Below are 144179 nucleotides of genomic sequence, written 5' to 3' on the forward strand. Positions count from 1 at the left end.
ATGTAAGAATATCATGTATATATATATATATATATAAATCCTCTGGGGCAATTCTATACAAACACACACACATACATATATATATAATAAATAAAAATACGACGCAAAAGAAGTAGTTCTAAAGCTAATATCTAAATATGCGCTGTAAGCTGCAATAACTGATGGCAGTATTGTAAATATAAAAAAAATTATATTTAATACATAATAAAAAATTAAATTGTTAAGTTATAACTAGCGTGAATAAATATAACAGTCCATTAATGAGATAAATATTGCAATAAATGGTTGAAAATGCAAAAAAATTAAAAGTACAAGATTAGTGAAAAAAAAAAAGGGTAGTACAAATAATAAAGATGAAGTGTATAAAGAATAAACACCTTTACAGAATTAACACCTCTTGGTACTGCGTCGTCAGGGGTGTTGCATGTCGAGAGAAGCAAATGGAACAATCTGTTTCTGAACTGACAAATGAAACAAATTTTCTAACTTTAAAACTTCCTTTAACTAGAAAAAAAAAAAAAAAAATTACAAAACTATTTCTGTTTCTATCACTCCAATTCTTGCAGACTGCAATAAGCAAACTTACTGTGAAGCATGCTCAACATGTTTTGAGTTTTAAGTCAATGAAAGGATTTCGGAGCTGTTCGGTTAGCTATTGTTTGAATCCTAACGGACTTTGGATTCATGGAAAATTGCGCAAATGCTCTTCTTACTGCAGCTTGTAGGGTTTTAACTGATAGACACAAACAGTTTTACAACTTTGTAGTTTAAAGAATTCTTACACTTGGAAATTTAGTGTCATTACTAGTTCAGAAACAGGCTGTTCCATTTGCTTCTCTCGACACATCAGCCTCCAGACGACGATGTGGCGAGAGACTTAAATTGTTTGTAAATTCTTTATATATTTTATTTTTATTATGCGCACTATTTTTTTATTGGTTCCTCTTATTACACCTTTTTTTTTTCACTTTATAAGCTTTTATTGTACTTTTGATTTTATTTCTGGATTAGTATTATTTATTCACAGTGGTTTATGGCTAAGTAAACAGTTTGAATTTTGATTCTTATTTTAGTATGCACCAGTTTGATTTAATACTGGATTTAAATGTTTTTTTCAATTTACTATATATATTGATATATATATATACGCGCACACACACGCTGTGCCCACAAAAGTCCTTATTGACCTTTATTTTCTTAACCGTTGGTCTTCGACATATATTTCCTCCTGCAAAAATGTTTTAAATGACAAAAAGTTCTTGTTTTGGCATTTTTAAATTTCATTTTTTATTTCAAATTTTTAAGTCATTTTTGTAATAATTACGAAATTTAACTTTTTATATGTTCCCCGTTCTCTACACTTATGTTTAAGAAAATTTTATACTCATTCTAAAAACTAAAATACAAAATCTAAGAAGTCGCCCAGACGGTATAGTGGTTAGCTGAGCCTGCCTGCGATAGCGAAGGCCCCGGGTTCGAATCCCGGAGAAGGCATTGGATGTAAAATTATCTCTCCTTTCATAGCAGGTAACGGTGGCCGCCTATTAGATATTACCCGTAGTGGCCAATGCCGTTATAGGTAAGTGCCCTCCATCGGAAAATAAAACAACAACAACAACAACAAAAAAAAAAAAAAAAAATCTATGAATCTCATACGATAAAATCTGACCGAGATATTTGATATCAAAATCAAAAAATTATATTCAGTGGCCGTACACAAATTGAAGACCGAAATAACTTAAAATAAAATATTAATTTAGAAAACGTTTCTGATGTTAGGAGATACGTAGTTGCATTTGTATGCAGAATATTACTCACAAAATGGAGGTCTTATTCACAAAATCCAGCAGAATTCATGTTCTAGAAAATGCTGGTGGGCTTCATCATTGGCATATATCTGTACTGTAGTATTATCTGCTGTAATTAAGAATGCAAAATACTTCTAATTTGATAAATTTATTTGTGTGGTTAGTAGAAAAGAGTCTTTTCTCAAAAGCAATAACATTATCTCTTTCCTATTGTCTATAAATATACCAATATCACCTATCATTTTTATTATTCTCTACTGAATATATTTAATTTCATTGAAGTATTATTTTTCCTATTTCCTGATATCAAAACAATTCATCTTTCAGATTGTGATATGTATGCCATTTCCTATTTATAGTCAATAATATAATGTTTTAGTTCTGTATTTCATATATAGTTAAGTTATACTTTTATATTGTCGTATTAATTTATATTCTAAACTAATTAAGTCTAAATTCTCCAAAAAATATGTAATGCCTATATTTATTGCGTATTTCTGACATTCTTCAAAATTTTATGTTAAAATTTGTAAATACACATACATACTCAACAAATGTAATATTTCTCTCTATACTATGTAACGTACATTATTGTAAAAATTGTCATCATTGTACTTACTATAAGATCTGTATGATATGTATGTTTGTTTGTGTTGTGTATATTTGCCTACCTTTTGTAACTTTATGAAATTTGATATCTAATAAATACCGCTGATAGCGTATGGTGGACAGTGTCCATCAATAGAGCACTAAAACTGAAAGTCGAAATGATGGTGTAGCTGCTCTATTGATGGTCTCGTGTATGGTTAGTAGATTGTGATTCTAAAGTAATTAAACTTCATGCGGATGTTAATAACGAAGTTTCATATTTTGAAAACTTCTAAATTAATTGTTCGAAAATTCTTTCGCCATACCAAATGTAATTAAATTATAAATTGAAGGCACCAGTAAATTGCAAAATAGTATCATTGAATGGCGTTTAAGAAAAAACTCCAAATAATGTTATTCTAACTTATTTATTAATCGACCCCTCAATGCAAATTTAATATGACATTAAAAATCGTGCCGATTTTAAAATTAAATATCTGGATGAAATTTTGTCGTATGGAAATGAAACCGTTTTGCCGCATGGGAATGTTTTGCGTTTTATTCTTTAAACCGAATGCAGTTTTTCCCTAAATATAACTATAGAGATCGGAGTAAGGTATAAAAAGTTAATGTATCAAAGGAACGAACATTTTCGTCATTTAAAACGTTTTTGTAATTGGAAGTATGTCTACGGCCAACAGTTGCGGAAGTAAAGGCCGAGTAAGGACATTTGTGAAGACGGTGCATATAAAATATACATGAGAGAGTCAAATCATAGGTTGAAAACCGTCGGTTCGACTTTAAAATCTGAATCCTTCCATTGTTTAGTACCAGAAATGCTGTTTTCTCTGGATATTCACCTTTTTGTCTGTATTACTTTTGTGTCCGTAACACTTTCAAATAAGAGGACATTCCCAGCAAATGTTATTGAGATGTATTATTTCTAAAGAAATAATATAATGAAGAAAAAAAAATAATCTGAAAACTTTCAGATTCAGATTTTATATTACGCCCATAGAGGCATTTGTTTCATTTATATGCACATAAACGTTTCGAAAGCATTTGGGCTAATATTTCTTTCAGCTAAAAATATTTAAAAATAGCCTAATCTTTAGAAGTTCCGATAAGCAATCTCGCGGCGAAGGACATCAATTTTTTCCCCTATAGTTTGAGTTTATTAATCAGAAGTTTGTTAAAGTGTAGGGTTTATATTTATTTTAACTAACATTTATTTTAAGTTTAAACTATCTTTCCTGTCAAGCCTTACTTTTCCCTGGAACTGCCAATGCCAGAGTATGTAAATTTTAGTAGAACGCGCAAGGATTCAAATTATCAGCGGAAGTATTCTGAGTTAAATAGAAAGGAAACGAGTTCGAGGTGTGCTGTTTTTACTTCACGAGCGCGGAGGTCGTTAGCCAGAAATTGAAGAACCCCGCGTTTCGGCCTGTGTGCTTGCCTGGAAGAATTGTTAATCGTTCAAGTGATCTTCAAGTTTGCTGAATTATCAGCGGTATTGTAAAACGCGGTGAGGTTAGTTATTTTTAGAGAGCCTCGTAGTTAGAGTCTTGTCTTTAGTTTATTTTCAGGTTATTATTTTTATTTTACCGCCGAGTTGGCGTAGTTTGTGAGCGTCAAGAGCACGCACTTGTAATTTATTACGTTGAATAAAAAGGGACTTAAACCCTTAACAAGACTCTGTCATTTATCCAGTTTCAACAGTCACCTCTTGGTTGCGTGCAAGTTGGAGGCGCGCAACGCTACATTGGCGCCCGTGCACTTATCGAACTGAAATGGCCGAAAATCGGATGGAAACCGCTGGACAACACCAAGAAATGACAAGCCAATTGGAAGGATTTGGATACCTGGTCCAGACTTTGAGAGCGTCAATCAAGCCAAACGTCAATTTCGACGGAAAAAATTCGGTGGCGATATTTCTAGAAGGCCTAGAAAATCACTTTCAGCTCTACCCTGTGCCTGAAAGACAAAAATTTGCCATCGCCACATCCGCACTAAGAGGACAGGCCGCGCTATGGTGGAAAAATATAGGCAAATTTTTTTAGGGGAATTTGGGAGCCAGACATATACATTTGAAAATTTCAAAAAATCGTTAGTAAAGGCCTTCCCCATAGTGAAAGATCGAGCAAGGCTGGAAGCCGAACTATATAGTTTCTATCAACGGGATATAGAAGAATTGACTGACTTTATTCTACGAAAAATTAAGCTGACGGATATGCTGTATGGGAAGAAACCCGATGCGGAGATTATTGAAATAATCTTACCAAGATTACCCGCTGTTCAAGACTACTTCGAAATTAGAAACCCAAGCACATTGCAGGAGCTCCTCGAATTAGCGGTGAAGTTTCAAAATCGCAGAATAGCGGAAAAAGCTAGAGGGGCAACGTATTCTCAAAGTACCCGAAGGAAATCTTCAAATGAGGAAACCCGAAATGGAAATCGCTCTTTGGGGGAAAGAGCTATCAAGCTAACTCATCGAAACTCGAAGGTCAAGGCCCAAAAAGGAAATTTGAAAACAAACGTCCGCGTACCCAGAAGGCAGATGTTGAAAGGAAAGCTTTAAACGAATAGAGGGGCCTGTGAAAGCGAGGGTCCAGACCCCGGAAGTTTTGAAAAATCCCTCAAGAAGATACTTAAATACGGTCATCGTAAAAAATTCGCAATTACCAATTATACAAGTCTTGGTTGGCGATGTACCAGTAAAAGCCCTCATCGATAAAGAAGCAGAAGGTAATTTTATGAGTGATATTTTTTTTTAAGAAGAACTTTAATAGGTTACGATTATTTAAAAATAAAAACACAGAAATCACAGCAGCGCAAGGACAAACTTGTCAATGTATCGGAAAACTATCTTTAAAGATACAGGTTCAAAACGAAAGCCATAAAGTATTCATTTTTGTAGTAAAAAATTTGCAAAGTTCACTTATTTTAGGTATGGAGTTTTAAAAGGCAAACTGAATTTTCAGGAAAGTTCTATCGTGCTGGAGATGGATCGGAGGGTGCTGGAACCAGTGGAACAACCGCAAGTGACAAGTGACGGAGGACGTGACCACCACCCCTTTACTATTAAGTTAATTACATAGTGTCACGCCCGCACTTATCTTGAGTATGACCCGTGATGCCTCATGGGTGGCTCGCACCGCGCGCCCAAACCCAACGCCTGGACCGTCCGGTTGGCAGTTCTACGAATCTAATGCCACCGGGTTGACGCTCATTTTTACTGCCCAGGTCCAGTATTCATTGAATAACCAAATAGTTAAGTAGTACATGGCCGAACTGGGCTGAAATATATTTGCTTGTAACATACAATTTCCGAATTGGTGCATGCCTGTGTACAGATATTACAAATTACATACCTGTCTGTGTACACAGTCGACCTTAGCCATTTGAATGACCATGAAAGCCAAGCCATCCAACAAGTGGTGAGTACTTTTTCAAACTTGTTTTCAGAACGGCCTGGTAGTTGTCAAATAGTTACGCATGAGATACAGTTAACTGCCGGCAAACCCTGTAGGACTAACAGCTTTTCTTTAGAATTCCCAATAGAAAGTCAGGCGCGCTGGAGATAAAATTTTTTTTCTCGTACAGTGTTGCCATGCCTTGCTTTGAAATCATTGAGTTTGTTAATCAAAAATTCGTAAATGTTTTACAAAATATGAAATATACAACAAAACAAATTCAAAATTCGGGCTTCCAGGTGTCCATATTCGAGTGGAGGACTACGCCATTCAAAATTTGATGGCTCCAGGTACTGTTCTTTCTTCACAATGCGAAAAGCATTCATACACTCATGCAAATTCTTCATTATTTAATTTATTAAATATAATACTGGGCGATAATATTTGGTGGCAACAATTTGAAAAATGATTCAATCTTTTATAGTGATTTAACACAAAGTCTCGTTTTGAGACTTACAGCCCTTCTCGGCTAACGCCCCTTTGGGCAAAAATGTATGGCAACACAAATAAAAGCTTATTGCTGCCAAACGTTACGCCATGTAAGGGAGAAATATAAGCGAATATAACAATGTGTTCCAACACTTAACACCCTATTGGGAATTTTAGACATGCTGTTTTTTTAATATTTTTGACTTTTTTGTTGAATTCTATGCGGCGTACGGACGAAAAAAGTGATATTTAATAAATAAAGTTATAAGGAAAGTAAAGTTAATAATAAAAAGACCAAAAATTCATCTTAACAAGCATAGTGGACATTGATATGATGTTATGAGAAAAGACTAAAAAAATTATGTCAACATTTAACACTGTATCGGTAATTCTAAATAGATACTGCTTTTAAATATTTTGGGATTTTGCTGTTGAATTTTAGGTAGCGTAAGAGTGAGGAAAGCGATGTTTAATAATAAAGTTAAAAAGACAAAAAAAAAGTGTAAGGGGTGGATAGCAAGGGTGGATCCTATAGCAGACTCAGCTCAGCAAGAGCATAAAAATTCAACCCTCTAGTGCGATGTTAAAATCTGAATCCTTTAAAAATATTTTTTTCTTCCCCCCTTTTTTTTCTATTTGTTTTCTTTTTTTACATATTTTTCTTCAAAAAAACTTGGAAATGCTGAGAGCATTTTTTATTAAACAAATTGGTGATAATTGCTTCTTCATATTACGCAGTTTTATTTTGCAAAATGTTTCGTAATAAAGTTCTAGTTCAGCAATCCTCAACCGGTATTAAGCAAGAGAGAAATAGATGGTATACAAAGAAATAAAATATTTTTAACTATTAAATTCAAAAATCTCGTGAAGGAAAAGAAAAATTGATAGAAATTTCCAGTGATCGAACTGTTTTTTGTTTTTGCTAGAACGCCCCAACCCGCCTTATCACAAAGTGATCTTATGGTTCAAAAAGGGGCGTCCCATTCACACCAGAAGCGAAGGCAGCTAGCGACCCGGAGAGTCCCCCAGACTCCCGGGGAGTGATCGAACTGCATCTGAAGATTTCAAAATAAACACATTTGTTAACTTTCGGCTGAATCCTTCCGCCGAAAACGAATTTAAAGGCGTTTCAAATAAAGCTATTAAATTTTAATCCCCTTTTGCAGAACCTATTTGTATGAACGAGAATTTTTTTTCACGTTTTATTTGAAAAAGAAATACAAAACAAAATTAAAAGTGGATCCTAATTTACGGTTAAATCTATGTGAAATAAGACCAGACATAGAGAAATTGATCTCTCTTAAACAGGCCCAAATTTCACACTAAATTTTAGAATTAAAGTATTATAACTTAAAGTTTGATAATAAAAAAGGTAACCAATTTTTAATTTGATATTTTTTATGCGATTTGATATGCTCATTTGATATAGTGCAGATAACAAAATGTTTTTTACTTCCTTGTACGAAGTAAAAAGGAAGTATTGTAATCGCGAAAAGTTTCAGGCAGCATATTTCAACGAAAATATCCATTTTGACCGCTATCGAATGCAATTTAACGATGTTTTTGCGTGATATCTGTACGTAAGGACAGAATAAAATACTCTTTTCCTTCAAAAAAATTAAAAAACTGCTTTAAAATTAATTCTGAAGAGAATTTTTCGTGGCGTCTGTACGAACGTATCTTGCATAACTCAAAAACGAGTAGCCTCAGAACGTTGAAATTTTGTATATAGGACTGCTATAACATGTAGATGTGCACCTCGTATTTTGGTTGCAATATTACGCACCAAACGTATATAAATATATTTATATATATATCCACTCTGTTACCCGGCTCAGTGATCTCAGTTTCTTTACTCTTATATGTTTGTAAATTATACATTTTTTGCTTTAAAAATGATTGAATTATGTTGTTTTTATCTTCCGGTTAAGGATTTTATGCCTTTAGTAAATCCGTGTGCAATATTTTTAGAATTATCAGCAATTTTAAAGTTGTTTAATTGCCGCTAAGCCTGTTTTTAATGGCGGCCATTGATGTTTACATTTGAAACAGGAGACTAGTGCATTTGTTACCAATCTAGAGAAACTTAGCTTCGCAACAACAAAGATAACGCATTCATTTATTATTGCCAATTAAATCACGCTTAATTCTTTCTGGAATTTTTTCGAGGAAATAAGCGTTTGAGATTTACTTCGTAATTTTTAATATAGATATTTCGAGTTTTTATGTATTTTTGCCTTCTCGCGAAGTAAAAACTGAATTAATTAAATTGAGAAATACTCAATCGTCTGTGAAAAACTGTTTCTTTTTTGTTTTATTTGCTTAATTTCTTTTATACATAGTTATATATCTTTATTATAGTATTTGAATAGAACATGTGGCAACGATTAGATAATTCTTTAAATGATATACATTTTGTGCATTATGAGTTATAATATGAACGAAATATATACGTTAATTGTTATATTATTGTAATTATTAGATTATATAACAATTATTGGATTATATAACAATTAACTTAATTATAATTATTGGATTATATAACAATTAACTTAATTATAATTATTGGATTATATAACAATTAACTTAGTTTCCGTTATATAATTATTATATAAGTTAACTGTTATATAATTATTAATACTGTTAAGTGAATCTAGCGCCAGAGTGTCGCTATGGTATACGAATACTAGAGTGAATTTTAAAGAATGCATTTATTCTATTGTGATTTATGCGCTGTCGGCGAAGTAGATTTAATTCAATCCAATAAGTTTAAATGAAATGCAAGAAAAAATGAGTATAATTTAATATTTCAATACAAGGAAGTCATGCGGTGTACACATCAGATTTTTTTAATATATATTTCTCTTTATAAATTAAAAAGTAATCATTGTAAAATGTAGTGGTGGTACTAAAGTTTTTCAATTTTTGTTTAGATGGTACGCGTTAGTCAAAAGGCTGAGAACCGCTCTTCTAGTTGCACTAAGGCGGAGGAGCTTGTGCTGAGATCACTTGTCCTCTTCTTTAAATATGCATCATTTAGCAATAAAGAACAAAATAATAATAGTAAAAAAAATTAAAATGCCTAGAGTGACGGTTTTAGATTTTCAGAAATTTGTTAAAATTCGTTTAAGCCAGTTTCGATAAGCAAAGATCAGTTAAATGAAATTTATTGCATTTTTAGTAACATAGGAAAAGGGAAAACTTTCAATACTTTGAATATTTTACAAAGAAAAGGGGTGGAAAGGAGAAATGCTCCATGAGAGCGCGATCGTGATCGGTGTGAGTTCTAGGTACTCTCGTTTACTATAGATGTTTCGTCATTGCCGGTCATCCTGAAGCAATCGCTTCCGGAGAATGGGGGAAGGGGGGCAGGAATCAGAATCCGTCAGGAATCGGGCGCGCCCTCCACTGCTTCCAAGCCAATCCGATGTAGACGGCATGAAAACTCCGCTTGTGGAAGACGGTTTCGTCGTCCTCTCCCTCAACCAGGTGAGTTTTGTTCCGTTTTTTATTCTCAGTGAACGCAGGAAGTAGATTTATCAGTTCCTATTCCCATGCTCTTTTTTTTTTTTGGCGTGCAACGCAGATTTTTTTTTCCCCCTTGAATTTAAAACATTGTAGCATTGTTATATATACAAGGTGACTTTAAAGTTGCGACTTTAATATGTCTGATTGTTGCCATTTTTACTTAACTCATTTATCTTATTTATATTATTTCATTATCATATTCAACTTCTTTATCTTATTATTTTATATTCTTTATCATATTTAACTTTATCTTATTTTATATTTATTTCAATCTTATTTCATTATTTTTATTAATTTCGTTTATTGTCATTTTCCTTCACACATTTATCTTATTTACCTTACTTTATCACGTTTAATTCATTTATCTTACTTTATTTTATAATATCTTATGTATCTTATTTCATTATATCTTTTAGCTTATTATCTTCAGCTGCAATTAATCAGTTAAATTTTTTATGTTGCATCAAGAAGAAATTTTACATACTTAGTACTTTATTTTATAATATCTTATGTATTATTTTATAATATCTTATGTATCTTATTTCATTATATCTTTTAGCTTATTATCTTCAACTGCAATTAATCAATTAAATTTTTGATGTTGCATCAAGAAGAAATTTTACATACTTAGTGTTATCTGAATGAATGAAAAGGTTTTGTATTTATTTATTTATTTAGTTGGAATGAAATCCAGGAATTAAGAAATGTATGGATTTAAAGCCGAATTGATATTAAAATAAGATTAGAAATGAATAATAAAAATATTAGTTATTTATTATTATGAATATTATAATTACAATGGCGACATGAATTTTAAATTAACCTCTTAGAAGGGAATTTTAAAACTTTTTGGAAGTGAACATCTTTATTCTGAATACCTACGAAAATTTTCATATAACTTACTAAAAAAAAGAAGTTATGATAAAAAATATTAAAATATTTAATCTTATATTAATAATATTTATTTTAAAGAATCATTGCTGTATGTTACCGTAAAATTCAAACATTTAAGAAAGAAATGTTGCCACACATTATTGCAAAATAAATAAATAAATGTTTAAAAGAGAAACAATTTTAAAGTTAACTATTATAAAAAATCTGATGTGTAAACCACATGACTTCCTTGTACGGAATACTAAATTATACGCATCTTTTGCTGCATTTCATTTAAACTTATTTCCTCGGATTTCATTAGAGATATATTTCTCATTCAATTAATTCATTCTCATTTCGCGGAAGGCAAAAATACATAAAACCTCAAAATATGTTTATTAAAAATTGAAATATATCGAAAAATATAAAACAGCAAATACAGTTAAAAATTTTTACAATTAAAATTAGAGTTTCTAAGCAAAATAAGCCATTCGGCCAGTGGCAGATTTTTCGGTGCACAAATCTGAAAGTTTACGTTTGGTTCCACTCGCCAAAAGGCACTGAAGGTGGTGAAACTGACTTGACTCACTGTTCTGCTAAGTTTCAAATGTAAACAAATACGACTGCTATGATTAAAAAATAAGGCTTACCGCACTAAAATAACTTTTAAATTGTCGATAATTCTACAACTATTGCATGCAGATTAACTAAAGACATAAAGAACAACATAATTAAATTATTTTTAAAGTAAGAAATGCACAGTTTACCAACGTATAGAGCTCACGAAGCTGAATAACATGGTGTGTGTGTGTGTACAATTTTTTAAAGAAAAACATTATGTAATCATGCCTAGTATTTTCGCGCATCAAACTGCTGAAAAATTATTAGTAAAGATTATTATATTTTACTATTATAATCAGTTACAAAACAATATTGATACCCACTCCGCCAGAAATGTTTTCGCATTGTTTACAAATAACCGTCACAGTTCAGCAAATTGATGGAGCAGGTTCACGGGTGTTGTTCCTTTCGCATTTCACAGTAAAAATTCTATCGCCTGAGTGTTGGTATCATAGCAGTATTAGTAAAAGTTGTCTGATGATTTATCGCCAGGTGGGTGTAACACTTGATTCAAACCTTGTAAGACTGATTCCTACAGGGTGCTCAGCTACTGCTTATGCTATAGATAAGGACCGGTACCAGTTGCTAGAATGTTTCTTTATGCTTCCTTTATTTGTCAAAATTGAAGTAAACAAAGTTCTTGTCGCTACTACCGATCGAATGATTTAGCGAGGTCTTCGTACTCGCTTTCGAAAGAGTTTTCAGAGAATATTTTACCTTATGAGACAAGACAAAACTTCAGAAGTAATAGTAATAATTTAGTCTCTTTCTTTTATTTATTAAATAATTCTTCGACGCATGGAAAAAAATAAATATGTTTGGCTCCATATAATTATAAACTTCTTTATTTCTTACTATCACTTGACATTTAATGGCGTTTCGCTTCTGATAAAGTTAGCACTCTTGGTCTCGAATTGTAGACGCTCGTCCGTCAATAGGAAACTCTTCTTATTAATTTCCTGCTGTGAAAAAAAAAGCTGTTAATTGAGCTTATTTATTTTTTTAGAAGTACGAATAAAAGTTAATAAAATCTCTATCTAAACATCTCTGAATAAAGTTTATGACATACTGTAAATTAATTCGCTCCTTTTATAGATTTTCTGGTGCATTATTCGCGTTCGTTTCTAATAGAAATGAAAATAATAAAACTCAGACTTTAAATAGCCAAAATCTTGAAATCTGTGTAACACCATATGTGCAACAAATGTATAATTGAAATGTCTTCGGGCCGGATAAAATTGCTTCATGGTCCGCATGCAATTCTCAGACCGTTTCAAACCGTTGTATTATAACATTAAATAACTTAAATACATTTTATTTCGATTTTCACATATTTCAGATGAATTTTCACATGATTCACTGCTTTTGTATGGAAAACAAAACGCAGATTCTTGATTTTAGCCAAAAAAAAAAAAAAAAAGTCAGTAACCAAAACTTCAAAATTTAATAGGATACATGTTTTGAAAACATTTACTGAATTCATCCCTACATGTGCTAAATGACTTCAAGAAATAAACCGAAAATACTATATAAAAACATTATGTTTTTATACTTTTTGTATTCAAATTACAGCATTAATCTGATACTGGAAGAAGTATAAAAACAGGAAAGTTAGATACCAGTAATCTTTTCTCTGTTTTTAATTGACTTCATTAATTATTGGCTTTTTTATCCAAAGCGAATAAAAATATTTCTTGCAATTTATATTTGATCACCTTTCATATTCTTTAATATCATCCTGCATTTTATTAGATAATTAATTCTATTTGTCCTGTTACGCACTGATTAGAAATGATGAGGCTCCCATTTAGTTACATTATGGATTAGAGGAATGCATCGTGTATTTAAGCAAGTAAGACTTCAATATTTGCTAATAACTTAGTCTTTTACTCTTTACTTGCTCATTTCGTAGAGATACAGTTGTGACTAATAAGTAGGATTGACTGTGACCCAATTATTAGCGAGAGATCTCTTTGTGTGGCTGCCGAGGCTAATTAGCTACTACTTTGTGACTTCTTACATCCTAGGAGAAAATTTGGTTTAAATTCAAGTAGTATGATTTGAATTGTGTGGCAGCTAACTAGGCGCTGTTCTAGGTTTAAGTAAGTTACGAATGTTAATGCATGTAATAACATGAAATTATGTGCTCTGTGAGGTTATAATATGTTTAAATTATTCTTTTTAAAATTTTTGCATTAATTTAGACTGCATTTGCTAATTAGCAAACTACATCTGTGATGATTATTTCGAAAGTGGCAGTGAAAGTGTCGGTAGATAAATACTAAATGTTATCCAAGTTTTTTTTAACTTCCGCGTCAAGACACCAAGCCAAAAACCACTAATCTGAAAAATAATTATTTCGGAGAGGGATATGTGAATTAAATCTTTTGCAGACACCTGAAATGGCGAAATATCCGAAAACAATTCAAAAGTGCTTTTATGTGGGAAATCTTGGTTGGAAAAAAATGTCAGTAACCTAAACGTAAGTAATCATTAGGATACATATTTTGAAAACATTTAACGAAGAATTTATCACTAAATGTGGTTGATGGTGGTGGTTCAAAATCTGATAAAGAAATTAAAATAATTGTAAAAGCGTATTCTTTTATTTCTATAAATTGGTGTTAAAAAGAAAACGTCATTCAACTTTACCCTAATATAGCAAGATAAAGCTTAGAGAAAATTTTAAATTTTTTTATCTTTAATTTTTCTTTGTCGAATAAATTTAGTAAATAAAAATAGCTTGAAAAGTTCTAAATTTTGCGTATCATCGAAAGGGTTTTTAGTTTCCGTTGGTGGTGGGATGGATGTATAATAGTCAGATAATTCAAGAATACCGTCCAACAGTATATAATTATTTTTATAGATGCAAACTGCAACATTTATTTATTTAACAACATTTATTATGCAAACTGCAACATTTATTTATTTAACAACATTTATTATGCAAATTGCAACATTTAATTTATAAACCAATCATTTTTAAGATTATTATTATTATTTTAATTAACCAGTTATTATGACTTATACCTTTACTATAACTTCTTTTCCACTTCCTAACCAGAAATGTAAATGAGTTAGAGAATATTTAAACCAGAGGTTTTGGATTGTATGACAATGTTTCTGCCGTCCAAGGCCATGTTACTAGGATTCGCCAGCTCTGATAAGAACGTAATTCTTTAGTTCTGCGTTATTGCTGCCGACATTTAATTTTTACGCCGGTGGGAAATTCTCAGCCAACTTCGATTTAAATCTAATTGTGTAAGCTTTGACTACTACGCTTAGTTTAGTTTAACTTTTGAAATTAACTGTTACTTTAAGTTTTATCATCGCAAGTGTTGTCTGATTTTGTAAGCGTGAGACGTGCATTTATATTCAAGTTCTGTTTTAATACAAAGGTTTTTTTAAACCTTTTTTAAGTCTCTGTTATTACTTCAGACCAGCGATAATTCGCTCTATGTCTGCTAATTTGATACTAGTTTACGTTACCAAAGCAAGTCAAACGTTATACATTTATAACTGAATTTTGTCCTGCTCTACTATTTCTTTTTCAAAACTCTCATTACAAAAGATTCTGCAAATTAGTAAGAAACAGTTTTCCTAAATGAATTCTGCTCTCCTTTTGTAACTTCTTTTCTCTGACTTCAGAAGAGGGACTGCAGATTAGTGATAACTAATCATTTATAACTTATTTTGTTCTCCTCTTCTCTCTCTTGCACAAACTTTTACTTCAGAAAAGTCTGCAGATTAGAAAGAACTGTTATTTGGTAACTGAATTTCGTTCTCCTGATTTCATCTGCAGAAACTCTTACTTCGGAAAAGCTTGCAAGTTAGTGAGAACCAATATTTGTAACTGAATTTTGTTCTCCTCTTCTAATTTTTTTTACACAAATTCTGACATCAGAAGCGTTTCCAAATAAGTGAGAAACAATATTTTAAAACGTAATTCTTTTCTCCTCTTCTAATTTCTTTTACTTGAACTCTTCACTTCAGAGAATCTGCAAATACGTGCGAAGAAAAAATCGACAGGTTGATATGTTAGATAAAATAAAATACGACGGCTGCTTTAAGAAACGATTGGCGACTTAAAAATTAGAAACTTGGTGTTCTCCCTCTAAATCCATCTGTTATCCCAGATTATAGATCTTTCCATGTTACATAACGAATTAAAATTAATCAATCACAGATGAACTGTACTTATGCATCATACTTAGTTTAAATACTCTTCGCAAGCAATTACATCATTTCTTTTCCTAGTTTCCGCCATGGCAGCAACTCTATGCTACTATACCCTCCTTTATTCTTATTCTAAGATGACGTAACGTGTATATAAAATTAGTGTAATTGCTTGTGATCTAGAAGTATCTTATCTACTAAGAAAAGCTTTGATATGTGCAAAAATAAAAATTGGTGATTCGTAAAAATCCAGTTTTGCTATCGTCAGATGCATTTCCACTCAGTCCTGTCTACTGCCACATGTTAAAAGTACCGGATTCCTCCTACGCAATTAAAATACTACATGTGTATATTAGAGGTACAAATTTCGAATAATTATAAGTGAGACTGATTTAAAACACTCTAACTGGGTCATGTCAGTTTGACTTGGTTTCCGTACTCTAGTTGATCATTAATGAAGTTCTATGATGCCTCATTCGAACTGGTGATTATTAGGGGAATCTCACTCAGTGTTTGATGGAATATCAGTTCTCTTCTCATTGCCGATTCGACAAGGAATCTTCTTGAAACTGTGGATGAGATAACTGTCTAACTTTTCATCTGTACTCTTCAAGAAGCACTGATCTTACGACACGCATAGTGGAGTTTCATCCAAGAATCTGTAAGACAGCGGTTTATTAAATAATGAAATCAAAAATGTCCTGAGTAAAGCCTTCGGAGAATCAATGTCACGAAAACTGGATAACATGAACAAATGAACTTTCATCGCATTGAGCAATGCAGAGGCCATAGATAGACCCATGGAAGCATTATGAAATCCTAGAAGGTGCCCCCTAATTTTAGGATAACCGTATTGATGCAAGTATGATAGGTATATTAAGATGCTTACTGGTAAATGAACTTTGTCCTCAGCCTATGTAACTAACTATGAAGGTGATAATTCAATAAGATAATGGCGCAAAGAGTTTTGTAGCAAGCCTTTAGTAGAAAATTAAAAACACCGAAAAACTAAAGTTGTTTAGAATTTGAAATTTTTGTTTTTAGCCCAAAATAAAGCGTTAGTTATTAAACATGTGCAATAATTAAGTACTTTTACTGATTGGTAAAAAGTAAAGACGTAAAACAAAGATTACAATACATGAACAAACTGTATTTTGCTACTTTACTTAAAGGGATGTGCATGTACAGGAGTTCATTTTCATTAATAATTATTTTTTCTGTAAGTATTATTAATTCCAAGATTTAAACTTTTATTTTCCTGTTGACAACAGGTTTACAAATAGATTCTGAAAAATATAATTAATGCGTAGAAACACATGGGTATTAATTAAAAACTTCGTTGCGACTTTCAAAAACACAAAAAAAAAAAAAAAAAAAAAAAAAAAAAAAATGTTGATAGAAAATAAGAAAATAATTACGTGACTGTGGTTGTGTGACTGATCTCTAAATTCTACGACTTCGGAATTTACTTTGGTTTAGACATTCGTCATAGTATTAGCACGTCAGACATGTCAAAATAAACCATACTGGCATCGTATCCACACTACAGTAAAGTTTTAATTCTTAAAATAGAAAAAAAAAAAAAAAAAAAAAAAGCATACTGTCACAAATACTTATTACCTGAAACTGTACTTAAGCTATAAAACCAGTGTTTCATTGTCTTTAGTAGAAATGAGCTTGCGGTAGAGCTCAAAATCCAAATAAAAATGACAAGACTAAACACGATGCAGTTTAAAGTCTGACACTTTAAACCGCATTCTGAGCAATTACAAAATTCAAATAGGATTAAGAAATATCAAATTGCTTAGTTCCTAATAAATAACCTCTTATATTTCTTTCTAAGGCTTCCTTTCCGGTAGCCCATTACATTATTCTTCCCCTCCTCTTAAGGAAAAGTATCTTGGCCATTGTCGACGGAGATATTCATTTTCAGGTTAGGTTGCCCAGCTATCGTAACATATTTCTGGTACCTGCTACATTGCAGAGGAACGCTTTCCCACACGAGAAAAACTATCCTACTAATCGGCTTGCTTCTCGGCCCCTCCACTTCGAAGCAGTCAACTGGAAAAGCCCATTAGGGGGCGAGAAACACATTCCCAGTTAAACGTATGGAACTTTCAGTACGAAAGTAGCACAAATGTAAATAGAAAGTATCTTGTGAAAGTTTCGGATGCTTGATAGAACGCTATTATTGGAGATAATGTGGCCGATGCTATTTTGGATACTTGAAACTTGATGTAAAAGAAGACAGTCGTTGCCATGTTGTATAAAATTGTTCGCGAATTTTATAGGGTTTTCACTATCATTTAACAGTCTCCTTTCACAACATCGTGAATTTAACTATGCAGAGTGCTCAAAACGTTAATTACAAACTTTATTTCCGCAAGTATTGGGCCTAGAGATGATGTAGTTTTGGTTGCAAACGTGTTTGAGTTTTCGAAGCAAGAAATATGAATATATCGCCCGTATTTCTAACGCGAATTTTCCAGTTGACTGCTGGACGTGCTAGCCATTTACTGTGCAAGGGACACATTTGCACTGCTAGCCATGTACACTGCATAAGGGAAAGCGGTAACTCCTTACATTCTGTCCTTATATAAGGACCACTGGATAAAGTTAGGAGATCCGTCCACCTAATCCGAGTAATCATGAGCCTTCCAGACGGTATAATGGCTACTGAAGCCTACTGCGGTAACGATGGGCCGACGTTCGAATCCCGAGGTGGCATGGATGTTTGTAAATGTATAGTGTCCGTGCGGCACGGAGCACTCTAAATATGCGCGAGCCGAAAGTCTTTTGGAGAGGTTGATTAAGAGAGGAAAGAGGGTGGGAGACCCTCGGACCCGTCCCCCCGCGGGTGTGCTCTATGAAAATTGGAGGGCGGAACTGAGCGAAGTCATGTTATCACCAGTATATGGTGCTCAAGGCTCTTGCCAAGGACAGGGGCAGTCTTACATTTCTTGAAACGGTGAATTTCGTGGGCTTATTCTGATATTACTGTCAGACATGTGAGATTAGTCACAACACACAGCAAGTAATCATGAGCTATCTTTTACCACACTTTAGATACGGAGTAACCAGAGCGCATGTTAAGAGTTTTCGCTTCCAGGAAATGTTAGTAGATAATCAACTGTGCCATCACAGGAGTCTAACCATAGATCTTCTAGTCGCCAGCTGGGTGTGTTAATCACTTACTCTGCAAGAGCACGCGAGAAGGAAATCGGTGATTTACAAGGTTTCTCAAAATACGGTGGAGATTTTTTTTGGAAACAGTTTTGGGATTTTATGTGAGAGAGTTCTCTAAATATTAAAGCCCAATAAAGCACGAATAGAAGTTCATAAAATCTGTATCTTCAAATCTCTGAATAAGATTTACATCACATTGTAAATTAATTAGGTCCAGTTATAAATTTTCTGTTACGTTATTCCTGTTCGTTTTTAATGGAAATGAAAATAATGTAATTCAAAGAATCAAATTCTTGAAATCTTTGCAGCACAATATTTGCAACAAATACATAAACGAAATGTCTTCACGGGCCACATAAAATTGCTCATGCATGCACCCTGAGAGTCGGCGGTTTTAAACCCTACTGTTGTATACGGCCCGCATGCAGTTTTGAGTTGGAGATCACGAATCTAGTAGACATCATGCGCTATCATTACTGCTATCCTATGTATTTTTGTTTTATTTTGTATTTCCCCTTTGTTTTATACTGAAGATTTATGGTAGTAATTTTTCCATCTGTTCACTGTAATGTTCATATCTTAGTATCAAATTCATGCTAAATTTTCTATATACTCCGTAATAAAGAAGTTTCGCCGTTCATCCAAAACCCAATTAATCCTGGCCTGGTTAATCAAACTCTTCTCCACCATCCCATTTTTTAAGTGCGCATACTTAGATTTACAATTCTAACAGCGATTTCTTTCTATTTAACAATGAAATAATTCATCTAGTTGGAGAAAAGTTTACGTAATGCGAAACATGTTCGCAATCTTCCAAACAAAAGGTGAATAAAAAAAAAAAAAAATATTGCGACCCTGAAATACAGAAAGGATACGAACTTGTTTTTACTGGATATAATTATAATACCTACAGAACTGGAGCCAGAAGAAATGATGCAGTCGCAGGACGAGGTAGCAGAGCGTGAAAATCCTCCGTAAAATTACAAGTCTAAATGAGTTGAGTTGAGATGTTATCATCAGCAGCCAGTGCAAAACTTGACCAAGACGGCACGCGACGATAGCCCTCCGGCATTTCCGGTGAGAGTTAGTGCATAGAACTTCAGTTCCAGTATCAGCTGAGATGACGAGACTTAAAAGATATTGACATATAGACAACTCGTTTCTCAAAAAGCTAATTTTTTCTTTTGATAAAGTAATACATCATTAAACTGACGGCATTATAAAATAAACTATTTATTTTTTATCCTCGATGATTCAGGTACTCTTCATTTAGTATGACCGTACGGTCCCGTACCGAATCGGAAAGTGCTTTTTTATTTTAGTGTCAAATTTGTTCAGCTATTTGTTTAAAAGCACTTCTCAAAAACACGTACGAATGAGAGAGATGTACAATTAAAATAAACATCACATGTTTATTTTAGACATTTTTTTGTCAGTTTTAGCGGTTTTCAGGTATATTTGGGTATACGCAGTTAATCTGAATTTTACTTTTTGCTTTTTTGGGAGGGAGTTGTAAATCTAAGAGGGATACAAGGACAGGCTTCGAAGATCTTTTGTGGTATCACAGTTTGAGAAACAATGTTCAGAAAAAACAATGTTTTTGTTTATATTATTCTTGTACTTCGATAGAAGTCAGCGGGAAACAGAAGTTTAATACACAATTTATTTATTTTTGCGATTTAACATTATATTGTTAGCGGATGACTTATCAAATATTTATATATTCCAAATTATGTTAGTTAAGTTACGTACCTTTGGGGTTAAAACAATTCCTAAATACTGTGACATAATTTAAACTAGGGCTGGTTAATGTGCTTCTGTTAATCGAATGTTGAATGCATATATTACAGTAGGCTTCCAGGGGATACTGTTTTTTAGGCTGGTCTTAGAGCGAAATTCATCGCGCTCTAATCAGCACCTCGGATGCTCCTTAACCAAAGAACATCTGTGACATATTTTTTGCCTTAACGGGGATTCCTCGCATATGAGACCTAATAATTAGTGTTATAACCGTATAATCGGAAAGTAGTGGATAATCGGTATGCACTTTTTTGCAGGTCCTATAATATGTATTTACTCCAATTCAAATGACTCAGCTCTTATTTTATTCATTTATGCATTTTTATGGATTTCATTTCAACTAATATTTAAAAAAAGAATAAAATATTTTGTTTGCATTAACTGAGCAATGAAATTCCAGTTTTCTCCCTTCGCTAGACACTAGGTTATTTTTTGTTTCATTTAAAATTATTTTTTTAACTGCCGAGACCGAACTCATAATTTTTTCTGATTATTTTAATATTAAGCGTAATGCGAGAAATAAAAATTAAAAAATTGAGGGAAATTGCTTAAAATTATTTTTAGCTTCAAATATTACATAATAAACGACACCTAATGAATTTGTAACATTATTTAGTACACGCAGAAATATTTAAAGCTGCTTATTTATTTACCTCCTTTTCAAATAACAGCGGCGGAGCGGGGTTAAAGCTTTTTGAATACTTATAGTTCGTCTCGGATTCGAACCAAGGTGAGCGGGTTCACTACACGGTTGGGTTTCCTCATCCCTAACGTGAATAGGAGCCAGTTTCCCTAAGAAAGTCTGCCACGAAGGCATCTCTTCCCTTAAGCAGAAAGTCGTTCTGTCTTTTGGCACCTTCATACAATCTAACCTCGTCGAATAACGCAACTGAAATTCATACACCGATTTTAGGTCTTTTTTTTTTTTTTTTTTTTTTTTTTTTAAACACTGAAATCGTTTGCATCTGCAATATTTCGATAAATTTTCATGAAAATATGGTAATATTAACGTATATCTTTCATTTATTTCTAGTTTGGTAATATTTTGTTAATCATTTGAATTCACTAAATTGACTGAGCATTCGATATTTACCTTTACTATCTGGCCGCTCAAAGCGGTATAGTAGTTAGGGGAGCCTATTGCGGTACAACGAGCCTCAGTTCGAATCCCGGAGAAGACAGGGTTGTAGCAGTCCTTCCCCCTTATAGGAGGCAACAGTGGCCCCCTTCAATAACTCCGCAATAAAATGGCTACCAGTTCTGGTCTAAGAAGTGGCCAATGCTGAACAAACAGGTGTCGGCTATTAGATTAAACCTTTACTGTCAGATTCCAGTTCTCATATGGACTAGTTCCATTGTTTTTATAGAGATAGTTCTTTTGTATTAGATGGAATTTGCTGAAGAGCGTATCCCTCTTCGTCAGAATTAGAATTAATTTGGTACTTTTAAAGAATTCATTCAACATTCGTAATTAAATGATTATAAATATGGTGCAACTAAACACATACCGGAAAAAGCTATTAACAGTTCAATTATTAGTCAAAAATCCTCCCAATTTTCAGTATACAATAGAAATTAGAAGGAGTAACAAAGCAAGCAATGTGCAGCTTGTGATTGATCGAGTAGTTCAAGCTGAACGACTCACTGTTATACATTAGCTTAATATATAGGGGAAAAATGATGTAATAATATTAAAATCTGTGCGCATTTGTCTGTTTGTTTGTTTGTTTGTAACTTACCGGAAACTCTTTTAGACATTAGAAATATGAATCTAAACACACCAATTTATAACTTAGAAATTTCGCTCATTATGGCATAATTTAAATCATTACATTTTTCTTTTCACGTTGTAAGGATCTTAAGTTTTACTAACGTTTATTTTATTTTAAATCTTTACTATCACTTCTTATTTTCTACTTCCGGCCAGAATTAAAAGCTTTAACTTATTTATGCAAATTTGTCTTGCGAACGCCAAGTATTTAAGTTGTGGCTTTTTGCCAAGCGAGAGAGAGGAAGCAGTTAGTCGAAGCAGGCCGCTTACCTTAGAAGTTTTACTCAGTTGCTGGTTGCCTTCCAGGCCAGAGGTTTAATCCTCTTGATAATTTTTAAACGTATTGTAGTGTTCACAGTTCTCTGTACTACATACGGCTTCCTGTTAATATAAGGCCAATCTTCCACGTTTATTATTTTAAAGTTAAATTAGAGTTTAGTTTTATTTTTATACTTTTACGTTTTGACCCCAAGTAGCGGGTCTGTATATTTCCGAAGTACGGAAGTTATTGTAAATAGAGAAAAATAAAGGGTTTTGTATACCCTTCTTGTGTATTCTGTCTACTTCCCACAATTATTGAACATAGCTTTAGTAAGCTCTCTGTTCCGAGTCAGATCCTTGCATGTTCCCGAAGAAGGTAAGACGGAACATTGAACCTGATAACGTATAACTTATAAATTTTACTTCCGCCCAAGCCCGCTCGTAACAGTAAATCCTATCGTGCCGACAACCTTTAGAGGTGATCAGTATTCCTAAAAACATAAATAAACATAAATAAACCTTTAGAGGTGATCAGTATTCCTAAAAACTTAAATAAACAGAAGAAATTTAGAATCACTAAGATGACCATCACCATTCTCTAAAGCAGCATTTCCCAACCGGAGTCCATTGAAGCTTTGTGAAAGTTCGCAAGAAAAACATTTTATTTTGGATATGATAAATATTATTAATAAAATTATTTAATAATAATAAAGAATAAAAATAATGTTATAGAAAAGTACAGAGATTCGAAGTTAAAATTTTAATTTCTGCAACCTTTTTTAGTGAAAATTTCTGTCCATAGAAAGTTAAGAATTCATTATTGAAACACCAACTAATCTAGGAAAGGTGAGTTAATCAGTCAGACGTAGTTGTATCATTCCACAGTGAGTAATTGGCATCGATGTGGTGAAATGTATTTTTATTTATTTATTTATTTATTTATTTATTTATTGTATTAATGGACGTTATAGTAAAATACGTTTCCACAAGTACCAACAAGCAGTGTCGGTTTCTGAGGCTGAGCTGTGATAAAGCTGAATTTCCTCCGACAAATAAAATAATCTTAAATTTTCAGTCCATCTTTTTATTTTTATACCATCTTTAACTTTTATTTTACATTTTCCTTTCCAATATTCCGCTTTGGATGCTTAAAGCTGAAGACAATCGCACAAAAATAAAGATTAAGATTATTTGTAGATTTTTTGGACATGCGTGTTCTGAAGTGTGAAGAAAGCTAGAGAAATGTATAGGCAGCTGGAAAACAATGTACATTCTGTGGCAGAGGATGCAGTGCTCAGCACAGCCATGTTACACCAACAGCAGCACTGCAGTTATAATAGCTCATAAATGGAGTAAATATATAAACGTAAACAAACTTAGTGTGATAATTAAAAAATATATTTAAATTCTCTTGGAATAACTCAATTATTATCTTTTTGCAATTACTTAATTATTATCTTTTAGTATACGACAAATGTAATGTGCACGTGCACATTAACTATTTTCGATCATTAACGGTAGCATATTCATCAAAAGGACTATCAAAATACTTAGATCCACCAGTTAAAGATTGCTCACTCAAAGTACTTACGTATTAACGCAACCACCTTGGTTATTTTTTACAGATGCAAAGTGACTTTTCCTAATAAAATTCCTAAACTATCTATATTTATCGTAAATCGGCAAACATTATCAACATATGAAAAGGAAACCTAATTTAGCAAATTAAAAATGTAAATTTTATTTATTAAATAATTATTACTCGATTCATTAAAAAATAAAACACATTTGTATCCAAATCTTAGTGTAACGTTTTTTGCTCTAATCTTCTCTCCAAGTACACGCCGAGCTGTTTTGTTTTCGCTTATTATCAGAGAACTGCAGAGACTCGGCATCTCGCAGACCTCGGCAGTACCGGCTATTTAGAAAACGCATCTCCTCGTTGTTCCCTTAAGAGATTTTGCGGCAAAATTCTTTATTCCTGCAAACATTTTACAGAAATTTTTTCGATTGGTGGGAGTTCAACAAGCCCATATTTTAGAATAAAGTTTTAAGACAAAACAATATCAATAATGTGGACTGACCGAAGGGCTATTACGACTATGGTTGCTAAAGTCTGGCATATTCTGAAAATTTGGCGATTTATGCTGCCTGCGATTAACACTTAAATACCTTGAATGCTGATAGTTAATCCTGTGTTTAAATCCAGGCAGATTTTTTAGTTTGTCCAGAGCAGTTCGAGTCTACGCTAGTAGTTCGTCCAAGGAAGATCTCAGACTGGCTGCAATGGTTTTGGTTTTTTCTCATGTGTAATAATATGGCACCAGTTTCGATTAGAAGGTCGTCCACGAAGGCTTCCGATAATTCAATGTTGTGCGTATAATATTTTTTATTGTAAATATCATAAATCTTAAAACACGTAAGTTCAGAAACGTTACTCAAAATAAGGCTGGCTGTCTATGGCAAAAAAGTTTAAAATAAACAGAAAATTACAAGATGATGCGATTAATTCCTTATTAGGCAAGCTCCGTTATTTCGTAAAGAAAGCACTTAATTAAAACGAAAATTAAGTTGGCAGATTTCACTCGATAAAAAGTAAATTGAGTGATTTTTTTTAAATAGTGAACAATATTTATAATGCAAGGATCCCTTCCCTCCCTTCCTCTTGTTAGCTTTTACGTAAGATGTGCATTCTGTACCACTTCTTCAGAAAAAAATTCGAGGTAAAATTTTTTAGAAGTTTTATCCCTTTACTGCATTACTCGCAACCATTGTGATTTGTAATTTCATCGATATAACATTATTATTAATACTCCCCATTTCTAATAACAATTTTTTTCTCAACTTTCCAGGAACCTAGAATATGAAAAATGCATTATGCATAGTTCTAGAAATATGTATTAAATTAATGTGAACTTCTCTATAATATATTCAATTATCCGGAAAAATCTCTTTATGCGAATCGATGAGGTCTCACTACTTCCATTTAAGAGGGATTCTAGATTCTACTGTATTTTGACTTTGCTATCGCGTCTGTTTTCGTCATCTCCCACCAGGATGCAAATTACTTAATGTATTTAAATGCCAAGTTTTTGAATTTGAGAGAAAGCCTTTTAGAAGCTATCGACCAACCACACTCAGTTAGGTCTCTCTGCTGCTGATTTCGTTAACCGGCTTTCGCTTCGCTACCCGCAATTCCTCTTTGAAAATATGAAGGCAAGATCCATAGCGTTTTTAATTGTATTCAATATTTAGACTAAAACATTTATTCTGAATTTCGCGCACGCTATAGAAGCTGCATTCTGTTATACTAAACTTTGTTTAATCGTCAAGCTGACATATTAAATAAAAAGGAGGAGAGGTTGTTTTAAACCTTTATCCGAGTTTGCATTAATTGCACTGTAAAACTGGGCAATTTTTAGAACATTAGCATAAAATTTTACGGTTCTACGACTTGGCATTTAGTGTAGTGTAGAACAATGCAAACTGTCACTGTGTTTTAAACAGTATTTTGCATTTAAATTGCTGTTCAGTATCGGTTTTCATAGAAGTCCTCATTTTTTAGCTAGATTGAGATACGCTGAATATTTTTTCTAAAAGTACGCTTGACATTAACATCTGAATGTGGCAAGTTAAAGATTTTAAATCTACACTTAATTAGTTAACTGAAAGAATACTGAAAGAAATTTCAGGAATTTAATCACTCTACTCGCATTGTAATTTTAAGGCATCATTATTTCATTTTAGGCATCTACTCAATAGTGAATTACAAATATATTAAATTAGCTTTTAAACATCCAAATGAAACAAGTTCCGAGTTCAATAATGGAATATATTACTAGGTTACGGTATTCGCTGTTTCCAAGATCTGACAATTGTTCTTTCAAAGCTTGTAAGAAAACGTCTTCTAAGTAGCTCTAGTGGTTTTGAAAAAGAAATACATGTATTTTGAACAATAACTTCCGACTAATTTCTTTTGTAATTCATTTTCCACTTGTTAACCCGATTAGAGACTTTAATTTAGGAATAATTAAAAAAATATGAAAGGAAAAAATGTCTGAAAGGGTTCAGATTTTAACAGTGTCCCAAAAGGACTCTTTTAAAGTTTAATATGGTTTTATCAATACAGATTATCGAAGCTTAGGTGGAATAGCGAAACATTTTATTGGTTACTTGACATATATACATTTAAACTAATAAGAGAGCGTTATATATCCTCTGTATACTTCAAAAGTGAAAAACGATATAATGAAATGATAAATACTATGAAATATGATAAATACTATGAAAATATTTAATGTTTTTAATTAGATATGTCATGAGTTAAATGTATATGTAAATAAATCAATCTGACTAAAAAGTAAAGAAAAAAATTAATGAATTAATTAATGAAAATAATTGAATATTCTTAAGAATTGCATTTGTTGCATTTTAATAGCTTAGTCATCGGTAATCAGTGACAGGCAGATTATATTTTATATCTTATATTTTAAATTGACCATCTGTCATTTTAAAGATAAGTATCTTACATTTTTCCGAATGGGTACAGACTCGAATGAAAAATGAATCAACGCGAAGTCGTGTTTCGAGGCTAATAGCTCCCTTGGGCTAATAAACATTTTAAAATACAAATAAGATAGTAATTTTTTTTTTAAATTTTCGCAGAACGTCTTTAGAAATATCCAGCCAACTAATAATTTAAAATATTTGATTCATAACGATTTTTTTCGAAGCCAGAGAGATGAAATATATATATATATATATGTAATGTTTTCAGTTATTCCAACACATCGTGGGCGAATGGTGAGGCTATTCCATTACACGTTCTGGCAGATGGTTAACGAAGCTGGGGTGATTGAAACACGGAGAAAAATGACGACTCAGCACTTTTCACTTTTAACAGCAAGCATATCTTTATTTTAATTTATAGCAGATGACTTTTTCCAGATGAAGTTAATCAAATAACTTATTCAGTGATTGAACTATTAGATACGACTGACTTTAAACTTTAATACATCATAACGTTCTAACAAATAAAGAGGAGCACAGCGGAAGCGTTAGCAGAACGAAGGCGAGAAGGCATCTGTCTAGGAGAACTTATGACTCAGCATTTATATGAAAGGTTATGTAACAGAGTAGCTTCTAGAAAAATGTAGAAAACTTATGACGCAGCATTTATATGAGGAGGTTATGTAATAGGCGTGAATGTTCTAGCAGGTACTGGGTTAGGAGACGATCCTGAATTGCAGAAAATTAATTAAAGGTTGCTGATTCGCAAAGAGCAAAGCCATCGTATTTTTTTTATATTTTACATCTTCCCCCCCGTCAAAAAGAGAGGCCGGGGTGAGAAAAGCGTTAGTACAGGAGTGAAGCAAAAGTATGAGAAAAGACATGAAAACATCCAGAACATAGCGTACAAGCTTTAACTATGGCCTATCATAGTTCATGACTTTCTCATATAAAATTTTGACTTTATATTTATAGCATATGAAATTTTGAACATTAAAACAATGAGTTATAAATAAATATACAATATATGACTAATTTTAAGACTATAACATAATAAATATGGAATACTGATAAATAAATAAGTGATAATTACAAAAGTCCTCAATTTTGTTAAAAATGTCCGTTTTGTTTCCTTTTTCTTTTATTATGACAATTAAGCCGGTAAGGATAGTTTCCTGCAGCCTGAAACCTCAATGGAAAATTTAGTTCTGCTCTTCAAATCATCGTTTTGTGATAAATCCAAGATAATATGAAAGAAGTGAATCATCAAATTTGTTTTTTCAGTGTTTGAAAAATAACAGATCATTCTTCTGCTGTGGTGTTTTGCAAGTGCTTCAAAAAAATAATCACGCGTAGTGTTTACAGATTAAAAGTAATATCTCGATAAATTGAGAAGTTCGAATGCCTAGCAAAAAGGAATATTGAATTTGCTTCGCCGATGTCTACAATATTTAGAAAAAAAAAAAGTGCTTTAAATCATCAGTGTATTACCGTTTAGGAATTCAGCATTACAGCGAGTTCAAGGTCGATCTGAGTTAGTGTTTGCGAGTATGTGCGACAGAAAATTATTTGCACTTCCGCTTTTTCAACAGTTCAAAAATTATTACATTCGTGTGAATCTAGCTCAGGAACTAAATTATTTAATGATCAGCGGATTTTATTGTTTTCATTTCAACTTTGGTTAAAATTTCTGCAATTTGTTTTGAAAAAATCAGAAATTCTTGTTCATTAATTTTTCTAATTTTTCATAATTATGTGTGAGCAAATTAAGTAACGAATTTTAAGCTATTTAAATTATTCATAGGGAAGGATATTAAGATAAGTTTTTATGTTTTTGAAATTTTGTTGAGAATTTTGAATACGAATTTTATAATTATTCTAAAAATGAAGTAGGTGTAAAAATAAGTGAAATTAGTACAGATAATTAATATGAAATTATGGTAAATGCATGTTAAAATTTATGGGTTATTGTGTGTTAAGTATAGTATGATGAGGGTATACTGGTTCCTTCAACAGAGGCCTGTAATTACCTCTGTACAGTTGTTTCCTTCACCCTCTTCAAGTAAGATAATGTTGGAGGCTCTCATTTTATGAGTGTGTGTAATTTTTTTTCTATTATTATTATTATTATTATTATTATATTTTTATTATGGAATGTATTAATGCAGTTCTCAAAGGCCAGTTACCTTAATGCAAGGAACGGAGGCCTTTTCAAGTAACTATCTAGGCACCCTGGGCCACCAGTGCCTAGAACACACTGGTTAGCTCAAGAGGACAGCCCTATTGATGGATATGTTTGTTTAGAAGTATTGCGTGGCTTCCAGTTTGGTAAAATACAGGAATTGTAAATGAAAGATGATAACGGTGAAACCATAATTTCTGAAGCTTACTCCTATTATTATATGGTATTAAAATATAATTTATCAATATGAAAATTAATATCATAAATAATATTTATGTGCATTACATTTAATTATAAGTAATGATTATTTAAAAGTTTATTTTGTGATATTCTGCGATAACAAGAACTTTCCCTGAAAAATTATGATTATGTGAACTCTCAAACAAAAAGACTTTCGGACTGAAATACTGAAAAATTCAATAGGACTCTAAAAATTAAAATTTTATTTAAAAAAATTGATATTTATAAGTTATACTTTTATAGAATCAAAATTTTATGATTTATGTTTTTCTTTTTTATTTGCTAGTGCTTTAACTCTCTCTTTAAAAAGGCTTCTCTGTCGCTACGCCTTTTTCTTTTTTGAAGGGGGGAATATGTAAGATAAAAATATATGAATCAAAATTATAGATTAAACTATAAACATTAATTCTTCCTCTCTATTCTAAAATCGTAATAACTTCTTTGCATGGCGTCATTTCTAGATCACTCTATGATCGGCGCAGCTCTGATGACGTAATCATTGGGAACTGAAACTGGCCTTGTAAACCAAAACTTTTCTCTTCGCGTGCCTCCATCTTGCATAACTACGCACTTCAGCTTTTGCTCGCTACTGTGCTAAGATGTGATTTCGCTGGCTTGCTTTCTATCTCAACAATATCAAAAATGTAAATCTTCTGTGGAAGGCACGACTAGAGTGCCAAGTGATTATGGCCACAAATATCAGCTGGAAATAAAAATGGAATTAAAACTGCCTCGACTGCCAAGTTCTTTAAATACTACGCAATCAAAATTCTTCTTCAATATGGGTCTAATCACGCATCTACAGTATTCCGTCATTTCCTTTGCTTTTATTATTATTACATATATATATATATAAAGAATGAAACTATTTAAAATGAGGCAATAAAATCGGAAAGATTAAAAAAAAAATCTGATTCGAATTTTGAAAAAATCTCTTCGAGGTGCACTGGCTATTGTCTAGATGCATCTATATACCAAATTTCGTATCCGTGGGTCTATTAACGTACGCGCACCACGAACGAAAGACACACGTATTAAGAGATATTGCTTATTTCATTGTAATTTTGTTATATGTAACAGATTTTTTTTTCAGTCCAAAGGGGCTTTGTCCCTTTGTTCACTATAAATGTCCGTTTCACATTTCAAACTGTTGCCACTAAATGTTAGTGTCTTGCATTATATTTGATAAAATTGAATAATGAAAAATCTGCATAAATATATGTATATTTCTCGCATTGTGATAAAACAACGGTACATAGAGCCATCGAATTTTGAATGACGTAATACTACTGCGAATATGGGCATGTGGAAGCCCAAATTTGGAATTTGTTTTATTATCAATTTCATATTTTGTAAAACTTTAACGAATTTTTGATTAACAAACTCAAGGATTTCAAAGCGAGCAGTGGCAACGTTGTACAGAAAAATAAATTATCTCCAACGCGCGAGAGTTTGTATCGGAAATTCTAAAGATATGCTCTATTGATATGCTGATTTTAAAACTATTTTGCGACATTGCTCTTGAACCTTTTCAGACTTTTTTAATGAAGTTGTTTTGCAGAGTAAAATTTTGTGCAGTTCTTAAATTTAACGTTTGGTGTTCCCTTCATGCATTTTTACGGTGCATTTATTCATTATTGTATTCAAGTCAGACGAAGGCTGGCCGCGTAGCTGCTAAAATAATGTTATATTACAGTATAATTATGTTATACTAATGATACTATAATACATACTACAGTATATAACAGATGGGATTAATACTCAGCCTGAAATTTTCTTAAAACTGCCCAAATACTCCCGATTTTTATCTCCTTGTACGAAGTGAAGTAGGTACTGTAATAGCGAAAAATTTAGGTTTCAAAATTTAACGGAAATAACCATTTTGGAATTTTGTGTTTGGAACTGTTATAATATCTAGTTGTACACCTCTCTTGCTAGTTGCAGTCGGCAGTGCCGAAACCGCAAATTACTCGAAGGGTTTTCTTAAACCCAGTAAAAAGTCTGTTACAAATGTAAATTAAAAGTTTAATAACTTTCCAATGTTTAGTTTTTCTTTTTCGTTGATGGTTACATCATAATAGTTAAAAAAACATAGTATTACATAGATAAAAGACATATTTATTCAAACAGTAATAAAGGGACTTTTACTCTCTTCCCAATCTTTCAAGTAAGATTGTTGAATTAATAAGTGTATAAATATTTGATTTTAATAAAAGCTAATATTTTAGCAATTAAGTGTCAACGTTGTTAAAGAATTAGAGGATTGTATCTCACTTTCAAATGGAATAATTTAAATGAAGTGCAGAGGTAAATGGATACAATTTGATAGACTTACAAAGAAGTCATGTGGTGTCTACATCAGATTTTTATATCCAGTTAGTTATCAGAATTTCGGTCGCATTATTTATTAGATATTGGGTATTTATGGGTACGGATATTTGGAGATATTATTTATGTAAATGCCGTTCACTGAGGAATTAGAAACCCTAGGATTCTGAGATAAGTATGGAGATTTCATCTAGCGAGTGAAACGTGATCTAGTCAGACGCAGCAAACTGAAAACATCTGGTGGGGGGTGAGAATGATTTTATTGAAGCGATATTGATTGTAGTTTACTTGAAGTTTTTGATACAGCTCCAAAACAGTGGAGAATAATTCATATGAATAGATAATATTTCATAGGAAAAGAAATAGGCCTGTGTAAAAACATAAAAATTATGCCTGGGGGGGGGAAGGTAAACTTAAAGTGCATAAGATTATCGGCTAATTCTAGTGATTTCGAGGAATCCTCACATACAAAGGGAAAGCTAGTTAAATTATTTCGAATTAACTTATGTAAGACAAAGGTACTAGATCTGGATGAAAAATTCATAATGTATATTTGTTTTAGTTTTACTTTCTTTAGTTTTTCTGCCTACTCACCGCTGCTTTTGTGATGTGATTCGATTAGCAATCGAGACCCGGAGTTTGAATCTTGGCAAGCCATAGTTGATTTTATGACCTTTTACATTACAAAGACATTCTAAATAATTCTATAAATAGCGCTCGAACCAGTGGCTCGAAGGTTCAGACTATTAGATTAATCTCAGAATTTCTCGAACTACAGTTTACATTGGGTAATGCTTATTGTCCAGCCATCATGCACATTATTATTATTATTATTTAATTGAACTTGTAAAGGAAATTATAACGAAAATGCTCCTTTGTCACTTCCATTAAGGCTTTGAAAAAATAACTGTTAAAATCGAACTTCACGCTTCAAAACATGCATTAAGAATGAGAACAGGGTAAAATTACTACTTGCTTTTATAGCAAGTTGATGCAGATAGATAATCTCGTCCTTTTCCGAATTTCATACAACTGGAGAAACCCGCACTATTAACGAGATGACTCTATAGTATTCTTCCTATTTTCTAGCTTTTCATTAAAACTGTGCTAATAAACATTTGCGAATTTTTCTTAATTATTTTCTGAAGGTCATCGTCCATTATAACAGAAAGCAAGTTTTATTACTAATGAAACGTTAATATTAATCCGCGCTAAGTCCAGCTTTAAGCCTTAAATATGTCGAAATGTTGTTCATGTTTTCTTTATTAACGCTCCAACGATGTAGTTAAGAGGGATTATATAACAAAACTAATATTCTGTTAAGTCTCGCAAGCTAACTTTTATTTTATACGTTTTGTTTCCTAATAGTTTAAATATCGTGTTTCAGAGAGATTATCCAGCCATTTCAGTTGAATCAAATGGCCGAACTGATAAGAGAGTCTTGTCTGCAAGAGTTTTGAGATGATTTCAATTACCACACCATACGGAATGATACGGATATTCTGCCTAAACTGTATTCGTTAGGATTAACATACTCAGGTGGAGATCGAACGCTCCATCGTTCAGCTTCATCAGATCCACTTCCTGTCACGGAGCGAGTGCTGGGTTGTTGTCACAATGGAAGATGGCAAGGAACGATAGGGGAAGTCCAGCGGAGTTTGGGACGAAATGAAAGAAAAGCAATAATAACAATCATAAAAAAAAAAAAAAAAAAAAAAAAAAAAAAAAAAAAAGAATCTAACGAGATCGAGACTATTACCCGTAACCTGCGTTTGCAAGGTCGCGTGTCATGATTTTCCACCCCCCTCCCTGCATCTTTTATCTCCAAAGTGTCCCCGCCCTCCAGACACGCAGCAGCAGTTTCGGAACGTGGCGGCATCCGGACAGATGAGACTGTCTTCTACTGTCATGAAACCAACATTTTCTTCTATCTCGGAATGGGTAAGATTATCCTCTCGTTTATTTATTTAGCTCTTTTGTCGTAGCAGTGATCAGAATTTCGTATGTTTATGTAATTTTTTTTGATTAAATGCGATAACTCGAATTTTTTTAATTCTAAGCACCTTATGTGTTTCCAGGATTTTTTAATGTATTTTAACAAATTTAAAGTAAAAAAGCTATGCAAAATTAATTTTTATGTTTCCCAATGTTTGATTATATTCCTTTAAAGAAAGATTTTGGTTCCATGACTTTCAAATACTTCTGGTCTTAAAATTAGACAAAATAAGCAATCTTCGATAGTATAAGTTTTGACATTCTTTTCAAAAAGGAGGAGGATAATTTTTTTTTTCTTCCAAAATTATTGCTCCTTTTGGAAAAGTTTTTTAAACGGAAGAAAAAAATCATCCAGGTAAAGACCATCTTATGTCTGATAACACTCGAAATTGAGAAACTGTTTTAAGAAATTTATGACAGTCTAATTCTTTTTAATATAATTTTAATTTTTACGTTAACTGTTTTCTCTTTTAATTATCTATTCCAGTCTTTTTTAATATAGTACATTTTAAAGCCATGAGCAAGCACATGTTAAAATAATTCATAACATGCCTAAATTACTATTATTATTAATTTCTTTCGGGGAGCTGATAACGTAAAATAATCTAATGCTTTAAGTGACGCCGAGTGTTCTGTTCATCGAGGACGGATTAATTCAGTTTCACAAATAAAGAGCACAAGTCTCAAAACACGATTTTGCATTGATTGAAAGTAAATATACATTATTTCACTTTTCATTCGAGTCTGTTGGCATTCGGCAAAATGCAAGGTATTTATCCTTCAAACTCAATCTGTGTGTTATTGAATTATAAACTAAGCTTTTGAAAGGAATGGACGCAGTTCTTAAGGATATCATTTTATTTAAAACTTGATTGATTTACAGTGCACAGTCTATAAACCTCGATTTTGCATTGATTCACAGTAAATATACACTTTTTCACTTCTCATTCGAGTCTGTTGGCATTCGGCAAAATGCAAGCTATTTATCTTGCAAACTATATCTGTGTGTTACTGAAATACAAACTGAGCTTTTGAAAAGAACAGACGCATTTGTTTAGGATATCATTAAAAAAATCAGAGTGATTTAAACGAAAATTTAATTTAATTCATGATATAGCTTATTAAATACATTCAGTATTTTTAGAGAATGATGTTATCCATTTTTTTCTCTTTTCAAATGTGTAGAAGATAGCAGAACATTTCTATATGTATGTAAAAATGTATATTAATTTAATATCCTGTAAAATGTTCCACTGTTCTACCTGGGCCATATGTACTGATATTTATCTTTCAAACTGCGCTATTAAACTCTAAAACAGCTCTCTTGTTCGACCATTAAAATCTAAGCTGTTTTAGATACTTTTATGTCCTTTTCTTTCTTTTTTCTTAAAATAATTGAAGATATTGTTGGTGGTCTGCCATAACGTAGATGGTTATTGGAATATTTCAAAGAACACAAGCCTATGGGCAGGGATGCCTTCATGGAGAGCTTTTTAAAGAAAACTAGCTCGTTTTCACCTGTCTAAAGATAAATAAGTACTATAAATGGTTGATAAAACATAGTAGTTAAAAAATCTTTATTAGGTGTATGTTTACTCTATGAAGTTCGAACTATTCCAGAAAAGATGAATATCAAGTAGGCATATTTCATTGGATAATTGCTTTAACAAGTAATCAATACTTTTGAAATTATTACACAAAATTTATAACTAAAACGTTTCGTGATATAAAATTTATAACTAAAACGTTTCGTGATATTTATTGCTATATTTTAATAAGCCGAAAGTCCTGTAAACAAGCTGAAATAATTAGGTTGTAAGTTAAGAAATACTAAAACGATATATCTATTTTGTGAGACTGGAACTGTTCGGAGGAAGTTTTAACTCCCACCAAAAATAAATAAATAAATAAAAATAAATAAATAAAGTAAGCAGTCGTAATTCAATCAGTTTAATAAATAATAAGTGTTTCAAAATTACCAGGCAAAATTCATAATGTAGTTTTTTTTTATCACGTAAATTCTGTTTTCCGCAGTTTAAATTACAGTATTATTTTTTTTCTGTTCCTCTTTACAATACTATTACTCTTTTGTTAATTTATTTAATTATTTATTATGAAGATATAAGCTGCGCGAAATTTTACGTGTTTGCTTGCTCTCTTAGAATAAAATTTAGCCCAAATATACATTCTGGGAAGCCTTATGTCTTAAAGTGCACATTTAAAAAATAAATAAAATGGCGCTTGAAATCCTGAGTCATGTCGTATATTCATAAGGCAGTTGGAATGAATGAAGTAAAGCACACAAAAGCAACTTCCTTTATACATCTACCCTCGATTTTGGCATCTTTATGCAAGATGAGGATTTTAGCGTAAAGGTTTCGGAGTATGATTTTGCAAAATCGCACCTTGTTTTTAATTCTTCTAACTCTCCAAAATTAATAATAAGAAAGTACTTTCATTTTTTTAAACTATAAAACTATAAAATTTCATTATTTTAAACTATAAAATTTCCTAGCTAAAAAAATCTCATAAACGCAGGACCTCATAAAAATACCTGTCTTGGATATATATGCTGAAGCACCGCTGTGAAACTTTCTCTTCTTGTTCATTACCGCCGTCTCAATTTCGGAACAGCATTTAAAATAATATACCTTCCCCTTCCTTTTATAGTTTAACCCCTTCCCTTGAGCGAATAAGTCAGATTTTTCATTTAATTGTTTCATTATTTTTCTCATCATTCAGCGAAATTTCACAAATTTATATAATAATTTTCATTTTAATAATTATCAGTCCCCAAATGGTCATAAGTCTCGAAACACGATTTTGCATAGATTCTCTTTAAATGTCATCCACTGTCAATGCCTTGTTTCACTTTTCATTCGAGACTGTTGCAATTCGGAAAAATATAATTATATATATATATATATATATGATGTATCAGCTTTAGTCGTAGCTTAAATAATCAGACGATAGTTTTAAAAAGCAAGATCCATTTATTATTATTCAGGAGAAATAGCAGTTACAAAAATCAGATATCCGGAGTAAATAAAAAGAATTACTAATAACTTTTTGTATGAAGTTTACTGCATCGTGACATTTAAGAAAAAGCCCCGATATTCCTTTTGCGAGTCTTTTTATAGCCTCTGGAAAGGCGGAGCTTCCAAGAAATGACGTCAGCCTCGTCAGCCAATCCAGTTCGCTTTAAATACTTCCAGAACATTCTATAACTGTACGTGTAGAAAAGGCGGAAAAAAAAAACAACTTGACTACGGGGCTGTGCATTTAATTCCACGTACTTTCAAATAAGTATTGGTGTATTTAATCATGGCAAAGCACACTAGGGCTATCTGCCTAAGAGGAGGGATGCCTTCGTGGAGGACTTTCTAAGGGATACTGGCTCGTATACACGTTACACATGGGGAAAACCTCGAAAACGCCCATGCAGCCAGCCCGTTCGCGGGATTCGAACCTCGGACCGAACTACCAGTGTTCAGCGACTTTACCTCTCGACCGCTTCTTTCAAATAAGAGACCGTCGCCATTAAAAAATGAAAAGAACATACAGTTACTAGTTTGACTATGGAATTTTATTATTGCTTATATCTTTAAAATTGTCTGTTATTGATTAACAATCTAATGCAGTATACTTTTGATTATGCGGGCTAATTTTTTAAACGGGTTCCTTTGTAATTGCTTTCAATAACATATTTTCTGTAAAAACATCTGTTTTTAGTAAATGAGTTAAAATGTGGTATCGCTCCTTTCCTTATATGAATAAAACAGTAATTATTTTATTTTTTTTAATAGCGAAGCATGAATATTTCGTGCTCTTTCTTATTATAACATTAAGTGAAAAAGTCTGAGAAGAAATTTCTGTACTAACAAATGATCTAATACAAGAAAATCTAAATGAGAAAAATATTTTAAAGTTAGACACTTCTTTTTTTATCTGTAAAGGTTAAGAAGTAGGAAGTAATGCAACTGTAATTAAATTACAACGCTGAAAAGGTCTTCTTTACAAGTTTCTTCCAAAATAATTTTTATTTGCATAAAACACCTTTTATGCAAAATTTAGTGCTGAAAAGATGTTATTATTTATTAAAGTGGATAATATTAAGATATAATTATTTATTCTGATAGGATTTTAAGTAGATTATATCATGAAATTTATGTATTCGGGATGTATGAAGGTTAAAATATTTGGAAATGTTATGCGAGTTGGCGTGACATGTCTCTAATTGTTTGTTTCTTTCTTTCGTTCGATCGATAAAATAGATCGCCTAAAGGTGAGATACATCTTTGATCAGCTTTCGTCTGAAGGAAATGTATTAGAAAGAAACGGGGAGTTCGTAAACAGAAGAAAGCTTGTTATGAAAGAAAGATATAAAAAAAGAAATACTTCGAAGATCCTTTTTGTAAATATTCATCGCGTTTTCAAATGTATTTCGTCAAAACTAAGCTGTAAAATAACATCCTTCGTGCAATAAATATATTCGACTACGATTAAACCAAATATTATAGGTACACGTAGAAGTCAGATCAGCACTTCAGTACCACATGTGATTGCTGTATTGCTGAAATTAGCTGACTGTTAAAGTGCTACCCCAATTTTGAGCGAGAACACCTCGGGAGTGGCTCCTTGGACCACACCGAGATAGCCACTTCTTTTCTCAGAGGTGGTCCACTCTTTTTCTCCTACCACCAACCTCTCGAGAGAACCTTCGGCTGGCCTTGTATTTTGAGTGCCCCCATGTCGCATACATATTATACGCTTAACAAGCATGCTTTCTCCGTGATTTGTCCCCGAACTCATCGTAACGGCAGTCGCGTCACTATCCACTAGTTGTACGGCATCAATATTCGCTAGCATCTCTGGGGTCTTTATCCGCTAAACATTAGTGAATAGCTTACTAGTGATTAGTATCCACAAGCCACTAGTCAGCGTAACTATCCACTAGCTATACGGCAACCAGTGCCACACGAGGCCGGGTGGCAAGCAGTAATGAAATAAAATCTCTCGCCCTGGCACACAGTTGACCAGCAATATCAAAATAACTTTTAAGGTGTAAATACAAATCCGAAATTTACGCCTGTGAGGTCGCAATAGGCGAGCATCCCGAACATAATTCTTATCCAACCAAGGGAATTGTCCGGAATATACTGATGAGCTACGAATCTCTTTTTACGTGTCGATGTGTGAACATACATCAGTGTATGAACCGATCGGTCCATAATTTTCAGAAGCAATTTGAATTGAAAGACGATATACTAACTTTATCTCTTGCTTATATGATTATAGGATATTACTTTATAACGTTGTTTATATAAATTATGGACTGTAATATATTGCTAGATCACGAGTTCAAGTGTCGAATATTCTCTTGCTTTAAACCTGTCCGGCGCCCCTGACTGATTGAATTCAGTTACAACTTCGGAGAAAGTTAGCAACAACCAATTAAATGTGCTGGCTTGGATGGTAGGCAATTCTGTTACCATCACTCTTTCTCAAGATGACGACGAAATATTCAGACATGTACTGAGAAAGGAGAAAAGTGATAAGGGAAAATATGACGATGAAGAAAACACGCAGAACGTGTTTTCTTCATCGTCATATTTTTTGAAATTGAAAATTGCGTGGAAGAAAGCTGAAGAAGCATCACAGACTTTCATAAGATTTGCCAAAAATCTTAATCTATGATGTCATGAAGCTTCATTCTTTATACAGCGAATTTTTAAAATTACGGCGATAATCTTGTATGCAGGCAGACATTCAAGGTTACAGGCCATCACGCTTAAAATATTGGTATCGCTCATATGATAATTTAAAAGGTGATTTTAAAACTTTATTTTTTTCTTTCTGAAATATAAAATCATGTGTATTTCTTTTAAACAAGCCGCCGTACAAAATTTTTAATATCATTTATTTAATTGTGGCCGAAAGATCAAAAAACACAACTGACAAACTGCGCATTTTCTATAAGTTATCCGGAAACAAATTCTTATCCAGAATCAACGAAATCCCGTTTCTGCCGGTTAAGACAGATTCTGCTGTACTTTGGAAGATGTTAGTTACCCAATATCTGTTAAAAAGCAAAAAGAACAGTTTTGTTAATGTTACTCTTTTCTTTCGGTAGTACATCGGCGTAGAGCAGAACATTAAAGAGTATAGGCTTAATTTATTTTTATAATTCAGTAATTTATTGTTATCGAATGATAGACACTGTTTATATATTTCGAATTATGTATAATTTAATTACGGACTATCACTGTGGCTAAAAATAAACTCTCAGATATTTTTAAATCATTGATGCCATCGAACGTATTTTTTTCTTTTCGTACTTTTGATAATAATTTTCTGTATTTCGACATAAACATACATTTTCTTTAGAAAAAAGCCAGTTTATCCGCAATCTGGTATATATAATCCTACATCAACAGCAAATTTGTAATAAAAATCGTGCCAGTGTATATCAACTCCAGAAGAAATAGCATTTGTATTTTCTGATGTTTTCGGAAATTTCTGAAGGATACTGAATAAAACAATTGCTCATTGCTTTCAGTCTTGAATCAGTTACGCCTTCAGATTTTCTTGAGGAAACGTACAAAGGATGCGATATTCATGAATATATGTAAATCGTAATCTAAAATTAGTAATCATTTGACTGAAATGAAAAGTAATTGATAGGTATTTAATTCACTCATTGGTTCTTATTTGAGTATTTGTACTTATGGCAGTTGTCTCAAATTCAGATTGCACGTGGGATGAATGCGCGATTTGAAAACAGCACATGGGCCAGACTTTTTCTTTCTTCTTTGGGCAAAATTAAAAATTTTAGTAACAAAATAAAAAATATTTTAAATTTCGCTAACTGATATTATCAAAATATACATAAATAATAATAATAATAATAATAACATCAGCAAGGAAAAATTCATTCTAAAATACCAAATTGAAGGCGTACTAAATTCACTAAAAATTTTTTTGTAAAGGTAATCAATCTAGGTTCAGCGGTAATCTGGAAAAAATAAATGGTACGCTCGGAAAGAACAAAAAATGGAAAAATGACTATCATAAACCATCAGAATAAATCAAAATTTCTATAGGAAATGCATAAGGATGTATAAAATGCATTGAATAACATCAATGAAAGCAGATGCCACAGCGTTTAGGAATGTAATTTAATTGTATACAATCTGGAACGTAAACATCCTTAAATCAATCGATAAAAATAAATTTCTCAGTCGAAAAAATAAATTAAACGTGCAACCCTTAATCTTTTGCTTTTCATTGTACTTGTTCTTCCTGTTTTGAAGTATGTTCATCTTGCTTTAATGCTGATTTAATTTACGTAACCAAATGAACTTATTCTCCAAACAAAATTGCTTCAAAATACAAGTATTGTACTTGTAAATATTGTAATTATATTATGTTTAGTACTCATACCTGTGGTTTTTTTTTAACTGCTCTCAGATGAACCGAGATTTTGAGTTAACCATGGACGTCGTGCCAGGCAGTATCCCGATTAATCGGAACTCTGCTGTATATGAAAAAGTTTAAGAAATAAATAGGATATTAAAAATGTAAATGACTTGAAGCTGAAAAAAATTTCTAGTAAAATTAAATCAAATAGTAGAAGACGTAAACTTTTGTCTATGAATACTTACACTCGGAAAAAATAAGTAATTAGCTATTGTAGAAAAACAAGAATACGCATAAATTTGCTAAAGAAAATGTCATAGCATGTGACCATGTTTTTATTTTCCGCTATAAGTTAAAACCACCAGATTTCTGAAGTCTTCGAGTACAATTTAACTGCTGATACGAAATTTCTAAAACGACCTATCGGTTACATTTTTATTGATTTTTCGACGAAGATCTGTTATGGTTCAAAGTCGACAGCTTTCTTAAGACTGGCGTGCTAACCGCTTTAAAGTCCATTAAAGTTGTCGTTATTTTGTCTTTGGCGTTGATCATCACTCTGTAAATTCTCGCCTTTGGAAATAATTTCAGTAAGTGGGTCATTTTTCGGAGGGCTTGTTGTTGTTTGTTCCCGGTTGTTGAAAGTTGTTTGGACTCTTTAATGAAAAGTAATGGCTTTATTAACTAACAGCGTTCGACGAATTATTGCGTCAGCGTTTCGAATTGTAAGGAATAAATTGAAGGGTCAATAATCTACAATATCGCGACGAAAACTACATATGAAAAAACTGAATGCGTGCATATCACGAGTTCCTGTTTTTTAGCGTGTGAATAGGCCATCAGTTAAATAGTCTAGCGTATTACTTGGGATGGGTGAAGATTTCCACTAGAAGCCGGGAAGAAAAAAGTGTGTGTATGATTATGGCAAAGCCTCGAGGGCTATCTGCCTAAGGGGAGGGATGCCTTCGTGGAGGATTTTCTAAGGGAAACTGGCTCGTATACACGTTACACATGGGGAAAACCACGAAAACGCCCATGCAGCCAGCCCGTTCGCGGGATTCGAACCTCGGACCGAACTACCAGAAAGAAAGAAAAAAAAAAAAAAAAAAAAAAAAAATAAGAACATGGAATAAAAAAAAAAAGAACATGGAATAAAATAGTAATATCATTCAGCACCACGCCTTCAGTCCTGGCAATGTGGCTGAAGTTCCTTTGATTTGCGCTTCTTTATTGGATGCACCATGAGGCTTCAGCCATATCGAGATGAAGTCATTGCGAGACTACACAGTACAGCAGTTGGTCCAACATTTATTCTTATGGGTGTTAATGGACATTCGTATAAAGTTAACCGTACAGGTGAAAATCTAACTGCATTACCCTCGAACTGTATTTGGCCGGCTTCAAATCAAAAAATCTCCGGAGTGCTGTTGGACGTCCATTTCTTCCGGTTAACCCGTTCAAATATTCTCAGAGAGCGGGAAACTACCCTATTAGAGGAATGGTAGTTGTTACCTTATGGTAGATTAACCACTTAATTAAGGCTATAGAACATCGTTCTACATCTTGAAGATTTTGTATGTAAACGTTAGAGGCTTGCGTTGCTTTCTGTTGTAATTTTAGTGACGTTATTTTAATATCAATCTGCAGTCACTTTACTTTTAGAATGAAAAAGTAATATGGCGCTCCTTTCTGTGCAGTCATAGTGCTTATACAAGCAGTAATTTGTTTTCTACATAAATCCTGTATTTTCATACATTGTTTTTAATGCAAAATAAATTTTGTTAGGAATACGAATTCTTATCGTGAAATAAAATTTGAAAGTGACATCTTGCTGTTTTGTATCGAGTTATGTGGTCCGATCCCTGTATAACTGTTAATGGGTATATACCAATTGAATAACTATAATTTAATCTGTATGTAATTATAACCGTATATGACCCTAATATGTCTTCCGCACTATGTAAAAACTATGTAAGATCGAAGAGAACATTAGTTGTTTAGTTCAACGTGTTTTCGAAGCCTTGAGATACCTCCGTATTAGCTTTGCTAGCCTTGAGATACCTCCGTATTAACTTTGCTCTTTAGGATGCTAGCCGAACGAAGGATTCGAACTAAGGATATTTTAATGCTATCCGACCGTGCTTCCAATTACACCATGAAGGCACGCGATAAGGAAGAAAAGTTTTTTACAAATCTAACAGATGAATATCGATTGGCTTCCGTTTGAGGCAAGCAGCACAGTTTCATGCAAATGTTAGCTTTTTAATGTAAAATGTTTCCTTCTTCTGGTGTTTAGCTTTGCCTGCAGCAAAAACATAAGCGGCGTTCGAGAAGTTTCAAACCTATAAGATTTGTGTAAGACGTATCTGAAATTACTTTTTTAACTTTCTACGTAATTCCTCTTGAGTTCAATGAATTTAGCATAACGATGAGTTAGGTATCTGATTCCCGGGGGGGGGAGGGTAAGAAAGTGAGGGTAAGAAGAAAGTTATTGTTTTGCTACATTTTTACGTCATATTCATGAATGCATGGACATACATATTTGAAATCTTCAAATATGTATAAATATTCAAATATCAAATTTGAAATCTTCCCTTTAAACATGGACCTTATAAGAAATAGACTAACCGAAACGGGTTTTCTACCTCTCCTGAGGCGTTGCCGGCTGTCACCTTGATTACATCCGGAGGAGTAGGGACGACTCGCAGAAATTTAACATTGGTTGCCTATTGCAGCGTGCATAATTGTCAAGAAAAAAGCTGGTTGTAACGCCTCATTTCACTAATTAGAATTTCTACATAGTTTTATTTTTGAAATTGAGATTGATTTTTAAAAATTTAGCATATTTATCAAGCATAATTAGCGTTCCAAATAATTATAAAGCTATTGCATGCTTTCAGGACTGGATATTTTTTAGCTTTTCCTATGCTGTAAGGAAATTTGTAACTACTTCTTTTAGAAAATATTTTAAATCTGAACTAATAGAAAATTTCAAACAAGCAATTTTCTCTTGCAATTTTTATGCTTTTTATTGGTGTAAATAAGTAAAAAATACTAAAATATTTAAAAATGAATTTTTGAAAGTTTTGTTTAAAATTCTAAATTGTGTTGCTTTTTTTAAATTATAGATGAGTATTATAGCACAATTTCTATAAAGGAATTTTATTTCAATTATATTTCATAATATACCACAGTGATAAACACTTTTGAATCCTTAAAATTTTTTTTATACATTTAATTCTAATATTAAAATTGTATTTAAACCCTAATAATTAATTTTGCTTGTATTTATAGTGATTATTTTTTAATTTATTTTTAGTTCTGCATAAGATTTTTTTTATTTACTGTTAATTTAATTCATTAGTCCAAAGGGGTGGTAGCCTAGAAAGGCTGTTAGTTTCGAAGCGGCATTTTGCGCTGTTTTACTATAAATGTCCGTGTGTCCTTGCAAATTGTTGTTACCAAATATTATCGCCCTGTATTATATGTAAAGAAATTAAATAATGAAGAATCTGCATGAATACATGTATGTTTCTCGCACTGTGACAAAATCGACAGTATCTAGAGCCATCAAATTTTGAATAATGTAATCCTCCACCCGAACATGGGCATCTGGACGGCCGAATTTAGAATTTCTTTTAAGCTATTTCATATTTTGTAAAACTTTAACGAATTTTTGATTAACAAACTCAACTCAGGGTGAGCACTGTACCGAAAATAACAGTTTTATCTCCAGTGCGGAAATTCTAAAGATATGCTGTTTTCAAATGTATGTGGTTTACGGGAGAAGAACAAGATATTCGATAAATATAGGTAACACACAAAACTTTAAAAAAGGTTCCTTTTGGGCGTAATATAAAATCTGAGTGCTTCTAGATTTTATTTTATCTTTATTTTTCCCCTTCATTACGCTCAGAAAATTTTATGCTCCGAATTTTATGAATTATTAAAATAACTAATCCGCTTTAATGTTACTAATTTAATGATCATATAATCAAATAAATATGATCGTTTTGTAATGTTATTGTAGTTTGAAATATCACTGCCTGAAAATGTTCATTAAATTAAAAAAAAAAAAAATTATCAGATCTTGTTTAATTTTACCGTATTTATTTCAAAGCATCGCGTACTATCAATCTTATTTAATTTTACTTTATTTTTATGGAAAATTAAGTTCATAAATTTTGTGCTTAGAGTTTTTACCGTTTTACCAAACTAAAGATGTTTGTACAAGAATTACGCGTGAAAAAATGCGCGAAATGCAGTAAAAAGTGCTTTAATGAGAGATATTAAATCCTATTTGGAAAAAACTGCGGCTTTCATAATCTCATCACTATACAACGTATCACATTTAATAATTAAAAAGAGTTATGTGATGCAAACGCTATAGGTAAAAAGTGTTAAAGTAAACCAGATCGTCCCTACTCTTTCTTGCCGACATGTCGGTGACGGGCGCCTCGCCCACTGGGTTAGTCTATCTCTTATAAGGTCCATGCATGAATGCCGTTTTCCAAACCATCAATGTCGTTGTAATGTGAATCATGCGAAAAATAATGCTTCATGTGTGAGGAGAAAAGGAAGTCACTTTGTATATTCGTTCTATGTTTTTGTTTCTGGGTTATGTTTTTGCCTGGTTTCTTTCTTTTGAAAAAGCACTTTTCTTTTTCTGCCACTATGTGTGAAGAAAAATTTTAATTCGGCGTTTGTAAGTAATTTTTGAGATTATTCGGTTCAACGTTTCTTCATGTGTTGTGCAGTAAATATTTTGCATATTCGTTTGGCACAAACCTTCGGCATCTCCATTTCATACGGAAGAGTTTTCCACAAATCGAACAATAACCGTTTTTGTTGCAGTCTGAGAAACTGTCATTTTTTATTTTCTGTAACATACTCTTTGATTTTAGCACACATTTTATCGATGATGACATATCTAATGCAATCTCATTTCAAATTCCTGGGATCCCCTCGTCTGAGTGAAAGCTTACGTTCTGACGAGAAGCCTAGAAAGGTATTGCATCGCCGTGAACTGCAACGATGCGTTTATGAATGCTTTTGATAGTATTCCTTCTTTTGTCAAGAACTCAGTCACCGAATGAGGCTTTATAATTTCAATATTAACCGTTTGCGCTCGAGGCTATTTTCTCTCGGTCGAATCGACAGCTCGAGACAATTTTCTGCATACCTGGTGAATTTCTTACAACTTTTTTTTTTCCAATGGCAGATTGTGAACAATTACAAATGTAACCCATTCCATTAACCTATACAAGGCCGGATGTGGTGGTCTCTTTATTATATTATGGAGGCACCTAGGGGGGCACCATCGCCTTTCCTATGAAGGGACGGATAGTTACAATCATGCCTTCTTCGGGATTCGAACCCAGGCCCTTCGGCATCGCAGTCAGCTTCCCTGACCACTATACCGACTGAGCTACATTTCTTACAACTAACTAACCAAAAATTATTTCACACAGAATTTAAAGAAAACTAGTGGTTCTTTTATGTCTGAACATACGGCCTTAAGGCTCTTTCGCCGGATAGAACGGTATTCTTTGTGGTATTTCTTCTGATTCTCTGCACGTTATTCATTCTGAATTTTTTATCTCTTCTGCGGAATCCCTGTTGCTTTCTATTACCTTGAACTTTTGCCTTCTTACACCTCTTACTTTACCGCTATCTTCATAATTGCTTTCTTGCTCTCTCTTGTCAAGTAGAGGTGCATAGGTGTAATTTCTTTTTTTCATAAACGAAAAATCGAACTCATCTTCACTTGAACTGATTCCGCTGTCGTATTCCGTGCTTACGGGGCTCCGTAACATTGAAAATAATAATCCTATTACCACGACTGTCGAGTTCGAACTAACGACAAAGGTGCGTATAGACAGAAGAGCCTAAACATTGCAACCTACTCAATAACGCGCTGCGTGACCTTTGGCGTACAAAACAGCTGCAACTTCGTCTTGGCATGGATGCCACAAGTTCTTTGTAGATGACTTGGAAACAGGTTGTATCAAATGTCTAAGCAGCGGTCAGACAAAGCCGAGATATTAAGACATAGTGGGGTTTTGAGCTCTGAACTGCCTCTCTGTGACATCTTAAATGTGCTAGGGTTAAGACCCGCCGAGTTAACTGAAACTGGAAATCGTCCTTATGCTCCTGGAATCACTCCAACACAATTCGAGCCCTGTGATATGGAGTTTTGTCCTGCTGGAAGATTCCATTTCCAGTTGGGAAGACCTGTATGTAAGGGTGCAACTGATACTTTACATGGCATAAGGGATCAGTTGCAATTATGTTCAGATAGTCCGCTGTTTTCATGGTCTATTCTCTACCACGACTGAGGGTCCCAGAGCTGCTCATGAGAACGTACCCCCAAAGCATGATACTGCCACCACCAGCCTGTATATTTCCTGCTGTACTGGGGTGAGCAACTGTTCGCTTGGAAGACGGCGTACCCTGACACGACCATCGATTTGCTGAATGAGAAATTGTGATTCATCCGACCTGACAACTATCTTTCACTTACCCGTGGTCCAGTCTGACACCGACTTTGCTGTACAAAACAGGACAGTCTCCGATGTGCCTTTTTCTTTGATGACGCGTGGACACCCAGCACCTGAGCGTCTACCGCTGGTTTCGCCGTCATTTATCCACTTTGCATAAACACTAACAGATCGTGAACAACCCACCAGTGATGCAGTTTCGAAGATACTCATTCGGAGTCTTCAGGCCATTATATTCTGCTCTCTCCCAAATTCGCTCAGATCATCAGCCGTTCCCATCACTCTCAAAAGTCAGTGCAAGAATGATTCCTCGTCTTTTCCAGCAGCAGTGAAATACCATCTTGCTTAATCACGTGCCTGCCACGCATCCAGATGAGTTCATTGAAAAAATGTGGGAATGATCATAATGTTTTCATAATGTGTAATAAATCTAAAAAGGTGTTTAAAATTAAGGACTGGCAGTTATGTTATAAGCATGTATTGTAGAATACATTCGTGATGCGATATTGCCCAAACTAAACATAAATAAACATTGTTAGTCCTCTAATTATCACGGCAAAGCGAGTGGTGTACTTATAGTCATATCTCGAGAGTATTAGGATTAACAAACATCTCTGACTACCTTATTTTAACAGCCTCAAGAATCAAATAACACCACCTTCGATTTCACTTTCTTTTTACAGACCCAAACGAACACTTGAAAAGTACGTCAACGGCCACTGACAAAGGGAAGGAACCTTTCCTGTAGAAATTTATAAGCGGAACTGCTTTGTACTCACGTTATATACGAGGTAAACCACGGGAACTTTCACGCAGCCAGGCCGTTCATCAGAATTTCACACTTCAGAGGTCTTACCGGCCGCTGGTGTACTAAAGTTATAGTTTGCGATACAAATTTTCGCTTGGCCTTTTTAAATTTATTTTTTGAAATTTCTATCATAACTGTTCTATTTTTTTAGTCTTAAAACATGTCGGATTACCTCTCTTATTTAAATATCTTTAATAGTATGTTTTGTTAGAAATGACATAATAAGATATTATTAATTTCTAAATTTGAATTAATATCACTTTCACTAGGCTTTCGGAATACAGCAATAAGTCATTTCTCCAAGTTCATAAAGTTGTTTTGCAATAAGGAACAAAGTTTATAAATAATTTTTCTGTTTTAGTACTGAAACTATATACATGTTCACATTACTGCAGTTAACATGTATATATTAAAGAAATACAATTTTATCCTGAATTTTAATCCTCGCAGTTTCCCTAAAATAATGTATTATAATACAGAACCATCTATGTGTTTTTATTTGTACGTCTTTTCATTACTGCCTCCATTCATTCCAACTTATATTTAAAAATAAAATATTTCATTTATACATCGTCTATCTTCGCTAATGCGTAGCTTTGTTCCTGACTTAATTAATAACGCTTCTTTTTGCAGCTGAAATAATTTGTTTGTTAGTAATTGTTTTTCATTCAGTAACATTTGGAAATGGTGCATTGGCAAACAGAGGAGTGAAGGGAAGGAATGCCTTCATAACGGTGAGCTGGTATAGCGGCACCGCACCACTATGTAAAGTCCACCGCTGTTCGAAAAGACATGACAGTGCCATAGCGTTAAATAAGCGTGCCTTTAGCTGATGATCAGTTTCTCGCTTAAAACAGATCGTCGACACTTTTTACACTGATCTAGTGTGTTTTATAAAGGTGTGCGCACTTTTATCCAAATCCGATTTTCGTTTCAATTATTGATTGATTAATTAAATAGGAGCTGAAAATATTTGGCATCCTTATGAAAAACGGGGACTTTTCATAAATGTGCTCGGACCCTTATGAAAAATGCTGAATTGTGATAAAGCTGTTCGCACCTTTATGAAAAAGAGTGGGTTCCCGTAAGGCTGATTGAAGCTTTCATCAATAAAAACAGCTTTGCAAGTCGTGCTGCTCAGGAAAGGATTTCGGTATTTCATCAACACATTAAATTTTATTTTCATCAAAATGACAAACTGCTATAATCGTAAGGTGTGAAAAGGATGTAAATTTTTTTTTAACCTAATTCTTCCTTTTTACTTCCTTATACAAAGTAAAGGAAGTATTGCGAAAGTTTCGGGTATCATATTTCAATGAAAATATCCATTTTGACCGCTATCGAATGCAATTTAAAGATGTTTTTGCGTAATATCTATACGTAAGGACATAATAAAAGACTCTTTTTCCCAAAACGGGTTGCAAAAAGAATTTAAACTGGATTCACGAGTGGAACGAAAAGAAAACTTTCAGTTTTGTGCACAGAAAAATCTGCCATCTTGCCCGCTGGCCGAATTGCTTGTTTTTGCGTAGGAACTCTTAATTTTAATTGTATAACTTTGTTTAAAAATTGTTTTAGCTGTATATGGTGTATTACATTTGTCCATATTTTTCAATTTTTAATAAAGATATTTTGTGGTTTTACGCATTTTTGCCTTTCCACGAAGTGAGAACTGTATTAATTGAATGAGAACTATATCTTATGAAATTCGAGGAAAGAAATTGAAATGAAATGCGAAAAAAAAACTTCTCTCCATATAATTTAATATTCTGTACAAGGAACTCATGTGTCCACATCAGATTTTCTTTTCTTTTCTTTTTTTTTTTTGATTTGGAAATGAATGTAGACTGTAAATTTAATAAAAATATCTTGCTCTAAACCTTAAGTATTATAGTAGATTCAGTTTTTCATATGCGCTATCGAATACTTATCACATAATAGATTTTCTTACGTCCATCAATATGCATGTCGTTTTTAAGAATAAACAAACATTTTTACTGATAGTTATGGAATGTTTTAAAACCCCCATTCATATTTAATATTTTCCCCCTAATATAAAAGAAAGTTACTTGCTAGAAATTCCTTAAAAATAGTTTTTCTCTATTGAAAAAAAGAAGGAATTCAGAAGGAAGTAATATTATAACGAATTAATAAAAAATAAATATGAGTAACTATCAACAATCAATCAAGTCAATTATAAGAATTGTTTATTAATTCATAATTTAAGTAAATATACGTAACAGTAAAACAAAGCAAAACAAAATATCTTTCGCGTCTCAACAGAAATTATTTCATGACGCATCCCGCGTTTAGGGAATCACTATTCTGGTTTCCTCAGTATTCAAAACTATTCCATAAAGTTTTATTACAAAAGAAACTTGTATTACCTATAAAGATTCGCGTATGAATTTTTAAAGAACCAATTAGCGGCCGAGCAGTTAAACCACTGAACACTGGTAGTTTGATTCTTGTTCAATTCCGGATGATTCCAGAAACAAGGCCACCTATTTCTATAAAAGTATGCGCATGCGTCCTTTTATAAGAAACGCCAGATTGGCATAAGGTTGTCGATTATCAGCTGCAAGCGACAATCTGTAGTTTACGATTCCGTATGCCGCAGCACCGTTATGAAGTCTTTTTGAACAGCGGACAGCTTGTATAAGGGGCGCATCTTTATGTTGGCACACCGTTATGTAGCGGTCTCAGATAGAATCTCAAATGATACTGAACAGAGAGATTCAAATTTGGCTGATCAATGCAAAGAGGTCGCTTGGAGAACTGTAACAGTCTGCTAATCAGACAGGTTTGCTGATGGGATGTGCTTCATTCGTGTGTCATTTGATAAGAATATATTAAATGAATTGTCGTTTAGTTTTCGCGCTTTACTTAAGATCCAAAATTCCATTGCAAAGCTGATTTTTTTTCTTGAAGAAAAAGTTAAAATCTGCATCACTGTCAAAATCTTCCCGGAAAAATATTTTTTTCAGCAGCTGAAATAACGGTATATCAATCCTTCTCATTTAAGTAGCATTAAATGTATTTAACATCAAAACTAAAACGTTTGAATTCTTATAATTTTAAAAATGAAATGGTTTTACTTTTTTCAACCTAAAAGTTACAACATTCAGGATTTAAGTTTCAAGTTAATTTTAATTAGCTTCACGTTAATATCTGTTCTGTGTTCTATGTCTCGTCACTATACTTGTTTAGACTAGAGGTTTATGCATAAACATGAGCTGGTTTTTAACCTGTTTCGTAATATTGCAATCTTGATGTGAAAGTTGCTCGCAGAGTAATAATTAGAGCGACTGAAAATTTGATGGAGTTCCTCAAGTTAGTTTAATGGAGTTATTAGTTTTCCGTTCCGACCCAAGGTGTGTTATATAGATGTTTTGCTTGGGATTTTTTCTTGTAATCATATTTCGGTCTAGAGTACCTGGAAGCAGTTATTATATAAGTTATCGAGAAGTCTCATAGTTTAGTTTGTTTCTATTTTCGTTGTACTGCCCATAATTCGTGCCTAATAAACTTTGAATTAGATCTTAACTTTGAGTCTGTATTAATTTTCTCTTGACTAATTTTATCTTTTGAATATTATCTTATGTACTAAGTTTACCTTTTGACTCTTGTCTTGTGTTTTCATTTTACTTTTTGAGTCTTATCTTGTGTGTTAAATTTATCCTTTGAATATTGTGTATTAATTTTACCTTTGAGAATAATTATACGTTTGAGTCTTTAAGTATTAACTTAATCTGCGTCTTTATATGGTTTGCTAATTTTACTTCTGATATTTATCTCTTGCCAGGCAGCTCCAGAAGCGATAACTCGGACACTCTTCGTTACTTTTTTAATTTTAAGGATTATTTGCATGCCTTTCCTTTAACTATATCATAGCAAGTATTAAATGGGAATTTGATTTTCAGGCTTTCACAATAATTCTACCATGCTGCTAATTTAGTACTGAATATGTTTTCTCGGAATGCCTCTGCGGTTTTATTGTATATAATTCTTTTATCCTTTCTTCCCTTGTCCTTCGGATTTTGATAATTATTTTAAACTCATTACAACTGTCTTCTTCCTTGTGAAAGGGAGTAGCTCCACTATGTAGTTATATGTCGTTATATTTTTGGAAGCTCTTTGATTTTGTTTATAAAATGCTTTTAGATTTTCCGAGATACCTCTTATTAAGTTACTTGCATTCTTATTTGAATTGAGATTCTGATTTATCAATAATATTAAGCTTGTTATCTCCTGCCTTGACGTGAGCCACTCTATGTTTTCTATCTTCATTTGGATTCTCTGATAGGGAGTTATTAATTTTAATTTGACATGGAACATTTTTGTTGAGTGGTCACTCAGTGTGTCCCTTGATTTAACTTCCCAATTTATAGAATCTAATATATTTGAGCCTTTTATTAACGTTAGGTCTATCCGTGAGTTGATCCGTGATCCTACAAACGCTGAGGGGATGTTGGAATCGCTGGCGATCGTAAGGTTAGTAGGAGCTTATAAAGCTCCCCATCCTAATCGGTCACTTGCATCAGCTGCATGTATTGTATGTCTCGACAAAATTGTGTGATCAGCATTTTGATTTGTTAACTCCTCTAAATAATGTGGAGTCTAGATCATCGTGCGGCGGCAATACGCATAAATTCGGATGAAAGGGGAATATCCCATACATTTTAAATGTTGTTATTGTCTCTGACATGTATATCTCAAGTACTAGTATAGCACTGTCCTTTATAATCATTGCAAGTTTTGCATCCTTCCTGTGATAGTAGATTCTATAATATAATGGGAACCCAACTAGAATATTTTAAATTAAGTATAGTTCCTGCACGTAACCGATTTTCAGTTTATCTAAATTTCGAAGTCTATCTTTTATTGTAGGCTTGTTCTCTTTTAAGTTAATGATTATATTTGTATTTTTACAAATAACACATTTTTCTTGTTTGGATCTACAGTATTTGCTTGCATGTTCTGTTTTTCCACGTTTAATGAACACTGGTCTGCCTTGCACGTTCTGTTTTGTGTGCCCTGAGCACTACTTGCGTTACGTCAGTTTTATATATTTTTGAATGTTTTTTCTTTCCCATTTTATACTAAATTTCTTTGGAAACGAGTGAAAAAAGTCAAAACAAGAATAATTAGTATGATTTCTGAAAAATATATCATGCGAAACTATCAGAGTCTAAAATTGTTTATTTTTATTTTAGGTATGGATCAAGCTTATTTTTGCATACTACTGGGCCTTTTTCTATGGATATGCAACCAGACAATGGTATCAGCTCGCTGTCCGAAGTCTTGTACCTGCGCTCTCAAATCCGGAAAGAAAAGCGTATTCTGCTCGGCTGGCGGACTCACTCTCATCCCCGTCTCCGAAATGGATGTCAACACGCACGAACTTATCGTCACGGCACCGCCTGACAACCCTAACAACATAACCATCGGACGTATCTTCCTCAAATTCACAAATCTTGAGACTGTGCGCATTACGTACTCGGGCCTGCCGGCTATTGGTGACAGTTCTTTCTGGCCAGGCAGGCGTATGCATATCATCGACCTCAGCAACAATGCCATCAGCTTTCTTCGTGAGTCGGATTTCAATGGCCTGAAGAATCTTCAGGAATTAGATTTGAGTGACAATCAGATATTCGCCACGCCATCTGCGCCATTTCGTCATCTCATCAATCTTAAGAAATTATCTCTGGCAAGGAACAGATTGCAGACTTTAGTTCCGAGGTAATTATCGTAGGTGTTTTTATTTTTGCTTCATCTGTATACTTATTTGATCCAAATCAGTCAAGTCCAATATTTTTTTCTGTTGTGCCCTTTTTTTTTAAAATTAGTTATCTGTTACTAATAAGTTTTTATTAAGAGTTATAGGCAATTTTTAGTTGATAGTTTTATTTTTAAATATGTAAAGATTATTCTACATTTTGATATTGAATTCTTTTATTTATGTTCTAAGGATTTCTGTTACTGAGTTCCTTTATTTCTGTTCTGTGGTTAACACATGTAATTAGCAAATGAGAAATCCGTGGTTCAGATTCCAACGAAGGCACATTTGGGTTTTCCCATTTCCCGCTCCAAACACTTCTCAGATTCTATTGTAAACTGGCTATTCTCTCACTGGATTCGAGACATGGATCTCCAGTTTGATAGCTGGATGGCACAACGAGAGCGTGCACGGAGAATTTGAATGTTCCTTGCACTTTTATTTTAAGTAATTCCATCAAAACTGCTTTAAACATTTTAATGAATGCTCGTATTTAACTTGAATTCTAAATTTTAGCGGTGGCTCGTTGGATAACGCTAATGAGGAATACTGTATAGAAAGACTGTTAAGATCGAAAAACGCCTTTCAGGAGTACGAACTGTGGACTTGTACACAAATGTGCTAATCATACCACAATTAATTTACTAACGAATTAAAATGTGGTTGATAATAACCCATCTCCCATCGCCACCAGAGATCGAGTGGGTCTCTTTCTTCTCACCAATCGCCCTTTAGATGGAGCAGAATGTAAAACATTGCTCCATCTTTCTGCGAGTGCTTTCATGGTTTAAGAGGTTAAAGAAACAACAAGAAGCTCTAATCTTTGTGAAGGCAGAACCGGATTAAAACTTTTAGAGGCAATAACTTAAAGGATTTCGGTGTCCCCACTTATAGTTAAAGCATAACGCCTCTTTTCCCCCATTCCTTCCCTCTAGGTTTTAGTTTAGTTGCATCATGTATTCCATGGCAATGTGAAATTGTTGTGGTTCCATCTTTCCTTGAATTCGTTAGCACCTTTTTCTGGTGCATTCTTTTCTTAATGCCCTAATCACGTATTTATTTTGCGTAATAGTTAATCCAGCCCTGGGTGAAGGCGTAGTTGATATTTCTCCGTTCCTATAGCGAAAAACCTCTAAATGTTCTACTGTCTGTGCAGTGTGAATCATATGACCTATTTCAGAAATATTGGGATGAAGTGGAATAAAAAGATTAAAACGCGGAGAAGTTAAAACACAACAGACTGTCCCTTGCTTCCTGCATCATGTAAAGGCTTACTGGTAATCCATACAGTGATCTTCCACTTGGTAGCTGAGTTCTGTAACCAGTTACACCAAGAAAGACCGCACGGGAATATGCGATAATTTCTTATGTTCTTTGCCACTTAAAGGGCGACTGGGAAGGGATACGAGACCCAGTTTTCCAGTTTAAGATTCATTGCTGAAGTATTTTCCCCCTATATATTTAGTGCAGTTTATTTTATATTATTTTGATATTGTTACTTCCAGCATTAGCTATTATGCGTATAATTTATTATTCTGGAGTACCTAAAAATGATAATGGTGACAGTACTACGCAATGTGGTGCCAAGTTGTAGTTTTTGAAGTTCATATGATATTAGAATCGAGTTTGTACGAACAAATGGAGGTGGAGCGATTTCTGGTAATACTGTTTCATTTCATGAAACGTTTGAAATATTGTAAAAATGCAGTACAAAGTCCGAAATCCGGACGTTCATTATCCGGAATGATCTAAAATCCGGACCTCAAAATCACCAATAACATTTTTCTCATAGACTTTATTCATGCGCATTTGATTCCCCCCTCCGAGCATAATCTGGAGAGTTCCAATTCTTAATTTCACTTCGACACTAAATACCTTGTTAATGAAGAAACAATCATTTTAGTATAAATTTGTACGATCAGTGATTTGGTTCTGTTACTGCGTATCTGCTTGGCACACATCTCAAACCGAAACATTCCACATAGAGACATCGTTGATCTGAAGCAAACCTGACGAATTATTATTTATTATACTTTCCTTTCATCACCGCGTGTTTATCAAAACATGACAACTTGTGTAATCACTCGTGTAGCGATGCCTAGTAAAATTTTTATGGTAGTAATTGAATAATAAAGGAGTGTGGTAACCTTTTATGTTAACCTTATGCTTGGTGATGATTACAGATTTAAGTTAAATGGGCTAAAAAATGTTGACGAGGAAAAATTTACCAAAAATTCCTTTCCATTTGCTAAAAATATATTTTGTTCATGATCCTCATAGACCCCAAAGATTACATTTAAGGCTATTTGAATTAAGCATAATCGATTTGTTATTCACATAAATCCAAAACCAGCGCCAGGGCTCGTATGGGCGCACCGAGTCCACAGAATTTAAGACCCACAGAGACTGTATCAGGCGGTAAGATATTTAGCGACGGACTTCAATAAGGCTTATGTATATGGGGGTATTTATTCAGAACTCTGATAAGTCTTAATCATGGGCAAGAAACAGACATTAGTATAATAAATAACTAATACAATTAAGGCTTAATTGTCTCAGTGCGCGGATAGAAGCAAGAAAAAATTTAACGGAACAACTTGTCGTTAGTCTCCAATCTCATGATGCATAGCCAAATATGCATAGTGAAGGATAGCTAAATTTGATGATGATAGCCGCTAATTTTAAATGTTTCCGGATATCGCAAAACAAAGGTGAAATTTTCCAATTAACGGATTTCGTAAAGAAATGTGGAGAAGCGATAACAAATGAAGATGATATAAAAGAAGTTTCTCATTGTGATGACAATGCTTCTCGATCATCAATCAATGAACGGCGAAATCTGTAGTATGGTTCTAGCCCAAAAAAATACCGCTACCGATTGTGAAGAAAACGAGAAAATTTGGATTGGGATGTTAGTCGGAATTCTCGATTACAGGACTTCAACTATGTAACTGAACAAAAGATTGTCCCTCTACAAAATTAAAGAGAAATTATTAACACAGAAAACGAAGCAACTTAAACAACTTACAATTTAAAGAAATGTTTCATAAGGTAAACAATTTAATATTAAGCGCTTTTTTTTTGTAAATTTTTATACCTTTTAGATCATAAATACTTCATTATTTCATAAATTACGATTCCACATTTTTAATGTTATAATTTCTGCATACAATCTTACTAGATTTAAACCGATGATCTAGTATCTGGAAAAATCGCAAATCCGGAATCGCCGAAGTCCCGACGAGACCGGATTTCGGACTTTGTACTGTAGTATATTGTAAAACCTGTTTAAAGCAACAGCAGGGCCGACGCCGGAGCCGGTGAAAGCCGTACGGGCCGCATGGGGCAGCAAAATGTTTAGAATTTAGAGAAGCATCGAACAACGATGGTAAAATTTTTATAATTTAAGGACAGCAGATTACTTATTAGTATTTAAGGGAGGCGTTGGGCAGCTGAATTTAGCTGCTGCAAAAGGTTTTGGAATTTAGTGAGATACCAAGCAGCAGAATTTAAGACCCACAGAGATATAGATCCGGCTGGAAAAATACCTAGCACCAGCCCAGATGAATGGTCTGGAGCGGGAGACAACCGTCAGATTTGTTTCCATAAAAAATGGAATGACGTATTTTTGCAACTATCGTTTTCAAAAACATATTCGTTTTTTTTCCCTTGTTCAAAATAAAGGAAGTATTGTAATCGTGAAATACTTCGTGTGTCATATTTCAACGAACATATCCAATTTGACCGCTCTCGAGTCTATTTAAAGGATTTTTTTGCTTGATATCTGTACGTACGGACAGAACAAAGGATTATTTTCCAGAGCGAATTGTAAAAGGAATTTAAAATAAATTCAAGAGAGTTTTTTTTCCGTGATGTCTGCACATACCTATGCACGTATCTCGCATAACTGAAAAACGCTTAGCCGTAGAACGTTGAAATTTTCGATATAGGAATGAAGGTCATTTACTAGCTTTATTGTTGCAATCGGCACCAAACGTATGTATATATGTATATACGCACATGTATCGTCTTACCCGGCTTAGTGAGCTGTGTTTTATTTTAGTCTTATGTTGGTAAATTATGCATTTTTTCTTTAAAAGTGATTTAATTATGTTAGTCTTTTGTTTCGGTTAAGGTTTTTATGCCTTTAGTTAATGTGCATGCAATAGTTGTAGAATTATCAACAAGTATAAGGTGCGTTATAGGCCTAACGAGCGGCTGTTTGTTTGCATTTGAAACTCTTAGTAGTACAATAAATTAAGTCAGTTGGTGCACCAACCTCAGTGTCATTTTAACCCAGTAAGACAAGAAGTCAACTTTACATTTTTGTGCACGTGAAATTTTATCATTTTCCCCGTTGGTCGAATTGCTTGTTTTGGCCGAGCTACTCTAATTTTAATTGGAAAAAAATGTAACTGTATTTAAATCTATTAGGTATTTAAGGTTTTCTGTATTTGACAAATGTTAATGAAAATGTTTTGAGATTTTAGGTATTTATGCATAGCCGCGAAGTGAGAACTGATTTGACTGAATGAAAAATATATCTCTAATTAAATTCAAATAAATCAGTTTAAGTGCAGCAAAAATTGTGTATAATTTAATAGGCCGTACAAGGAAGCAACGTGGAGTTCATGTCAGATTTTTTTAATGCAGGATCTTTGACTCCGAATGAGGATTCTGTGGAATATATACTATGTGAGAAGCATTGAAAATAATTTTTCCTTTGCGATTTTGTCAAAAATGAGGTTTATGATGAAGGAATTGACTACGTCCCAAGAAAATAAATCCATAATTAACTACAAGCGTTGCACCAGACGATCTTGCCTTAGTATGAACCATAACTGAATATCACTGTGATGCTAGTCTCGCTGTTAATAATGCGTATGATGAAATCTAGAAATTTATTAATTCTGTCTGTGATCATCTTGAGGGTCGGTATGAAAAAAGGAAGTTCATTTCGCATAATACATACAGGGGTTGGACAAAACTATGGAAACACCTTTAAAAAAACATGTTTCTTTGCTTAATATGGTGTAGGAAACCCGCTGGCATCTAAAACAGCTTGCAGTCTTCTCGGAATGGATAAATACAGTTCCTATATGTTTGCCAAGGGAAATATTATACCATTCTTCCTGCAAAACGGTGGCAAGTTCAAATAACGATGTTGGCGGTGGATAACGAGAACGCACTTTCCGTTCCAATGTAGACCACAAAGGTTCGATAATATTCAGGTCTGGTGACTGTGGTGGCCAGGGGAGATGGGACAACTCATCCTCGTGCTCAGAAAACCAGTCCTGGACAATGTGAGGTGTGTGAACAGGGGCTTTGTCGTCTTGGAAGACACCATCACCATCAGGGAACAAAGTTTGTACCATGGGATGAACTTCATCGGCCAAAATGTTCACGTAAGTCTTGGCAGTCATGTGCCCTGACACAGTTATCATGGGGCTAGCAGAGAACCATGATATGGCTGCCCAAACCATAACAGAACCCCCGCCATGTTTCACTCTTGGCAACAAGCAGTCTATATTATAGGCTTGAGATGGCGTTCTCCAGGCGTAAACTCGGCCAGAAGTGGGAAACAATGTGAAAGAAGACTCGTCAGACCATATTACTCGCTTCCACTGCTCTATAGTCCAGGCTTCATGACATAAACACCACCTTTTCCTGTTACGGGCATTAGCATCACTGAAGAGTGGCTTCTCAATTGCAGCACGGCCAGCAATTCCCTGTTTATGAAGCTCCCTTCTAATTGCTTTGGTACTCACAGGGTTCGGTAACACAACATTCATTTCAGCAGTAACTTTTGCAGCTGTGGTCTTCTTATTTTTCGTCACAATTGCCCTTAATGATCGTCTGTCACGATCACTCAGGACACACTTTCGTCCGCGCTGTGATTTAGTAGATGATGTTTTTCCGCTTTTAAAATATGCGGAATAAATCTTCGATACAGTACCTTTTGAAACACTAAACACCTCGGCTACCTTGCTTACGGAAGCACCTACCATACGTGCTCCAACAATTTGCCCACGTTCGAAGTCTGTTAACTCTGACATAATGCAATGACAACCTCACATAACAGTACTCCGACAACAACTGAAGTGTTTACCACATTTACGAAGTTGTATAGGTGGCGTCAGTAGTCAAAAACGCCAGCGCCACCTACATATTTCATTAAAATTAATCTTTCTTTTCAAACATACATTTCACAAGGTGTTTCCATATTTTTGTCCATCCACTGTACATCTCAGTGACTTCTTGAATTCCAGCCAATCATTTTTAATGATTCTGTACATTTAGGATAAATCAAACTTCTATTTTGAACTTCTATTTTTTTTTTTTTATTTAAATCACACAAAAAAGGGTATGCATCCGTAATTGTAGCGAAAAAATTGTTAAATTTTAATGGCATGATTTAGATAAACGGCACTTGGAGTATTTTCTTTCACTATCTTAAAAGCGGATTCTATAAATAGCGGTATTCTGTAGGAAACCTTAAAAATTCACTTAGGCATAATGCAAGATCTTTTACAATTTATTAAGAATATTAATGTTTCCGTATTGACACTGCATCACTTTCAACGAAATCTTTAAATGCAGCACGTATTATTAATCCATACAATCCATCGATTAACGTACTAGATCATCTCCAAAAAGACATAGATTTTATAGTAAACTTGATAATTTTACTCGTAAATGTGCTACTAGATCATCTCCAAAAAGACATAGATTTTATAGTAAACTTGATAATTTTACTCGTAAATGTGCTAGAAGGACTGGCTTACATTGTAAAACACAGCACTTACGTGTTATATAAGAAAATAGAGAGGAGGGGTAATTAAGGAAAAGAAATTACATTCTTTCCTTCTTATCGATTTACCAAATATAGTTATCGATTTACGATCTGTAGTCCCAAATGCTCTTCCCGAATCGTTTTTGTAGCACAGTTTTTTCCGAGCGTTAAAATGTTAGTCCTGTGTAATGACCCTTTCCCAGGTGTTGGCATGTCGCTTTCATTCTGAAGTCATGAATGTTCTTGGAAGTGACCCCATATTTTCATTCCACAGCTTGCGGTTCAACTTTAGGGAGTCATAAAGATGAACCCACATTGGGTCCTGAGTAACGCCCCTTCTCGAATATCAACATGTTGTTTTCGACATGTTTAGTCGCGAATGTTCATCCTGAATCTTTTTATATAAAATGCCTTCCACTCCACAGTTTGGTGTTCAGCTTTCTTGAGTCGTAATGATGAACCTACATTTAGTGTTGAGTAATGGCCCTTTCTGAAATACTGGCATGTCGCTTTCTCTCTTGTAGTGATGAATATTCTTCCTGAATCTTTTTGTATAAGTGATCCCCATATTTCCATTACACAATTTGCGGTTCAACTTTGGGACTTCATAATCCACGCTAGTCCTGAGTAATGACCCTTTTCCGAATACTGACATCAGCTATTATTTCTATAAAACAATGAATTGCATTAAGCAGTTTTAAAAACGCAAAACTACAGAAAATATTAAAAACTTTTGGCGATATTAGACAGAGGAACCAACTGATTTACTTTTATTAGCTAATTCATTACGAGTCGGATAGTCTTACTTTTCGAGACAGTTCTGAGTCGGCTCTTAGTTGCCCGCCGAAACTGTCGCTCCGTGCTTTGTGACCGGTGCACCGCGCAGCGGAGGCATTCCACGGGAAGGCCTCTACGGACCACTTTTACGGTCGGTCTCGCCCTGTCCCGGTGCAGTGCCACATCCGCTTCGGACTCCAGCCCGACGGGTCCAGTCCTAAGAGCCAATCCTTGTCCCGAAGTTGCGGATCGATCGAACTTGCCGACATCCCGTACTACATTGTTCTATCGACTAGAGGCTGTTCACCTTGAAGACCTGTTGCGGATATGGGTACGGTCTGGCGCGAAAATCAAGCTCCCTCTCAGTTTCAAAAATTCTGTTCTTATATGCATTACTAAATTTGCAACCTTCTAGCAGCCTATGAAGTTAGAAATGATAGTAGAGATCAAAATAATAAGCTAATGTGTTAATCAACATAAAACCTTACAACTTAATATTTTAAATTGAAACGAAAGAAATGGCAGTAGCATTTATTACCAATGGGTCGTTCTCATTCATCAGAAGTACATTCGAATTTATTAGTTTCACACAATTCTGTTAGCCACCCCGTGAATTTTATTTAAATTAACGTTATGAGGGCTAGACTTTTCTTATCCGCCATCTTCTCATTTTTTCCTCCAAAAATAAGTAAATTGAGGTTTTTAAGAAATTACGAATCCCCCCTTTCTGTGCTTTCCCGTGCTTAATTAACGGCTGTCCCGTTGTTGTCAACTCGTGCGGTTTTTGCAAATTTGCTAGTCTTGACAAACACGTGCTACTAAAATTTATGTTCATGTGATTTGGCGAATTTCCTGTATTGTATCATTTCCTTGTGCTATTTTTTGCTACCTTAAATTTTATGATATATCATAAGATGCGCACATGTTAATATAATGCATCTATTAAAGTAAATTTGTAACAAAAAGTAACAGTTTCCTTTAGCGTAAATTAAAGTTGCCAACTTGCAGTCGTTCGGTTAAAGCTCTTGAGGGCATGTACACCGAGTTTTCAATACTAGTCATTTGTGTGGGTTTTTACATGTTCAATTGATTTATTTGTTTAATGTCTTAATAAACTAAATATATAAACTAAGCATAAAATAAAGCATTCCAAAGTTTAGGTTATAGCTACAGTGCTAGTTAAAGTATTATCAGGTTCAGTGTTCCTCCTTACTTGCTTTGGAAACATTTACTATCCTGACTCGGAACAGGGAGCTTACTAAAGCTATGTTCAATAAATTTGGGAAGTAGACAATACACACAGGAAGGGTATACGAAACCCTTTATTTTTCTCTCTTTACAATGATTTCCGGACTTCGGAATACAGAGACCAACCACTTGTGGTCTGAACGTAAGAATATAAAAATATTAACTAAACTCTAACTAAACTAACTTTGGATTAATCAAACAAGTGCCTAACTCCAAGATTGGTCGTATATTAACAAAAAGCCGTATGTAGTACAGAGAACTGCTAACACTACGATACGTTTAAAATTATCAAGAGGATTAAACCTCTGGCCTTGAAGGCAACCAGCAACTGAGTAAAACTACTATGGCAAGCGGCCTGCTTCTAATAGCTCCTTCCTCTCTTTTGCTTGGCAAAAAGCCACAACTTAAGTACTTGGCGTTCGCAAGACAAATTTGCATAAATAAGTTAAAGCTTTTAATTCTGGCCGGAAGTAGAAAATAAGAAGTGATAGTAAAGATTTAAAATAAAATAAACGTTAGTAAAACTTAGGATCCTTACAGTATAAATTATGAATAATATAAAAAATTCAGCACCGTTTCTTGAAATACGTGACTTAAAATGCCATTGTTTGAAACCTGGTCAGAAAGAATGGAAATAGATGAAACAAAATCTAATTGTGAGTTATGTCAATGTGAACTGAGGGCACGTAAAAAACACAAACTACCAGTTCAAAAGAATTCAGTCTAAAGTGAGGAAGCATGTTACAACGGATAAGAATCAAATAACTGACAATAATAACCTAAGTTACCTGAGAATAAATTAAAAGAAGAAAAGGAGATTTAAACAATGAATAATTAGTAATGTGCATTTAAACCAACTTACGTAACCAAAACGACCAAGAATCGAATCACACTCCGTAACTCCGGAACACGTAGACCGGATTTGTTATTATGCCATAAAATTCACGTGGCATAATCACAAGTCCGGTCTTCTCTTTTCTTTTGATGTTAATTTGGTTGAAAAAATTTCTGGCAACTCTGCCGTAGTCCTTATGTGCTTCTCAGTTTTTAAGATGCATCCTAATTCTAGCCTAAGGCCTAAGTAAGAAGGGTTCTGATGCTAAATAAGGCTTCTTGTATGAAATTAAAGCACAATTTCAGAAGAAAATTCTTTTGAGGTCATAAAATTCTATTTAGAAGTAAGGGAATCATAAATATCGATTCTAATTTTTGAATGCTTACTTGTCTTTCCTTGGGAAACAAACCTTTGGATGGAGGTTGTAACTCTTAAGTTCAGAAAATCTTTCCTATCCACATGTCAAAAATCTTATGCTCTGATAAATGCAGTAAATTTATGAGAGTTTGTTTTAATTTCTGAATGTACTAGACATGACTCCCCTACTTATGCTAGCATATCATATCAGCTGATTGGGTATCGGCAGTGCCGGATTTACGTATAAGCTGAACAAGCTATAACTTAAGGCCCCTACTTTCTTGAACCCCCCCCGAAAAAATTTTAGCTTACCCCATATCTAAAAAATTTATTCATATCCCTTATAAAGTGCCCCATATCTCAAATGGTTTAGGACCTCGTCAAATCTAAATACGGTCCTGGCTATCGACGGTTACAATTACTCCCAATTTATCAAAAAAAAAAAAAAAAAAAAAAAGGGGGGGGCGTAATTACTGGAGAGAAGGTCAACTATTGTTAATATTCCAAGTTACAAGCCTATTAACATTGTGAAATTGATATGTCATGCATTTGGCATTTAAGTACACTATCCTCATTTTAGCATAGTTTTATTAAAGAATCACGAGTTAACAATAATTATGAAATCTTTATTTAACAAGTTAGGAGTAAGTAGCAGTCCTGGCAAGTTTAGTAGTTTGCATAGCTGAGATAGAACACAAATGAAAATTAACAGTCTTCACAAACATATAACTTACAAGAAATTCATTTATAAGTTTTAAGTATCTTCAGGCTTACCTATCAGGCAGTATTATTAAGACTATATTCCAAAAACGAACGTAACATGCTGAAAAAGAATGAAGTACAGTGCAGGTACAAATTCCTTTTTTAAGACTTCTGCATGAAAACATAGGTAGAATCCACGCTCCCCAGTATATATTGCTTGGCGCTCGTTTGTTTTTGACGATGCCGAGTTTCATTATGCAAAAGTGACGCCGCTAAGATAAACATCTCAGACATGTCTAACGCTAGTGGCTTTCATTGAAAAAGAGTAGTTACAAACTTCTCGGAACTATGTTAGCAAGTATGGGAGGTAGTCATTTGTAGATAACTTAACTAACTTAAACTGAGAAAAATCTCAGTTTTCATATTATTCCTCGGATTTAGGGAGTTTTTTTTTCCTATCACATTCTGCTTGACAGTGAAAATAATGTGGGCTAAAATTACTATATCCAGTTACATCGAATCATGATCAGAAAGTGTCTTGGGTCTTTCTTTCGAACTTTCTTTTCGAACCTACACCTCTGTATTAAAATTTTCTCCCATACTGTTATACTCTCTTCAGCATTCCCTGTATTATAGTTAGTTGCACTTAAATCGTTTTAACTTTTTCACTAAGTATGCTGGGAAAACGATGAGCTGGCAGTCCAGAGCCGCTATATCTCAGTTTTGTGAATGAAAGTACATTTTATCCGGAGTTCGGAACAAGATGTCCGGTATTTAGCTTTACTGTCCTAACTATTCACTAACTTTAAATTGTTTTGCTATTTTAAATTATTTTATTATTTGAATTATTAGTTATTTTACTTAATTATATATTTTCATATTTCCTGTCGGCTTTCCATAGAGCTCCAGAACCTTACATTTTAGAAATTAAGTTCTGGTGCTTTCCTAAGGATTAAATACTTAGTACATCCAGCTAGCGTCTGGAAGATTTGTGTCTCGAATTCTGATTGATAGCGTAGTTGATTTTTCGTGTTTTCTGGTCGAAAACATAGCTTTTCAAAGTTAATGATAATATCGGTTGCTTGTCATCACCACACATCATTTATTTTTTCCACATCATTTGGTGCTGTAACTCAAATCACACTCATTCGCACTCTTTTCACGAAGCGAAACACAGTTAAGGAAAAGAAGAGGGGAGAGAATGTGTGTCTAAACCATTTTTCCTGGTCTGTTGTTCCCATGCTGTTGTTCAAAAGTCAAACAGGGAGGCAGAAAATAATCTTGAAGTTCCAGTTTTAAGGTAACAAACTACACGAAAATTCAAGGGATCTCAAATGGACACTGAAGTGGCGAATGATGCTCAGGATGTAATAATTCAATATCATGCTGTCAATGAGTTTTGACATCATTAAATTTGAAGAATCCTTTCTTCTTGCTCTGCAGAAAGAGGGGAGCATAATTTCTGCAAAATTTTTTCCATTATCGGACAATGTCTAATCTCGCACTACTGTTCTTGTAAACAGTTTGCAGAAATTAAGGAATCTTTTGGAAGAATCATTTGTTTTAAAAAGAGAGCTTCTGCTCAGTGTACTTTTGGCAGTACCATAAGTAGTTTGGTTGGTGGTTTCTGTCATTTTCCCGGATAACATAGATATTGAGAAAGACTGGAGGAGGTTTATTGTATTCTGTGTATAACTATTTTGTCACATATAAATACTTTTGACGTACTGTAAAAGCCATACTTTTACGTTTTTGTCATATTATCATGAGGTCCTTATGTTTCAGTTGCATAAAATATTGCATTTCGTTTTTTTAAATATATTTTATTCAAATGAGTGACATTAGTTACATATCTGTGAGTCTTTTAAAAGTACATTTCTTTTTTGCGAAAAACTTTACTTATTTTTATTCATTTCAGATTCTTTTATCTCTTGACCTATTTGGAAGAACTAGACCTGAGTGGTAATGCATTGGAACAAATTGAACCAGAGATCTTACAGGACGTGAAAGAATTGAAAGTGTTAAAATTGGCAAGCTGCAGACTAACGCACCTGCATCCTATCATATACCAGCAACTTCCCCATCTGGAACACTTAGATCTGAGAGATAACCTTATTGCTTCACTTGCACCAGCAGAATTCCGACACCTATCACGTTTAACCATTCTTAATCTTGATGGTAACCTGCTTTCGGGAATACCGGAGGGTACCTTCCATGGGCACAAGATGCGTCTGTTGAGTATCTCAAGAAATAATTTATCTTCTCTTTCTGATTATTCATTTACCAATACTTCCGTGAGGGAATTAGATATATCCCACAATAGATTAGAATATGTTCTAAAGGAAACTTTTGAACCACTATCCGAATCTCTAGAATTTCTAAATATCAATTTTAATGATGTTGGCAATCAAGCCTTTTCTTCAATAGTGACGCCACTCAAAAACCTGTTGTCACTTCAAGCATCAAATATCTTAATAACCAATTTAACCCCAGGCATTTTCTCTCACAACGTGAATATGAAATCCCTCAATTTGTCTAGAAACAGTCTTTCAGAACTATCTTCAGAATTCCTGATACCACTGGAAAACCTCGAAGAATTGGATCTGACCTACAATTTGTTAGCAACTGTATCCAGAGACTTTCTTGAAGGCCTCACAAACATAACTTCCATCAAAACACTTTTATTGTATGGCAATCCCTTTGATTGCTCTAGTTGCTTGATTGAACATCTTCTTCAGTGGATGAATGAATCTGAATTGATGATGCATAATTGTTCCGAAGATACTTGCTTACGCTGTCTATATCCTCAAGACAGAATGGGACAATTTATACACACTATCTCTCCTAAAGAACTATTTTGCCACAGTGGTGTCTATGATCGTCATTATCTGGTTTACACGTCTCAGGTGGGGCTAATTGTAGCCGTGTCTATTATAGTGGTCATAGCATGTATCATACTGGTCATCATCATCATCTACCGCCGCCACATCGCTCATTATTACACTCATGAAGAAGAAAGAAGAGCATGGAAAGGCATATATGAAAATCCAGCTCTAGCTCCTTCCGGAGGCGTTCACTACAGCGACGACAAACCCACATTTATTTCGACACCAGACAAAGTGGATGAGAACATCGATGATTTTCGTCGACCTTCGAGTATAATGCGCTGATCAATCAGTTAAAGAAAATGGTAAGAAAGGTAAATCATTATCGCAGAAATTATTCTACGAAACTTCTAAGAGAAGGCTACTTTGATAAAATGCCGTGGCTGCAGCAATCATGGCCGAAAAATCTATTCGCGCAAGGCGAACGTGAAGAAGTAATTTTTCTCGCTAATAAGGCGGAATTTCATCTTTTTGAATCCTTTTTTAATTGTCTTCACTGCCAGTGTTATTTATCCTGTTTTATAAATTTTCAGCTTTACTGAGTTCATTAAAAGCAATTTGTGGTATATAAGTATTTTTCAGTTATAATCTTTTCTCTCAAATATACTTTATTTAAATATCTTCAACTACTTAGCCATGTTTCCCTGTGATTAGAAGCATTTTACTTCTTTGGTGTTTAATATTAGGAAGTTTGAAAAGAGTAGAAATAAATAGATTTTTGGAGTATTAAGATCATATTAAGTGCAATAACTATTTAAGTAATTTAGATTTATTCTGTGAAAGCTAAACTTTTACCATGGATGGAGAATATTTTCCGAGGAGAGCAGCTGTATATATTTTTGCTACATTGCAGTTTGTTCCAAAATAAAAAAAGTGTACATTTTATGTATTTTGGTGTCTTTTCTTTTCTTTCTTCTTTTTTTTCTTTCTTTTTTTCTTTTTTTTTTTTTTTTTTACCAAATTTTATTTCACCTTATGTGTCCGGAACGTGTTCCAGAACGTGTCAGAATAGGCGCTTCTTAATATGATTACGATTGATGTTATCATTCTGATATTTTTGTCGAATTGGCGAAGTGCCGCCAATTTGTAAAGAAGGAAAATACATCGCTTATTGTGATCAGCAATTCGTTAATGTTATGAAAATATTGCAGAATGGAGTTTTTAAGCTGGAATGAAATCGCCATTTGAAAGATAAAATCCCGAAATGGGGTCGAAAAACGATACAGAAACTGCCATATGACAGAGATATACGTTAAGCAGTTTGGTTTTGATTTGAGATTACCGTGTGGAAAGGATCTCATTTTCTAAATTTTAGGATGATCGATTGGATTAGCAATTATTGAAGCTAAATTTTCGACGATTTTGCTGTGACGCACAAAAATATTTGAAAAAACTTTTAAGTTGAAGCATCAGTGACAGAAGATATCTGCCAGTCTTTTACTGAAATAAATCCAAGAAGAACATGCGATAAAATTTTTGAAGACGAAAATGATGAAGTTAATTACTGAGATTAGGCATGTCCTACGAGTATTATTTATTTTAAATTAGTTAAATTCTGTTGATATTTTGAAGGGCAATTTTCTTATCGTTTAATGTTGTCATTTGGTTAATGTTATCAAAATAATCCTGGACAAATGTGATCACATTAAGCATCGCCTACTATGTGCATCAATTCATACAAAATGAATTTAAAGCAACTTTATCACTCTCTTAACTCTTCTTTTAATTGCATATGTCTCTTAGGAAGCTCATATAGCACCTAAATATCTTTAAAGAAAGTTCATGGAATATTCTTCCGTTTCCTCCGTTACATCCCAGCAAGCATAGTTTCAAAACTATATGCATAATTTTGGGTATATAAACTTTTATAAGCATATGTGCCTAAAACTATATTCCCATATTCCTAAGAATTACGTTTACATTCTTGAAAATTTACGTTCCCACATTTTATGTTCATATTCCTGGCAATGTAAGCCCATTTTCAGAGTGAATGTATAACCCAAAAACATTTGTACGTAGGTAAATGTATAGGCCCCCTAATTGTGTAGAAATTGAATCAAATTTCTTCAAATCCTGTTAGACTGGCAAACAAGTTATCATTTTATCTGAAAGTATTATAACAAAGGCCTTAAGAAGATTTTAAATAAACTGTTCATTAAATCTTAAAAGAGCCCAACTTGTCCGTAGAAGTAAACGCCGCCCATTGCAGGTATTTATAATAACATATATTAAAATTCAAGGTAACTTCGTCGGAGACTACAGAATTGCTTTAGTTAAGCTGGCTCAATATTTTAAATGGCGCGTTTTTATTATCGGCTAGCGAAATGGCTTAAGCCGGAGCTAAGCGATAGAAATATAAAACTATAGGCTACGCGGCTAAAAGCTCTACCCTGTATTAAGATACTCTACCACCTAATTTACGTCTTCGTGTGGGCTACGGAAAGTTGAACCGATAGTAAAGGTTTCAAATAATAATAGCCGATTAACTAACTTAAAATACCTTATAAACGTATATACGTTTCATAAGTATGAACGTATACTTTTGTAACCGTGTTACCTAGAATTTTTAAAAAACGATTGAAATTTTCTCGAAAAATGTGTCATGTAAGGTAAGGTTTCCCTTTTTGAAACAGATGTAGTTCTCAGAATGCCAAATGTAGGGAATAAAGAGGATGATTAAAAGCAATTCCACTTCTCCTTTATTCACATTTTCTGCCTTTCTAATTCTCGTTGCAAAACGAACTGGTTGGCGACTGTTGATTTGTGAGAAGAGGGATTATTATACAACAAAAGTGAGTTACCGTTATCCCTTTAAGTGCTGAATCCTTTTCAGAAGGTAATTTGTGGTTTCCTTGTTGAATATGACGTTTATGATTTACTTTCAAGGGAAAAAAAATCTTTTGAATAACCCTCTGCTCAGTAAACATCTGTAACATTAGTCTTTATTCGAGACTTCTCCAAATCCAGGTTTCTATGGACGAGATAAATTTTCTCCTATTTATGTAGAAAATTATATGATAACCAAATCATTAAATTTCTGCATTTAATCCTTATTGAAATACTCTCCGCATTTAAGTTTTGTGAAATGAACCTAACAGCTACTTGTGACCTACGTGAATTGTCGCAATCACTTATCACCTACCCCAGAAATAGAAATTTATCAAGCAACTAAATATTAAATAACTAAAAGTGACACTGCTTTCAAGTTATTTACGACAAAAACTCAAAGTAGCTAATTAAATAAGCTAAGAACATTTCCAATAAACAATCAGGAACATTCTCATTTCAACAATGAGCCTTTCAGCCAAGATTTATCAATCACGTGTGATTCAACAACAGCATAAGCTGTAATTATGAAATCTTCTTACTTAGTTTGAGGTACGAGTAACTAAAATTTGTAGAAAGCTCTGAGCGAACATTTGTGACGAGAGCCAGGATTGCATAATTTAGGATAAGCACTCTCTCAATTTCTATTAACAGGAACGCAGTGGAATATCTTATACTCCTCCTTTTGACGAATCAACAGATTTTAGGTGCTCGTATTTATTGTAGATAATACTATCGTAAATGTCCATGCGTGGAAGAGATTTTAAATTAGGTCCAGCAATTGCTCATGGTTGACATGAACAATTAGACATGGTTCGCATTGCTGCATATACTGTTTATTTATGAGCAGGCAAATAATACCGGCTTTAATGTACAGAAATGGTAGAATGTAGACGCGTTGTATGAGAGTAAAGTACCGTTGTATTGATACTCGATGATATAAGCATTGAACAGAAACAAAGTATAGATATTTCCGGATATAAGTGTTGAACATGCATAAAAATGTGTTAACAAATAAATAGCCATAAAGGATATCTAAATAATTATAGAAGTCCTTTCCACAGCTGTGGTCAAACGAAAAAAAAAAAAAAAAAAAAAAAAAAAAAAAAAAAAAAAAAAACCCAAAGAGGCAGTGTGCGAACTTGAAAAAGCAAAAAATTAGAAGTTCATCATACTCAGGGCATCATACCCAGGGTATTTAGTCAGGGCAAGACTCTAAATACGCTAAAACTAAACATCGGTTTAAGAGATTACTATTCATAAAATAAAGATGCTTTAAACATTTTTTTAACCTTTCGAACGTTGACAAAATATGGCGTTTAAGAATCTAGAGTTCTATACATTCGAAAAGACATTGGTTAAAAAGACTCAAAAACCGAAATCAGAAGCATGAAAAGGTAGAATTATATATAGCTAATCACAAGTGGTCCCCTAAGTACAGTCAAGTACCAAAAATCCGCGGACCTAAAATCCGCTCAGTCTCTTCAAATGTAAAACATTCAGTTTATAGGTTCAGGAAACAGCAATATGGAGAATGAAATACTAAATGATGACGTCATAAGGGAAATACTTACCAAATCATTGTCATTGTAAGAGTAACAAGTATGGGGGTACGTAATTTTACTATTGTTAGACAACGGCTCTGCACATCCAGATGCAAACATGTTTTGGCCCTTCCCAAACACTACAACCTATGAACTACGGCATATTACGCAGTGTTAAATGCCGCAACAAATCGGAGTTTCTGAAAAAATTCATCTTTTTAGAGATCATTCATTTTCACTTTATGATTAAAAAATTCTTCTAAAACTGTAAGATCTATCTCTACTTGTCCACATATATTAACTTAGATCCTACAATGAACCTGGCGAATTCTCACACAGGCGTGAATTAAATACCAGCACAGAAGAAGGGTGCAAAATAACCCTTTATTAACTCAAACTAAATTAACAGAAAGCACGGACTTCGTGCTTTACAAAAACACCGTCTACTTGCGCTGATAACTAAATGTAGACTAGAATACAATTCAAAATCTAAAAAAAAAGAAACGAGTGCAAAAACGCACTTCAAAATTACTAAGAGATGGACTCACAGAAGTCTAACCGGCGTGATACTAATCTGATATGGCCAAGAGGCTTACTAGCGTGACCGCGAAATAACAACGAAACGTGCGCTAGGCTAGCGAAACACGCTCTGAATAAACTGACATAATCACACGTTTGAATAGCACTTCACTTAACTTAAATTTACATCCTGGCGAGAGTATGTGAGGGGAAGTTTGAGAAGTTGAGAACAGGAAAACTTAAAATGAATTTTATGGAAATTAAGAAAAACCCTACAATACTGCATCAGTCTGTTAGCAGAATTATGGAACTCTGTTTTCCAAATAACATTAGTAAATGGCTGGCCTAACGTGTGGCCCCTGTTTATTGAAACTGATGATGGAATTCTGTTTTCCAAATATCATTAGTAAATGGCTAGCGAAATGTGTGGCCCTCTGTTTATTGAAACTGAGAGCGATGGAAATGAATTTTCTGGTTTTAGGGTCAATGCAGAAAGGGTAAAAGCAAGAGAATTCCTTCTCTATTCCAGAGAGAGAACAAATGAGGAGCCTTTGCAAGAAGAAGATATCGTTGAATGGATCATGTAGCCAGGTGAGCCACCACTGGCATATCAGGTGACCGATCATGAAATTATTGTCTCTGATTTGAAGTAGACACTGACACAGATAGTGAATTTGAAAGGAGTGAAAAATAGCTTTTAGTAAAGCTATGGAACATGGTGAAAAATATCGTTTGAGAATAACGGAGCTGTGTCACAGAGCAAACGATTATGACTCTATGTGATTTACAAAAGAAAAAAAAACTACTCTAGAGCACCTTAAAGATTTAAAGTAAACCTCTATCAGAAAAAAAATTGCTTTATTAATGTCTCTTATTCTCATATTAATGTTTGTATATGTCCTTAGTTACTTTGTACTTTTAGTCTAAATATCTTTTTTTACCTTGAAATTCGCAAAATAATAAAATCCGCACAACTTGTGCCAAGCATTGCGGATTTCTAGTCTTCTACTATATTAAAATATGCTAAAAGATTGCTTTCGAAAGGGAGAAGAAAAGGGTGTCCCGCAGAACATTCTAATTTATAAACGTGGTCCACACTTAAAAAGAGTTTGAGAAACGTTCATATATAGGATTAGGACGAAATAATTTAAGACTCGCAAAAAATAATTCTGAATTTTGAGTTATAATACATATGGGCATTTGACACAGATTTCATATTATTAAAAAATAAAACACTTTTAGAAAGCTTCAATTTTTATTATGTTAGCTATATTTTAATATTTGAAAAGATATTAAAATAAATTGAATTTTCTGAATTAATTGTATTAAATTCATTGTTAAATTATGAAGCAATTTAATTTTCTAAATACTGGAACTTGGTTAAAAAAATTAAAAAGAATTGAGCAGTAGTTTACTCAGCTAGCGTTTCAGACAGTCAGTTTCAATTGAGCTTTTCGAACACCATACATAATGATCACACGCAGTATGAGTAGATGATCTTTATTGTTTATTAAGAAAAGTATTAACTTTCTAAGCCAGCGGTTGTCAACTTTTTGACTAACTCATACCATCTAAACAAAAATTGAAAACCTTTAGTACCAACGCTACAAAGTACTACTACCACCACCACTATTCAACAGAGCTGAGATCGCTTAAATTTACGAGCGTTAGAGAAAAACCTCAGTCAGAATGTTGGGGTTTTAATTTTTGAATTTATTAGTTAAAAATACTTTGCTTTTTTGCGTATCACCTATTTTTCTGTTTCCTACCACCGACTGAGAACCCCTGATCTAAGCAATTAAAGCCTAATCTTTTTTTTTTTAAAGCCTAATCTTTTTTTTTTCTTCTTTTTTCATGTTCATCTTCTTCCATTTATCATTTCTTCCAGTTAATCATATGTATATTCAAAAGTTTTCAAACGCTAGTTTCGAAATGGTTTCATGTGAATATTGAATGAACATTTTATTTTTTAGGAAATTTAATTTTTTATGATTATTTAAATCTGCTTCTTCTTTTTCAGAGTAGAAAAATAAATTTAACAGGTAATGAATGCCTCTCATTTTTTTAAAACACTTTTCATTTAAAGATTTTTTAAAGCTCTAATACTAATTAAAATAGTACGCAAAACCTGCTGAATCGTAAAATAACGCAGTCTTTAGTAGATACACATAAAGAACAAAACGTCGCCCATATGGGAAACTGGTTAATGACTCTGACAGCAGTACCGAAGGGTCCTGGTTCGAATCCCGGAAAAGGCGTGAATGTATTTTGTCGGTCCATGCATAGAAGGCTGGTCCATTGCATCTGATCTTAAGCCGCTCTTAGACCCACTGCATCTAATCTTAGGCCGTTTATAGGCCAGCGCCTATAAACGGCTATACGACATGGCAGCAGTTAAAATACAGGCGAGTCAAAAGTACTCTGGAGAGGTTTGATAATGGGAGATTACGGGATCCGTCCCCCAGAATGTTCTCTATCAAAACTGAGGCAGAACTTCCCCGTTCTCACAGGTAAAAAAATCGGTCGACCCGTACTGTACATGGTGGCAATGTTTTAGATGATGAGACAGCTAAATAACTAATGCATGTAGGTCATTCCCGACGAAGGTATTAAGTTGTCGTTTGAAACAACAAGAGTTTGAAGGCTATGGATTTCGGTTACTCATTTTAATTTCTGTAATAAAGTATGCATTTTGAATCACGAATTTATAAAAATTTATGGTGACAAAATGCTGGTAGTGACGAACTTGCTCTAGCCTAGACAGCATTTGCCATCCAGGCTTACTAATCAAACGACATTAGCCAGATTTTACGGAATTCTCATAATTCCATACAATCCTATTTTTTCTTCATAAAGTTAAGAGTCAGTTGAGAAGATATTAATCCTAACGAGATATGCAATATATGACGTTAAAAATACTGGCCATTGATTAAAATAATTTTGCAAATGCTCATGAAAGTGATGTATCAGTTAGATGTATTATTATAAATTATATATATTTAACATTATACCATTTATTTTTTATTTAACATTATACCATTTAAATATGGGCGCAGCTTCTTCGTGTCATAGGACATATTCGTGTCATAATAGTATATGTCTTCGCTCGTCAGGCGGGCCGGACTGTATCCTAAATGAATAAATAAATAAGTACCATTTATTCAGGTTCTTAAAACAAAATTAAACCGAAGGATTATAGGGAAAGTTTAATCAGGCAACACTAGAGTGATCAGGTGCAAAATACAAGGCTCTGGGTCAAGATTAACATATTTTTAAAGTAAGCAGTAGGCTATTCAATTTGCCCAAATTATCAGGTCTGAATCGGTATTTGTAACAAAAACCAAGAAAAATAAGACAAAGTGCAACTAAAATCTGACTGTTAGTAAAATTAAGAATTTATGTAAATATGCCAAAGGAGAGGGAAGTCTTCATGAATGTTTCTATATGGAAACTGGCTTGTAGTCACGTTGCACGTGAGGAAAACAACGAAATCAAACATGCAGCGAGTCTGTTCGCCTGTGTTCGAACCCAGGCCAAACAACCGGTATTCAAAAGTCTGAACCACTCACCGAGCCCACCAGTGGCCGAGAATTAAATTTACTGAACTCTGGTAGTTCGGTTGTCAGGACTTGTGTTTCTCTTGATTTGCTTTGGAAACATGATGTGTCCTGATTAGGAACAGGGAGCTTACTCAAGCTATGTTCAAGATTTGTGTGTAACAGACGACACAAGCAGGAAGGGTATACGAAACCCTTTATTTTTTATACTTTTACAAGTACTCCCGAACTTCGGGATACAGAGACCAACCACTTGTTTTCTGAACGTAAGAATATAAAACTACTAACTAAAACTCTAACTAACTAAAAGCTACATTTGAATTAGTATACAAATGCCTAGCACTAAGATTGGCTTTTATTCAAAAGGGGTACGTATGTAGTACGCCGAGCTACTGAAACTCCAATACGTTTTCAAATATCGAAGAGGGCTAAACCTCTGGCCTTAAAGGCAACCAGCAACCGAGTGAAAACTCGTAGAACTGCAGTGGCAAGCGGCTTGCTTCCTAAATCTCCTTCTCTCTCCCCTAACTCTTGGCAAAAAGCCACAACTTAAATACTTGGGCGTTAGCAAGACAATTTGCATAAACAAGTTAAAGCTTTTAATTCTGGCCGGAAGTAGAAAATAAGAAGTACAGTTTTAAAATAAAATAAACGTAAACTTAGGACCCTTACATGGTTAGGTTATTTAATTACGGCAAAGCCTCGAGGGGTATCTGCCTAAGGGAAGGGATGCCTTCGTGCAGGATTTTGTAAGGGAAACTGGCTCGTATACACGTTACACATTGGGAAAACCACGAAAACACCCATGCAGCCAGCCCGTTCGCGGGATTCGAACCTTGGACCGAACTACCAGTGTTCAGCGACTTTACAGCTCGACCGCTGATGGGCCTTGTGATAGTTCGAGTTGGGTTCGATTCCAGGCGAACGGGTTGGCTGCATGGGCCTTTTAATGGTTTTCTCTGTATGTAAAGTGGAGACGAGTTAGTTTCCCTTGCAAAATTTTCCACGAAGGACTCCCTTCCCTTATTCAGATAGCCCTCGATTGCTTTTATAATCAAAGAAACCAAACGTAACAACTCACGCACTAAGTAGTAGTGACTGGTGTTAAAAATAATTATTAAATCCAAGCACACTGAAGGCCGCAAAGTCTGCAAAGACCAATGACTTTCGAAGTCTGCAAAAAATGGTCATCTGGAATCAACCCATAGATTAGGAATGTGAGGTAACGCAGTAAATTAAAATTTATATAGGAATTAAAATTTGTTTTAAGTACTGCGATACCCGTGAAGGCTATTTATTGATCACTGAATACCTAAATATTCAGGGTCACTTGAGGCGTTACGAGTTCTGGATTCAACAGGTTGCCTAAGACCTTGCTTCACCGATGAAACCTAATAGAGAAATTTATTACAGAATTATGGAAACCCAATTGCAAGGACTATAGTTGTGATACTGAAATAAAATCTGAAGAAAAAAAATTTTGACATTATCTTATGAATTTTTAATATTGGTCTTTTTTTTCTGTGCCTTTAAATCGTTCTTTGCGGAATGAAATTAATCAACGTCTGACATTTATCATCCATACACACTGAAATTCATTCAGACAATTACTTCGAGAGAAAAAAGTAATTTTTATCCCTTTTATAATTGTGCAAATTAGAAATGTCTGTAAATCTTCTTTTCAGGTATAACTTTGCTATTCTGCATATATCTGGATCTTATTTCACTGAAGATAAAGCAAACATAGACGCTTTAAAAACGCAACCTATTTAATACAAATAATAATTACTTCTACAATAACTGATTTGAGTATTTGCCATCAACTAAATTACTTTGACTATCCGCAATCAATTTTAGAAAGCAGTTTTAATGTCAACAGCTATAATAACCTTTCTTATGTCTTGAAAATAGATGATTTCTATTTTTTACTACCTGGTAAATTTAGCTGTAATGTATCTTGGTGCTTTAATTAAAATAATTGTCCATAGTTTGAAAGAAAATTTATCTTATTCTAGTATTATAACTATGTCCTATAGAAAAGCACGATTATTAAAAAGTAATTTTTATGGAATACAAAATAAAAGATATACATATATATTCCTTTGAACTATATTATTTAAAGGACGGAATATGATTTAAATAGTTTCTGAATTGTATAAGCAATTTAATTTAAACATTTTAGGAAACATAAATTTCGAAATGCGATGTTAATAGAAAGCTATCTACAAAATGGAGTTTGAAGGGCTTTGGCGTAGGCAATTAAATGTAGACAGAATTAGCAGAATTTAAAATTTTAGAAAATGCAGTTTTTAGATCGATAATTAGAAAGCGGTCATTATTGCTACATTTCATGTAACAAGGAAAGTAATATTTCATCTGATCACAGTAATAAGTAAGCTACTAAAAATTCCACAAAAGAAAAGACCGTGAAGTCAGGAAGAATATTGAATATTCTAGACTACCTTAAAATATGCTTAAAATTTTAATGGACACCTTCGAAAACTCTTCTGTAATTTTTTCTATCATAATTAAAAAATCTCGTCGTATCTAAAGCAATTTAGATAGCTTTCTTAAGCTACGCAATATTACAACAAGGGAGAATTTTTCATTTTCTTTCATCAAGGAAGAATCAAGTGATAATTTAAAAATCACTTTAAATTCAATTTAATTGAGTTTCATTAAGGATATTTTTCCACATGAAACTTCATTAAATCCAAAATAAATATCAGACATGAACGGCATATATGAGTAGATCTCTTATTTATATGTTGGGCATTGTTCTAAAATATATCATATTAATGTACTTCAAATCGCAGCGACAGAAATATGTAAAAGCCTCAGACCGACAGAAACATGTAAAAGGGTATTATATGTATTTGTTATTTCCTTATGCCAAATGAAAGAAAGTATTTAAATCGGGAAAAATTTCAGATATCATATTTCAACAGCATTTTGACCGTTCCCGAATTCATTTAAATAATGTTTTCCCCTGACGTCACTAAGTACGGATAGAATAAAGGATTATTCTTTCCAAAATGAATTGTAAAATTGATTTAAAATGAATTAAGGGATTTTTTTCTAACTTTTGTACGTACGTATGTATGTATATATCTAGCATAACTCAAATTTTGTATGTGGAACTGCTATAACATCTAGTTGTGCACCTCCCTTTTTTTACTGCAATCGGCGGTCCCGAACGTATATATAGATTCCCATCCCTTTACCCGCCATTTGTTTTCACAATCGTTGGTCGCAGTTATATACTTTCAGTTACAGAAGTCTTTTAAATGGCGAAAATATTCAAGTTTTGGCAACGTCAAATTAAATTGACAGTGTCTCCCGATTTATATTTGGCAAAGTTTTATGCTTCTTATGAAAAAATATAATTATAAGGAGTTTGAATGCTTTAAGACAAAAATTGACAGGGATATTTGATTTCAAAATTTGCAGTTTTGTTTCAACTTGGGATCAACTTTCAACAGGGATCGATTAATTATTAGAATCATTCGAGGAAGTAAGTTTAAATGAAGTGGAGCAAAAAAATGTGTATAATTTAACTTCTGAATTTTCTTAACTTTCCTTACAAGGAAGTCATGTAGTGTCCACATCAGATGTTTTAGTTATAATAAGCAATCGGAACTTCTGAAGCCTCGTTTTAAGCAGTTTTACCTTAGAACACTCAGAAATGGATTGAAATAATTCCTTATATTCTCCTCCACTTAAAGACTGAGGCATGTGATACTTTTCGTGTTCACCAAACCAGGTAGTGAGAAAGTGTCATCCATCACAATATTAGTTCAAGCGACAATGTGGAAACTATTAGGTATTTTGGAACAGGAAACATGAAATATCAACGGTGCTTTCGGCAAGAAACCGAGCAGTCGTTGTTTCTAGACTGGATGCTCCCATGGTTTTCGCTAGCGTGACGTGAATAGGGTTTAGTTTCTTTTAGAAATTCCTTCGTTAAATCTCCGTATTCAGATTATCTGTGTGTGGTTTGTCTTAATCAATTAACTGACCCTAACAGGGCAGTGAACTTTATGGCGATGCGACTTTTAGAAGATTTTTCTAGGCATTCGCAAATGTAAAATAAATGCGCGAATTTTGAGTTTTCCTGTTGGTTTAAAATTTGTAATATAATTGCTAGTGTATTTTTGCATTTAAATTATTTTTAGTTTAGTTTATTATTGGAATTTCCGCAAAGTTATATACCAAAGTAATCCTATTCCAAAATGTAAATCAGAATTTTGAAATGCCCAAAGAGTTTTCTGGAGCAGAAAAAAAACCGTTTCTAAAAATTAAGCAAAGTTCCTCTTCCACCACGTTGCTTGTCAATGCCGGCCAACAGTTTCGATGAAAATCCCGAACAAAATTGTTTGATATTTAAACGAAAAATATTTGTGAATGTACAATGTACAGAAATAGCGACCAATAAAATGGTAATCTTAACTTTAAAATAACGGCTTTTAATGCACTTTCACTATTTGATGGGTTTATAAATGTAAAATTATATTAAAAATGTACGATATAATGCTTATTTAGTTACGTATTATTGTTTGTGATATTGCTTCATTCCTAACAGTACGCATCTCGAGCTAAAATATTATGCAAATCTTCGATTGGAAATTATTCGTGTGAACGGGTTTTGCAGATTTTCATTACTTTCACTGTGCCTGTGCCTACCTTGCAAATTTCATCTTATTTTCTCTGCAATAAGATTTATGCCTTAGTTTTGCATTATATTAAATACGTGCTTTCCTATATGTACAAAGACAAATCAGTTATCAGGAAATTTAGAACATCCATGACGGCTGTAGTCTCACTGAGTCCGGATATTTGGAGTTCTTTTTACTGCAAAGTACCACATGCTTTAATCTATGCCGAACGAGGTTGTTTGTGGCACATAACAAAAACAGTTCGCGAACGTCTGGGCCTTTTGTCTTTGCTAAAATGAAATGACAAATGATGCGAAATATTCGGGAAAAAGTTCTTCAGAACGCTGCGAGTGCCGTTCGCACGTCTTCAGGAACCCGAGATGGAGGAAAAGAAGACAAGAGGAGAGCTTTGTGTCAGACACTAACAGGATAAAAATTGATCGAATTGTCAGGAAACGCCCAAACGGCTAAAAGTTGACGCAGGAGGTGGGAGAAGCGTTGATGGATGATTGGGATATGACGCAGCACTAAAAGATATTCCCCGTCGTCGAGAAAACGTTTTGCCATCGAAAATCGCGGAACCACCTCCCTGGAGATTTCACTTCGACTGCCAGGTCCAACTTCATTATTAAAAGTGCGAATCTTCTATCTCGCCTTGCATCGGTTTAATAATCGCCTTCGGAGGGTGGAAAAATTTTGCGTTCTTTATTTTTTACTATTTGCTGGCAACCCTGCTGATTATTCTTTCCTCTTTAGAGAAGTGTCCTTCCGGCTTATCGGAACATTTATTTACCTGCGTATCTCTTGCGTAATGAAACTGAGCACGTAGCTCATGTATGTACACATACATGTGTACGTACAAACATGTGTGTGCATCTGTATCTTTATCAGGTTGCTGGACCACTTACAGGGCATATCAGGAAAATTGCTTGATCAACGGAGAAAATATCTACTCTACAAGAAATATGAATGGCAGAACATAAAAACTTGGAATGGCCACCCAGAAAAACTATTACATATTAAATTAGGGGAAAAAGATTACTAGATCTAAAGTAAAATATATCATTTGTTTCCTTCTCTTTTAGGGTTATAGATACTGCTTAATATGATCACGTTCGTCAACGGTTGTTGTGGTAACATTAACCGAATGATAACATTAAACTATGAGTAGCTGGCAATGGAATGTAAAGAATTTAATATAAATATAGCTAGAAGTATATAAACATGTATTTTTGCAGCATTTCGAAGGAGGAAATGCAAAAGTTTGTTTTACAATATCTTTTACTGCAAAAAAATTCATTTATGGGAATTATCTGACCGATGCTGTACCTCTAATCTTAATAATCTCAGGGCATCCTTCGGAAGAAAACTTGTTAATATAAAATTTAGAATTAGGTGAAAAAAGAAATTTCAATTTGAAGCAGATGTTTTCAGACAATTTTTTTTCCAGGAGGGAAAAATATTAAGAGAAATGTTTTTGCTCCTGAAGAACAGGACCTGTATCTACTCGCTTTCAAAATCGATAGAATTATTGAAAATCTACGTCAGACTATGGTTGCCTTTTTTTTTCTAATTTTAAATGATTGATTAAAATTAAACGTAATTATTTGGCGACTTAATCCCTTACTTGGCGGTTTTTAAAATAAATTAACATTTATCAGAATCAATATGGAAAAGTCACTCTTCTTATTTATACCCTTAGGAAAAATTTTTATAGAGGCTCATAGAACTCTATAGAAATTCCTATTAAATTTTGCAGGTAATCTTCTACAGAAATGCTTCTTTATAAAATCCTAATGACATTTTATGAAGCTTTCCGAATTCTACAGAAATGCTGTTTTGAAAAATAATATAAAAATTTTATGAAACTTTATAGGATCTTACTCTCTTTGACCACATAAACTCTACTAGATCCTACTAATGAACCTGGCGACATCTTGCACAGGCGTAAAATAATACCAGCACAGAAGATGGGTAAAAATAACACTTTATTATTTTCAACTAAGAACAGAAAGGTACGTACTTCGTGCTTTACAATAACACCGACAACTTGCGGTGAAACGTAAGCATTGCTACACAAATCAATTCAAGTCTAAAGAGTAGTGCTGGATTAGCACTTGAAGTGAAGGCTAGATAGGCTGACTCGGCAACCTACCCGACGTGATAATTATTTAAATGGCCAAAAGGCTTATCAGCAGTTCCCCCTAGCAGCAAGGACAGAATAGTAACTTGTGCTTGGCTAGCGAAAATACGCTGTGAATAAACTCCACGATTCATCCGTTTAAATATTCACTTCACTTAACTTTAAATTAGCATCCTGGCGAGAAAATGCGAGGGGAAGTTGAGGAGTTCAAGAAAGGTGACAAAAATTTGGATAACTTGTAGCAATAGCAACGAATTGCAGTAATAAATCGACGAAAGAAAATAAATTGTATCTGCCATTAAATCCCAGATACAATTTATTCTTGGGTCATATTTGTGCGTGCAGACGTACACCAAAAAATTGTCCAAAATGGATTCGTGAACGGTTAAAATAGAATATAATACCCGAAACGTTTTGCAATTACAGTGCTTCGCACAAGGATGTTAAAAAAATTCATATTTTTTAATAGCACATTTTCGCCCCTCTTTTGTTACTCTTTTATCGCACTATTCCTTAGTTATATGCCTGCTGTGTTGCAGTGTTTTTACAGCAGTTGCACATGTAAGATATTCGGATTTTTAGTTAAAATACTTAGAATAATATAACATGTATAAGATTTAAGTTTCGTCTTCGATAATGCTGTATACCGATTAATTGACACCTAGGTAATCAGGGTTTTTCCCTACGTTTACCTCATAATTACCTAGTTTAATATTAGTTAAAGTTCAGTTTTAAAACCGAATTACTTTTTTCACAATTATGAGGTTAATTTTTAGCAATTCAGAAATAGTGGATGACTCTATTTCTGCTAAGGATCATTACCTAATTACTTTAATCTGCTTTTTTGAAGTCAGTACTTGCCCTATTATATATTTAAAGTTAGTAGTTACGTCATGAAACCAGTAAGTAAAGTTGAGGTCCTGTTCGATAACTCGTAATCTCTGAGAACGTTCCCCGTGGTAGTTTCTGTGAAGGACATATTACGTGAAATGCATTGAAAATGTCTTTATCTAGCTCAGTTCCTCAGGGATTATTTGCATTACCTGGTCTCGTTACGGATGAAGTTACAATCCATGTAAATTGTTACGAAAATACCTACAGTGGTCGAAATCGGGACTCTGAAAATCCTGACTGACACATAGAACACAATCGAAAGTTTTCTGAAATCTCACAGGGTCCAACAAATAAAACAATTTTCAGACCCATTTTTCTTTGTTGAAACGAATAGAATCTTCAATGTGACTGTGAATATGCTACAGATCCGAGGAAACGAAAAAGAAAGTCACTAAATTGCAGATTTTCTTTCAAGAAGATGGAGGAACTCGTCTCACAAGTTTGCGAAAAAAGTGTGAGGTGAGTTGAACCGTCGATTTCCAGAACGGTGCATTGGCCAAAATTGGCAAGAATTGCATTCGCCTCAAGAAATCCTAATTACGCTATGCCCACAATTCTTCAAGACTTCTTCCTGCGCATTTTAAGGAATAAGATTTTCAGGAATGAGATGTCTGTAGCCTTTTCAAAAATGATATTTGCAGTGGAAGAATTCATGATCTTGACCACCTCGGGGAAAGAATCATACAAGCAAACCATAAGTGTTAAATCGGTCGCACTGGTTAACAAATATTAATTTCGGTTGTGATTTTTGATAATGATTGAATTAAACAAAAGAGCTTTCAATCCAAGTCACATAATACATATTTGAAATCCATACGATCTGTTCTTTGCATGTGTATTTTGAGAGAATATGTGCTGAAAACTTATTAGTATTCTAAAAATTTCGTCAAATAAAATTAGATTTCTAAAATAAAGTTAGACATGCATTGCCAAGTAAATAATTTAATGAACAGTTTGGATACAACAGTTGTCATATTATATGCTACACTTCTATGTGCATAATAATTTTGCGAAATTCATTGAAATGAAACGTTGTCAGGAAATAGGGTCGATTCCTTCAAAGATAGAAATTCTGTGTCCAAGCTGATACCGGCGTTTTTCATATCTTCTACTAAATATTGTGGAAGGCTGGGTTGTATCTCATTTAACAATGAAAGGTTTGTTTCTTCTATTTCTCCCCCAAAGGCTTTAATTTTTAGCATTAGAATCCGAATCTGAAAAAATATACATATATATATAAGCTTTTTTAAAATCTGGCAAGATATCTTTACTGCATTCTCTTTGATTTTTATCAGGTAATAATTTCATAGAAGAGTGTATTTCTAAGATTTATTTTGGCTAATACAGTTTCACAAATATTTTGGCAATGCAAGTGGGAATAATTTGATAAGCACAAAATCTTTAAAATTTCAATAAAATAGTATTTTTCAAGATCTCATTCTTACCAAATTTTTCCACTCGGATTTCTTATTATTTTTTAATTTCATGATAAGAGAATCCTTTTTAAATTCTTTCCATGTTAAATAAATTCTTTTTTAAATTATTTTGTTCCTTTTTAAATTATTTTCATGCAACTTTCCCTAAACATTTACAGACAAACAGACTGAAAGGGAATCCCATTCCAAACTATAAGCTAGAAAGTCAAATTTTTAATTATTATAAGTTTAACTGGGCTTCTAGAACATAGCGCCAAGTCATTTTCCAAGTTACTTTAAGTCGTTTTCTTCTTCTTATCAATGCCGATAAACAATTTAGGTATCGAAATATCCTTATTACTCCCTTCATTTTTTACTTTAAAATGTTAGTTCAAAATTCTGAAGAGCGAAATTATTTTAAAGTTAAAACTGCAAAGTGTCGTTTTCTCTATTTACCAAGACAACTCAGGGAATTATGTCTTTTTTCCAACGATAAATCAATGACCCTAATTATAAAATTAATTTCACTGTATATTTTAAAAGTTTTACTTTTCTTGCTCATATATTTCCAATCAAGTTTCTCTCGGCATCTACGGCGTTGCACCAAAATGGCTACTCAAGAAAACATACTGCCGGCCCCTGTGCCAGTATTAATGGCCATGAGCATGACTGGAAACAATGTTGCTGGTGACTTAATTGGAAATAATTAGTGAAACTGAGGTTAGAAATTATGAGCTGTATAAGCGGTCTCAGTTTCATTTTGCTAAGTTTCATTTGGTTTTACCATTTTATTTAATTTTTATATTTCGATTTATTTATTATATGATTTGTTAAATTTAACTTTTTAACGGCAGAAAGTTGTTCCCCGTCACATGAATCTCTTTCGATATTCTGATATTCATTGTTTACATATGAACAGTAGATACAGAGAAGAATATCTGAATACAGAGATGTAACACGAACAATCTTTACACTAACAAACAGCTTTCCGCCGTCTTGCGAGAAACATTTTTCGATATGTTTTAAGAAAATAATTCTGCTATTTTAAAAATGTTTCAACTTACGTTACAGAATGATCATTAGTTTACAATTTAAAGTACCAAACTCAACGTAACCCTAAGTGATGTCAGATGACATTTCATCTCGTCTGTCTCATTAAAAATAGCACTACTCAAGTTTTAATATAAAAATGGTTAAGATGTTTTTATCTGCTTTTCAATGTAAAGAGGTTATAAATCTTTATATTTCTCTTGAAAGTAAAATTTGTATTACACATCGACCTCACAGTTATACAAACTAAAAATTTAACAGAAGCAAAAGTCTCCTGCGTTGTGGATAACTAAAGGTCCCATTCAAAATAAAATAAATAGAGAGTGCACTACTAATATGCCTAACCTAAACATTGGTTCATCCAAAACTAAGTGCAAAAGATCGCGTAAAGCAGAAACTTAAGCCAATAGTTTAAATTTTGCCAGCATGAAAACTAACGCTGAAACTCTTTATGTAAAACTTCGAAACTGCAATCTTCTTTATATTTTCAGTAGTTTATATTTCAGTAGTTTGCATTCTGATGGAATCTGAGGAAAGTAGAAGCTATAGTAAAGATAAAAAATGAAATAGTTGGGTTGATCAAAATAAAGCCTTGTATAGTTATTAGATGAATGGAAATGGATGAGGAAATCAGCAAAGGACTAATTTTGGTACTTTAAATTGTAAAACTAATTTTCTGTTTCCATCCATAAGAAATTGTATCGGATTTATTTTGCATAAAGTAAATGTAAAAAAAAAGTGGATATTGTAATTAGAAAAAGTGCTGCATGGAATGAAATGCTTACTCTTTTCCTGTGGAAGATGACGTAGCAGAAAAGGTGAAGTATTCCATTTCCTCCCAGTGTTCAAAATTGAGAAATCTTTTGCATTTGGTCTATTATCACCAGAAGGGACAAAGAGGTGTTAATGAAGTTTGGTATGGATATAGGACATGGGTTGATATAATTAAAAAAAAAGGTGTTACAACATTCATGTTACATACACATGATCCTGCTTAAGGCTCATCTGAGCAAGAATGTCTCCAATAGGAGTAGTAAGATTGAGCAAAAAATGAGGCTAATAGGAGGTCTTGTCCCCTCAACAATCATGCAGCTTTCATGGCGTAATTCATTTCATACTGAATATGAGGCAGTTTGCAAGTTTCTGTTACAGATAGTCCCACTCCTACAGCAACGCTGATTTCATATTCTCGACTGAGCGGAGAAAACCAGATTGCGTTGTCCTTCCAAGAGTGTCTTAAACATTTTCTATACGGCTTAGGTCTTCGACCTCTCCTCTTCATCCGGTTAATGTCTGCAATATTCTATAGAGCTGGTATGTCAAATTTACTACCTTGAGTGAGCCAAATAATCATCAGTGCACAATTGCTCAGGGGGCATGAAACAAAAAGTCTGCTTCATGCTTAATTATGCAGTAAGTGAAAAATTGAGGAATTACATAAAATTTCACCTAATACTGTAAGTGCGTCTCTTAACACGTTGAACCTGGCGGCGAATTTGCTGTCTTTTCAGTTCAGCCGGCGCGAGCGATCAAGCGGTGCAATGTTGCAGGGTGATCCGCTACTTCATGCACTGAGTAGAGCTTATCTGTTGGTGAACTTTGTCGGCTGCTACCGACATACAAGCCCTGCCTATGCGTGACAAAGCTCATGGTCGCAAATGTTAATACTGTTGCTCCCACGAACCGACGCCAGCCAAACGAAAATTCCAGTGTCCCCAGGGACCGACGCCGGCCAGCTGGGCTCAACGTGTTAAATACAATATCGGGTGCCTCTTAAAGGCAGAAGAACATCGATACTTCGCCGAGAAGGAGAGCGTTCATGTTGCCTTCTGTGATACGACTCTCTTGCAGTTTTTTTCAGGCCGATGATTACATTCATATTTGGAAAAGGATGGAAGAGATAATGGAATCCTTATGACAGCAAGGTGTCCTATAGGTTAGTCATTCATCTGTGATGGTATAGAGTGTTTCACTTAAAATCACACTGACCATTACTTAAAGATGTCCAACTGGATAAATTCCGATAACATAAACATAGTTGCTGACTTTTCCAGTCGTTTCTAATCTATATAATACTTGTGTGCAGATAGATTGTTCCAGCGGTATAAAGGCAGTCTATATAATGCACAAGTAACAGGGAAATAACTGAAAATCTATTCAGTACGTTTCTTTGTTCAACAAATTCTACATTCAGACCTCTTAAGCTGTCTCCAATTCAACAGTTTTGGGGCATTTTTTCAGCAGCACAGAAGCAAAATGCGACTTGGAAATAATTCAAGTTTCTCCTGTACCCTCAAGTAAATGTTCTTATGCCCCTTTCTGGCCTGGCTGCCAGTAATATGGATTTAAAGGCCGTATTGCATTTTTGGAAGGCTGCCCAGATGGCTTTTAAATGTTTTCATATAACACTGGCTAATGCAGTAGAATTATTGATTTTTATTCCAGCATGTCACAACGGGTATATTAACACACAAACTCGTCTACTGCTTTGCTATCCAGCAGCTAACATTATTAAATCAAAAGGAGCTGTTATAAATTATTTTATTTGTCATATTATGTTGTAATTTCGCACACCATTTTACATTTTCTATATTTAAAAAAAATCATTGTATTATAAAGTACAACCTTTACAAATTAGCTATTACATAATAGATTAAAATTTAATCTCAGTTATTAATAGCCTATAAAAAATTATATCCTGCGAAATGCTATTTTTCTCAAATAAAATCTTATATCCAGTTGCGTCATATCATTTCCTTAATAGAAATTTTAGGCCAATTTTATGTATTGTCATAATCATACTGAACACCGCATCTGTACCAAAAGCGGTGTTAAATCGGGTAAATTAAATGTATGTCATTGGTTGTAACTTACCCTATAAATGGGGCTAATGTTCACTTCCTCTCCGTTTTTTATATCCTCTTTTAGACCATCCAGAACATAAAACAGCGCCGTATTCAGGGCTTTCACTTTATATATGAAATGTACCTGAGGCGTGGTACTGAAACACAAAAACTTTCCTGAGTTATAGGTATAAATTAAACCTATAATGTAATATAGAGTTTTATACTTAAATATATTTTTTATTCCTTATAATGCATATAATGTTACTAGCATACCCCCCCCCCCCAAAAAAAACCTTTCATCGCAGAATGTTGCTTATTAGATCAATAATAGCTGAGTTCAGACATAGGATGAGTTCAATTTTCTACGAGTTAAACACATTTTCAGAGTCTTCTGCAGCATCAGCGCTTGAGAAGATTTGTGAGAATGAATACGTAGTATACATACGGTTGATGACACAATGCTTGATGATTACCTGCCTAGGATGATTTTTGATGATGAATTAGCTGGATGATTACTCATCTAATATAACTTATAGAAGAATTTATAAAACGAAGGATAATGACTTAATGCATTTTATGCGTGCGATAGACTTGATGCAAAAGAAGAAAAGGAAAAAAAAAACTGTTGACATATATTGGAATTTTTCTTAAGAAATTCTTCATCTAGGATGATATAAATCTGTGCCTGTGTTCGAAACCAAATTCATTATTTGGTGATGTTTCTTCTACGTTCTTTCTTTTTGATGAGAAAGGCTGTATATTTAGGAGACAGTTGTGATGGAAGACCGAATATCGAAGTCTTTCATTATTATTTCAATACAAAATGCAGATAGTTTCTAATTTGCCGCGTAGACAGGTATCTATTGATGAAATGCTTCGGGAGTAAAAGTAACTAGAATTGGTAGCATTAAATTTATTCGTGGAGTAGCTATTAGTTTATTGGTGCACAATTTTCAAATATATAGAAAGCCGTCCTTTCCCTTTTCTGTGACATCCCACTCCCGTTGTCATTGCTATTTGCCGCACTTTGTTAGTAAAGTGACTTATTAGCAATGGTGTTTACAATAAGTCCTCTATTTATTGTTGCATGTCTTGTTCATCTTTTCTTGCAAGTTTATCGGCTTTTTAATATCTATCATATAGTTTTGTCCTTTGATCCATAAGATAAAAAAGCGCTGATCTTTTTCAACTTATTAGTACTTGTTGAATTCTATATTTAAGATGGGATGATGGGGTTTGGTATTTCTAATAGCTTATAATATGCTGACTGGCCGATTCGATATGCAGTCAATTGCGTTGAAGTGTTAAGCAGTTAGGGACAGAATAGAGCTTTCTGCTTCCCTAAACAAATAGTTTTTTGTAATGCAAAGACATAGGGCTGTTCCAGGAGTCGCATATAAAAAAGCAGTTGCTCTTGCAAGCACTTCCATTATTCTTTACATAACTATTTTGTTTTTGTATTTCACTTTTTATTTACCGTATATTTTATTTCTTTATGCTCCTCGGCTGTGGCACGACATTAATTTTGATAATTTTGAGTTGATAGCTTTTACGCTCGATGCTTTTATTTTCAATGACGCAAACACGTCACCGTAGAGTAACAGGCTAAATCATGAGATTTAGGAGTCATTCCCTACTATTAGCAACGTGGAATGAATCCGCGTACGATTGAAGAGAAGGCTAACATCATCATAATCTGCCTTTGCTTTGCGAAAGACAAAGTCTGTGGAAGAGAAGGAAAACATCTTGCAGCACCTTAACTGCTTAACCGGCGACCATGAATTCTGTGATGAAAAGTACTAACTTTAGTATGTCCTGCCATCCCTTAAAGCTTGTTTCTTTAGTTTTGTACTACCCCGTGTATTGCCTATGTACAGCCTTTTTCATGTTTCAATAAACTCCCGATGCAGGTACATTAAAATCTTGGGGTACATTAAAATCTCGTCTAAAAAGTCAAATGTTGCCAGCATGTTAGTTTAAAAACGCTTATAGACATGACTTTATCTTCATCTGACCGGGGTGCATACTTGTGCTATTGAAATAACACTGCAACCATCGACACAACGCTGGTTATCTCTGCTAATCAACCTATTGATTCAGTAAATTGAGATACTACAGTAAAGCGGGATCTTTTACAATTCTAGCTCAGTTTTTACTACGTTTAACACATTGCAAAAACAGCTAACAGTATATATCGCTTATAAAGCCTAGAGAAAGAAATGGTATGCCTTTTGAAGAACAAGTTTAACTTCTTGATAAATAATGCAGATATTTCAAACGTTCCATTTCTTTCAAAATTTTTCATTTTCATGAAATAAATTAATTGCATCATAATAAATTTTAATTATTATGTAGCATTAGTAATACGTATAGCATTTACAATATTTTTTAACCTATAGTAAAGTATTATTGTGTATCCTCGCGTTTTCCTCCTTTTTTAATCAATTTTATCATTCGAAAGTCGAGAGAGGAAAATTAAGCAAATAATTTATTTTTGGAAAGCTACGGTTACAGTAAGAATGTAACAAATAAAAAGTAGTCATGGATAAACTGCAGGCAACTGTGTCCATATCATTTCTTTAAAAGAAACTTACTATCCAATAAGAATAAATGGTACATTATAGTAAATATCTTCCTTACATTACAGGAAATATCTTCGTTATATATTACATTACAGTGAATATCTTCCTTTCTGCTTTCTTTTAACTTGAAACTCGAGCATTCTTATTGTTGTCCGTGCTACTGCTTAGGCTTCAAATCCCCCATAAACAAATAAAGAAGGTTAATAGACAGCTGACTCGGTGAAATCGTAAACTGAATGTCACTTTATTTTATGCTTCGCTGTGATGGGTCTGTTCTTTTATTTGGTAACATAAAGCTCAATAGTTAGAAGGGAAATGTTCGTAATATATTAAAATTTCAGAGACTGGCGTTAAAAGCTTCCAAACAAGCGGGATTTAGAAATTACCATTCTACAAGTCAACAACAGTTATTAGCCCTATTCTCTTTAACATTTTCAGTAACGATCTACCAAACATCTTGAAATCAAATGGGATCGTGAACACTGCCTTTTTAGTCGATGATCTTGTCGTATTGGCCAGAGCTAACAAAAAAGATCAAAATGGTTTAAATCGAATCTTAAACTCTGCGCTTAAGAGACTAGAGGAGTTGGGTTCTGCTAATAATATGAGAGTTAATCAGGGCAGGACTACTTGTCAGTTTTTTTCTACTTGGATTATTTATTATTATTATGGCTAACAACTTATCTGCCCAGTTCGGTTCCGGTTTTAAAGGAGAATCTCCTCCTAGGTTATGGATCTGACAGTCTCCCAACCCTTTTTCTCATACAACAACCTCTCGAGAGAAATTTCGACTGAACAATATTTTAAGTCCCCACATACCACGAATACACTATGCATTTAAAAACAACCATGCCTTCTCCAGGGTTTGAACCCGGACCCTCTTTTTATCACGGCATATAGCTCATATAAATAAGTAAGGTATAAGTTAATTTACTCTTTCTGTTACCTGCTCTTTTTTTTATTTTTTTATAGCGATCTGTTAATCTTTGGAAGAGTCGAATATTTTACGCAAACTTGGAGCTGCGCAGGAACTTGGAGTGCCTAACCCTCGAGTAACTTGTAATGTTCCATTATGTTAATTTAATCAGTTAATGATTTAGATCTTTACTGTCACTTCTTTTTTCCGTTTCCCTGCCAGAACGCAAATCAGGTTGGACAATATTTAAGCTGTTCCGGATTGTAAGACAGAGCGTGCTTCTGCCTCTCGAGGCTAGGTTACTAAGTCGCGCCAGCTCTGGTAAGATTGCAATTCTTCGGCTTTGTTTTATAGCTGCCAACATTTAAATTATTGTACCGGTGAGAAGTTTGAGCCATATTCGCTTGAAATCAAGTTTACTTTGGCTGTTAGATTTAGTTTTAAATTTGAATTTCATTGTTAAGTTACCTCACCACAAGTATTGGTTGACTTGTAGCATGAAAGATGCATTTTTATGTTCAAGCTCTGATTTAATAAAAAGGTTTGTTTAAACCTTCTTAAGACTTTGCAGTTAATTTAAGCACAGAGATAATTCGCTTTACATCTGCACGGAGTTTGGACTTAGTTTATTTTATTAAAGAAAACCTAGACTCTATACTTTTATAAAATTAAAATTAAAATAAATATTTTAAAATTAAAATAACTGTTATCAAATTAAAATACACCTTACAAAGTCATTACAGAATTGTCTCTCACTTTCGTTATAGAATTACCACTGACAGAAATGTCACTTCACTACGGAGACTCTTTGATAGAGACTATTCAAGCAAATAGAAGTTGAAGAACATCACTAAAATAAAGAAAACTATAAGGATACTTCTTAAAATCATCATTTATCATGTGGACACCCTTTCGAAGAGGCTATTCAAGCTTTTGAAGAGTTTAAGAACATCACTGCAGTATAAGTACCTGTAGATTCTTTTAATGTTAATTAAACAGTTTTTTTATGATTTAGAATTTTTTGTCACTTCTTCCTTGCATTTCCATGCCAGAATACAAATTAGCTCACGTGTAAAGATGTTTTGAGATGTTAGATATGTTTAAGATGAGGTTTTTAGATTGAAAGACAGAACGTATTCTGCTTCTCGAATCCACGTTACTATGTTCCTAGCTCAGATAAGAAGTGTAGTCTTCGGCCTTGCGTTATAATTGCCGATATTGAATCTCCACGCCAGACAGTTTGTAAGCCAACTTCGCATGAACCTGGGCTGTGTAACCATTGGATACTAGTTTATTTAATTATTTTTGAAATGTCCTTTTCGTCGGCTGTGGTCGAAACAAGGAATCTTTAATTCGCTGGTTAAGCGATAAGACCCAAATTGTACTTTAGTGTGTAACAAAGTCAGAAATTAATTATCTGCATCCGTATTTTCTTTTAAGTTTTTTTACAGCATTGATTATTAGCTTTTATTCATATAGTCGTTCTTATCATAAATAATGCATAGAATGAAAAATTTTTTTTTTTCTTTTTTACTTACGTGTAAGAATCTTCGGTTGCTTCTTCAGTTTGTTGAGAATTCACCGAAGCTTCAAAAAACAGTTTTTTATTTTAAATTTAATTTATAAACAACAATAAAAAGCAACTATTAAATGAAAAGAAAATCTTACATACCATTTATCTTTATTTTACATTAAAATTTCACTTCTTACATTTTTTTTTTACCTTTATGGCGCAAAAGAGTACAAGAAGTGAATACTATACATTCATAAATTAGTGTCAATAAAAAGTTCCAAACAAGCAGAATTTAGAAATTACCATTCTACAAGTCAACAACGGTTATTAGCCCTATTCTCTTTAACATTTTCATTAACGATCTACCAGACATCTTGAAATCAAATGGGATCGCGAACACTGCTTTTTTTGCCGATGATCTTGTCGTATGGGCCAGAGCTAACAAAAAAGATCAAAATGGTTTAAACCGAATCTTAAACTCTGCGTTTAAGAGACTAGAGGAGTTGGGTTCTGCTAATAATATGAGAGTTAATCAAGGGAAGACTACTTGTCAGTTTTTCTCTCTCAACAGAAAACGCTTACTCCTAGACTAATGTATGAGAAGTCGGTTTTGCAGCAGACGGATGGTGCCACCTATCTTGGCTGCATTTTTGACAAGCGCTTAAGCTGGAAAAAGCATGCATAGCATGTAGTTGCTAAGGCAAAGCGTAGATTACCTATTCTTTAACGCTTAGCAGGTGTTAAATGGGGTTGTGGTAGAGACTCTCAACTTGACGTATAAAATGCATATTACCAATACTAAATTATTGCGGTGGGATATTGATCTCGGCTACACGAGATGTGATACAATGTCAAGAGGTATTCCAAATCAGGCACTGCGCATTAGAAACGGAGCGGTTAAAATGAATTCCATTCTGGCAATGCATTTAGTATCGGCAAACCAACCTGTAACAAATCTGATTCAGAAAAATGCTTTCATCCTTTTCCAGAGACTTATTCGACTACCAAGTAACCCTCATTGGAGGAATTATGATTATAATAAGCAACGAAATCTGAAGACACAAAATGGCTTTCTTCAGTGTGTCTCTCTCCTAGTACAATACAATCATATAAGAACACTGAAACCGGCACAGTTGTTTTTGCTAAATCCTTTGGATTATGGCTTCCTTGATGTGCGGTTGGACCTGGAAATGAAAGTAGATAAGAAGGAAATGAGTCCAGAGCAAATAAGAGCTATAGCTTTGGAAACAATAGAGCAATGTTTTTCGGCTAAGGAATGGATGCATGTATACACGAATGGCTCTCTGAACGAAAGGATCCAGGGGGGCTGGAGCTCGAGTTTTTAGCAAGCTTTTCAGTTTCTATATACCTGTAGGGGCTTACTCCACGCATTGATCCACGCATTGATGGAGAACTGAAAGCAATTCAGTTGGCTCTCCCACAATTATCATTGAGATAGAGCTCGTTCAGGGGTGGAGTGTTGTGCTGTATGATTTGACTTCAGCAATACAGGCCATCTACTCTTACCAAGAGTGTAAGAACATTTGCCTTCAACAGTGTCAGGAAGTCATAAAAGAACTTTCCCATAAGATATCTTTTTAATGGGTACCTTCACACTTCAGTATTTATGGGAATGAGATAGCTGATATGCTTGCGTAAAAGGGGGCTACGGTTCTCCAAAAGCCAAAAACGAGTGCAAGCCTCCATTCTATTAAGGTTCTCACATCGCTAACATATCAAAAGACTTTTAGAGATTTTACCACTCGGGCTTGTGATGCCAAGCCTTGGAGTGTTCTCTCAACAAACCCAGCTTTTGTTTCTGACTCCCCGCGAACAGTTGCGGTTGCATCTCTTAGACTATTGAAGGGGCGTGACTGTCTACAGAATCATTTCGCATTGGACTAGCTGATTCGTCGTTGTGTGTTTTATGTAATAGTGGACGGCCAATGATGGCGGAACATTTGGACGAGTGGGAAGCACTGACAAATTTTTCTTGTAAATTTCAGCGCTATTGGCAAGAAAGTAGTTTAATGATAAATAAATAAAAATATATGTACACAAAAAGTCCGACAGTGGCCTTTATTTTCGTAATGTTGGCCGTAAACATATGTTTCCTGTTATAAAAATGTTTTAAACGATCTCATATATATTCATGTTTTTCATTTAAAAATTTAAAAACATTAATTTTATAAAAAAATGAAATATAACCTTTTATACATTTATTTTATGGGTATATTTAGGATAAGTTTGAGCTTATTATGAAAATAAATCCAGGAAACTGGCTAAGCTATTTCATTTCAAAACTGGAGGTCATATAGAGGTCTCCTTACACAAATTCAAGAGCGAAATATTTGCCTTTTCCCGTAATTAAAAATATAATATCAGACTTATATATATATATATATATACAGAGAGAGAGAGAGAGAGAGAGAAGGAGATTTTATTCAGAGAATCTTCTGGAATTCGTCTTCTAAGAAACACTAGCCAATTCGTAACATTATTTGGCATTAATTAAACAACAAAAATATTTTTAGTTTAATAACTTTTGTATGATTATTAGAGTACGATTAATAAAACTTGAGAATGTTTATAACGTGTCTTAGCATTTGAAAGCTTGTAAATTACTGTTTCAAAATTCTTTCGCTTACAAAATGTAACAAAATTATAAATTAAAGAATGTTACACACCAGTAAATCACGAACGAAAGGATATCCTTGAAGGGTATTTAAGAGGAAAAAATCATCCTCAAATTATTCTAATTTATTTATTAACTGACCCCTCTACGTGAGGGAAAAATTATGTCAAATATTACAAGATTCGAATTAAATATTTCGGTTAATTTTTGTCGTACAGAAGTCAAACCTTTTTTTTCTAATAATGAGTAATTTTTTATAAAATTAACTTTTTAAAATTAAGAAATGCAAAACAAGAATATTTGCAACCTCTGAAACCTTTTTATATTTGAAAGTGTATATCTATGAACAACGATTACGAAAGTAATTCCGTGTGAAGCCTTTTGTGGACACGATATATACATTAATAGATGAACAGTTAATGATTAATATGGTAGTTTATAGGTCATATATCATTTCAAACAGCTTTCAATCTGCATAATAATTTAGCATAATTTTAAACAAAATTCAAACTTTAACAATGCATATGAAACTAATCAGTAATATTAATAAAAACAATGCTAAATAATTTTTCTTCATTTTGCATTATAGTTTAATAACTGATATGAAACTCAGCCGTAATTTTAGTATATCATTGATTATAAAATGCAAAGTTCACAGCTGCAGTATATTTAATTGCTATGAATACTTATATTATGCAGATCACAAATTGTTGGCTACTCACCTTGTAGAGACGCGATAATAAGTAACAGTGATATGAATTTCAGCAGCATGTTGTCACATGGAAATTAGACCCTCCTTATTTCGGACGAGTATGTAGGGGAGCGAATCAGTGCAGCAAAAGAAGGAACACGCCCGATTTCGTGTTCTCTTGAACGAATCGGACAAATGAGAAGGATACATGTTAAATTCATAGCTTTTTATCAAATAATACTCTTTACTCAGCGATATCGCATATGTTAAAACAAGAAGCTTATCTGTAAGGACACTTAACTACAACCGCACGACTTCGTCACCCTAAGAAAGAGCATTAAGGGGATTCATACACCTTAAACCTTTCATGATCTTCGAATGTGTGACTATTGCAAGAATTGGGATATTTTATTGATTTTAAAAGCAATTACTTCCAACTTTTTACAGCTGTTTACATAATATACCTGCTTAGAAAACTAGTAACCATAAAGTTTGTGTTGCCACAAATATTTTTGTAATTTAATCCTATCTGTGACAAAATATTTCGCCATGTTTCCACCTTGCGCGCATGATATTTTAAAAATGGCTAATGGTACATACTTGAAATTGGATGGAATGCTTTATATGGGCACTATTTTGTAACTGAACCAACAACCTGATGAATATTTTAATATTGAAAAATTTTACGGACGAAAACATTACAAATTTTGTTAATAAAATACATTTTATAAATCCAACTCAAAATAAAATAAAAATTTAACATGAAATTTTTAGAATTTTAGGTTCACAGTAGTTTCCAAATGTTATAAAGGCTATATATTAAATATGGAATTAAATTATGAAACAGAATGTTTTAAACTGTGCGCGCAAGTTGGAAACATGACGAAAAATGTTGTAACAAAGCGGATTAAATTATGAAAATATTTGTGGCAACACAAACTTTCTGATTACTATTTCAGAAAGCAGCTATATTATGTAGTCAGCTGTAAAAAGTTGGAAGTAATTGCTTTTAAAATAAATAAGTTACCCCAATGCTTGCAACAGTCACCTATTCGAACATCGTATGGGTTTTAAGGTGTATGAGTCCCCTTAAGTCCGCGTCGACGTTATGTAACGCGTGAGGTCAATCTCAAAATTACGCTTTCTAAATGCTATAACTCTGGCATTATTATAATCACCTCTTGATTATTCAAAAGCGAATTAACAGGATTTCCCATTAACCGATGCCTGTCTGAAAACAAAAAAATCTGCTTATTGCGGAAGGAAGGAAAAATTGCTGTTACAGACCACCAGCGTTAAAGAAAACTGTCTACAGAAAATGCAAGAAGAAAAAAATGCGAGAATCGGCAGCAGTGATAGCAAATGTCAAAGTATTTGGGAACTGTTTTATCCACATCTGTAGATAATCCAAAATGTTTAATTATTATTAGGTCATTCAATTAAAAGCAAATTTCTCAGTCTTGAAAATAAACCAATACGCATCCAGGGTAAGAACCAATCGGTGAACCGTTGTGGTCGAGTATTATATTTATAAGAGGAAAAAGTTTTGAATTAAGAAGCCACTGGCAGGCAGAATTTAAAAAGGTACAGAAATTGATCTTGGGGGGGGGAAGCGGAGGCCGAACCTGTGTGCAGATAATAATTTTCTATTCGCATCAAATGTTACCGAAGCACAAGAGTAAATTAAACAAGAGAAAAGAGCATGTGCATGGTGATATAACAAATACAGCCAGACAGGAACAGGAAGAAATAAAAAGAGAATGGACAGAGAGAAAGAGAGACGGAACTTTGTATATTGATTTAATTTACGTAATTAAATTGCATTATATCCCAAATCAAACTACTTGAAATTATAGACAAATAGTTAATGGTTATTCGGTTAATTATAATATGGGTCATTTCTCTTTCTTGTGTATGCTCTCCTTTAACTGCTGTCGCATTAACCATGATTTTGATTGAACTATGTTTGTCGTTCCCGGTGACTGTATTTAAATTACTGTATTTATGGAAAAAGATACGTGTGTTTCAGGTTCTTAGAATACTCTCAACTGAACTGGTCTTACTGCAGAAAATAGTATACTCATTCTTCATGCTAAGTCTGAATCACCTGTATGGCAGAGGCTAAAGAACTATAAGTGTCAGATTAGTTTCTAGTTGCCAATTCTAATTACCATATCTAATCATTGCTGCGCCCCTTTTAAATCTTAATTAAATTCGCATTTTCAAAGTGGTTTAATTCCAAAATAAAGTGATTAGACTGATTAAACTCAAAATTTAGCTGTTAATGCAACTAAAAGAAGCCTTTTAGTTTTTTAATAAGCTTTATCAAAATGAATGGTTATGTGCTTTTGAAGAGATTGTAATTAAAGGCTATAGCAAAAATAATTATAATATCAGCCCTTGTAGAGGCTAATTGGTTTTCCGTGCAGGTAACGTGATAATTGAATAGTGCTTGATTGTATTTGAACTACGTATCTTCCATTTACTACCTGGGCAAGCTAACCACTTACGTTGCAAAAGCACACACTGGGGGTATGCGGGAATTCCTTACCTTCTACTGCCCTTTAAGTTCGACTGGGAAGAGACACGAGACTTAGTTGACCAAATCAGTTGGTGACAGAGAGTCGTCCACTACATTTTATTTTTGGTGCCCCTACAAAGCCCATTAGACTTTTCGGAACATTAAACAAGAAAAATCAACTGTGCCTTCGCTAGGAATCAAATCGTGGATTTTCCAATTTCTAGTTGGATATGCTAACCAATTACACCATAAAAACACGCATAGGGAGCACAATAATTACTTATAAATTTACGTTCTGTTTAGTTTTAGCAGGCAACTGGGTTGTTCCATTTAAGCAAGCTAAATAGTTGTAAAAGGAGTTCAGGGTTTTTATTCATCTATTATACTCCCCGTGAAGAACCTTTTCCTAACATTTATTATTTTCAGTTTGCAATATTATGTTTGCGATATATTGCGTCTGTTGAAATAAAAGATGCGTCCGATTTTTTTCATTTACCTTCAATATTAGAGGGGATAGGCACACCAGCGGCCGAGCGGTAAAGTCGCTGAACACTGGTAGTTCGGTCCGAGGTTCAAAGCCCGCGAACGGGCTGGCTAACGCCAAGTACTTAAGTTGTGGCTTTTTGCCAAGAGAGAGTGAGGAAGGAGTTATAGGAAGCAAGCCGCTTCCCACTGTAGTTTTACGAGTTTTCACTCGGTTACTGGTTGCCTTTAAGGCCAGAGGTTTAGCCCTCTTGTTATTTTGCAAACGTGTTGTAGATTAAGCAGCTCGGCGTACTACGTACGTACCTTTCTTTAAATAAAGGCCAAACTTAGTGCTAGGCATTTGTATATTAATTTAAAGTTAGTTTTTAGTTAGAGTTTTAGTTAGTAGCTTTTATATTCTTACGTTTAGACCCCAAGTGGTTGGTCTCTGTATTCCGAAGTTTCGGAAATACCTGTAAAGTATTGAAAATAAAGGGTTTTGTATACCCTTCCTGCTTGTCTTGTCTACTTCACATCTTCCTGAACATAACTTGAGTAAGCTCCCTGTTCCTATTCAGGACCATTCATATTTCCAACGCAAAGCAAGAGGAATACAAGTCCTGATAAGGAAAGCATATGCAAATAATTTAATTTGGTAACAGTAGCAGTAAGAACAAAATAAATGAAAAGTATCCATGAATATAAACTATCGATAACTATCACAATAATTATTATTTAAAGAAACCTATATTCCAGTTAAACACCAATGCACTATTTAATAAAATGTCTTCATTTCTGCTTTCTCGCTTCTTGAATGCTACCTGCTTTTATTGTTGTACTATAACGCTAGTTAGTTAGATAATTAGTTAGTTCTAAGCACTGGCCCCAGCCTACCTAGCAGGCGAAACCTGCCATTGTACTATAAGGTACTTTCTTCCTTCTTCCAGCAGCCCACCAGCGGCCGAGCAGTAAAGTAGCTGAACACTGGTAGTTCGGTCCGAGGTTCGAATCCCGCGAACGTGCTGGCTGCATGGGTGTTTTCGTGGTTTCTCCATGTGTAACGTGTATACGAGCCAGTTTCCCTTAGAAAGTCCTCCACGAAGGCATCCCTCCCCTTAGGCAGATAGCCCTAGTGTGCTTTGCCATAATTAAATACACCAACACCAATATTAGAGGTTATGAATGTTAGGTATCATTTGAAAAGTAATTTTGCCTAGACTTCTTAATAAAATTTTACATGTACCCTTTTATACCACGTGATTCATAAATGAAATGTATTTCTGACACCTTCTACGTGGTCGATTCCAAAATTTCCGACTCTTTCTTTGTGGACTCTGTCTTCTCCGCACATAAAAAAAACCCTATTTATCACGTTGAAATTTTGCAGTGATACGTAGGTAGATCCAAAAACTGGAACTGGAAAAGCTGCTGAAAGAAAGTATTCTGAAATTATTTTTTTACCTTCTTGAGTTGTTGCTTCGTTTCAACTGCAGCCCCATAGATAAAAGGTCCAACAATGAGCTCAGCTTTCGCCCAGCAATGCATTCTACTCGACCACAGCATGGGAAATAAGGATTTACGCAAGCAGAACGCTTTTACTTAACACTCTGCATCCGCTATACCACCTTAACGCACATTTAAGCTCGTTCATTCTATTAAGAAATCTCCTTATTGCTGTTTCCTCTATCTGCCTTTATATTTTTGACAGCTCTTTTTCAGTCACTCTGCAGAAATGTTTCCGTGCTACTACTAGCTGGAAGGGTCCTAAAATTTCTTCTAGTAATATTCACGTTTTAAGTTAACTTTTCCTATCAAAAGTTCTTTGTCTTGCAATGCACAGGTTGTTTTGATGTCAGTAACCCGTTATACGGATATAGAACCTGGGTATCCAGCCATGTTGTAAATTGCATTTTGCGAATTTTGTAGCAATTTTTGTTGGCGTTGATTAAAATATGTACAAATAGCTTTAAATATGCATTTTGGAAAGACTTTTAAATGTAATGAGATTTCAAAATTCTTCCAGAAAATATTGTTATATTTTTATTGCACTAAACATTTTTATATCGTTATCCAATGACAGAGTACCCGGTATGGACTTCCGTTATGCACACCTGTAGAAATGACTGATTAATTATTCACACAAATATCTTCGAAAAAGTAAGTTAAATTAAGCCAAAAATATCGGATTTTCTGATATATAGGTTTGGTTTTATCAATTACCACAAAGCACGTGAGGGCAATGAGCCTAAGGAGAGGGTTTCCTAAAGAGAACTGGCTCGTAGCCACTTTACATATGGGGCACGCTACAAAAACGCCCATGCAGCGACCAATGGCAAGATGCCTGATAATTGGTTTTTAAGTAAATTTCCTTCTTGTTAATGTTATCTTATTTTGTAAATTTCCTTCTTCCAGAACATTTCAAGTCTGGAATGTTCCAGCATGTTCACCAGCTGTATATAAGTAGCTCTTCATTCAGTTCGAATTAATAAAAAGTCTTGAGTTTAGACTTTGAGTACTTGACTGTTCATTTGCAAGATCCCTTCATCTACGCGACGATATTAATAAAGTTGTGTTCATCACCTTTATCAAGACTTACAGGACTAAGTTTTAAGCGAAAAAAGATGTGTTCAGGCCTATCTTCCAATCATAACTCAGAAGTAAAAATTACAATGATTTTTTTTTATTTCTTAATCTACAACAGATATGTAATTGAAAGTGTAAGTCTATTTTTTAACTTTTTGCTGGCAAGGAACAGATTCTTTGATGTGGAGATATGAGATCCTTTCCATAAAAGACTAGAATTTTCGTTCCTTTTATTGAAATGTATTTATTTATTATTGATTAAAGAATATTGTGTTCTGTGAGGAAGAAATGCACCGATTTTCGGTTAAAAATTTCTTAAAATGGGAATTTGCAAAGAGAAAAACTAAAAACTATGAAGAAGAAGCTACTATCTTAAACAAAAGTACAATTTGTGGGTAAATTAATACATTAAATGAATTAAATCCTTAAATTCTAAACAGCTTCAGCTTGCACGTGATTCGATGAAAAGACTTAAGAGGCGGAAGATACTTCGCAAATATGTACTACACTCGTATTTTTAATTTACTTCTCTTGACAAATCGATACCGTCGTTCCAGCGCAATAAGAGATGAAAAATATTTTTATAACTTTAAAAAAATGCTTGATGAAAATATTTCAAAAGGAAATAAAGAATATTGATTTTGAATCAGAACATCACTCTACTGTATTTATCCCTACTTTAGGGTTTTATACCATTTTCATAAAGCCAGTCATAAAGAGTGTGACTTATTTAAAATAAAAAGAGAAAATTATTTTATGTTAATACTTAAAATAACTGTTTGTGCTCATCAGATTTAAGTAATGGTACTCATAAGGTAAATTTTTTAAAATGATAGAAAATCGCGAAAATGAGGCTGAAATCTCTCTTTCCAAAACGCTTTTCTGTTGTGTTGTGTTATGTTGTTGTGACTTATCGTCCTTGTCTAACAGTAACACCAGTACAAGCCCACGAAATTCATTGTGGCAAGGAATGCAAGATTGTGCCTGTCGTTGGCAAGAGCCTTGAGCACTGTACAGCTGTCGGTACGACTTTGTTCATTAATTTTAATGGAGAACAACCTGGGGAGACGGATCTAAGGGTGTCCTACCCTTCTTCCCCTACCACAACGGCAGACAGCATCACTCACCACTATCCCTTCCGTACGGCAGACAGCATCGCTAATCACTATCCGGTTGCGCGGCAAATGTTTCTCTAAACCATTAAAGAAACGAAATGCTTTTAAAATTTAAATTTGCTGGTTAGAAAGTAGTCACCACCATCAAAATTGTAACTGAATTTTTTTGTGTCCGAGAGTTTGTTTTTCATTTATCTGAATCATGCCCTAATTTAACAAATTTGATGTGTACACTACATGACTTCTCAGTACTGAATATTAAACTATACACATTTTTCCTGCATTTCATTTAAACTTATTTCATCGAATTTGATTAAATATATTTCTCATTTAATTAATTCAGTTTTCACTTCGCGGCAAGGCAAAAATACATAAAAACTCGAAATATCTTCATAAAAAATTAAAAGATACAGGAAAAAATCACCAAATACAGTTAAAACAACTTAAAAAAATTGCAATTAAAATTACAGTCAAGAAGGTAGATTTTTCATTATACAAAACTAAATTTTCATTATGCAAAAAGATTTCTCTTGGTCCCACACGGCAGAAAAACACTGAGAGACTTTATTCAATATTCTGCTAAGTTTCAAATGTAAACAAATATGGCTGCTATTGTAAAAAAAATAAATAAATAAATAAATTAGGCTGAGCCGCATTTAAACAACTTTTAAATTGTTCATATTTCTAAAACTATTGCATGCAGATTAACTAAAGGCATAAAAACCTTAACCGGAAGATAAGAACAACACAATTCAATCATTTTTAAAGCAAGAAATGCACAATTTACCAACATATAAGAGTGAAAAAAACTGATCTCATGGAGCTGGGTAACAGAGTGGGTATATATATATATACTTTTGGTGCGGCCGATTGCAACCAAAATAGGAGGCGCACATCTGCATGTTTTAGCAGTCCTATATACAAAATTCTACTCGTTTTGACTTATGCGACATACATATATACGTACGTACAGACGCCACGAAAAAGTCTCTTCGGAATCCATTTTAAATCAGTTTTATAACTCATTTGGGGAAAAAGAGTCCTTTATTCTGTCCTTACATACAGATGTCACGCAAAAACATCGTTAAATTGCGTTCGATAGCGGTCAAAATGGATATTTTCGTTGAAATTTGATGTCCAGAATTTTTCATGATTACAGTATTTCCTTTGCTTTGTACAAGGAAGTAAAGCAAAAGTCACTAATTTTCGAGGCATAAAAGTTAATATTTATCACTCAAATCGTAATGGCATAAAACTTTTCATTTATTCTTTAAATCTCATCACAGCAAAAATTAAACACTTTAAAAAATATACTTGCTGCTCGTCAATATGTCACTTTTCTTATTTAAACATTAACCATGCAGACACCAACTTGTACTTTTAATCTGAAGCCCAGTTTGATTTACTTCTACACTGGAACAAATATGAAAGCACTTTCAAGCATTATTAGAACATTAAATGATACAGAGAGGAATAGCCGTTTCAGTGTTTAAAAAGGAACCGTACATTCTTCGTTTCATTATAAACACAGTGCTCGGAAAATAGATATTTTCCGAGCAAATGTAAAGGCAGTGATCGGTTAATGAACATAATCTGTTATAAGACTATGTTCGCTATCCGAATGATTCGTTAACCGAGATCATCGATTTACCATAGAATTTTTTTTTTTTTTTTTTCGTGTGTGTGTGTGAAATAGATTAATTCGTCAAAGGATGTATATTTTCTTAGAAAGTTTATTAAAATATAATACATATATAGAGTCTTGCATATTAATCAGTCCTTTTCATGTTTTGTCTCTGGGGCGTTAAAGAACATGTCCAATGTCGATTGCTTTTCTCTCTTTTTCAGGATTTTCTGGAAATGACTAATAGCATTGTCGTTGTAAAGATCCCCAATCCTACTGACATCAGCTTGGTTTTGGTGCCTTTTAAGACCATTGCTCTGAAATCCTCCTACAGCTTCAAAAGATCTTTAATGGCAGATTTCGGCATTGGTCCTCTTTCATCTTCCTCTTGTTCAGAAGGAGACACCCTTCGTTGTGTTTCTTGGTGTTCTTCACTAAAGATTTCTTGGAGTTCTTCTGTCGTGAAGTTCATCTTCGTGTTCCATTATGAGCTCTTAATTTTTTTGTCAATATAGAACTCTGAAGTTTAATAGGCAAGTAACATAATTCAAGAGAGATGAAAATCGAATTTTGGTCCTTTGGGTTTGGCAACCGTGCACATTATGTTCCAAGAGCCGAGAAGTGTTCGTTAGAATTCGTTTTAGTTCGTTATCCGAATATGTGTTCGTTGTCCGAACACAAAAAACTTTCGTGAAAGTGTCCATTGTCCGATTTATTCGCAGTCCGAACTGTTCATTAACCGATCACCCACTGTAGAAGAGACTGAAATAAACAGATATTCTAATAGAATGTGAATGATCAAATCGCTCGTTGAGATGGTACAAGTCACTATTTAGCGAAAAGTACAAACGTTCTGATGGCGAGAATTGTCATTTCTCTTGCATATTTCCAATGGCATGGTCGTTACACAGAAGTGGAGCTCAGGGACCTGTATTTCATCTGTAGGGCATCAAATGGAAACTGAGTAGCTGCACAAAAGAGGTGCATGGGAATCGTTCATTGAGCCTCTTTTTAGTATTTGCTCCATTTTATCTGCAACCCCATACATCAAATTGATGTCGGCGAGCTTAACGCTCGTCTAGCGATCCATACCTGCCGAAATCTGCATTGAGAATGACGATTTACGCCAGCTGAATGCTTTTATCTTACTCAACAACACTCTATATCACTTTAACCTGCCATATGGACACATTCCACAGCAAAGTCTGGTTGTTTCGGTCTCATTTTGTTGTTCGGTCTAGATTTTTCTCAGATATTTTTCAAGCACTCTGTATAACTAAAATTAAAGGATTGATTTCTATAAATAAAATCTGCTTTTTTCGGTCTCCTCGATCTGTGTTTACATTTTTGTCAGATACTTTCCAGGCACCTATATAACTAAAATTAAAGGTTTGACTTCAATAAATAAAATCTGCTTCTTTCAATGTCCTCTATCTTCCTGTAAATTTTTTTATCAGATATTTTTCAAGCACCCTGTATAACTAAAGTTAAATGCTTGATTTCCATAAATAAAATTTGCTTGTTTTTGTCTCTTCTGTCTGCCTCTACATTTCTGCAAAATATTTTTCAAGCACTCTGTGCACTAAAATTAAGATTTGATTTTAATAAATAAAAGCTGTCTGTTTTGGTCTCTTCTATCTGTCTTTACATATTTGCCAGATATTTTCTCAGCGTCCTGTATAACCAAAATTAAAGGCATGATTTCAATAATTAATATCTTCCTGTTTCTGCCTCCTCTATCTGCCTCTACATTTTGTCAGATATTTTTCTATCACCCTGTACAGCCAAAATTAGCGTTTTGATTTCAGTAAATAAAATCTTGTTTCGGTCTCTTTTATCTGCCTTTGCGTTTATGCCAGGTATTTTTCAAGTACCCTGTACAACTGAAATTAAAGGATTGATTTCAATAAATATTTTTTGTTTCAGTCTCCTTTATCTGTCTTTACATTTTTGCCAGATATTTTCCAAGCACTCTGTATAACTAAAATTGATGGTTTGGTTTGAATAGATAAAATAAGGCTGCATATGTCATTGCAAATGAATTTGAAAAGGATTCCATTTATTTAAATAGGTGCATTAAAAATGTTTGATTATTTAATCTGGAAACATACCAAAAAGAAGCTAGTTTTTTAAATTTTAATCGGTTTTGGATCTAGCCGTTATAGGAAAGATTATGTTAGTTGCCTGAACAAGAAATAGCCTGCTGTAATATCTAAATTCAACAATGTCCCCGACTTACTCGGATTTAACTACCTGTCTGTTGTTTAAATAGCCAGATAGATGTTGGTCAAGTAATGCTTTTAGAGTACCCCCAAGCTGGAAAAAATGTTTGGGACTGTTTATCAAAAGCAAATGTTCCACTGAAAAGCAGTTGAAAATCTTGACTAAAAAAATTGAGCATTTCAACCGTAGAAGTCAATTTCTAAAGAAACAGTGTAAGCTTGCATGAGGGAAACGAAAGTGCATTTTCACACGATAGGCCTGAAAACAATTTACGAAATAACTTAAACGTACCACCGGAAAAGCAGCAATTGGTATAATATTCTGATGTCAGTTTTAATTTTATATGAACTAATGTGTTAGCTTTAAAAAGTATAGAATGTACCCCATTATATCCGACACGATTTTTAGTAAATTTATTTTCGAAAAGATGAGATGTATTTGTATGGATTTCCGCAGTTTTTGAATTTTTAACCCAAAGGGGCAATTTGCGCAGAAGGGCTATTAATTTTGTGTTGGCATTTTGCGTCATCATAAAAGGGCTTTTCACTTTTCAAATTGTTGCCACCAAATTGCTGCATTATATTTAAATAAATTAAATAACGAAGAATCTACATAAATATATGTATGTTTCTCGCATTTTGAAAAAACAACGGTACCTAGAGACATCAAATTTTGAATAACGTAGTGCTCCACTCGAATATGAGCATTTGGAAGCTCAAATTTGGAATTTGTTTTATTATCTATTTCATATTTTGTAAAACGTTAACGACTTTTTGATTAACAATCTCAACGATTTCAAAGCGAGCAACGGGAATACTGTACCCCTCCCCCCGAAAAAAAAATTATCTCCTGCGCGAGAGACTTCGTTTCAGAAATTCTAAAGATATGCTCTTTTTAAATATTTTTGATATTTCTGTCTAATTGAATTTTGTGGTTTAAGAGCGAAGAACATGATATTTAATAAATAAAGGTACCACACAAAACGTTAAAAAAATCACCCCTTTGGGCGTAATATACATCTGATAACTTTCAGATTTTGTCTTTAAATTTTAAATTTGTTTTTTAATTTTTAATGGCAAACTTTCTTTGAGGGGCTTGAGAGTGATCTGAAGCTTTCAGACAGAAAATTTTAATTCCTAATTATTAAATAAAACGCAAATGATAACTTTTCGTTGAAAATACAAGTTTCATTCAGGAGCAATGTTAAAGAAATAAAATTCTGATTTCCATAAGCTATCGATTAAAAGACACTTCATTATGAGTCAACATATGGCATTTATGATTAGGTTTTCGCTTTTATACGAATATGCGTAATAAAACATTTCCATATTATGAATTTTATATGAGAACAACTCTTTTTATCTTTTTACATTGGGAAAAAGACAATTTCTGCGTTTTACTTTCGCCACAGAGATGTGGGTAAACTATGTTAATGACGTCAGAACCAATGATAACTCAACTTTCTTATCAGTTTGGAGCCAAAGTCGCATTACCTGTTGTAAAATTCATGTGATATCTTTATGGACCCCTCATCTGCATTACTTATTGGATTTAATGCGTTTACTGTTACATATATATATATATATATATATATATATATTTTTCTTTTGCCTGACTACGAAAATTCTGCAAAGTTTCTATTCGGTAGCTATATATGGTGATGCTGAAAGTATGAGAATTTACTGCCGAAATAAGACATTGAATTATATTATATATCGTCACAAGAATAGCTTAGCTGCATAGACTACACCGGTAATTTAAAATACTTACACGAACGTATATTACTTCCTTATAGTAATAGAGTTAACTATTTTTTGACGTCAGAAAACCTAATCCATGGTGGCCAAGAAATTCAAGTTGGTTTGGTTTATTGAGATGACAGCAATGCACACTAGGACTACCTGCCCAAGGGAAGGGATGCCTTTGTGACGGACTTTCCAAGGGAACTGGTAGGTATACCAGGTACAAATGGGGAGAGCCACGAAAACGTCCATGCAGCCATCCTGTTAGCGGGATCCGAACCTCGGACTCAACTACCACTGTTCAGGAACTTCATCACTCGGCCGCTGGTGGACCCCTTGAAATTCAAGAGAAGTGCTTAAAGCAGAATGCCCAAGAATCGCAAGTAGATATTTACAAACATATCTTTGTATCCGCCATACCACTTTATACGTGATTCACAGCTAACAATTTATTGGCGTCTCAAACCTTCACTTGGGTCTTTCCTTGATATGGCAGGCGATGTTGCATGCCTCTGGGAAATAGGGACGAATCATGCTCTGGCCTGAGGACTGAACGCTTCACTCCATGTGGGAGAAGAATTCAGGTTTCTTTGAACTCTCTCTCAACATATCACGATGTGTAACTGTATACACTGATGTTTAATGAGACTGGTTGGTCACCCAAGGATACTTCTAGAGCCGAGACTTTCAGCGTACAGATCTCAGCCAGTAAAATAAAGGACGTGGGAAAAGGGACGAGGGGAATTCTTTTAAATTTCGAAACATACGCCAGTGATAAACAGCCTGTGGCTAAATATGAAATACAGCCACTGAAACAAAGTTCTAGGTTAGGCTACTTGAATATGGCGAAGCCATGAGAGCTATTGGTCTAAGAGGAGGGATGTCTTCGTAGAGAACTTTCGAAGGGAAACTGGCTCGTAGAATATCAGGAAAACCATGTAGCAAGCCCGTTCACCTGGGTTTGAACACATGCCAGGTCGATCTACTAATATTCAGTGGCCTTAACAACTTGACCACTCATAGACCAACTAAGCAGTATATTCCCACAATAAATACTATATGCCAGTGCATACATTTTATAAGGTTTATTATTTAAATTAACATATTATTTATAATTTCAGACTTTACTATAACTTCTCCTTTCCGTTTCGTCACTAGAATATAAATGAGTTAGATAGTGTTTAAACTGCGGTATCTGGATGGTAAGACGGAGAGTGTTTCTAGCCTGTGCGTGCAAGCTACGTTTATTTACTGCCAGATTTGATAGTTGCAATTATTCGGCTTTCAGTTATTTCGCTGCTAGCAATTTGATTTTGACGCTTCGGTTAGAATCATTGAACCAGCTTAGAGTATATTTAAACTGTGTAGTTAGCAATCTGACTGCTATGTGATGCCTTAACTTGAAACTCACTGTTCCTTCAGTTGCATCCCCACGAGCTATGGTTGCCAAGAAAATGAGTTTATGTACTAAAATATGTTTAAATAAAACGGTTGTTTAAACGTTTTCAAGACACTGCAGTTACTTTCAGATACAGCGATGATTCACTTAATATCTGTTAGGTGTTTTGGGCTCATTGCTGATTCCAGATCAAGTAAAACCCCATAATTTTCATAAGGGATATAACCAAATGGACGAAGATTATTATCTCCGATTTTCACGCACGTTCTCAGAGAGCTCCTTCAAATTGCGCTTGCCTAAGTTAACCTTTCCCCAGGAGACCACGGCTACTATTGGTTAAAACAGTTAACTCCGCCTTCCAAAACCAACGTAGAATTTCCCGTTTATCGCTCTCCTTTATGCTTTCAACAATGTACCTGTTCTGTTTAGAGATGTTCTATCTCAGCTAAAATATCGTAGAAAATATAGTGTGTGTGTGTGTGGTTATGGCAAAGCCTCGAGGGCTATCTGCCTAAGAGGAGGGATGCCTTCGTGGAGGACTTTCTAAGGGAAACTGGCTCGTATACACGTTATACATGGGGAAAACCACGAAAACACCCATGCAGCGAGCCCGTTCGCGGGATTCGAACCTCGGACCGAACTACCAGTGTTCAGCCACTTTTACCGCTCGGCCGCTGGTGGGCCTCGTAGAAAAATATAGAAAATATACAAATAAAAATATGTTTAAATAAAATATAAAATATCGTTTTAAAATTGAAAGAAGCCGTTATGTCTTATTTATTTGGAGAAAGTAAAAGGTTAACAGTATGGTATATTGAAAGTGAGACCAATATACGCATATTTTATTATTATTTATTAATACTGAATAATGTACCAAACTTATCTTATAACTATACCAAATTTATCTTATAAACTTTATCTACTTTATACATATTACATGGACATCTTGTTCCAGTAGTCTCAAACTGGTGGCTCCGAAGCAATTTAACTCTGTTCAAGAAATGCATTTCAAACATATTTTTGTTTCAAATACGATGTTGCAAAGATTTCAAGATTTTAATTACTTGAAGTCCAAGTGAACACTATTTTCCTTATAGTTCAAAACGAACATGAATAATGTAGATGAAAATCTGCAAATGGAACCAACTAATTTACAGTATAATATAAATCCTATTCAAAGATTTGAAAATACACATCTGATAAACTTTTACTCGTACTTGTCAAAAGATAAATATCCTCAGTTACTGATTTGTGCAATAATTATTATTTTGTTTGGGAGCACATTTATATGGGAAGAGTTTGTTTCGTAGTTGAAAATTAATATGAAAAGACTCCGATTGACTATGACTATCTACAAACCGTGATAAAGATAATTTCCAGTAATTTCTCTCCAAGGCTACAAACTTTATCAGAACCGAAACGCCATTTCGTGCCAAGCTGTGGTTAGAAATAAAGAAGTTTATAATTATATACATAAGAACATATGTATTTTTCATTTATGAGTAAAAAAAATGAAATAAATAAGATAAAAAAAACTAGGTTGTCATTACTTATTCTCAAGGCTTTGTCAAGATTTGAAAGTCTTCTCTGAAAACTTAGAAAATGTTCAGAATTTTATGATTTTAAATTTAAATTATAGTTCTTTAGTGATTAATTAAACATGTTAGAATTATTTTAAATAAATGTCAATCTGAAGATTTAATACTTAGCTCTCAATACATTGTGTAACCAACAAATGTCTTGCAGGTACCAAATTTTACAGCTAAATATAAATTTGACTTTCCCCCTTTGCGATGTTATTATTATTGTTTATGTATGTTTTGATAAAATTTTATAAGCGAAATTTAAAACCCATTTAACATATTTTTTACTTTGTTAATAAGATATTTAAAAAATTTTTAACAATCCTGGCTCGTCAACTGTTTACAGATTGCGCATTTGGTCATGAAAGCTATATGAGTTTAAGAACACTGTCCGGACTCATATTGCAACCATTACATATCGTAATGGTTGCAATATTTTGCGGTTTTATATATCCGCGGTATACCTGGAACGATTTGCCCACGGAATGCAGAGGTGCTTCTGTATGTTGTTTTAAAAACAATAAAACCGTTTTGAAATAGGAAGAAAGCTTTGGGGTAAATAACAAGGATTTTATAGTTTTTTATTATTTTCAAGTCTAAATTTGCAGTTCTTTCTTCTCCAACTTAATATTCAGGGAAGTGGTTTCGAATGATACGCAAATTTTAACTTTTTTATTAAATAGTCAACTCTGTTTTCTCAGATAGTATTCTTTTGGTTTTAAACTTATGGTTGTTAATGGATGTCAATGTCTTTTATTATGGTTGTCAATGGATGTTAATAGGAGCAAACTGGGGCAAAAATACAGCGGTTTTCATCACAATAATACTTTTTATTAGAGGAAAGACTAATGCTAAACTGAAAAATAGTATAAGGTATTTCTAACGCTTTCTTAGCATGCGTTCATAGTGTAGTGGTCAGCACGCTCGGCGCCTATTCGAGAGATCCGTGGTTCGATTCCCGGTGACGGCATCTCTCATATTTCGCATCTCCTACTTCCAAAAAATACCTAATGCCTCTACACTGGCACCCGAACTGAAAAGGATGGTGGATGATGATTGCTTTGCCATACCCAGGTTTTGGCGACTGAGTCCCCTAAAACCCCAGTCGCCCTTTAAAAGGGGGAGTATATAAGGTATTTCTCCCGCCTTCTTCTAGCATTTAATTTCCGACGGAGTTCTGTTTATGTTAATTTTCAGTTTGTATAACCGTCGGATCGGCATGTTTATAAATATTTTTATTTTCAGTTTTTATTTTGATTGTGCTATTTCTATAGTCCGTTACCCTACCTGCATTTACGACCGTAATATGAGTTGCACACAGAGGACATAAATTAAAGTACACGACCTGCTGCCGCAGCCGTCATTAATATGGTTACGAGACAAGCAAAAAAAAGGGAAAATTACCTTGAAGTGCTTATTCTAAAGTAACAGACTATGGGTGAGAAATCAGATGAGACTAAATGTCGCCCTGATGCCGCCTTTGCAGGTACTACTATGACTGCTTTTCCTTTTTTATGTTCTTACTGTAACCGCACCCTTCGGAAATTAAATGATTCGCAAAATTTTCCCCTCTCGATTTTAGAATTATAAAATTAGTAAAAAAAAGGGGGGGAATATGATATTTCTTACTTTTGTATCAACTAGTAAATTTTTAATAAGTGAAAGAAAGAAACTAAAGCATTCAACGTTCGGAAATAACTAAAAATTAATGCTATTTATAGCCAGTTAATAGAATTTTAAACTTAACTTTCTCTTTGCAGTTTCTTTTTACACAATTTTTTATCACAAAAATCTACTAATCCACTTTAATAAACGAAGTTAATTAGATAATGACTTTTAACTGTTAGCAGCATAAGTTTAAAATTTCATTAACTACTGTACGTAGTATTAGTTTTTACTAATTTACTTATTTCAAAATTTTAAATGCTAAAGTTTCCTTTCTGCTTTTTCACCAAACATTTATTGATCAGTATCAAAATATGAAATATAGAAGTAAAAATGTGACTTATTTCTTCTTGTGCACACCAATTACTACTCAAAAACTAACTTAAAATGCTTTCAGTCAAAAAATGTATGTCATCTGAGTTATCACAATCAATGATTTATGGGTGCTTTATTTTATACCACGTTATTTTGCACCAGTATGTTTAAATATTGTGAAGTTTTTGCACCACTTTATTTTCTACCTCTATATTTTAAAAGTGTGATGTTTTCTCCTTGCTTTCTTTTTTCTGCCTATGTTTTGCCCGGCAACATTTTCCTCTTGCGTTCTTTTCTCCACGTTTTTGTTTCAACGTTTTCACAATTTAACCATATTTTCAATGTTTACTTCACTGGTGACGGTAGGAGCTCTACAAAAAATAATAATTTTATGGATTCAATAAGGTTTGAATAGAACCTGTGCGCTTTGTCGTATTCAAATAAGTAAAGAAACATATTAAATGCACTTCATTCTTTATTACGTTATGGACAGATCATAAGTGATTCTAGAATCCATAATTCCAAAATGAGAGATGTTCCGAAATAGGAGATACAGACGGCACTCGTTTCAAAAAAGAAGTGCAGGCTGCTGCCTTAAAAGCCTCGGGCAGTAGAGGTGGAATAATCCTCATCATATCCCTATTCACTTCGTTCACTTCGCCTCCAAGTCTTTCGATTTTAGAGCTCAGAACTAAAACCTAAAAAGGAGTAAAATCATAAATCAGACTAGATAAAATTTAAAAAAAAAAAAAAAAAATCTGAAATGTTTCAGATTTTAAATTACGTCCAAAGGGGCGTTTTTTAACATTTTGTGTGTTACCTTTCTTTATTAAATATCATGTTCCTCGCACTTAAACCATAAAATCCAGTGCAACAGCAATATCGCAAAATAGTTTTAAAACGAGCATATCTTTAGAATTTCCGATACAGAGACTCACGCGCTGGAGATAAAAATGTTTTTTCTGCACAACGTTGCCATTGCTCGCTTTCAAATCCTTGAGTTTGTTAATCAAAAATTCGTCAAAGTTTTAAAAAATAGGAAATCGATCATAAAACAAATTTCAAATTTGGTCTTCCACATGCTCATATTCGTTGGAGGATTACGTTATTCAAAATTCGATGACTCTATGTACCGTTGTTTTATCACAATACGAGAAATATACATACATTTATGCAGATTTTTCATTATTTAATTTCTTCAAATATAATGCAGGACTCTAACATTTTGTGGCAACAGTTTGAAAAGTGAACCGATATTTATGAGTCCGACGCAAAATGCCAAAACGAAACTAATAGTCCTTCGGGATTCAAATGCCTTTGGACTAAAAAAAAAAAACAACCACAGCTTGGTAAAATCTGTACCAGATCTTTACCTGAATTGTCTTTAAATTTTGTCATTGCAAAGCTTTTTCGCGCTTCTGTGCAGCAGTTTGGTTATGGTAAGTTGGAAATTTATCAAAGAAATCTGTTCTCGTAATAATTATTGCTATTTGAATGCTTCTTAACTGCTTCTAGTATTTAAGTTCAGAATGCTTTACAATTAAACCCAGCTATAGCGAACTCCTCTTATAGAAAATTCACGTATATAACGAGGCACTCTTTTCGGTCAAGTCTAATTTCAGTAACTTAATGTTATTTTATACGTTTATAGGGAACTTCCACATGTATGAAAATCGGATATAACTACCATGTTGGATATACTGGACTAAAAATGTCTTGTATGTTTCAAGTTTTTCTTCAAAATGTTTGCAACTTTCAACTGAAAATTCACTAACTTTGAAATTTATCTTGTGTAGGGTACTGGTATAACAAAATCTCCTTTCGGCTACAATATTTTATCTTCATTCTCATCTTCCTCTGTGTTTTAAGCAAAAGACTATGCGAGGCAGGTACCATACCAGTTCTTGGAAAACCAAGACACATTACAAACGTAACTTATAAGATCCTATTGTGTCACGCATTGATGCAGAGGACGATTGATCCATTGAGACAAAGAGCATGAATCGGTTCTTTGATTCCATTCGAGCTCTTTGATTGAGCTGTGAAACGGCACGCTATTCAAATCTGATGCTTATCCATTGTAAAGGCGTAGCTTACGTGAAAATATGTAATTAAAGGGTCTGCTGACTTTTGTGCTAAGCTATGTTTTGTGACAAATTATTAACGTATGATGAAACCGAAAATAACGCGAAGGAAATTTAGTATTGCACGTAATTATAAATGTAATTAACTTTTGGTACTTTTTAAAATTGAAATTACTATTAACATCTTTTGAGAGATGTTACAATATTAATCACTCTTTTTGTGTGATTCATTAATTAGTTTTAACACTATTTTGTGAGGTAATTTCATTACCCTCCTCACATTGGATAAAACGAAACCCCTGATACAGCGAACAGAACTTTCGGCCTATCGAAGTTCGTTATAAAGTAATTCGATTTTATTTGTACAAATTTCTTATTACATTCTTAAATTCATTAATTTGTCTCTAAATTTTTTATTTAATTATAATGCTCTCTTTTTAATCGGCTTTTGTTAGATTATTTAGAACTTTATATATTCACTATAGTAGTTACTTCAGTGATTCACATCTGACTGTTTGAACATATACCGGTCGATGTGATGTTTAACAAAGCCTGGTTGTAGATTCGGTTTCAAATCGAAAATGTGATATAGATGCTTAAGTCTCTTCTTCCTTCTTAAATGTATTATATTGTCCACTTATTAAGGCTTATTATAAAGATTTTGGATACGAGGTGATCATATTAACCGTTGAATTATGAACATTCTCCGACGAATTTTTTATTGATAAAAGACGAAGAGTCGCATTTCCATTATTTTCTTGTTAAAAACAATCTTGATATCCCTTTCATTTTGTTTCAAATTCTAAATTCGGGACGCAGACCTTAAAAAATGCCAAAGATTTATATTAGAAACATACTAGCTTCCGTTATCAGTATAGAGTCTTTTTAGAAGATTGAAACTTAAAACAAATTCTGTCATAAAGGTTAACGAAGAAAATTCTAGATTTTAATTTCAAAACATGTCTTTCATCCATAACTATGTTTTAGAGCAGGGAATTGTAAAAGAAGCAATCTTGTACTCCCTGGTAATAAAAGAAGAAACATCTTATTTGCTACCTGGATTTGTTGACTACGACAGCTTAAAGATATACTGAATAATCCTTTAATGTTTAGAGGCAAGTTTGTAATTGCAGACTTAAACTGATTTATTTAACTGTGTTTTAGCAACTTTTATTTATAAAATATTAATAGCAACAGTTTTGAATCCATAAAAGAATTAAAACAGGCAATTTCAGTAATAATTTTATCTTACAACTGTAAAAAAATGTTTATTTTTGTTTATTTCAAATAAAATTAAAACGTAATTTAAGGAAGATGGCAAAAATTAAGCAGAATTAATTTGTTAATTTTTGTTTTCTTTGCTTATAGTTAACTCTTACAGTTAAGTTGTTAATTTCCAATTTATGGATTTATATTCATGTCGAACTAGAAGTTTAGATTTCATTATTCGATTCTATTTTTTAAAAATTTATTTACTAGAAAAGAAAACTCACGGAGTTTAAAGTTAGCAGTTAGAAAAGCTTGTAGTGATAATCCATGTAACCCTTATTACGCAATGGGATTGACTGCTATTTTCAGATACAGGTGCTTTTGCAAATTTGTGACATAAATAATTTTTTATTTTTTTGGAGAGTGTTCCATAAGTTAAAATAGTAAATTCCATAATAATCCCTTTAGAGCTAGTATAAAAAATTTGTGAAGTCGTCATTTAGCAGTGTTACGCTTACTATTAATTATCAGGTGGGCCTTGAAAGTGAAGTAAGATCGCACATGTATCAAAATTACATGTTGTCAGCCTATAAAAAGGCCTTGAACACTCGACAGAAATGTACACTAACTACAGTATAGATATTAAAAAAAGACGAGAGCTGAGTAATACATAAAAGTAGATGGTTATCGGTGCCTACAGGTTCGGTCACTTTCCTTAAAACTTCTATCAGTTATAGATATTACGTGCAACACTGAATGATGTAACAGAATAGAAACATTAGAGAGTTGTAAACCCCAACCCCGACCAAAAATGAAAAGAAAAAAACCTCACAGATGGGAATTATCGTGAAGTCAAATCGGCAAACTCCGCAAGAAACCATGGTTATAGACTTGTTTCTTATTGGCATCTAAAAGTGATGCATTCCTCAAGCATTATATCGTTCATTCATTGTAGTTCACTATAATGAATATATGCAATTATTACAACTCGTTCAAGAGATATTCGCATTTGGACCCAAAGGACTACATGCAACATATAATGCAATAATCACCAAATTCTCGCCTCCGATTATAGTGGTGTAAAACATGTCGCCTATGAACCTAGAAAAATGGAAAAGCGTTATGTATAGCCAAGAATCGTATTTGTATGCTGTTGCATTGCAATAGACGTGTATGAAACTGGAGAAAATTACTAATCGGAATGCATTACTGTTATTGTTAAATTTGGCGGAAGAAGAATTACGGCATTTATCTTAATTTTGCTCTGGCCCACTGGTTTCTGTGCCTCGAATCTTGAATGCTGAAGAATATGTAACAATAGTGGACATCATATGTCTTGCCTTGCATCATCTTATGTGGGTACTACACATCGTATGGCAACAATTTGGAATTGGTTTTTATCATTTTCAACATAACAATTTTTACGTCTATAAAGCAAAAGCCATAACCGAGGCATTGATGAAAAGAAATTGAACGAGCACAACTAGAGGGTACAATGCCAGTTCAATCGAACACCTCTGAGGCAATTTTGCACTGGTTCATAACTGGACCATACCACCCCAAACGCCGCAAAACTTTTTGCCATTATTTAGGAGGAATAGAAGGAAATACCTACAGTCATCTACGAAAAACTGTCTTCAAAGGACACATGGTGGACTTACCTCTTACTGGCTTATCAGCTCGAAACGAATAACAATTTCCTATGAATGTTTAGTCATTAATGGCAATATAGTGTAGCTTTAAAATAACGTGTGCTGCAATGTAAGTAAAAGATGTACTTTAGTTGTCACTATTTTTTTAACTACCAATTGATGTCTTAGTTAATGACATTCATGTGCTATCAATAAGTAAGTCATTTGCTGCATTGTTTACTTCTTCATATTAGTAAGCTCTGCATATGCGTCGTAGGATACACTGAGAGACTAACCACTGTAATAAACGCATTAAATGTTTTCGGTATAATAAACAGCGTAGCACGTCAGTCAACCCCATGCTCGACTTTTGGCAAAAGTATGTAGTTTTTGCCTGTCAAGGCCACGCTACCAGCTCTGATAAGACTGAAATTAGGCTTTGTGTTATATGTACCTTCCTTTAAAGTGTATACGGGTGAGAAGCTTTGATACAACTTAGTTTAGAACTAAATTGTGTAACCTCTGACTACTAGGTTATGTTTTAATTTGAATTTAACTGTTACTTTAAATTACACCGCCATAAGTGGTGGTTGATCGTATCAAGCACGACTGCGTTTTATGAGAAGTGCGTTTTGTATTCAAGTTTTGATTTAATAAAAAGGTTTGTTTTAAACCTTTTCAAGAATTTTTAAAATCCATGTTACATTTCTGGAATAATGGCAAGAGTTTTTTAATACTTTAGCGTAAAATTTGCTTTGTGGAGCATTGCAAGATCGTGTGTGTACGTGTCTCCAGATACTTTAAAAACTCCTTGGCATAATTTACGGCCAGCTAACATATTTCATGTTGAGGATGATGAAGATGACAGCCACGAATGTGAAGGTTTTCGAATATCGCAAACCAAAGGTTAAATTTTCCAATTAATGGATTTTTATTAATGAAGTTTGATGATAGTTTATGCTCCCCCAAAGTAATCAAATATGTAAGCATAGAGAATTTTCTGACTTCTCGTTCCTAAATTCATCTCTTTTCTATGTTTAGTACCCAAATGGGATTGACAGTAATCGATTAACAATTTCGACTGATTGGACGGATAGATCGTACTCTTTTGCTTCCAGTCAGATGTTGATGTAAAGAATGAAGACACTCCGTCCATGAATTTTTACGGCGTAAAGATGCAATAAATTTTCGAATTCCTCTTCTTAAATAAATGGTTAACATGTCCATGTGGCAAGTGGGAAATTTTGGTACGAGTCACGGGGATAGCACAGCGAATTTTTCCCCTTTAGGGCTCCAAAAAATCTAATATCTCTGCAATGGAGAATGCACATTGATTGAGCTATTCGAAATTCCAGGTTTCACTCTGGGCCAAGAATAGAAGGAACTTTCAAGATTTCCTCCTAACTTCTCTACAAAGTTTAACTGACAGATACTAAATAAGCGTGTATTTGAGGTTTACTTATGTTCCTTTCATAAATATAAATAATTGCATGATATTTTATGTTGGATTTCCAGTCTGAAATACCTTTTGACTATATTGCATTTTGATGGTAGATGACGAATTAGAAGAGATAGTAAAGTGAAAACAATGAGATAATTAGATTAATTAACAGAATCCTTACAACTTGAATCTACATACTTACACATTACACCTGTGGCATTTTGATAATTATATGCATCACTGTATTTGAGGAATTATTATTATTTATTTGCATTTGATACATTTATCGCATTTGATTTATTATTATTATTATTATTATATTTTATATGTTATCAATTTGATGATGTATACCTAATATAGTGTTCTTTATCTTTTACATTTACTATTAAGGTATAAAAGATAACTGGGTTAAAGAATACAAAATTTTACAACTTGAATTTCTATAGCTGTACATTACTCATATAGTATTTCGATATATTATACGTGTCATTGTATTTAATGTATTATACGTATCTAAATATTGTATATACTATTCTTTATATTTTACGTTTATACTATTAAGGTATAATAAAACAACTGGGTTAATAAAAGCAAAACTTACAACTTGCATTTACACAGCTACATTACACCTATGGTATTTCGATGTACTGCATTTAACCTATTTATATGTACCTATCATATTAATGTAATATTTATACCTGTTAGTGGTTCTCAAACTTTTCTCTCCCATGCACATCTTTAGACGATTATTTTCCTTTTTCCTTTTTTTTCTTTAGAAAATTCGAAAAATGTACCCACATTTATTTAAATATAGATTTTTTTAATGTGTTTTATAAATTAACAAAAATAAATAAATAAATAAATAAATAAATACAGAAAATGTTTTTAAATACCAAAACGTGAGTAAAAATATTTTTTATATTCATGAAACTAAAACTAAATACTTAGCAAATAAATAAAAGTCTGAGCGCATCCCCCTGAAGCTTTGGAATTCCTCGCGGGGGAGGGGAATTTCTACTCTCTTTGAGAACCTCTGGTATGTATTGTCCCTTTAGATTTTACATTTATGTTATTAAAATATTATACTAAAATATTTTGAATATATCGTATAAATATTTGTATTGTTTTTCGAAATAATAAACGCTGTCATTAATTTGTTCCCCAAAGATTGGACAACTGACTTTCTGGATAACTTGCTTATGAATAGCGAATAGATCATCTATCCTTGGGAGGGGAAACACGCTTTAAAAGGTTAAAGGCTGAGAGATGACGCCGAATGGATCTTTTGAGCAGCATTTTAACTGTATTAAATCATGTGCATTTTACGTTTTTTTTTTAATACTTTAGGAAGTTAAACCGTGAAACAGTTATTTTTATTATATAAGAATGACGTGTTTTATGTGACTTACCTTTATTACCAGTTCTAATGGTACTCGTCTGGTGAATATCAGTCTTCTGTTGAGATCAAGTAAAACTGAACTCAAACCAATATTTAAACCCCGAATTCTAGGATCAAAAGGGATAAATGCAGGTGGAATAGGTCTATCAGGTTCTATTGGCTGCAGTGTCGTCTCAGGTTTCTCTGGCTGAGATGGCTCTTGTGGTTCTTCGGGCTGGAGTGTGACGCCATTTGTTTCGGGAGGATTGGGATCCTCCGTTTGAATCGTTGGGTTTTCATTTGCCTCAGCTGAAGTAGCACTCTCCACTTGACTGGTTGCTACATCATCTATTTCAACTGGAAGAATACTGAAAAATAAAAGACATTGTAAATCATATACTTAGGGTAGTTCTACTTTCTGCAATTTGAAATATGTATAATTTGGTTAACACTATACTCATATCTCAGAGAATTATAGCCTAGTGTTTGTCTGCGAAGGAAAAGCTTTCCAATTTTATTAGATTATATTTAAATTTAAAACTGTTATTTTTGAATACTAAAAGCACGTTCAAAAGAGCTAAAGTTTGCATTTAGTCTCTGAAGTTCTTCAAATCGTAAATCAGTCTTTAAATCTGATTATATTTAAACAAAGGAAATAATTTTAATGCAGAACTATTCTTGGTTCCGATATTATCATAGCACATTTAAAATACAATCTTCATCTCTAGCAGAAGCCACCAGGTATTGACATCATCATTGTTGAACACAGAAGTTAGATGACTCCTGTTTAAGCACTCTTCGAATGTCTTGCCATATTTAGAGCTAACAATGTCTAGAAGCAGTCACTTTCATGTGTTAATAATTTTATTGCTAATTAATGAGTTTGGAATTCTTTACAAAATATGAAAATATTTAATCTGTACCCCTAATGTATCTTTAAAGGAATTTGAATCTTAATTCAGAAATGCGAATAAACTAATAGATGCTTCGCATAACGAGAGTGTCAAGCAACGAATGTTTGAATACGAACGAGTGCACAGCTGTCCAGCATAACGACCCTTGGCCCCTGAATACGAATTACACAAAACCAATTATCATACATTATTATGTTATTATACACATTATTAACTGTGAAACTAAATTTATTTTATTTTTATTTAGGCAGTACTTAAATGCAGAAAATGTCTCTGTGTTATGTACGTAAACATATTTCTTAACATTACATTATTACCAAAGAATCCACAGCTGGATTAATCATTGAGCAAAATAAGTACGCACTTAGGACATCAAGGAAAGGAAGTACCATAGAAAGATGAGTAAATCCAGAGCCGGATTAATCATTGAGGAAAATAAGTATGCGCTTAGGACATCAAGGAAGAGGAGTACCATACTGAAAAATAAAAAGGTGCGTAAGGACTGAAGGAAAGAAATACCGCTATTATTTACCATTACCTATTTTGCCATGAAAGATACAGTGCAGCTAAGCAAGATTTAGATAGAATAGAACGAGAAAAAACTGGGGTAAATGCATGTGCAGGAGGCAAAATCTTATAAAGTTTAGAGCCTCTAAAGTCTTATGGAATACCATGGAAACCCGCAAGACCTACCGGAACAGAAAAAAAGAAAAAAAAAAAAAAAAAAAAAAAAAAAAGGGAAATCTGGAGTAAGTATCTTTTGTTGAGGACCAGAAGAATACAGGTGACAGGTGAAAGCGGGTCCGGACACCCGGGCGGCTTACACGGAATAATCGGGTATTACCAGAAAAATACAGAGAGTCCGTGCTTTTAGCAACCGTCAGAGCTTTCTGATGAAGTGAAATAATATTTTGGCCGCAATAATTAAGTTGAACTGATTGGTAGATCTTTTCAGAGACACTACTTTAAGATTACCCTGAAGAATAATGAAAATTTAACCGTTGTAAATAACTTTCTGAATCTGCGATGTCCCAAAAAACCAACGGCAAATGTGCAAGGCGGTTAAAAACAGTTCGGTCTTCGCTTCTAATAGAAGACTTAAGAATTATATTGTGACGTTTGTGACTTAATTTTACTAATATCTGTCTTTATTTAATTTATTTCCTATGTTCTTAGTCTCGTCACGATATTCGCTCAAGTCAGAAGTTCATGTTAATTTTACGGCAATAGGCATAATTTAAGTTTAAAATATTATCATAATCATGAATTCATTGAAGTTTTACCGGTGTACTCTCTCTACCTTATTCACCGATAATGAGGTAGTCGTCCACTGAGTTTAGTTAGCTCTAAGACTAAGACCCCAGTTATCGGGACTATAAATATAAGCTTGTGAGTATCTAGGTTTGTCCCTGGGAGAGACCGGAGAGCTGTTGTCTTTGCAGCTGTAATTGTCAGCGGACAAGAAATCACCAAAGTTGGTGTTTTCTATTTGTAGTTGTATTACCTTGCAAAACGTTTTATGTAAGAGTTTAATTTTGAGTCTTATTGGGTTTGAGTAGACCAAGAGATAACTCGCCAGTATTTGTTCATAAATTCTAGGATTAGCTGTTATGTGCAAGGACAAGTAGTGTTCCCAGTTAGTTTAATACCATCGAAGTTATAATATTACAATTAAACTGAAAAACTATAATATTATATACATTCATAGTGCTCGTAAATTTTTGATAAAGAAAAATAAATTAATTTCTAATGGCGTCTTATAAATTTTAAATTGCTTCAACAGATTAAAATTATTCTCATAGTAACATGTAGGAAATAGTGCTCCACATAAACAGATTTAGAATTAGCACCATCCCAGAACGGATTACGGTCGTTATGCGAGGCACCACTGTATTAATAATGAAATCTATGAAAAATTCATTTCACGTTGTAAGTATGACGAGTGAAACGAGTTCTTTATAGACAAATCCTTAAATTCTGTCTAAAATGCAGTGCAACACCCCGTAAAATGGGAGACTTGAGATTTTTTTCCAAACTGCTTGCCTGAACAAGAGAGCTTTTACAGTTTTAAATTTGATATTTAGTTTATATGTCATAAATAAACTAAATCCTGATTTCTACAAGTTTGAGAATTAAAGGAATTACTATTGAATAGGAAAATAGGATGAAGATACTGCATATCAGATTAATTTATGTCTATGATGACGAAACATTTCAACCAAATCTGTATGGAGGAAACAGGAACTTTTAACGAAGTTTATTTCATTACTCTGATCTTTGATTATTAATAAATATTCTCATATTTTAAAATGGCTATTTTATTAATATTTGATATCATTTTACCATAACTGCGGTTTATGTAATAAGTTCTTTTTAATTAAAAAAAATCTTACGTAGAAGCCACAACCAAAATTTCATCACTTCCATCTTCTTCAGAATATATATCTATATCTCTCGGAATTCTCGATGACAGAACACCTGTGAAATATAAAAGAAAGCATTTAATAAAATAATCTCATTTAGTGGGCAAAAAAAATTCCTTAAGAGGCAATATTTTTGTCAATCTAAAGCATGTAATATAATTTTGAGATTTTAATCCACAAAATAGTATTTTGTACATTCCTTTTTGTACTACAGTTTAAAATAATTCCAAATAAATGTTGTAATAGCTTCTTATGTATTACACTATAGTATAAAATAATTAAAGGCTGAAATTATTTACCCCAGCATAATTTGCAACAAGTAAGAACAGCAAATCTAGCGTTTCATTTAGAATTTTCTATAGGTGTTTGAAATAAATCGATACATCGGAGACGGTTGAATTAAATCATGTTCTACATTACTAATTACTATTCTACTTGAAATAGATGTGATAAATTTTTTGTAATAGCGAAGGCTGAGAAAAATATGCATGGGAGTGTGAAAACGTAAGCAGTATTTTTCAGTATCATTTTTTTCTACTTTACTGCATTTCTTCAGAAGACTAATGAGATAATGCAACACGCACTTTTCCTCCCTACTAGATTGATTATCTGAATGTGGAAAAGTGCACGAGGGCTATCTGCCTAAGGATAGTTGCCATTGTACTGGACATTCTAAAGGATGTCTTTGCAAAAGACTTTCTATGGAAAGCTGGCTAGGATTTGCATTATACATGGGAAAAACAAACGAAAAACAACCGTGCAGCCAGCCGTTTGCATGGGTCCAGGACGAATTTATAACATTCAATCGTTTTGTAGAGACATGTTATTTCGAAGCAGGAGAAATTAAAAATGAGCAATGCCCTCCCCGGGACTTGAAATTCGGACCTCTCGAATACGTGCGAGTGTGCTGACCATTACACCACAAAGGCATGCTAAGAAGGCTGGAGAAATACTTTATAAACTCCCCCTTTTAATGGGAGACTGGTGTTAGGGGACCGTATCGCTAAATCCTGGTGGTGAAGAATCATCATCCACCACCTTTTTTTTAGTTTGGGCGCCACTGTAGAGACATTAGGATATTTTAAGTAGGAAACACGAAAAATGAGCAATGCTCTAGCCGGGACTTGAACATTGGACTTCTCGAAATACGCGCTGAGTGTGCTGGCCATTACGCCAAGAGGGCATGCTAAGGAGGCAGGAGAAATACCTTATAAGCTCTCCCTTTTAATAGGCGACTGGGGATTAGGGGACCCAGTTACCAAATCCTGGTGGTAGAGAATCATCATACACCACTTTTTTTTTAGTTTGGGCGCCACTGTAGAGACATTAGGTTATTTCGAAGCAGAAGACATGGAAAATGACTCGACCTCGGGACCTCTCGATTACGCGCCTTATTGTTTACACTATAAGGTATTTCTCCCACCTTCCTAGCGTGCTTTCGAGGTGTAGTGGTTCTGCACGCTGGGTCGGTATTCTAGAAGTCCGTAGTTCGATTCTCGGCGAAGGCGATTGCTCTTTTTTCATCTTGCCTGCTTCCAATTAACCTAATGACTCTACACCACCACCAAGGCATGCTAAGAAGGAGGGAGAATAGTCTTTAATCGCATGGCCACTGGTGGGACTTCTCTTGTCTAGAAAAACTTGCAAGCTGAAGAATATACGAGCATTTCTTTTAATTAAAATTAAGGAAATCGTGGGTAAAACTACGAGAACCTAAAAGGCTTATCAGATCAGTCTAAAAGCGGCTTCTTGGGAAAAACAATGTTTGAAAGGCCGTTATTAGCAGAGTCTTGGATCCCTGATATTTTGTAGAGCTCTGAGAGGACTTCAAGTTCGACTGTTATAAACCCAGCGGCAAGAAAACTGCCGATGGAATGCACTGTCTTACAAAATTACTTAAGTACTTATTTAATGTATAGGCTAGGAGCTCTATCATTTCATATGCCAATCCGTGACAGCTAAGTTACGCAGCCACCACCCAATTAACATAGAGTATACAAATCTAGATAATTACTCTTTATCACTTTTACCACATTCACTGAATATATGTAGCACAAATATGAGCAGCACTATAGCACTGAAATATGAGCAATGTTGCTAAGATTTACAAGATCGCAGTTTGCTATTGTAACACTTTCTTGTACCTTGTACTTTGCATACTACAACTTCTTTGATGCTTGCCGAATAGTTCAATATTTTTATCAACAAACAACGGCTCTCTTCAGAGGGATTTTCGGTAATTTAGGAATTTTCCAGGTATTCGAATTTAACTTGCCAGATTTAATGGCCACAAATGTTTTTTTTTTTTTTTTTTTTTGAATGAATGAATGAACTACTGAGAAAGAATTTATTTAGTTCTACGAATAATTTATGTACTTGTTTCTTAAATTGATGAATTATTTAATTGAATTAATTTGGTCATATCTCTACGATTTCATTAAAACTTATATTAATATCAATAAAAAATTTTAGGCTTTTCCAGTTTCCAAAGGAATACTTTTTTCAATTTCTTTTATAAAAATAAAATTCTGATTTAAAATATATAAATTTATGTGTTACACATCAAGTACTAAACTGAAACTATGAAAACAAAAATGCACAAAAATGTGAAATGTACATTATTTAAATAACTTTGAAACTCTTTTTAGCTGGCCAATAATATGGACAACTGCAACGAGAATTTGTATATTGTGAGGTGTAATTAATATTTTACCACTCAGTTTTTGCGTTCGGTAGATGGAAGTTTCCGTCATTTAAAAATATATAACGAATAACAGATTTTTTTTTTTTTTTTTTTTTTTGGTGTTGGTGCTGAAAATGAATGCGTGGATGGTTACGAAAAAGATGCAGTCATGGTCGGTTGATGTATTGTGGATTTGGATCACGATCAAACCGGTTCACGAACAACCTTATAAATTTTCCGAAAGAAAAATGTCTTGGAGGACAATTCAAGTCTCGAAATACGAAACAACTCGAAATACGAAATAACTAACAAGTCAACAACTAACGATACTTCAAAATGCATTAGCGTATTGAAGAAAATGTCATCAGAAGAAAAAGAGAGAAGGGAAGATGTTCCAAGTTATTTGATCCTCGAATGTTCTGCAAAATGGAGTTTGAAGCAACGGTTCATAACGCCCGTAGTATAAATATTTGCAGTGATCGTATCTTCAATATCGTAATTTTTTAGGAACATTTTAAAACATTTATAGAAACAAATCACAGAGGATAAATTTTTAATGGGATAAAAGCTTAGCCATTCACAAGTAGATACGAGTAATTTTAAGAGAAAGAGATTAATGGTACAAAGTTAAATATGCACAAAATTCTTGCCCGGTATTTAATAATAATAAGCTTATATTTAATTTACATTAATTCTTATGGGGAAAATTGCTTCCGTTTACAGATGACAAACTACCTTCAGGAACGAATTAATTTCGTGAGCCAAGATTTCGCTGTGTATTTCTTTATTCTAACACTCATTAATCGTACAAAATATGCACAAAATTCTTGCCCAGTATTTAATAATTATAAGCTTATATTTCTATACTTAAACCATTACAGCATGTAACGAAAAAAAAAAAAACGATAATTAGTTAGGTTATTTGAATATGGCACAGGAAGCCTTCGTAGAGGGAAAGGAAGCCTTCCTGGAGGTCTTTCTAACATAAATTCCCTTTTATTCACGTTAAACATGGGAGAAACAGCAGAAACTAAACATGCAACCAGCCCGTTCGCCTCGGTTTCAACCTGGGTCGAACTACCAGTATTCAGCGGCTTAAACTACTCGGCCATTGGTGCTGCAGAGAAGCGATGGATAAGATATTTGCCGAACAAAGGCAAAGCATGAGAAGAGCAGAGATTACGATATTGATATAATAGTAAAGATTACCATATACATAAAGACCAGAGAATTATACTGTGGCTTTGTTTCTGTTGGTTAGTTTGAAGTTTTAATTTTATTCTAAATGAAGAAAATATTTTACCGTTACTTCTCCCATTATGTAAATAAATATGCCATTTGCATTTCATAAGAATCATATGACAAGGATTCATTTTGAAATGCCTCTTAGAAAAACTTTTATTCGGCATATTGTTAATTTTTAGCACTGAAAAAGTAAATTACCAGCTTTGCAAGGAGACTTAAGGGGATATTACGAATCAAGATTAGAGTTACCTCTTACGTATACAGTAGCAAAATAAAGTGCATAGATAAATTACGTAATTAAATTAAGTGAGTAAAAAATAAGCAAGAACAATCAATTCACCTTAGCATTGTGCTAAGAATTTTAAATGTTAAATAACAATTATTGCCGCAAGAAAACTGACTTTCAATAATTTAAAAATCGTAAAGTAAGCCTTCACCGGCAAAGTATGTTCTTTTACTATTAGCCTTTTACATTAGCTACCTAAACAAGTTATAGCAAGATCCCGAAATACATTAAACATAACGGACTACATGATCAAAGCAAAACTTTCTGTAATATTATTTAATCACCAAGACTAGCCCATCGCCAAAAGCCCTCTTCTACCAAAAGAAAAAAACATACTTCTTTTTTCATTTTTCCTGATACTGCATTTTCTAGTTATATGCATGAGTAATTAGTCTATGCAATATTATTAGCCCAAAGGAACGTTAGCCCAGAAGGGATTTTAGTCTCGAAACAACATTTTACGTCAGTTAACTATAAACGGCGGATCACTTTTTTAATTGTTGCCACTAAATATTATCGCCCTGTATTATATTTAAAGAAATTAAATTATGAAGAATCTGCCTGAATGTATATATGTTTCTCGCACTGGGAAAAATATGACGGTACCTAGAGCCATCAAATTTTGTATAACGCAATCCTCCACCCGAACACGGGCACCTGAAAGCCCGAATTTGAAATTTTGAGTTTGTTTTATTGTCTATTTCCTATTTTGTAAAGCTTTAAAGAGTTTTTGATTAACAAACTCAACGATTTCAAAGCAAGCAATGTCAACACAGTACAGGAGATAAAAATTATCTCCAGTGCGCGAGACTGTCTATCGGAAATTCTAAAGATATGCTGTTTTTAAATATTTTTAGCATAAAGGGACATAGCCTAAATGCTCTTTAAACGTCTATGTGTATAAATGGAAAAATAACGCCAACGGCCCTTTACGTGTAATATAAAATCTGAAATCCTTCAGATCTTTTTTGTATGTATTTTTCGATTTTATATGTTCAGTATTGTTATATTTTTCACAGTTTATATTGATACACGTTTCAATTATTGTAGTTCTTGATTTTGTACTTAATACCCATAATATAACTGATTATAATATTTTAATCAGCCGATAAAAATTAGGCAGAACACTTTAAAATTACCTAGCATTGACAAAAATTTTATAAAATTTAGTTTTATAAAACCAGTTTTCTGTTTTAAAAAAAAAAATTCTTTAAAGGAGTCAATCTACTAGAAAGATTTGAAACCATAGTTTTAAATGTTAAACTTGTGTAGCACTGAGCAATTCTTTTTGCGTAACAGTAAAGGTAAATTAAGGATCTTAGCCTCCTCCGTTGGCAACAAAATGTATTTAAATTGAAAACTATAAGTACTTCGATGTATTTGACAAAAAATGCAATGTTCGAGAATAAACTGTTTGCTTTAAATTTATTTTTAATAAGAAATTCGATTACCCTGATTCGATACAAATCAGATTATTGAGATTATAACGCAGCGCTTTTACACATGTTATCCATGAGGAAACTTTGTATTAATGTTTTGGGAATCACCAAAACATTCATAATCTTTTTAAGCATAAATATATGATTAATCTTAATCTTCTTTGAGCATAAATATATGATTAGCATCTCCTAAATGTTTCTAGCAGAACCCTTATAATCTCCTTACGATGCATTCTAATATTATAGCGGAATTCTTCCAAATTACTAGAATTACTTTTAGGGAAGCCCTTACAAATTTACTGTTTCAATTAGACAGTTTTCTGTTTACTGTTTAGTAGTAATAATAGTAGTGAATTCAGTAGTTCAGTAGCTCAGCAGTAGAGTGTTCAGTCGAGAGAGTTTCTCAGTTTAGAGTTCTTAGAACCCTAACTGATAAAACCTTTGCATTATAATACCTAATTTCCAAGACCAAAAATTATTAATTTAACTTCGTTTGCTTGAAAACGTGTAAAGTAATAAAACTTACCGGAAAAGTAGAGTATAAGCAAAACCCCAGAGAAGGTGAAAACGCTCATGCTTGATGAAAAAATGTTTGCGAAAGTGTTGCTTTCTGTCAAGGTGAGTTTACTTTATAAAAAGCATCTTATCTCTCCCTGGCCTTGTAGCTTTCTTGAAAATTCCTTATATTTTGTTTTCCTTGAAAAGCTGTAAATTTATTACTTATATAACCCTTTTCTCCTACAATTTCAAATAATCTTGCTGTAATTATAGCAATACTCTTCTAAAAATATTTCGGAAGCAAGACTTTTTATCATAAAATAAAATCCGCGTTAGTTCAGTTCGTAGGCGGATTTTGAGGTGGGTAAAATAATGGGATAAGAATCTTATCATCTTCCTTTTCACAGAATGCATAAAATTACGGCAAAGAAACTAAACATGAATACCAGGATGTTTTCAACTTTGTAAATGTTTACTTATAAATTTCGAAATACTGTGACTTCTTGAATGTAAAGTTAGAAAATATGAAATCTGATTCACTGGGTCATCATTATAATTATAAATCAAAAATTTACCATATCACTCAATGCATACAGAGCACGCTTCATAAACTGAAATTAAGATGGCAGGAAAAATTTTCGAATGATCAAAAACTGGATTTAACAAAATTTACGACAAACGGAGCTTAGAAACCCCTAGAATTCCACAAAAATATACATATATGAAACTTGAAATGGCACATAATTAACAAATTACACCCTGATTACCCCAAAATCTGTAGTCAAACATAGAGTTAAATAATAGATTTAAAATACAAATGTAAATTGTTAACAATTCAGTTTGCAAAAATGAATACGTATGTTCGTCTAAAAAATTAAATAATTGCAAACTCGCTAAGCAAAGTTAGAAAGAGTATATAAAAAGGACAAAGTTATAACATAAAACAAAGATCACTAGAATTTTTAAAATTTTCTGAAAGAAATCTAAAAATTTTTAAGTGCTGAGCAATTGTTTGGTTAATTGATTTAGTCGAGTATGTGAGGGCTATGTACCTAAGGGAAGGCATATCTTCTGTCCCATTCTTGCCACTAGATAGCGGGTATCTCTTTCTTTTCTTTTTCTCTAATTGAGTTCTGAGAACGAGGTTAGATTGGAACCGCTCTGAAGAGCGTAAAGACGAAACTTCAGACTCAGAAAAACAATTAAAATGTGCTGTCTTAAAATAATTATCACCTACCTTGTAAATTGTGTATATTAGTGTTTTATTTGAATAAATAAGTAAAAGACAAGATGGCCTGTTAATTCTAATAGAAACCCTTACTGGAAAACGTGATTATTAGAAGCCTGGCGTCGCGAACACTGAAGATGCAGCAGGTAAGGAATTTTACATTAATTTTATTGTAAATAGAAGAATCTGATGCAACATCTTCGTAGAGGAAGAAAAGGAAATAACTCACATTTCTAATGCACATAAAAAAAGTCCATTGGAATTTGAGTCCTGGCTAAAATGCAAATACTCACCGGTTTTGTTCCCTCTGCCTCTGACAGGCTAACCAAGAATTACTAAATTGCAAACTAAGAAGTGAATACAAGTTTTGACAACGAACCAAGAAGTAAATACGAGCTTTGACATTAATATTCAGGTCTCTATTGCTGATGCTAATACGGAGTCAGGGTCCACCAAATGAGTAGATGTACCGCCGGAGGATGTCGGTTATTATTATTGCTCATTGGGTGGATGCAACAACAGGCATTTATTGAAAATAAAAAGTTACATTAATACAGGATTAAAATAGTTTACAAATAGCATTCTTAGAATATTGAAAAAAGTACTATCAGCTAGCATATATTATACTGTATTTAATAATAATGTTCCAGAAATATAAAATAAACCAAAAATTTGAAATGGAATTTGCTTCTTAAATTATAAGAGCGTTATTTTTATTGATATAAGTTAATTTTTAATTAATGTAAGTAATGGGTTGAAATATTTTATAATATAATGTAGCTATAAATTCAATCTTATACATTCACATATTTAAGAATGATTAAAATCATTGGAACTGGGTTAGTTTTGTTGTTCCAATAAAGCACCGTGAGAGACAGACGGAGCAGAAGACCAAGAAAACAGAGAAAAAAAAAGGGGACGACAAAGAAAAGGAAGGAACTAGCAAGGAGTCGTGTTTGTTTTCAATTAATGTCCAGCATCTATCGACTGTTTAAGTTTTCTTTTCGTCCGTCAAACTGCGAGGTAAAATTTTGTGCAAATATTCTTTTCCTTCATAATCTGGTGTATACTTTCAGCGTCAATATGAGGTTTATCATCATACTGAAATCATGCAATTGTGTAATTGTACCGGTTCAGAGACTTCTTCACGCATGCTTAACGACCATCTACTCTTTAGATTAAAGTTATGCGTAACAAGTTTGCTCTTTCCGACCAGAAATTTTTGAGGGTGTGATGTCACTGAAACATTACCTGCTCGAAAGAACTATTTCGTTAGGGAACTAAGTGTAACTGTACTTTTCAGTGTCCTATTTCTGTAGGTCCAGTGAAGTTACTAAACTCGAGCGTTAAGAAGAGCATAGCTTTGCATATTTACTGATCATATTCAATTTCGGTACTTTTCCGTTTTGCCGGCGCAGGCTCTAAAGTCGCCAATAATGGTACAACCGATGCCAAACGGAATATCCTGGTTGGTAACCTTTTACGCCTCATTTTCAAAACAAGTCGCAGTCTTTTCTTATCAGACTGATTGTTTCTTTCAATACTGGCATATAATTACATAGAAGTTTCACCAGATAGTTCAATTTTATGTCTAAGGCCATTTTCGGTAATTTAGTCAATTAGGATGCAATCACAGCGCTTACCCAAAGTCGAAAATTTAGAAAAGGCAAAGTAAAGGGCTAAATTCATCAGTTCTAATGAAAATAACTGCTTTAAAAAGATCAGGTGCTGTAAGTAGGGACAAAATCACAGATCCAATACCTGTAAATTAAAACCAGATGTAAAACCAACTTGCATTTACTGTCACGAAAATCACGTTTCTTCTTCTCGTCGTTGTAGGGTATACAGAAAAAGATTCAATGATTTAAAGAAGATAAAAAAACCACAAGAAATTCCCACTAAAGATGACTTCCTCGAATTCATTCAAGCTTCAGGCCAAACTAATCAAGAAATGCCTAAAAATCTTTACAGTAAGAAAGTTAAGCAGAAACACCCGCAGGAAAATCTAGCAGAAACCATTAACATTTTTAAAGAACAGAAAACCCTTTATCTCATGAAATCAATCACCACAATCGCTCAGAGAATTAAGTCAGCTAAATCAAATATGCAGAAACTTTGCCCAGATCAAGATTAATCCGCACCTTCTCTCAAAACAAGCACAGCCAAGCGGCAGAAATCCTCAAGTTGCAAATCCTCACATCGTGAGGCCGTATTTACTTCTCTTCTAGAGACTCTGCACTAGGTGCAAAAAGTACGTTCCATCTTACTGGATTCAACTCATCATTAATACACCCTACTTATAATATATTGGTAAAGGTCACACTAGGCCGATTGCCTCTTAATTGTGTTACGACATAGACATAGACATAGACATAGACATAGTTATAATATGAATGAAATATAACGTTGTTAAGTGAGCCTAGCGCCAAAGTGTCGCTATGGTAAACAAATATAGTGACTTTTAAAGAGTGCATTTATTCTATTGTGGTTTATGCGGGATCGACAAAGTAGATTTAATTCAATCCAATATGTTTAATGAAATGCAAGAAAAAATGCGTATTATTTAATATTCCGTACAAAGAAGTCATGTGGCGTACACATCAGATTTTATATATATATATATATATATATATATATATATATATATATATATATTTCTAATCTAGATATTCGTATAAATTCGTAATACAAGACATTCTAAAAGTTTGGCTGCATTGTAAAATATTGTATAAAATCAGCAAACTGGTGTATCAGACTTCTGTTTGGAACTGAACGCTTTTCAGAAACGAGGTTTTTAGGAAGGCGAGGGTATATTTTAGTTCAAACTATCACTGACAGATGGCGCTATGCTATTAATCCTGGAAAATTGGCACATTCAAATCCTTTAAAAGAAAATGTGAAACTAAGAATGAGTAGAATTGTGAATTATGAGTAGAATTCTGCATTATTAATAGTATTATAGCATGCTTGCAAATCAAGAGATAAGCGCTGTGTAATCTTTATTTCTTTATTCTCTTCTTATATTGCAGCATTTCTCAGAGTGAGTGTTAGGCCCACTGTGAGAACACAGAATTCTCACAGTGAACACGGTGGCTGTATCGATTCTTAAATCGTTATCGCACCCTGCCACGTGCATCGCAGTGGATAAAAACTGGAAGGACTGGTTTTCTCTTTTTTCTGCCTGTCGTCGTGTTAACGAGTGTGTGGGCCTTCGGGCCACACACACACACACACACACATACAGCTCTCGCCATCGTCCACGGTACATCGACAAAAAGTCAATTTTCAAGGATGGAGGAGAAAATGTGTTCTTGTACGAAGAATATAAGAAATCAGGTAAACTTTACTGATTAGGCTGCGAGGTAAAAATTGTTCCTGTGCTGTGACTCAACGTGTATAATCCTGACAGTTGGATGTTTCGAAGTGACGACCATGTGCGCCAATTTCAAGCCTATCTGCTAGAAATGTGATCTCTTCTATCACGAATAAGTGCACTGCATATTAATTAAGCTTCTTGCAAGATGCTGATAAGTAATGGGCATTTGATGCAGCAAGATTAGGAATTGCAATATACCGTAAAAATGAACGCTGTGACAGTCCCGTAGGACTAACGAGTAGCACATGCCGCAGGGCATTCATGAATGTGTTTTTTTCTTATAACATATCGAATATAGGCTAATCAAGAAAAGTGTATTTTTGTGATTTATATAGGTTAATCAAGAAATGTGTGTTTTTGTGATTTAATAAATGTATATTTAAAAGAGAAATTCGGCTCATGCATGCATTATTGGGTAAGTCATTTGATTCTTATTATTAATAATCATGCAATGTACTAACCACTAAATTTTTATATTAACGATTTACGCGGAATTAATTCGCATTTGATACCCTTAGTATAATTACTTTTATACGATCACGGCTAGCAACACCACATTTATGGTGCCGTGACCAGGATTATAATAATAAAGGCACATTTATGGTGCCGTGACAAAAAAAATGAATGTAAGTTTTAACTGTTTGATTTCAGGTAGAGAACCATTTTATGCTTATGCCTAAAAATATAACTACACATGTGATTCCAGTTTGATAATTGCTTAAATATTTTGAATTTTGTGATGATGTCTGATATCAAATAGGTGAATATTAGTAATGATTGGATAAAATTTTAAATTTTGTGTTTATCTGATATGAATCATTAAGAAAAAGTTGAAAATTGCATATGTAAAAAAAAATATATATATATATATAATTCCATATGACTGTTTCCTGATAATGTGAAATAATTTAATGATAAAAAATAGATATGTGAAAATGGTAATATCAATTCAAAATTGGTCAGTATTTAAGAAATTATTCCTGAATGTATATCATATTGTGTGGTAATGAGTATGTAATAATTTGTATCCATGTGAAAAATTTCGATAAGTTACAATAGTGTATTTATGAATGTACTATACATTAGAAGTAATAATAATAGTAATTTAGAGTGGTACTAAAGTATAGTAAATTGATTCAGAATGGCTAAGAAAAATAATGTAATGAATATGAGTCTGGCTACTGCTCTGCCTACTTTTTCAGGGGAGCATGACGAAAATATAAAATTTTTTTTAGATCAGTTATGCCAAATGGCAAATTTAGAGAACTGGAATGAGAACAGAAAAAGTTTGGTGTTAAAAATTCAATTGAGGGGTAAAGCATTAAAATTTGTAATTGATAATGAATCGTGTAAAGATATGTCACTTGATGATTTAAAAGCATTACTAAGTAAAGAATTTGCAAAATTTCAGTCATTTGACACAATTCAAAATAACTTTAACTCAGTTAGACAGACCCCAGATCAGTCAGTCGAGGACTTAGCGGAAAAAGTGAATACTTATGCCACAAAATATTTTGGGTGCTATCCTAGTTCGAGTGAAGAGGTACATAACCTCACTCAAAAAGCAATGCTTTCAAAATTCTTAGAAGCTCTCAGACCAGATTTAAGACTGGAGGTTAAACTAGGACCTATTGATTTTGCTACTGCTGTTAAACAGGCAAAGAACATAGAAAAAGCATTGGAGGATTCTGGTAATAGTTCACAGACACATGATTTTTCACCTGAATTAAATACATTAATTATGCAACAAATGCAAAATAATAGAGCCATTGAGGATTTGTCAAAAACATTCAATGAAATTTTACCTAATGGTAGTGTAAACAATGTAACTAGCCTAGAAAATAATGCTACACAAAGTAGTAATAATAGAGAATCTTGTCATATTTGCCAACATAATCATTGGACTACAGAGTGTCCTTATTTTCCTTCAAACAATAATTTTCAATATTATAGACAGGCTAGAAACAACCACAGAAGAAATTTTTATAGGGGTAACTTTATCAATAGAAGGAATAGATATAATAGTCGGTATGCTTTCACGCAAGGTAATAGACTACAGAACAGTAATAGAAATAGGCCACAATACAGAAGATACAATACTCGTAGAAATAATTTAAACTAATGAAGGGTACTTGCAGATCTCCCAGATACACAAAGTATTACTCAAGTGCCCATAAAAAAAATTGGGGGAAACAAGACAAAATTAAGAAAATAAGGAACTCGAATAGGCCGAATACACATGAAAGATTCCGACACAAAATTAAAGAAAGTAATGAACAAAAATTGGTAGCTTCTTGCCAGACTAATAGTATCACAGAATTACCAGTAATAGAAATCAAATTTGGCGACTTTGTGGTAGAAGCATTACTTGATACAGGTGCAAATTTAAGCTTAATACAGCCAGACACCTTGCAAGTAATAAAAAATTACACATTCATATTCATTACTTAAGCAGATCTGTAAGAATACATACGCTAAATAATGCTACTATCCCATATTTATCTGCTGTAAACTTAAAATTTCGTTTAGGAAATAAATGGCTTGCCAACCAATTTTTTGTTACACAACATAATTGGAACACAAATTATCAAATGATTTTAGGGTATGATTTCATTCAAAAAATAAGATACTTATAGATGCAGATAAAAGTCAGTTAATCATTGATAACACATATTTTGATCTTTTGGACAAAAGAAAATTTGTACTAATATTAATGCAAAAAAGGTAGACAAGAATAGTAGACCAGAGGAGTCGGGTATTGTAAGAGTAGTATTGAATACCAGAATTGCGCCAAATACAGCAGAGATAGTAAAGTTAAGCATTCCAATTAATATGCAGAAAGAAAAGCAAATAATGTTCTCACCAGACAGGCGAAAAGTGGGCAAGATAGGTGTGACTGATTCAATTCATGAGATAAGTGACAGGCAATATATATTCACCATAATTGAAAACAATTCCAATTCCGCAATTATTCTAAGAAAGGGTGAAAAGATTGGTAAGGTATATAAAGTCGAAGAAAAACAATTTGAAAAACCTAGAGAGCAACAAAATTTGCAGATTAACCATATAACTTTAAAAGAAATTAAAAAATTAAGAAAGGAGGAATTAAGCCCAGACGATTTTGATTTAAGTCATTTAGAAGCAGAACAAAAAAATAAGATGATTGAAATGCTCATGAAAAATTCAGCTGTGTTTTCAAAATCCTACACCACTCTGGGTGAGACTGATGCTGTCGTGCCACAATTTAATTTATTACATAACTTTCCAATTCAAACTAGACCATACACTATTCCTCGCATTGCTAAAAAATATGCCCAAGAGGAGATAGCCAAATTGTTAGAAGCAGGTATTATAGAGCCATCGACATCGAGTTACAGTTTTCCAGTAATTTTTGTCAAAAAGAAAGCACCACCTAATACTGATCCTAGCAAATTAAAATTTAGAATGGCAGTAGATTATAGATTGTTAAATTGCATAACTGAATCATATCAAATATGTCTACCTAAGATTTCAGATATTTTGCATAATATAGCAGGTAAAAGTTATTATTGTGTGCTAGATCTTAAGTCAGCATTTTTTCAAATAAAGTTAGATCAGAAAGATAAAGAAAAATTAGCCTTTTGCACGGAACTTGGCAATTTTCAACCAACTCGGTTAACTTTTGGTGCAAAATATTCATCTGCTTATTTCCATACTCTAATATCAAAATGTTTAGGTGAATTGCAGGGTCCAAATTTACAATATTTTCTAGATGACATAATTGTTGCAGCTAACAGTATAAATGAACTAGTAATTATTTTACAAAAGGTGTTTGACAAGTTAAAAAAAATTAATTTAACATTAGACCCAGCCAAATTGCAGTTATGTAAACAAGAGATTACGTATTTAGGTTTTTCGGTTAATAAGAATGGTTTTCTCCTTCAGAAGAGAATATTCAGAAAGTAGCCAAATTTCCTAGGCCAAGAAATGTGAAAATTCCTAGGCCAAGAAATGTTTGAACCTAGGCCAAGAAATGTTTCACATTTCTTGGCCTAGGTTCAAACATTCATAGGCATGGTAAATTATTTTCGAGACTTAATTTTTAATTATGCAGAAATTGTCAAGCCAGTAGTAAATTTAACAAGAAAGAATATACCATTCGTGTGGAATGACAGATGCCAAAATGCATTAGATAAAATACAAGAATTAATTTTAGAAAAACCCACAATAAAAAACATAGAAAATGATAAACCTTTATATTTAGTAACCGATGCTTCTAGATCAGCCATTTGTGGCATATTAATGCAAAAAAATGATGATAAGTTTTTCCCAGTACAATTTTACTCAAAAATTTTAACCCACCGGGCGGCTCGCATTCAAATCTATTTACGTCTCGAAAACTGCAGTAAAATTTAACCATGTTTACAATTTTTTTTTTCACTTAGAGTGAACCAAAATTGTCCTGAAAACGGCCTTTGTTAGATTTTCTTCCCCCCTCCTTGTAGGGCGATCAACAAGTCGTTTCACTTAAGTGATGGCTTCCTACTGTCCTTTGATTACCGCCTAGAGGCGATTAAGCAGATGGGCTGCTTTTGCCCTTACGGAGGAAGGAACACGTTTTGTGTCCATGCTTTGGTTAGACGAAAAAAGATATTTTTTTCTGGAAATCCAAAACAGAAAAGGAAGTTTTGTATTGCATTGTTACTAATTTTGTGCATATTTCTAATCTTAATTGCTTATCAGAGCCGTGCAAAGATATTTTTTCATTGAGGCAGAAAGGTCAATGCGCGTCCATATAAATATAAAAATAGCTACACTTGTATTAAGCAAAAGTAATTGTATTAAATCAAAATGTCATAACTCTTATAGCATAATTATACCATAATTCTTAAAGTATTTTTGAATCGTAGTTTTATAAATTCAGAGAAATAATGTAGCCAATTATTTATAATTTTCAAATGAAAACGTTAAAAAATTCGTTTTTGATAAATAAGAAATAACACTGAAATGCATATTGCATTAATTTCCAGGTTTCCTTGCAATTTTTTTGGTTTGTTTTATTGATTTAAGTTTGACGAAGCTTATTTCCCCTAATAATTAAAGTAATTTTCGAAAGCGTATAGCCAATTTGGCGCCTCTTCTAGTGATTCACATGAGCCCGGCTTTGTTGCTTTTTAAGTATAAATGTTATTAATTTTTATTGCGTTTCGGTATTTTAATGTACGTTTATAGAATGTTAATTTGTTTTTATATGCATATTTCAGTAATATAATCTTACGACTAGTGAGACAGTTAGTTTAACTAATTTTCTGCTTTTGATTCATGTTATCGAGCTTTAACGCTAAGAAAAAAATTATAAGAGGCTTAAAATACCTAATTCCTATTGAAAGCTACATGTAATTGTTAATTAAATTACTATTAAAATAACAAACACATGCTCAGTGTCAGTCATTTCGACATAATGTTTGTAATTCATTTTACCACAAATTTATTTCGTTTATCTTGTTTCATATTTATAAAAGGGGAGTTTACCTTCATCGCATTTATTGGTTGATTGAATATTTTGAAACAAATTTCAGTCATAATAACCTTATTAAAAATTTTCTACATATAGACAAGATGTCACAGATACCTCTCAGTTTCCGAACTAAATTACATGGTTCTGAAATTCGGTGCATTTTCATATGATTATTTTTGACAGAAAGAGTTACCTTACGTAAATCACAAAAGAACATTGTTTTAATTCTTAATTAAATATAGCACTTGTATTAAATTGCTAAAATTCATTGTTAGGAAAATCTCCCTCTAAAAAATTAGACACTTTTACCTTTCAAAGTGGAATTTTTGTGGTTTTCTCTGTGCATAATGTGGGCGCGAGTAAGTTTTTCTTAGAATGTCCTCCACGGAGGCATTCCTTCCTTTAGGCAGATAGCTCTCCCTTGCTTTGAAGGAAAAATAAAGCAAACCAAAACAAAAGCTTCAAAATTGGTGTTTAAAATTTTTTTGTTTTCAAATACGCAAATTACTTAGAGATCTCAATTCACATTATCAAATGTTATTAGTTAAATAAATAAAAGCAAGCAGAGGATTTCCATTTAAATTGTTTGTTTTAAAATAAAAAATAAGAACAGTCAGTTTTGAATAAATCTTGTCAACATCAAGCAGGGACAGGAACATGCCAATGTAAAATTTAATATTAGGCCAAAAAGAAACGCTTTGACGTAGATTTTGGATATTAATCAAATTCGCAGATAATCAGAGACAGGCCTTTCTTCAGCAGAGAGAAAAAAAATGTTTCTGAAGTATTTGAGTATTTATTACATAAATGTTTTAATGCTTCCATAGCACTGCTAATCGATAAAATTTATTTGATGAAAAGTAGGAAGTTTGCTTTTAAAATTCCGATTTTTCAACCTTTTTCAGTGACATATGTGGAATCGAAAAACACGTCTGGCCAGGAGGCAGATTAATGGCTGAAAAATTCTTAGAATTTAAAGAGGCATCGAACAAGAAAATTTAGAGATGGCGAAATTCTAAGAATTTGGCACTTGACAACGGCAAAAGTTTTAGAATGTAGAGAGCTACAGAATTTAGGCAGGGCAAAATATTTTAAATTTATAGAACATCGGTCAGTAGAATTAAGATCCCACAGCGATTGCACTGAGAAACAAATCGACCTGCTTCTCGATTATGCGGATGGACGCAGATTAACTTCCGAAAGCTCAGTGAAGCAAGAGCTATACATAATGCAGCTATTTACGATTTCTGCTATAATAAACTGAAATTTAATATAATAATTTAACACTATATATCAGTTTACGAAAACATGATGATACTTTTGAGAAATTTTCTTTAATTCCCCAGTACACTAAAAAAAAAAAAAAAAAAAAAAAGTACAATAGATTATATAATGATATTACTAACAAAATGATGCCGATGACGCATTTAATTTTTATCTTTTTATTAATCTAAATAAATATGTCAGAGTTTTCCATAACTTATAGTTTTGCAAATTAAAAATGTTCAATAATATAATATGTGATTATGGTATTATTGGTATGGTACTATTCAAGGCAAAGCACACGAGGGTTATCTGCCTAAATGGAGGGATGCCTTCGTGGAGGACTTTCTAAGGGAAACTGGCTTGTATACACGTTACACATGGGGAAAACCACGAAAACGACCATGCAGCCAGCCCGTTCGCGGGATTCGAACCACGGACCGAACTACCAGTGTTCAGCGTCTTTACCGCTCGGCCGCTGGTGGGTAATATGTGATTATGAAAGCTGTATAAAAGAAGAAAAATTCTTGCATATTCGTCAGGCAGCATACGATGGGCACCTGCTTGAGGAAAAGGATGCGTTTGTAGATGACTTTTTCAGGGAAACTGGTTTGGTATATTCAACCTAAAATTCACCAAAATACCAAGCAACGAACGCCTTCGCCGGAATTCAAACTTAGGCAAAACTACCA

The 144179-nt window shown here is 33.6% G+C and overlaps 3 protein-coding genes across 4 annotated transcripts; 1 reads left to right on the plus strand and 2 right to left on the minus strand.

Moving 5' to 3' along the window:
• The first annotated feature begins 9678 nt into the window (after positions 1 to 9678).
• On the plus strand, positions 9679 to 68751 carry LOC118193669 (uncharacterized). 2 transcript variants are annotated; one of them, XM_035364789.2, is made up of 3 exons: positions 9679 to 9787; positions 53712 to 54237; positions 66905 to 68751. In XM_035364789.2, the coding sequence occupies exons 2-3, from the start codon at positions 53714 to 53716 to the stop codon at positions 68154 to 68156; spliced, it is 1776 nt and encodes a 591-aa protein (XP_035220680.2). In that variant the 5' UTR covers positions 9679 to 9787; positions 53712 to 53713; the 3' UTR covers positions 68157 to 68751. The 2 variants fall into 2 exon arrangements, with proteins under 2 accessions (XP_035220680.2, XP_035220679.2); XM_035364788.2 differs by lacking the exon at positions 9679 to 9787 and adding an exon at positions 33510 to 33714.
• Positions 68752 to 84935: 16184 nt separating this feature from the next.
• On the minus strand, positions 84936 to 97875 carry LOC118193667 (uncharacterized). Its single transcript, XM_035364786.2, has 4 exons — positions 97689 to 97875; positions 94357 to 94405; positions 89349 to 89475; positions 84936 to 85223 (listed from the first exon to the last, which is right to left on the minus strand). Exons 1-4 carry the CDS (start codon positions 97735 to 97737, stop codon positions 85026 to 85028), a joined length of 423 nt encoding a protein of 140 aa, XP_035220677.1. The 5' UTR covers positions 97738 to 97875; the 3' UTR covers positions 84936 to 85025.
• Positions 97876 to 115349: 17474 nt separating this feature from the next.
• LOC118193668 (uncharacterized) lies at positions 115350 to 132307 on the minus strand. The gene is made up of 4 exons (XM_035364787.2): positions 132152 to 132307; positions 125943 to 126027; positions 122667 to 123003; positions 115350 to 115590 (listed from the first exon to the last, which is right to left on the minus strand). The coding sequence occupies exons 1-4, from the start codon at positions 132198 to 132200 to the stop codon at positions 115399 to 115401; spliced, it is 663 nt and encodes a 220-aa protein (XP_035220678.1). The 5' UTR covers positions 132201 to 132307; the 3' UTR covers positions 115350 to 115398.
• Positions 132308 to 144179: the final 11872 nt, after the last annotated feature.

This window comes from Stegodyphus dumicola, chromosome 10 (genome assembly GCF_044657685.1).
Source record: "Stegodyphus dumicola isolate Sdum_Otavi_A_Nest chromosome 10, ASM4465768v1".
Taxonomy (NCBI): domain Eukaryota; kingdom Metazoa; phylum Arthropoda; class Arachnida; order Araneae; family Eresidae; genus Stegodyphus; species Stegodyphus dumicola.

Excerpts from the sequence above, each read along its gene's own strand:
- LOC118193667 (XM_035364786.2), bottom strand. The coding sequence starts at position 97,737 with ATGCTGCTGAAATTCATATCACTGTTACTTATTATCGCGTCTCTACAA. Across the intron at positions 94,406-97,688 it reads TATTATCGCGTCTCTACAAG|CTTCGGTGAATTCTCAACAA; the intron begins GTGAGTAGCCAA and ends TGTTTTTTGAAG. Across the intron at positions 89,476-94,356 it reads GCAACCGAAGATTCTTACAC|TACCACGCCTCAGGTACATT; the intron begins GTAAGTAAAAAA and ends TTTGTGTTTCAG.
- LOC118193668 (XM_035364787.2), bottom strand. The coding sequence starts at position 132,200 with ATGAGCGTTTTCACCTTCTCTGGGGTTTTGCTTATACTCTACTTTTCC. Across the intron at positions 126,028-132,151 it reads GCTTATACTCTACTTTTCCG|GTGTTCTGTCATCGAGAATT; the intron begins GTAAGTTTTATT and ends TATATTTCACAG. Across the intron at positions 123,004-125,942 it reads ATTTTGGTTGTGGCTTCTAC|TATTCTTCCAGTTGAAATAG; the intron begins GTAAGATTTTTT and ends TTTATTTTTCAG.
- LOC118193669 (XM_035364788.2), top strand. Across the intron at positions 54,238-66,904 it reads TTGCAGACTTTAGTTCCGAG|ATTCTTTTATCTCTTGACCT; the intron begins GTAATTATCGTA and ends TATTCATTTCAG.